This window comes from Vigna unguiculata, chromosome 9 (assembly GCF_004118075.2).
Source record: "Vigna unguiculata cultivar IT97K-499-35 chromosome 9, ASM411807v1, whole genome shotgun sequence".
Classification (NCBI taxonomy): domain Eukaryota; kingdom Viridiplantae; phylum Streptophyta; class Magnoliopsida; order Fabales; family Fabaceae; genus Vigna; species Vigna unguiculata.
Window position 1 is genome coordinate 35,721,728 of NC_040287.1, and position 144,179 is coordinate 35,865,906.

A 144,179-nucleotide genomic window follows, 5' to 3' on the forward strand; every position below is an offset into this window, starting at 1 on the left:
ATTTTTTTTTTGTGCATCCCTTCAAATATTCAATATTCTGTAAACTGTAAACATGCGTAATATAAAAATGCAAAAATGCTCGAATAGCCTAAACCTAAACGCAGGTTACGAGGTAAAACAAGAAATCAAATCAATATGAAGAAGATAGAAACACCCAATTTCCCATTACTTACTTAAAGTGCCAACAAAAACACACACAAAATCATTCATGCACATGATCGAATAACATTTTGAGAGAATATTCACAGGGACGCTATTCCAATTCTCCGATTCCATGCACACATATGACAGAGAGTACAACGATGCCCGGAGTAAAATAAGGTACGTTACCAACCTCTAACTCTCTCTCTTGAGAAAGCCTCCGGATGAGAGAGGAATGAGTCTGCAAAGTGTGATTAACATCCTAAAGAGAACAAGAGGAACATTCACAGGTCAAAAATCGCAAGACACGGAACCAAAATCAGAAGCACGGCTTCCATGGAAAAAAATCCCCATGCACCAGATTGAGAATCGAATTGGCAAGATTCTTAATCCCGTAGTATGAAGATGGTTTGAATTCGAGGAAGAGAGAAGAGGAAGAAGAATACCAGTGGCGAGTTGAGATATCGAGAGTCAAGAATCGCGTGAATGTTGCCATCGCGGAACGGGACGGAATCCATGGCATAAGGCGGTGTTTGGCTGCGGTGAGAGAAAGTTAGAGCAATAAATTAGTCCCTCACTGGGTCACTCCACGGCCGTGGCGTGAATGTCATCAATTGGAGCTCATGCGGTTACACTCACAATCCTTCCAAACACTTCTTTTCTCTTCTCTTTCAGGTTTCTTTTTATTTCATATATATATTTATTGATATATTATTTATACTACAGGTCTCGAATGAAAAGAAAGTGTATCAACAGTGTGAGCATAAATAAATAAATAATGGTAATTTTTTTATTTATTAAATTATAAAATAGAAAAAATAGGAGGAGAACGAGGTTTGTTTGGGTAGATGAAAGAGTGAAGGAGTGAAGTGTTGCGTGATATGTAAGCACCCTTCATCGTGTTGGTGGCGAGGGATGATTGGCTCCTATTGTGTTCTGAATTTGCTGGAACCGTACTTCTTACATAGCCAATGCGCACCTTCCGCACTTTAACGTAAATCGGTCGGAAATTAAAACTCAGTGACATTTTCCTTTGTTCGAGAATTTAATTTTCAGATATATATTTTTTATTTAACAAAATCTTCATATTTAAAATTATAACAATTAAAATTATTGGTACAGGTAAAGATGCATACGTTAATGTTATTTTTTTATGATAAAAAAATATTATTATTATTATTATAAAGTAAATAAAAATTATTTTTATGATTTTATTATACATTATTTAAATTTAAAAAGAAATTAAATTAAAGATATTAATCTTTAAAAAAAGTACATCAAAAAGTAAATTTCATAAAATAATTATTTTAATTTTAAAATTATTAAAAAAGAAAAAAATAAAAAATTACACAAAAATGTAAAATCTCTAACATAAAATTATAAATATCAAGAAAAAAAAAGTAATTTCAGTTTTATTTTGACTTACACTTGGAAGAACTAGATCAGCTACAGAATGTATGATAAATGAATACAATATGGTGTACTCTAGTTAAATATTTCAAGCTTTATTTATTGATATTTTTTATTTATTTTCTTTTTAAGTTTTATTACTTTAAGACATTTTTGTACCGTATATTATAATACAAAATTTTATAAAAACCACCTTCTAATTAATATTTTATCAGATATATTTGGCTGTTAATAAAAATACATGTTTCGAGGAAAAAAGATGGTAATAGAACTTTTAATATAATAGAACTAAAGTGATGAATAAAAACTTTTAGCTCTAGCGTGAATTTGAAAATAAGTTTGTGATCTGTTATAGGCCTATAGAATATTAGGATGATTTTAATAATAAAGTTTAATAGTATTTTTGTTTTAATATTATGATTTTTAATGTAATTTTTATATTTTTTAAAAAGTTTAATGAAGTTTTTAAATTTTTATATGTTACAACAAATCCCCAGGAACCATTAACATCAAATAGATCTGACCTAGGCAAGATTGAAATTCCAAAATAGAGGGGGCTGTAGGCATAAATTAATAGGATTCAAAAAGCAATGGCCTAAAAAATTAGAGAATGAGAGAATAACATGAATCTCAATCAAAATCATTACTTCTTGCACCTTGTTTTCTTTCGGTTACCCCATAGGTTCCCCAAAATTATTGTTTTACCCTTATGCAAAAATTTAATAAAAACCTAAAATTTCTCCATCTGCACTCCGTTCTCATTCCTCTGCACTTGCGCCATTGTCACTGTGACTCACTCTTTCACCCTCCTTCACCTCACCTCCATCAGCAGTGTGTCAAAAGCTTTTGAAGACTCATTTGTTGGTTTTTTGTTCTTGCATGGAAGTTGCATCATGTTGGATCGATTGAAAAGTCTAGTGTTGAATTTTTCTTTTTCAGATGTGCCATTGGGTATGGTGGTTCCGGAATGGGTGTTCGAAATTACATTCTAAATTATAAAAATCAAAATATATTTTTTAAATGCATTCTAAATTTTACAAACTAAAATATAAATTTGTATTTTAATTTTATAATTCAAGATACTAAAATATAACAGTTTTTCTTTACAAATGATATACTCTGAAGGATTTCAGGAATTGCACGACCAAAACTTAAATAGAAAAACAGAAAACAATTAACAAAAAGAATGCAACACAAACCACACAAACATACACCTCCCACCACCACCAACCGGTACTACTACACAAACAAACCAGATCACACTTCATTTTATTAGGGCTATTTTTGGTATTTCAGAAATTATGGGATGCAGGAACAAAACATAGGGTGCAGGAAGCAATGACCCTTAATTATGTTACCATGATCACCCAGCATTATGTAGATTAAGTTTGAGTAGAAGATCACCAAAACTAAGAAATCTTTCGACAAAAATAATATTAGGTTTAATTAATTTTTTGAATCCATTGGAATGATCCCATTTATTATATAACTTTTGGATATCGATATTGTGACTCTCATTATTTGAATCTTATTTTTTATTCCTTAACATGGCTTAGCATGAAGTATGAACCAATGATTAATGTATCACTATCTTACTCCTTGATGTGATTTAGTATGGACCAATGATTAATATATCATTATCTTTTGTTTTAAAAGAATTAATGACTCACACTAAATCACGTCAGAAAATAAATAATGAGAGTTAAAAAATGGGAATCATAATATAATATTCCAAAACTGTTATAAAAATGTAACGTAATATATATCATCTAAAATATATTGACATTTTACAAAATACAATAATACATATAATATAACATCTTTCAAAGTAAAATATCTTTCTTCTTTTTTTACGTGAATTTTTGGATGTTGTTGTGCAGGTTTAATGTTTAATATTATATGTATTTGATATAACAAGAGTAGTAACGTCCACCATTGATTAACTTTTTATCCATATTAATGTTTATTTCTACATTCTCACTAGTTCAATCTAATATCGTGGTGGAAATCAATTTGTATTGTGAAAGAAGTCGGATGTACCAAGTCACAATCGAAACATGACATTTGAATTACACATCGACTAATAGTTATAATTTTTTACCAAATAATCAACACTCGATCTAATAATTGATATCAAAGTCATGGTCATGAATTTAATTCCCAGCAGATAATTGTTGAGGGGGCTAAAGAATTAATGTAGAACTTATTCAATAACTCAAATATTTGTTTTTTTGTCTAATTATATTTGACATACGTTAATAATTGAAATTAAGATAAATATGATGGAAGAGATGACAAGATTAATTGTTATATTTTACAAAAACTTTTAAATATAAAAAATTGGCAACAAAGTTATGATAATATTGCGTTTTATTTAAATGAATAATATAATCAAATTAAATAAACAAAACAAAATATGAAGAAGGATAAATATAAATTAGTTATATTATTTTATTTATTTTAATGATATATTATAAAAATATAAGTAATTATTGATGGGAAGTTGAGTTTTTGGATGCTCGGATTGTCGACATAGTTGTTTTTTTGTTTATTTTTAAGTTTGACGACAAGAACATATCTTTGGCCGACAATACTCCATCTGAGATATTTTTTGGTGGTTAGATTGGGAAGACAATACTTCATTTTTGGTGGTTTCATATGTAATATTTTTAATCATATTTTTATAATATATTTTATTTTGATTGGTGTGCTATGATTTTTTTTTTTTATTTAGTTGTGTCATATATGTGTGTGAAAGTCTATACATTATAGCTTATAAACATAAAGCACACATGTTTGTCAAAATATTCTTATAAGTCTCTTAATTTGATACAAGATTAGATTTTGACACTTGTGAGTGTTTTTCTTCTATGAATTTATTGTTTAAAGGATGGATAAACCTTATCTGCTTTAAGATTAGAGTTGATTTGTGCATAATAATTTGAAAAAGAATAAAATACTCTCATCATTACATGAATTAAGAAACAGGAGAAAAAGACATTTTAACAATATATATTTAGCCAAATACAGTTCGATTTTTTTAAAATCCAACTTAAAAATTATGTTTTTACTAAGTAATAATAATAATATTATTATTAATTATATTCTTAATAATAATAATTTTAAAACTAATAATACTAAACTAATAATAATAATTATATTTTATTTTATATTAATTTTAATCATAGGTAAAACTATAATTTAAGAATTTTTTCTATCAAAGCATTATTTTATATTTATCACAACTATCAAATAATTCAAAAAATAAATTATATGTTATAAATTGACTTTATTTATAGTCTAAGACAGAATTCAAACATTCTTATATTGTTGAAAGACAAATTAGACAATTATTATAAAACAAATCAAGGCCAGAAAACCCTGATGTGTGATGATAAAGTAGTGAAGGAATAAAAGTATGTTTGAAGGAGGGAAGATGATTTTCATAATAAATAGAAAGAAAGAGAGAATATAAATGTGTGATAAGTGATGAGAATGGTGTATTGTACATTCCCTTTCATTATCTTTTTAGAGTTTTATTCGATTCCCTTCCCACTAACCATCCAATGGAGACTTTACATAGAATGTGAAGCACGCCTTCTTCTCTTCAAATGTGATGGATCAAAGTATTCAGACCAACAATGTCTTTTAACAAAAAGTATTTTCTTGTTCTGTCCGCAAATCAAAATCCATGCATTTTCCATTCCCGCGCTTTTCTATCACCAACATGTGCCTTCCTATCCACCTAATCTTCACTCTTCCCAGTAAAAGGTTTTTCTTTTCAATATTTATGGGTTTAATTTAATTTGATTTTTTTTTCTTGTCTTATATTCAGTCTCATTTTATTTTTAAAAAAATTGAGATAGTTCCTTCTGTTAAAATTAATGTTAACATCATTTAAAAATATCATGTATCACTTCAAATCCTCCTTTTTTTTTTCTTATCAAACTCAAAACTTTTTATGCCACAACCACATCGCCGTTAGAGGAATGGGTGCCCTTAGTGGGGGCATGGAAATCGTAATATGAGGTCAGAACGAAACCTTTTGAGCGTGTGAGGATGATGGTACAGGTCGAGCAGGGGTTTGGGTGCATTGCGATTGGTTCAGTAGGTTGGAGAAGGAAAGAAGGTAGGGGTTGACATATTTAGAGTATATAAGTGGGTGTAAACCTCATCTTATAATCTTACAAGCTGATTTTGTAAGGTTGAATCAGACTTAAAATTCAATTCTTAATATGGTACCACATCCGTTCTTAGAATTTATCCTAGCGAGGTTTGTAAGGCATATTATTCCATCTGTTGTCAGACTATCTATTAATATTAAGTTTCACGCTCGAGATATGTTGGAAGTCTCACATCGATCAAAGATAAAGTCAATTTAAAATATATAAGTGGGTGCAAATCTCACCTTACAAACGAATTTTGTAATATTGAGTTAGATTTAAAATTCACAGGTGGTGTCGTGTGTAGGTCGTGGGAGAGGAGGAAGAGGGTGGATGGCTATGGCTGTCATTAGGGTTATGGTGGCGAGAATCTTCCATTGTTGTAATGGTGATTTAATCAAAGTGAAGTTCAACGTTGTGAGGTTGAAGTGAAAGGAGGAGGTGAGAGTTTGTGGTGATTAAAGGCGTGTGAGGAGGAGCAGGACTCAAGACGGGATTGGGTCGTCGTAGAAGGGTTAAAGAGAAAAGAGAATTTGGATTGATACACAATTTAGATTGATATTAACACCTTTCAAATAAGATTAACATCAATTACGTAACGAAAACTTTTTAAATAAAATTGATGATAAATTTTTTTTCAATGATTACATTAACTTTACCTCACAAATATTAACGCCAGAGAAAACCTATTAAGCCTTTCCTTGTTCTTGAAATATATTACTAGCACGAGAAAATCAATTCATCCTTTCAAACTCAAAAACCATGCAGTCCATTTGGAAATTTCCAGTGCACACGTGTCAAGTTATAAATTAATTATTGACCAGGGACACCCCCAAACAATGCACCAAAACAAGAAACTTAGAATCTGTCATCCAAAACAAAGAAAGGAAAAAAAAAACATGTGCATTGCATTTCAACGAGTTTCACGTTAACAACTTTTAAAACATAAAAATGTAAATACAAAATAAAATTATTTTTCCGGTGACTTAAAATTAATCTGTAAGAATTTTCTCATGCTTTCTTTAGTTATTCCTATCTTGTACCTAACTAATTTTAATTAAGAGCTTAATTTCAATTTTATTTATACGTTTTCTTTTAAATCCTCAAACAAACAAAAAAAAAAACAAATGTTGCTCGAAGCAAATCCAGATTCAAAAACACTGTACAAGATTCTTTCTTTTCTTTTGTTTGATACTCACCCATGCATGACTCATGACTATTCATTCATCACAACCCTCTGTCTCTCTCTCACGCACACATGAATGCACTCTTCTCCCTAATAATTCAACCCTGTGGTCCCTCCCTACCCCTTTATCACCATGGAGCAGGGCATAAATTCTCATCACCATAAGAATCATCCAAATAAGAATAATAATTACACGACCAACAACAGTAGCAATATTTTAAAGTTTTTTCCTAACAATGATGCAAAAAAGTATTCATTTCCAATGTGTTTTTCTCCATATTTTTTAAGAGAAACTCTTCACCACTTCCTTACTTGGTTGACAAGGCCGACAACACTTTGTCATACCATAAATGCTTGCATGCGACGTAAATACAAGAAAAAAGACAACAGTAACACCATCCATAATAAATAACATGCAAGAAAGAGATACACGAATGATCCAATCCTCTTCAAGTATACACCAATTAGGATACACACAATGCAACCCCATAAATGTACTAAACACAACTCAAAACAAATATCTGTTTCATACACTGCTGCAACTATCATGTGGAGACTTGTGAACCAGTTTCCTCCATCTCTCACTGCCACTGAAAATTTTCTTCATTTGATTACAACCTACAAAGGATTAATCGTGACAAGGATACAAAAAGAGGAAGCAGGTTTTGGGCCCCATATCGGCATGCACTTGTTTTATGGAGACTTATTTGGAACAACCAATAACCACCCTTCTCATTCAATGATGCAAAATGCTTCACTTACCATGCTCTGGTGTGAGTGCTACTTTTCTCTTAGACTAAGACACGGACTAATGATTCAGAGTCCCTTTATTTTATTGCGCTTGCTACACTGAACACACTTCCCTCTTTCCTTGCACGATGCCTAATGTTGTAGTAGATTACACTCACTACATGAATGGTCTTTACAAGACAGATATACTTAGTATTTCAAACTTCATACGTTGTAACAGAACCAATGCTGTAAAGTACTATACTTAGTAATAGACAAATGAAATGTCTGGGAAAGAATTTTCCAACTTACAAGGCATCAAGTCCGAATGCCTGAGCCTTCTGTTTCAATGATTTCAAGCTGCGTATTGCATCATCGAGGAGCATAACCGGGCCTTTATCTTTCCCTCCAGGAATTATGCTCTGCAGAATGCTGAGAACATCTTGAATCTTCTCCTTTTTCATCTTCTTATTGCTAGACAAGGATCCACCATTGTTGTTACTCGAACATCTTGATTCTGAGTCATCACATGTGGCCGAAGATTTGTTCATATTCTGAGAACTTGCAGTATCAGTGAGCTGTATGTCTTCACAATAACCATCCAATAGCTTCCTCTTCTTGGTTTTCTTTGCAGAGCTTGCAACTTCATTCACAGTTTCATCCCTAGAGGTTTTGCAGTCATCATGAGTGGTCATTGTGCTAGGAGAGTGCCCAGTGCTTGTAACTTCATCATCATCATCATCATCATCATCATCATCATCATCGTCATGGGAAGAATAGTCATCACTGTCTGAGTAAAGCAATGCATTAATTTCTTCTGTGTCTTCATGCATCTCGCTTTCAATGCTAGTTTCATGATTCTCATGAACCTTGTCAGCCAAAGTTGGCTCACTCATACGATTCAAATTCAAATTTCTTCTAAAACAAGGTTCATCACCCCTCCAATTGTTACCACCATGTAGTTTTGAATGCCAAGAAGCAAGGCACTCGCAGGGACTCCCAAACCTAGAACTATAAACAACAGTTGTTTGACCAGCAGTCTTGTCAATGACAAGAAATTGTTTCCGTGGCGAGCTAGACTCGCCAAATGGAGCAATTTTGTCCCCAAAACCTTTCACATGGTCAACAGGGGTTTTTCCCTCAACAGTGAAGCTCGGAGCAGGTGTAAATTCTTGTCGAAAGCGAGGCAAACAATAAAACCAACCACGCGGATCACTGGAACATCCTAACTGCATACGAGGTTGTAGTGCAGAGGATGCAAAAGCTGGCATTGTCTCATATGCAGAAATCATATTCACGCCTGGGTTCATGGCTGCAGAAACACCACCTAGCTTCCCTACATCAAGGGGATTCAAATTTGGTGATTGCCATCCTAATTGCAGATTTGGTATCCAGGTTCCACAATCTTCTTTCATTTTATCAGAACAATCACCTAACATTTACGATATACCATAAAAATCAATACAATTAAACGACATACAATACAAGACATATTTTTAATGAATGAACAACAACGATGTAAAACATACCTGAAGAAAAAACGATTTCAACTCGAGAGCTATTTGTTACAAAAGATACTCTGTTTCACGAACAAGGAAAAAACTAAAAGAACCAGCTTAACCCACCCAAACGGAGCAAGGCAAATTACGTGACAGGTTTGAGCAAATGACGGAAATATTCAGCCTGAACAATAGCCAAACACATAAGTTAACAGTCATTAACATGTTTCTTGGCAGATCATGGCATGTGCATAATAAAACTAAAATGTTGGCCATCATTACACAGAGGTGGATATCACATACCTGGCATTCTCTGAGAGGTTGAAAACATGCTATAACTCTAACTATAATGGTGGAGTTCCCGGCAATTCCACTTTCATGTTTCAATGCCCGAAATCTCGTTTGACTCGCTGCTTGGCACACCATAACTACTTTCCAACCCTCTTCAATTCAAAATGCAAGAACCACACTTTTGCTGACAACAATTAGTCTGATCAACTCCACCCAGTGCAACAGGTTTCGAATTTGATTAAACAAATAAACTATGCCCAAATCACTAAACAAACACCAACAACTAAATACTCCTAGAAAAGGAATGAAAAGGGAATTTTAGGCTAATTTTTGTTTCGAAAATTTTGCTAATGCTACCGTTTAGCTGATCTGACGGAAGTAGCAAGAAAGAAAAACAAAGAAATTGGATCCCATGAAAACTGCTCAAAGAGAATATGGGGAGAGTTTAGATCGCACCACACAAATTACAGAATCACTTTACAGTACAGATTCAACGAAATCCCTTTGCGAAACACATCAACAGAAAGACTAAGCCACCACGGCATGCTGTTGTGTCCTTACCCACACAGAGATAAAGTCTCCCCTTCAACCCAACCTCGCTCACAAACCTGCAACAACATAATTTTCACATCAAAAACCGTTCACCGATTTCTCGATTCAACATAGTAAAAACAAACCACCAAAAAGTTTTAAACTTCCAAGGAATCCTGAATCCTACGGAAGTGGGACTCGGTTCAATCCACGCAGTAAGTTTCCATTATTGAACTAAAGTTTTTCCTTTTGAATTAAGAAAAAAAAACCTTAAAATTCACAAACACTAAACTTGAAAAAGAAAAGTAACCCAAAAATAATCCTTGTCCTGGAAAAAAAAAATATACAATTCCAGAAGAATTGGCAACAAACAATTGTTCTAGGAAAGGGAAACAAAAGCACAAGGTATGCATAAAATGAAAAACTTACTTAGAATAGAGAGAAGCGATAAGAGAGTGAAAGAAGAGTTGAATGAAGAAACTGAGAAATTAGAGAGAGAAGAAGAGTGAAAAGGGTTAAAGAGTGGGTGAGGAAGGACAAAGAAGAGAGGAACAAGCGTGAATGGGTACAGTCAAAGTGGAAAGTGGATGTGGAAACTCCAACCCACAAGGTAGCACGGGAGTTGAATTATATAGAGCATGCATTGACATATGTGCCCTCGATTGAACTGCATCAAATAATTAACTATTAAATTAATAATAGAAAGCCAAAAGAGGCAAAAGAAAAAATTATGAGAAGAAGAAAAGAATTGTGTCTGTGTGTGGTGGATTGATATTGATTCATACCTGCGTGCGTGAGGGGTGAGAAGTGCACGCAAGGTATCAAGTTTACAATGATGAATAATCACAGTAACTTCAATTTAATTCAAGCTTTGTTGAAGAATGAAGATGAAAGAAAAGTGTCAGTGTGAAAGGGTGGGTGGTTCTATCATGCTGTAACCATGTGAAGAATTGTTTTGGTTGGTTACGGAGTCAATTGATCCATGTGTGTTCTTCTTCACGAATGGATTTTTTTTTTTTCACTCCATCAATCCAGAACTCTATAATCTGTGTTCAATATACATAAAAAGCACAACTTGCAAGATAATTTTATTTTGTTCCATCAAAATCATCTCAACATAAATATCAGTGAACAAAACTTTAACTAATGTTGCATATTTTTGTTGGTGGAAGGAATAGACTGTGTTGTTGACCTCCAAAAAACATGACTCTCCACCTTAAAATATCCTGACATGTGCAATAGTTTGAGGTTGGTTTTATTCAACCGTCGGCATCCTCTGCATCATGCATTGGACCATTGACAAAATGCACATAAAGTTAACAGTTCTTAATCAATTCGACATTTGAGCCCATGGTCCATGCCAACACCAATGTTATATTTAGAAAACCTTCATGGTTCAAAATGTGACATATTCTGTTCCTGGAATAAACAGAGACATAATGGCATGAATCTCGATATCTATATATATATATATATATATATATATATATATAATCTTATATGTAAAAAAAAAAAAAAAAACTAAAACTGATTCATCCCTAATCCAAAAACTTAAAAATATATATATTTATATATTTTCTTTTTCACCTCACTTATCTTTATACATTTAATCGCACATTTAAATTTCTTACATTAATTAAAAATCAACAAATTTTACCTTGATTAAATTGGATTCCCCTTTCTAGAGATCTATCATGTGTGTTAAAATGACTGCAATTTTATGCTTTCTTTTAAATGGAATAATATCTTTTAAAATACAGTTTTCATTTGTAAAACTGAACTGTTTTTTTTAAATCAATATATTTAGAAGTAAAATCATATTGCAAACGGAAATTGAATAATATTTTATGATTTTTTTAAAAGGCTATATTTTAAAATGATATTTTTACTAAAATTATATTTTAAGAATAACTTATTTACAATTGATAAATTTTTAAAATCTACTCACGTTTATATTTTTCTTTCAATTATAAAAATTCCTACACAACACGATGTTAGTAACATCGATGTCTAACTTTAGGGTTTGTTTAAAAAATTAATTGGCTAGCTTTTTTTTTCCTGCCGCCGACATCAAATTTTATAATTAAAATAAAATGAGTATATCTTTGATTTCAAAAATCAATTAAAGGATAAAATTTCAGATTGAAAGAGCTTGTTGCTTCTACGTGGGAATCAATTTTCTAATGTTGAAACACCCACACAAAATTTATTAAAAATTCAAATAAAAACTTCTAGATTTATCATAAATTGATCTTATGTTCGAACACTCAAATCTAGATAAAAAAGTCTATATACCCATTCACATATGTAAGTACAACCATTAGACGTAAAAAAGATGTGTCAACATATTTTTGAGAGCAAGTAATTGCAATTTTAATTAGTATATATACCTTTAATTACATAGGTAAAATAAGTTTATATATATATATATATATATATATATATATATAATAACTATTTATTTAAAAAATAATTCCTTTTAGTAGTGAATGTTGGATAACTTCATTCTTGCAAGCTTCTCACAATGCAGAATCACTGTCCTATGCAGCACTTTGACGAGAAACTAGACCGAAAAGAAGCAATCTTATATTAGAGTGAATAAATAAGTAGATAAGAGGAACCAGACAGAGTATGGTTGAACCCAATAACAAATTCCAAAATGGTGTGACCATGATTTCGTGACCTGAAACAAATCTTAAACACAGACCCAATTCAAGAGAATTTTAGAAGTAGTTTATTTAAATCACAAATAATTTATTGGAAAGACACAAATAAAGCCTGAATTTAATCTATACAAAGAATTGATATTATTTCCCACTCAACTTTAAGCAAATGGATTCATAAATCTTGCACTTTATACGTTGATTGAATTTCTTATTTTTATCTAATATTAAATCCAAACTCACACTTAGAATATTAATAAAAGTTGAGGACGCAATAAACCAGCCAAACAACTCTCCTTCTAACTTTCATTACTTCTTTATTACTTCTTGCAAAATCCATTTTGGTTTAGATAAGTTAATCAATAATGATGACATTAAATTAAAACAATTTCTACGCACGTCTGAATGTTATTCTATCATCATGCTCACTTTATTTGCCTTTTTTTTTTCCTCTAAAATAATCCTCTTTTCATACGATGTCAATTAAACCAGTAACACATTTGTAATGTGAGGAGCATGCTTGTTGTGGACCCCTAAACACCACAGGCAAATCCCCAAGTTGCAGCTTCTTTCAAATTATTTTATACACAAATAATTTTGAGAAGGATAATAATACTATAACGATTAAAATTTAACAACTTTTTTTTAAACATCACTTAAAAAATAATTACTCAAATTATAAGAAAAAGTTGTCAAAATTTAGTTGATATAGTCTTCTGAGAATACATCGACTCTTATCACTTTTTATTATAAATTATTTTATTAAGGAAAAACTCTGTAAGCATGCATCCTTCGTCACAAACAACCAATAGAAAGAGAGAAAAGATTATTCTTTGCAAGGCACTGATGTATATATAATATACCACTCACTATATATATTAATTTCAACACCTGTCATTTTCTTTTCTTTTCTTCATGTACATGTCGTGCATGTGAATCTCTTTCACTTCTCTTGTTTTTTTTTTCTCTACTCTTCCTTCATCTGTTTCGACGTGGTTTCAGTGAAATCATTCTTGATGTTTAATTATGAAGTGCATAGCCAAGTTAATTAATTAGTGTTACCGTTGAAAATCTTAATAACACGACATTGTACTTCAAAAATGCATAACACGACAAAAAGAGGTCCCAATGGGAGGGAGCTAAACTAGGTTTAAGCCATTAACAAAATCTTCTTTTGTTTCTCTCGAGTTTCGGATAACTTCTGTTGCCATCTACGAACTTAAAAAATATATATATATATATATATATATATATATATATATATATATATATATATTTATATATGTTTCTTCTATTTTTTTTTAATTTGGATTTCCAAGAGTCAACTACGATGTGTGTACTGTTTTAATTTTGTAATGGACAAGAAAATAAATAAAAGAATGTTTCAACCGTGACAGAAAAATGATATCTTTAAAACTGTTAAAATGAGACACAAGTGTGACCCAAAGAAAAATACGAAACGAAAGTGAAAAGCCTTTAAGAAGTGGGAAAGATGTATGAAAAGAAAAGAAAGAAAAAATAAAAAAAAAGTGAAAGACGTGCTCTACAAGAATTAAGAATTAAGAAAGAAAAGAAATTGGTTTGTTTATGGCGCAGATAAACACGGTCTTCCATGTTTCCAGCGACTAATGTTTCTATTTATCACGTTCAACGCAACACTCCCATCCCATCATTCCTACGTGGGTCACGATTAAGTAGATTTAATATGCTAAAGTTAAAGCACAAACCTAATCGACGTGAGTTGATGACTCGTGTTTATTAGAAATTTTTTGGTTCAAGAATAATAATTATAATAATTTATTTTTATCATAATGAAATTTTAAAAATTAGCTGATCGTAGAGATAAAATAATTTCATAATATATATAAAAGTGAGTGCAAACCTCATCTTATAAGTCAGTTTTATGAGGTCAAGTTAAACTTAAATTCATTTATTGACATAGTATCAGTCATAGGTTAAAGTATATCCTAACGAAAATTGATGTTTGTTGAGTTTATTGTTTCACCTCCTATTGGACCACCCATTAATGTCCAGTATCACGACTCACATATAATATTGTTTCACTTCCTATTGGATCACCAATTAATATTTAGTCTCACGTACAATAACGAGGAAAGATATTAAAAAGTCTCAAATCGATTAAAGATAAAATCTGACTATAGTATATTTTCTCATTTCATACATATTTTGGTTTGGTTTACTTTTTAGAAGAAGCATTACATTGCATTGCATTACCCACTAAAATGATGCATTTGAGAATGGTGGGACATGAGACCATGGAGCCAATATGGTTGTGGATTCTCCAACAAAAACATCCACGCTTGGAAAGTTAAAACAACCAACACCCTCTCCATCCACCTCCCCCACTAAAAAACTTAGTGTGTTTTCCTTTTTTTCTTTAAAAAAAAAAAAAAAAACAACCACAAACCAATGCAAAAAGTTAGACCAAAAGGCAAAGAGGAATCCATGTCCCCTACCTCCGTTGTTTTATATGCCAAATACCATTTGCTTTCTTAGACTTTTATCCCAACTAATCTTTTTTTAATGTCAACACCTTTTTTCCCTTCAACTTTCAATCCTCACCTTCTATATTTTACAAAACCAAACAATTGGATCGTGTTTTCTTTAAACGGCTATGCAAAGTTTAAAAAAAAAAGTCGATTAAATAATCATGTCTTTAGGTTTGGTTGTGTTTAACGTTTTAATCATCGTTGTACATGTGCGACAGGTATACAACTTGCAATTTTTACGACATAAAATTTGATCTCTATCGTAAATCTTAACACTAAACAAAGGAAATTAAATTTATCTATTAATTTATATATATACTTTTGTTGAATATTAAAAGAATTAGAAGTAGTGTAGAAAGTGTGTTTGTTTAAGTGGGAGTTGGCTGAACATAATTGAGTTATGGGAATGTTTATTTCCCTTAGATGGGAAGGAAAGAAAGTGTGGTTGATAATATAAAGATGGCAATAACTTCACATATCTTCCACCATGAGTGAGGCATTGAAGTTGTGGGAGAGTTTCTTTTGGTTCTAATAATGTCAGTTCCAAATTCATTAGAGTCATCCATCTCCCATTTGTGGCAAGTCAACCCAAAAAATATAATACATATCACATTGTTGTCTTGTACGGTTAATTCAAAGTCTTCCATTCTAGCAAAAAGAGTGTAGAAAAAAGTATTCGGATGGGTAGAAAATTTGAGAAACGCAAATAATGCACGTTCATGATCACTATAAAATATTCTTTTAATCTATTATATATATATATATACATATATATATATATATATATATATATATATATATATTCACCTCATATATTCTTTTATCAATTTTATAGTGGGATTTTGAGTTATAAATTATACGGCGTTTCTCAAGTTTCGTGATATTTTGAGGTGTGTAGAAATTTAACAGTAAAGAAACTCCAACAATTAAATGTGGGTTTATTTTTTTATGTAAGGATACAAATTTAAGTATAAGTTTAAATTTTATATTAAAAATGAAAGTGAAAAAAATTAGCAATATATAAAAAAATAAGTCACAAACTCATTATTTTAAGGTTTTTAATAAGAGGTGATTTCAAATTTTATCTGGGTTTGGTTCATGTTTTATTAGTTGAATGTCTTTTATGAATTTCTTGTTACAATGAACAACAATGTTAGTAAGAGTAAATAGTGAAATCTTCATCGTTAAAAATATTTGAAGTCAGCATCACAATGTGAGGTGAATACACTAAAGTGATAAACTATTGAGAATTTAAGTTTAAGTTTACATTAAATAAAAAAAAATTGAGCATATAAAAATTGAAAACCCACTAGTAAGTTCATTTTCAAAAATCATATTTTGATTAAGTTATTATAAGAAAATCATATTTTGATTAAGTTATTATAAGAAATTTAAGTGTTCAATTACAAGTTCCAATATTAATTAATATTCCTAATGGGTTCAAAGAGTTTCCCATTCTCTATATTGAAAAGTTAATGACAATTTAAATACAATTTTCTTTTTAATCCTCTGGGATGTATTTTAAAGACAAGTTTATTTTAATACACCAAATAGTTTCATATTACTTAGAACTTAAGATCACCTTTAAACCCTCTAAAGCATGTTAAAATGGAAAATATAAAAGTGAAAAATGTTATTAAAATATACAAGACTGTGATAATCCTTTAAAACCACTAATACTCAAAAAATTTTGTCATCGTTAGTATTGATTGTCTTCATTCTCGTACAAAAGACACCCTAACCTTCAAGTCAATGTCTATTTATTTCAATCACAAATAAGTATACAACAAGATAGTAAAAGGACTCGTTACAACTACTTGCATTATAGGATTGGTTGATGATCTTATACTAATCATGAATTCATCTCAGTCCAAACACGATTTAATCACGCTTACCACTAACTGTCCTATGGTGTGGGTATATCTGCCTGGATTCTCTTGGCTGAGAATTGAGACTAGTAGTGTGTCTGACAAATTAATTTTTGTTTGATTTTGTTTCATTCGTTAACCGTATCACTGACTCGAGATCCAATCAGTTCATGTAGCATTCATACAATAGGTAAACGGTAATGTAATCAAAATCAGACTTAATACATAAGTAGAGATATATATTAAATTGAAACTATTAAGAAAATCCTAATAAAAAATAATACATAAGTAGAGGTATTAAATTGAAACTATTAAGAAAATCCTAATAAAAAAATAATACATAAGTAGAAGTATTAAATTGAAACTATTAAGAAAATCCTAATAAAAAAATAGTAAGTAGAGTATTAAATTCAAGAAGTAAATGTCAAATAATTAAATAAATTGAAGCATGCTAATGTTGTCACTCAAACAAAATATATTAACTAATATAAAAAAAAAAATATTTTTCGATTAATTTAGAGTTTAATGTTTAAGGTCAATTTATTTTTGATTTACATAAAGGAATATGTTTTTTAAAATATTATGAAAAGGAACGAAGACTTTAAAGTATACGTCAGAGTTTTAAGTCGTAAGACATGTTAGGACTTCTACTTTTTTTATACAATGAAGTCTTTGCACCAATGACTTATTTTCAGTAAAGTCGTACTTATAACACAAAAAATTAAATAAAAAATGCTATGTTTTCTCTCTTTTAATTAATATTTTTTCCATTAAATTTTAAAACAGGATTGACAGAACAGATCTAAATCCATTCACAATTAAATTCATTCATTGTAGAAAAAAAATTATCGAAGCAAATCTATTTATTTAGTTTTATAAATGATTAACGATTATACCGTATTCATCAAAATCTAATATCTTTTTCTACCAAACTTAACCAATCCAAATTAACCAACCAATCTTTTTTATAATTAATTTGTCTTTGATTTTGCATTGTAAAAGAATGAATTATTGATAATTTTTTTAAAAAGAGATTCATAGTGAAAATACATCGATGAAATACAAGTCTAATCCAAATAAGAAAATAAATAAATAAATAAATATATATATATATATGGTACTCAGGAATTTGACTAAAAATTTTAAGGGATCAAATTATATTTGTTATATATAAATTACTTTTTTTATTTAAAAAATAATAATTTTTTTACATATTTTTTTATTCAAAATAAGCATTCATGACAATAGAATCCAAACAATATAACAATATTATATATGAAAGAGTAGCATAAAGTTTATCATCAACAATCATATATATATATATATATATATATATATATATATATAATATATATATATATATATATATATATATATATATATATATATATATATATATATATATATATATATATATAAACAAAAGTTACCTTTAGTGAGAGTGCTCCTCCAACTTTTAAAACCTATACAAAAACATTCAAAAAGTTAAAAGAGGTTGATGACAACCAACTTATTGCTAATTATAATTTAATGCAAATAAACTCAATTATCTGTAAAAATAAAAACATATGAGCTAGGTCGTCCACTTGGTTTTTTACTAAAAGATAGCACGGTAAGTAATATGCAGCATCTTTTAATGGCGATTACTCTAACCATGAAGAAAATAAGATAAACCATGTGTACTAAAATCTTCTAGGATGATCATCTTTACCAAACAACGGATAATTTTCTAGATGCATTTGATATGGACCCCATTTTAGATAAGCCCTTCGTACCTCATCAATTTGATTTGGTGGATATTGTCAAATTTGAAGACGCTTCCCCGGGATCACGTTCTAAAGTATTTTCAAATTCATTATATGTAACTTAAGAAACCTTAGAGAGTTGTTTTTCATTTTCTTCAATATTTGGATTCTCATAAAGTTTTTCAATTTTAGATGACGTAGATGCATTTTTTTCATCTTCATCACAAGCTTTTCTCTTGAAAAAAGAATGAATTATTTTACTCTTTATCATAATTTTTCTAATATAAATTTGTCACCTCTCACCTATTTACAAAAAATAAAATTATGAATACCCCAAATTAAATCTTAAAAGCAAGACTCAATATTTTAAGAAAACTAATAACTTCTAAATGATTAACTTCCCTTACCTTAGAGTAGATTCCTAATCTTGCTCTTTCCTTACACAACTTCAAAGCCTAAAATAGCTCTATCTACACAAATAAGAGTTTGATCAACAATTAAAGCATGATTTTATGATCTCTAACAGATAGAGATATGTCTAGAGCGTAGAAAAGCCATAGACAAGAGGGAAACAAATTACTTAAAAAAAAAGGAAAAAATGAACTTACTCAAAAGAAGAAATTGTTCGGTCCAAAATATTAATTAACTCTTTAATTTTGTCGTAGTGCAATTTGATTTTGAAAATAATAAAGAATTGACGGTAAAAATTGAGATAAAAATAAAACAAGAAAAAGAAATGGAAACACGAAAGAGAAAAACCAAAATAAGAAATTATAATAGAAAAAAAACATAATTTTTAAATTTTAAAAAAATTCTAAACTAAATTAATATAAATAAAATAATAATATATAAATAAAACGATAATATATAAATAAAGTAATAATATATAAATATATATTTTTAAATATATAAAAAATAAAATAAAATAATAATCAATTAATATAAATAAAATAGTAATATATAAATATTATTTTTTAAATAAATAAAAAATAAAGTAAAAAAAAAATGGTTGGGGAGCCGCGGCTCCCCTATGTTACAACGTTATTCCGCCAGTGATGGTACTCAAATTTTTTGATATCTATTCAATACCAAAATTATAATCATAATTATATTTTCATTATTATTATATATATTTATGAAAAACTGTCAATGAATAAATTAATAAGTATTTTTTTGTTAAATTGATTATAATATAAAATAAAATATATCTTATTGGCTTAGATTATCCTGTTAATTAAAAGTATCAGAGATAAAAATACGAAGAAAATGTGATATAAAAGGTTTTAGTTGATAACTGGTTGCCATGCTGATAATTAGTCTATTCCTCTCCAGCAAGAGCAAGAGTTGATTATTGCTTATGAAAACTTTGCATTAAAAGTAGAATTAGAAAAAAAGTAGTAAATATATACCAAATAGTGTGATAAAAGGTAAAAAATAATATAAAAAAATGGAAAAAAGAAAAGAAAAAATGTTAATGTGTGTGTGATTATAGCAATTATTCCACTAATGCGATTACACCCACGGCCAATACCCACTAACCAATAATGGGAATATGATATGATGCTCTTTTAGGAGCACCATTATTACTAATTATGAATTGGTTGAGGTGTATTATCATTAACAAATTAAAACATGCACCTACACACACTAAACTCCTGTTAAATTATTTCACTTTGTAAAAACACTGTTCATATTTAGGTTTACTCCGTTACATCTAAAACATGATTTAGGACTTCGAACCATAAACCAAACAAGTCCAAAACATTATTTAAGACTTTAAATCCTAAACCAAATGTTCATGGGGCATAAAATTTTGGGTAAGAGTATTCAAGGTTTCATTGTCTAAAGGCCATTGCTTCCTACACCACCATAATTACTAACTACATCCCCACCATATTAGGAAAAAAAAATCAAATACCCTTTATCACTGTAGAGGAAGAAGACAGGAGAAAATGTAAAAAGAAAAACTCGTACCGAAAAGATTTTCCTGAAACATATTTTATATGGCTTGAAAATTTCTTTCTGGAACATATTTCATAAACGGATATTTGGAAAAAATATTTTGGAAGACATTTTATGGATTCCATTCTGAAATTTTAATTTTTGAACATGTATCATATGTTATAGAAATTCTATTGTCATGAAAATTTCGTTTCGAAAATTTTATTCCATAAATTTTGGAAAGTTTTCGGAATATGTAATCTGAAAGTCATTTGTCTGAAAGGTAAAATAGTTATTTCCAAAATGTGTGGGGTGCGTGAAGAAATTATAGGATGCAGAAGTAAAAGCCTTGTCCAGATTATACAAAATATGAAAGAAGCCTTTTTCATTACTTAAATTGGGTCAATATGGATTCGCTTCTTCTGACTCTTGGATGTTTCTTTTTGCACCCATGTAACGTGTGCACCTGTGCGTCAAATATCAAATTACAAAAAAGTTTTTAGATGGTGCAATCTAAGATCAACTTCATTTGAGAAATGTTGTTCAAAAAACGAAACGCAAACAATTAAACTGGAAAACTTAATGTTCTTCACTTCAGTTCAAATAGTGTATAAAAATTTATCTCTCAACACCTTCACCTATGAGTTCCGCACACCAACCTTAATGAAAACTAAGAATGGTGTTCTAAGAAGAGCAATATGTGATGTTTTGAATTGTGTGAAGGTGTAGATGAAAGTTGTGGGGGTGCAGAAAGAAAAACTTCTCTTGTTGTTGTACCTCATAGAAGTCCATTTGTTTTTCGGAAGCCCAAGTTTAGTACGGAAGAAAAACCCACGAGGAAGGAAAGATAGATAATGATTAGTTTTTGACGTTAATGTCTTTATGTTTATAATTTGATCTCCATTGTAATCATATAAAATATTTAAAAAATAGATAAAGCAAAATAAAAAGTCATACGCCAACAAGAATCGAAAAGTATAAAGTTGAAAGAAATGTTTAATTCATCTCTGTTTATACTAAAATTATATTTATTATCTTTCGTGTAGCCAATTACCTTGAAATTATTTTAGTTTAATTATTTTACGCCTTAAATATATAATTATATCAAATATTTGAAGAGAAAAAATTACTATATGTAATATTTATTCCGTTAAAATAAGACTTTTTTTCGTTAAAATTAATTCTCTCTACCGAATAAAATGTATTTTTTTAATATTATATCTTTTATTTCATTAATTACATTATTATTTTATCTAAATTATTTCCATATACCTTTTCAAAAATAAATAACTGAGAAATAATAGTTAATGTCATTTTATAATTTAAAGGATAGACAAATATATATATATATATATATATATATATATATATATATATATATATATATATTTTAAATCAAACGCGAGAGATAAAAACAAATAAAGTCAGTAATTAAAAAACAGCGAGTAATGTAATCTTGTCATCTTTAACTTTTAAAAGATGAGATGAACAAAAATGTTTTTTTCTAAAGGTGGATATCTACCAAGAAAAATAAATAGTAACCTAAGCATTTAATAAAATGCAGTAATTATCCATAGACACGCGTTTGAAAACCTTTATTTTCCTTAATTTTCTTTATCCAATCATATACAAACAACTATTATGTGTTCCAAAAGTAATAACTTTTCTTTCCATGTGATTTTGAATGTATAATCCAATAATAACGTGAAGGATCTAACTTATAAGAGTTTTAATAATAATAAAAAAAAATCCCAAGAAGCATCAAATATGCTTTATTATATACCTCTTTCACGTGGCAAAACTTTAAATCACAATTTAACCCACAGATCGCTTAAATTTAATCTATTGTTTGCAAATATTACTTGTTAGATTAAAATTTCCACAAGGCAGAACAAATACACTCTTTAATTTAATAACAACAAAATTGAACATTTAATAAATTCTTTGAACCTTAAAGAGACAGTAGTGAAGCTGAACTGAACCAGTTTTTTGGTTTTTGTAGTTTGTCTCTTGTTTTGGTCGTGTTCTGTAATCCCCATTACCAAAACAGTGATATTTTCTAAACAAATTTAAATTAAAAAAAAAATACTTTGCAGTTTTCTTTTCTATTTCTGTATGTACATGTTAAAAGAACCCAACAAATGAAACATAAATGTGTGCAATCAATGTGAACGCGTAGTGTTAATTATGTAGAAAATAGAGATACAAGTGTGCTGATGATGAATGGTGCTTCATGCATGTTGTGGTTATGATTCAAGTTTTGTCCATTTATGGCTGCAATGGAAGAAAATAGTTTTTTTTTTTTTCTTTTTGTACATTTCTTTCTGACCTACCCTTTGGTGCATGCGCAGCACAACCAAGGTTATCAACAACAACAAAGCAATGTGTTGTAACAGTGAAAGTGTCTCATTGAAATGCTAACAAAGGTTTCTCAGTAAGGGAGAATCTGTTTGGTGACACAACAGTAGTTTCTGAAAGAAAATAACAATGAGAAACTGATTAAATGGAATAAAAATAATAACATATATAAAATATTTCCGCAAATTATAGCTCTGTTTCTTTTTTTTAGTTTGGTTTATTTTTCTCTCCCATTTAACAGTAAAAAAAAAAAAGAAAAAAAAACAATTGAACTAATGAAAACTCCCCCAACTGTACTTACATACAATACTCTAATTCTGCTTCAGTTTCTTTTGTTCTGTAGCTGCTGTTAAGAGATCTAAAATATTTTAACAGCTGGTGATTTACTCAGTTCATGCCAATAGCATGCAATGTATAAGAATGTTCACTTGATCACCCATCTTCCACACATGACCCACCTCACCTTATGTAGTTTTGGTATTTTTTTACACCAGGGTCTCTCTCTCTTTCTTTTTTTTTTCTTTTTTTCTTGGACAATAAAAAATAATTTATTTGTAGCTATTTCTTGCTGCCTCATTTTGGTATTGCTTTGAGGGGGGCACCTTCCATAAAACACAGATAATGTCCATTTTTTGGAAAAGCATCCTATGGATGATGAAAAAACTTCACAATCCACATCCCTACAATAGCTCTGCTCCACAGGTTTTGTTTAACTTCCTCCTTTTAGCATCAGGAGTACTATGTGAAGAGTTAGCACATGAAGCAGCATTTGTGTCATCACTTTTGTGGCTGAAGCACAAAGCATCTAGCACACCTATTGGGCTTTGGGGTAGGCAAGTCACAGAACCACTTGAATCCTTTGCAGAGCCACTGTTTGATGACAACTCTTTCATCATTTTAATGCACTTCAACAGTCTCTCCTGAGAAAGAAACAAAATCACACAATGTTTGTTACCATCAAAACTTTAAGCCTAACTCAACTTCACAAGACTGAACGACTGATCGAAATATATCAGGATAACAAAGTAAAACCCAGTATTAAGTTTTTGTATGATGTTTGGTTTGGACAACCATGGTTACCTTTTCTACGTGTTGAATCAGAACAGAAATTGCTTTCCCTGTGTCAACTGTTTGGGTTTCCCCCATGACATTCATGGCCACTGCTGCTGCAATCTCTGATGGTTTGAATTCCAAGAAGTCAATTCCTGCATTGAATCCACACCATCCAAATTACCATCACTAATTCCACCCATTCACAGTTATTATCACTGCACAGATGAGCCTCATTGAGAAAACAACCCAATTGTGCAATGAAGTGTGAGGGGAAACAGATCGGTACCTATTGCAGTGCTTGATATTAGTTGGATAGATCGCATAATTGCAGACTTCAATGGACTCTGATCCCCATTGATCTTGCAGAGGAAGTAATCAATGAAGGTGAAAGGAGTGATTGATTGCATTCTCCACTTCAATGTGCTTAGCACTAGAAGCTCCATTCTCTGTATGGTCTTAGCCTCAAATACAAACTTTGATTCACCCACCTGAATCAAACACAACCAGGATTAGCATTTAGCACATGCAGGACCAATAATGCATTGTCTCAGTAGGTACCAAACAGTGAAAATAAAACAAAACATAACATAAAATAAAATTTCTACCTGTAAATCAAGAGACACTGGGACTTCTGTCTCATCTACTTTGGCTGCCAGAGATAAACACGCCACAGCCAACAATTGCATTGTCCAAACTCTTCCCTTCTGTGAGTGGAAAAAACATTAGATCACAGTAAAAAGAAAAAGAAAAAGAAAAAAAAAAAAAAACTTCTCTTCTTTTCAATCGAGGACTTACTGGTAATTCATATGCAGAAAGGAACCGATCCAAGTAATTTATAGATAGATATCCACAGAGAGGACCAAAACCGAAATGCGATCGGACCTATAAAACAAGAATATGGGTCTGCTAGTTAGATCATGCTAAAAGACAATCGGATAAACAAGAAACAATAATCAGTTGAAGGTAAATCCAAGTTCTGATCCCAGTTTTGAACATCTTGAAACGCATCCAATTAAAGATTTTCATTCAATCAGCTTGGGAACATGCAAGTTAAGCCACAAAAGGTAGCAAGGGAATAATCAATTCATCATCAATCATCAATCATCAATCACTGGAATGTGAAATTCAAATAAAATGCTTCCGAAAGTTCAGATTTCTTTTCAGGATATTATTAGAACGGCCCGTGTTTCTATTTTTCACAAGAAAAAGGAGGAAAACGGGGATGGTGAAATAAAGATCAGAGCTTTGAGTGATTAAGAAAGAAGAAGAAGGAAAAGTGTTGAACCCACCTTGTGAATCCAATCAATGGCCTCTTTTCTGGCACCAGAGTCCAAAATTCCAGTCTGAAGGCTATTGAAGTAACGCAAACCAGGCCAGAGTTGGCACTCTCTTTCCACCATCATCGCCAAGCACTCATCACTCAGCAATGGCAACTCATCCGGTTCATCATCATCATCATCGAAGCGGTGCCTCCGGGGCCGCCACGTGTCCTCGCACACCCCCATCATCGTACCCCCGTAATGGCTCTCGTCGAAAACGGTGCTGTCCTCTGAGCAAAGGAGACTCGAAACACAGTCAAAACTGGGTGCCATTGCTGCAAGACCTCAAAATCAAAACTCAACCAACCACCCTCCAAATTCACAAGAACCAATCTTTTTGTTCAGATTATTGATGGGGTCTCTCTGTATGTGCTTGATGTGTTGAGTTTCTTTTACCAAAATTGTTAAAAGGAAGAAATGACAATCTGTGGAAATAACAACAAAAGCACTATAGAGCCACACAACACAGCACAATCCTTTGTTTCTCTCTCTCACTCTCTCTCTCTCTACACTCAGCTGAAAAGAGTGCCGCAGGAGAGGGCCTTATGAAGGAAACCAACACCCCTTTTTAGGGTAAAAGGCAGAGAGAGAGAGGGATGAGAGTGGAGTTGGCACAGAGGGGTCCTCCATAGTGTGAATTCTTCTATATGTTTAATTCATAAAAACCAATGCTAATTACCATTTTCTAATCTCGCACTGTAAATACAACACATAGACTTCTTAATTAATGAAATAACCAGAACAAAACAAATTTATTATCAGTTAAATTTGAAGAGAAAAACTATGAAAAGCTGTAATGATAAACATACAAATTCAATCTTTTTTTTTTTGTAACAATTATCTAATTGATCTGTCTGTTTCTTACATTACTGTTTTATTAAATCTGTATTGGAATATCAATATTATTCTCTGGAGAATATTTATTAGAGAGACGTTGGGAGGTGCACCTGAATATTAAAGGCAAGTTTATTACATTATAAATATTCAATTTTTATTACTTACCATAAACAAAGACGTTTCTCTCCAATCTCATACAATTTACACCTCTGCTGCAGTTTATGCTGTTACTAAATATTAACATAGAAACGTTAAATTGACCAGAACAACAACATTCCTTCCAAATCACAAAGTGTCTCAGTTCTCAGTAACTCATTCCAGAATTAACATTCTATAATGAAATTTCTAAATGTACCCAATGCTGCAAATGGTACTCCAACCATAAGGACATCCATTAATACACTGAAACTTTTGAATCACATTAATCACTCACTTCTTAGTTTTTTTAAAATGTGAGAAAGACAAAATTTTTCAAAAAAAAAATTGGAAGAATTTAGAGAAAAAATGAGTTAAGGGGTTGGTAATAGGAATGAAGAAGATAAAGGGTGATAAAAAAAAAAAAAGTAAAGTGTAAAAGTGAAAAGGTGCAGAGTGTGTTGTTTTATCCTGAGTCGACGCGTGTGCTTCGCTGACATTGGCTAAGACCGGAAGCGTTGGTTTCGGTCTCAAGTCACTTTAACGTACTACATACATACTACAACCTGTCATTTCCCTCCAACCTTACCCGCCAAATATCACTATTTATTCAGTTTATCAAATTCAATAAATTGCAACACTTAATTTTAATTATGACCAAAACAAAAATATATTGACTTTATTTATACCTTTAAAAGTATGGATGGACAGTAACACAACTTCTCTACTTGAAATTAATTATTTAGTCTCCGCCCTAAAAATAATTTAGAAATAGATTTGTTATATTAATTTTATTTTTTTTCAAATAATTCATTGAGTGTTATTTGTATATATTTGGTAAAAAATGCATGCACTGTAAGAATGAGTGTTTACTTTTTTTATAATAAAAATTATAAAAATAAATTTAAGTAATGTTTGTAATTTTATTATGGATAAATTTTAGTTTCTTTTTTAGATAATTTTTATTATAAATAGTTGCTTTAATTTAAAAATTTTAAGAATAGTTAAATGTTAAAAAAAATCAAATCAAAGAAAATAGATAAATTTAAAAAATAAAATCACTTAAAAAATAAAATTAATAAAATGATTGTTTTAATTTAAAAAAACTTCAAAGGATAAATTGCAAACAATGAAATGGAAAAGTATAAATATTTAAAATATAATTTAATAAAAAATTGATAATACATATTTTTCACCAGTTTTACTCAGTTTAATTCACGAGGGCGAAATTGTTATAATTAGAAGAAGTAATGATAACACAGTTAGATGAATTTGCACGTATTAAAAATCTTGCTCTCATAGCTTGTGCTATTGATGGTGGTGGGGTAACAATTAATAGTAGCCACTTTGTGTAATGGGAATATTTTTTAAAATATTTTTTATTTTCTATGGATTTAAATTATAGGTAGAATAATTACTAAATTGATAAAAATGTCATTTTAATTCATTGTATAAATATAAAAACAATACCAAATTCTTAAATGATAAAACACCAAATTAAGTATAAGTGAATTGCCACAAATCAAATACATAAAAATAAATCAAATTTATTATCTCTTATTAATTTGATTTTTAAAAGAAAAAAAATGTAAAAGTTACGATAATGTTTTGCTATGAGTTTATAGATTTTATATTTACAACATTTTTTCGTTGTATATTTTTATTAAGGGTCGCAATACCTTTAATATGAATAGAAAAAAATTAAGTAACTTTTCTGTCTTTTTAGCAAATTTAGGATGTAAAAGGGCATTAAAACTGTTTTTCTTTAATGAAGTTATAAGATTGATGGAAAAGATAGATCACACACAAAGTAATAAAATCAAAAAATAGGAAAGAAAAGTAGGATGGGATGGTAGGAGACCGTGCAATAATGTAAATGTGAAGTTGTATTTTTTTTTTTTTCAAAGCTCTTTGTAGTGTGTGTTTTTAATGCTTTATATTATTATATCACTTATCTTATATTTTGATATTTAGTTATTGATTGAAAATATTATCTAAGTCACATTTGACTCACTCAGATTGTTATTGTAATGGTTAGGAATTTGGTTAAATTCACGTTCTTAATAAAAAAACATATTTAATTTGATGATTAATTAAATTAGTAAAGTTTAAAAAAAATGTATGGACGACTATTGGATTATGTGTTTAATAGTGTTAAAGTTAGTTGGTTGTTTATTAGTGTTGTGAGTAGATTACCTTTCGATGTTTGAGTTTGTTTGGCGTACATGATGATCTGTATGTATAGTGAAGTGTACTTGTATATGATGTATGCATTTTTTTTTCTATGTATATGATGTATGCATCATTTTGTGGCTATGTATATGATGTATGCATTTTTTTGTTTATGAGTAAAATGTTTACTATTGTAAACTCCATGACAATGTATAATGTATAACTTTTTAACCAATCTCATGTGTTAAACTTAATGTCATGTATAAAATTTTGTTTAAACTTTATTGGAAGATATTTGATACATAAATTTATTGTTGGTAGAGAATTTAATAGAGTAATTTATTTAGTGAATTAAAAATTCTTAGAATAAAATAAGTTATTTAAAATTAGAAGAAATTTGAAATTATGGAATTTCATAATTGAATTACTTAAAATTAGAGAATTTCAAATTCCACTTAACACGTAAGGATTTGAAATTGTTTATATTCTAAAATTCATATTTTGGTATTTGTCGTTTAGGTTGATTCAACATTATCGGCCTAAACTTTGATAGACTCGATCCAATTTTAGATGGAATCAATCAAACTTCGTTTGACATGGTCATCACTCAATGTCTCAACTCAACTTAACTTAGTCAAACGTAACCTAATTTTCCCAACTTGACTTGGACTTAGCCAAAGCTCGATCGAATTGAACTTGACTCATCATGGGCCTAGTCCAACTTGGTTAAATGTGATCCCACCCTGGTCAACATAATTTGAATTTTAGTCGACTTGGCTCTCTCTAGCGGACTCAACTCAACTTGACTTAGTCTTAATTAGGCTATGTTAGACTAGTCTTGATCAGACTAAGAGCAACATAGGCCAAGCCAAACTTGGTTGAACGTGGGTTTTCTCCAACTCATATGAATGTAAACTCGCCCTGACTCGAGCGACTATGGGATGCCCTAACTTGGCACAACTTAGGCTAATATAAACTTGGACTCAAATTAACTTGGTTCATCATGGGTTTTAGTTAACTCAACTCGATTGAGGTTTGACTTAACTTGACCTACACCCATACCAACTCAATTTAACTTAGGCTCAATCTAGCTCAACTCGACACAGCCAAAGTCAATTCAACTCGACTTGGGCCTAGTCTGACTCGACTTGAGTCGGGTCGACTTAGCTTGACTCTTGACTCTACCTAATGTGAGTCCAACCTTGTGTTATGTTAATTTATTTTGACTCAATCTAGCATTTTGTAACTTAAATATAAACTTGTTTAACATAAATTGATAACTTCTTTTGCAAATATAAATAAAAAAGTTATTGAAAAACTTTGACTAGAAAATAAGATCAATGAAGATCATATTAGAGCAAAAACATGTTTCTATGACGAATTATTATGCCGGTTTTAATCCATCTAGCATAATAAGTGACACGGTGGCATAAATGTAATTATGGCAAGATTTTCTCATGAAAATCTATAGGAGTGGATTCGTTTTATGGCATTAGTCCTTCTTCATTTGGGCCATGATGTGATTCATATCACTTTCCATGCTAGTTCTCGCTAAAATCAATATAAAAAGTGAACGCAGTGAAACTTTGTAACAAATCAGAAGACTTTTTATACCAATTGTACCTAGACCCGACATAAAAAGTTTGAGCAGTGACATTTTTGTAATAAATTATATTGTTTAGACCTAGAACCGACATAGAAAGTGGAAAATGTGTCAAACTCTATTCTCATCGTTGTGTTCTCCAAACTCTTTTCTTCTTAATCTTCTTCAACTCTCTAAAATAATTTCCCAAGTCATGGAAATGAAATCTCATGTGAAGTCTTGTTCGGTTTCACCATTTGATGAAATTGAAGGGTGATGAGATCGATGAGAGTGGCAACGATGAGTAACAGGCGGTTCGACATAGTTGAGAGGAAGAATCAAAGAATGGGATGAATAAAGTTAAAAAGAGTGAACCCTAAGCGATGGTGAGCGTACGATGACGGCAGCGAGCGAGTGTGAGTGCAAATGTGACCGGCTACAACAATGGTGTGGCAAACGACGACAACCTTTACCGACAGTGGCTTGGTCGAGTAACGGGTGGTGACCTTTGCCAATGTGAGTGATAAATCATGGAGTTGATCGTCATAAGTTACCCTAATAATATCAAATTTGGATTTTTGTAACTCAAAACTCCATAAAGATGCTAAAAAAAAGACAAATTTAATTTTTTGTCAAATTTGTATATTAGTAACATGTTATAAGTAGAGAAATAAATTTGTCCTCGTAAGTATTCTTCGAATTCGTTATCATTTTTACGACAAATCCCCACATTGACTACATGGATATGGGTATATAAGTATGAGTATAGGTAATACTCGATTTTTTAATTTGGTATGAAGGATTGGTATGTATAGGTACATATTTGTTTCGTCTCCCTCTTCATACTTGCCTTAATATCCATTTTTGCCCCCATTTAAATTACTAAAATACTCAAAGTCTAAGTAACCTAATAATATATACATACACTCCACACACTTTCTTTTTTCTTCTCTTCCAATTGTTTGCCTTGTATGAAATTCATTTAAATCTTCGATATATTTTTCCTCTTATCACAATGTTGGTACAATTATGTTCAAATGATTTATGTCAATTAAATATTTTTATCTCGCACATTTGAACATTTATACTCTTTTTTAATATTTTTATTTATTATTTATTTTTGCATGAAAATGTTTAACTCTCAATTTATGTGTTCAATAACATAAACATTTCATTTAATAGATAATATATATATATATATATATATATTAATGAAATATTTAATCTATAAAAGCTCTTCTGATAATAATTTATAATTTTATATGTTGATAACTTTAATACATATTATTTTGATTTTAATTCACACAACAATAATAATATTTATATTTATGATATTTTTGAAAATTATTGTACACTTTTATATATATATATATATATATATATATATATATATATATATATATATATATATATATTCTTTTTAAAATATACGTATTAACATATTATACGTGTGTCGTATTTATAATGCATCATATCTTATTATCTTATGTTCAACAATTAATAAATTAATTATTGAATTGTAGTTTTTATAAGTTATATTGTTAAGGAGTTATTTTTAATTATATAAGCGAAATTTAATTTAGCATGAATATATATATATATATATATATATATATATATATATATATATATATATATATATATATATATATATATATATATATATATATATATATTGCATTTTATTGATATATCTTTTTGCAAAGTAATAAGTTCAACAAACCTTTGAAAGTTTGATTTATAATTACTCTACTTAGGGTGTTTGTGCAGGTCATAATATGTAATTAAAATTTTCTTGCAGTCAACTTATACATTTTCATATAATTACATAGTAAATACTTGATTTACTTAAATTCAAACGATATAAAAATCAACAAATAATAAAAAATTCATAATTAAAATTTGAAAATAAAATAAATTCAAAATTTATTTATTATTAAAATTTAAATGTTTTAATTATTACAATAATTAATTCATATTTTAAAACAAGACTCTTACGTCCAACTACTCATAATCTTTAATTAAAGGCTTAATTAGTTTTTTTTTTCAATTTTTGGTAGAAAAATTTCAAGTAGCTATTTTTATTTATTTAATTAAGTGTCAATTTTTTAAAAATTAATTTAATTAAATTTTTTACCTTAATATTTTACTAATGATATTAAAGACATATTACTTATCAATTTGAAATATTTTTAATATTTTATAATTTTTACCTTTTGTCCAATTGTCAATGTTAAACTGTGATTAAATTACATTCAAATTAGTCTCAATAGTTTTTTTTTTTCCAACTAAGTTCTTATATTTTTTTATTCAATTAAGATTCTCTCCAAATTGAGACTATTTTTATGTATATATAAATATTTTACTGATATTTTTATTTATTTAATTTTTTATTATATATATATATATATAAATGAATTAAAAAAATTAATTGTACCAGTATTTTATTTTGTAGTCTTTCTTAAACTAATTAATATTTTTAATTAAATAAATTAAAATAATTATATATTGAATTACTCTATCTTTATAATAATACAATTTAAAAATAATTTTTTATTATTATTTTATTTTATATTTTTATTCTTTTAATTATATAATAAAAATACAATTTTAAATAATGTTTATTTTAAGATTTAATATTTTCAAAAAGAAAATATTTAGACATCCATAATTTTTATAAGATTAAAAATAATTTATTAAAATAAAATTCAATAATTTCATTAGAGTTTATTTAATTAATTTTATAAATATTTAATAAAAACTTAATTTTAATAAGAAAAAGTAAATTTTAATAAAATTATCATTATAACATTTATACAAATAATAAATTTAATCTTGATTTAAAAAAATAACAATAATACTTCAATACACAGGAAAACAAAAAATAAATAAAATAAAATATAGGACTCGATTTAATAAATTCAATGACATTTGACATTAATTTTAATTTATGCCACATGGCATGTAAGAAATTTGACATGCGGACAAACAAATTGAAAAATAAATATAATTAAAATTAAAAGAAAAATAAATAAGTTAAGATTTTATATAGTCTAATTAAATCAATTTTTATTTCTTAAATCGGTACAATCGGAAAAAAATGAGACATACTTAAAATTTTTTAATCAAAATTAAGACTAAAAGACTAATTAAATATTAATTAAATAAATTAAATTTTAAGTTTATAATAAATTTGAGTATTTTTAATTAAATTTATATTATACTCATTTTAATATTGAGAATTGAGACGTAATTATTACCTATCATATTTTTTTTTACAATATTAAAAAGATGCGCTAGAAATAATTATATTAATATAAAAATAATATAAATAATGTAAGCCGATGAATGACTTTTATTACATTAATAAAAATAGGTAAGATAATTAGATTGTTATGTTCTCCCACAATTTTCAATGAAAACACAATAATTTTCTTTACAATAAATACAAACCTCACAATATTTAACATAAGTAAAAAAAATAATGAGATGAAATAATAATCCCATTACTCACTTAACTACAAACTTGAATAATATAAACCAAGTAAAAAATATAAAAGTTTTGAATGTTAAATAAATACAAGATCTTTTAAAATAGGTTAAAATACATTTTTTGTCCAATTTTCGTGAAGTTTTGTTAAATAAGTCATAATTTTGGTTTTGTGTTCAAATATATTCCAATTTTCATTAACACCGTTTAAAGCATTAATGACCATGAACAATGACTGTCATGTGTCACTTTGTTATTTTTTTGAATTTTTTATAATTTTTTATAATGTTTTTAAATGTCCACATGTCAACCTAGTATCCTACCACGTGTCAATGTTTTATATTCAATTTGGTCCCAATATTTATTATTTTTTTTCAATTTAGTTTAAAATTGACCAATTTTGTCCCTATTGAATATGTGACCAAATTTAATTTTTATATCAAAGATATAATAATGTGAATTTTAATATATTATATAAAAATATTTAATAAAAATGTGAATTTTAATATAAAAATTAAATTTGGTTTCAATTTGGAAAGGGACCAAATTGGTTCATGTTAACCAAATTTGGGACTAAATTGAACAAAAATAACAAATATAAGGATCAAATTGAATATAGAACATTGACTTTGACAAGCTGTTTCACGAGCTGCTGGATTGATACGTGGATATTTACAAAAAAATAAAAAAAATAAATCACAAAGTGACATGTGACACTCAGTGTTCATGGTTGTTAATGATTTAAACGGTGTTAGCAAAAAATGACCAAATTGAACAAAATACACAAACAAATTGAAATCTATTTGAACACAACACCATAATTAGGACTTATTTAACAAAACTTGACGAAAATTGGGACCAAAAAAATATTTTAACCTTTAAAATATTTGATAGAATTTTAATTAAAAATACTCAAATTTATGATAAAATTAAATTTTAATTTAATTAAATAAAACATGTGATGCTTTTGTTATTTATAGTATATTTTGATTTCATTTACAATAATAGTAATAATACATTTTGCATTAACAAGTAACAATAAGTTTAAATTTATCTTTATAATAATTACTCTCGCTGTGTACTTATTACAGCATGGCCATGGAATTTTTCTTATCTTTTAAGGAACCAACATACAGTAGTGTATATTAAACACATATTCAATACATTGCACTTGAGTCTCCACCACCCTTCACATGTGCCAATAATTTTTTTGGGTCAAAAGAAAAAGTAAGTAAAATAATAAAGAAATTTCCCTTTCAAATAAGAAAAAAAAAGGTGAAATTATATTTTTTCAGTGAGAAATAAAACAACAGAAAAGCAGAGTAGAAAGCAACCATGTTTAACCACTAGGCTAAATAATAAATCAATCACATGTATTAATTTCATAAGCAATAATAACGGTAATAAATAACTGATGTATATTATCAATTTATTTTATCTCGAAATCCAAAAGAGCGAGTCAATTATTAATTTGATTGATTGACAAATGAATATAATAGAATTAATGATAGACCGACAAATAAATATTTTTTATATTAAAAAAGTATTTCTAATACTAAATCCAAGTATTAAGATAAAAGTTTGATTAACAATGTAAAAATCAGATCGGGTGTCATGTTGATATAAACTATAGAATACGCGAATTTAATGAAACGGATAATTCGCTCTTAAGTATAAGTTTGAGTTCAAATTTTCCACCGACAAACTATAACCATGTTAAATATTTGGAAAAAGAACTATCATATATATAAGGGGGTTCCACCTTTTTTAACCGAGGTTAGCTATTATTATTATATTTAAAAAAATCACTAAAATAAATTTAATATGTCAAGTTTTGTAGGATAAATAAAATAAGAGTTTGTAGTCCTTTCTAGGAAATAAAATTAAAATTTATCATTATCTCAGATTTTAATAATTTTAATACATAAAAATGAACGAATACAATTATTTAAAAATAGCAACAAATTATAGTTTGTGAATGCAAACGAAATCAGCGTACTCAATTATTGAATCATAGTATTAGTGTCGTCCTCACAATGAAATTCTTGAGAAACTTTTAAAGCGCGCGAGCGATGCTGGTATTCGCGCCAGATCTTGAAAATTTTCGGTCTCTTTTTGTTTCTTATAATGAATCCAAATCGAAATTGACTCACTTACCACTTTCGTGGCCAATTTTGCAACACATAATTATTTATTTAACGAAAATTAAATACTTTATATTTAATTTCATTTTTTTGGCACGATTGAATTATATTGTAATGAGTAAAAATAATTAAGGTGTTAAATTAATACAGACTTATCATGTTTGATTTAGACCGGACTTAATTCATTGTTAGTTCTGACACAGAACTTTGAAGTTAAGGTTAAATAATTAAGCCTGATTAAAAATTATAAAGGAGCAGACCAAACTTCAAAATTATGTTTAGGAGATATTAATTAAAGAAAAAAAAATTAGGATTTTTTAAAAAAAAAATCTAAGAAAATATAATTTTTTTTCTAAATTAAAAAGATTGAGTATCCAAGTTTTCTTTTTGTTCATATAAGACAACAATGTTTTAGATATTCATATGTTAGAAATTGAAGTTGGTGGAATAGAGTTTGGGTAGTCAATTTCTTTGAAATAGAAGCTAATTTTAAATAAGACCACGATTGTTAATTTTTTTTAATTGTTTGGATATAACATTAATTTCGAGAATTCTCTTGTGGCAAAAGCATCCTTTATGTGCATTTTTTTTTGGAAAAAATTAGCCAAACAAATAGATTTTAAAAAATTGAATATTTGTGAGTTGTGTTAAGGTGACACCACTTTAGTCAAAAGTATTTTTAAGTTGAAGTTGTGATAATGTAATACAATTTTAGTTCAATGCATTTTAAACTGAAATCATATCAAGTTGACATGATTTGTTTAATTTTTGTAAAAAATTTGTTTGTGTTGAAAGTACCATGTTAGCTATAGATAAAGTGATTTCAAAGTATATAAGTACGTACAAATCTCACCCTACCAGCCGATTTTGTAGGGTTTAGTTAGACTTAAAGTTCACTTCTTAACATATTATTAGAGCCAATGGTTAAACCTATTCTAACGAGATTTGTCGTTTGTTCAATCTATTACAACATCCGCTATTGAAAAATTTGTTTGTTGAGCATATTGTTTCACCCACTATCGAACAAATCATTAACAGACTCACATAATTTCAAATTCCTGCAAATTGACACGACTTTAACTTTAAAATTATTAAAAACTAAATTATTGTGACATTAACACAACTTCTTTACAATAAAGTATATTTAATTTTGAAAGAAGCAATTGTTCGATAATTTCCCCTGAACAATTTCTGGAGCAAAACTTTGACTCAGTATGATTTAGTCATCAATCACGATCAGTCGTGAATGTTGTACCTCGAATTAGAAGGAACACAAGGTGACAATGTGGAAAACTTCGACCAATAGTTACCCGAGATCCTCTCTTTAACGCAAGTGTTGGAAAATTAACATAAGATCCTGTCTTCACTGTTTTGTAGCCGTTTGACCATATATCATCATTTTGGATGACTAATTATGAACTGTGAAAATTTGAATTTGAATGAATGTTGGACCACAAAAACCATAGCAAGCTGAGTTTAATTAGTTTCACTTAGGATCCCCGTTTCTTGGATTCAACACATAACCACAGACGTGCCTAAACATAGATTTCCAAAAAGAGACTTTAGGACACAAATTTCTAACCCTTTTAATCTTTCAAATTCTCCTTTTTCTATATACTACCTGAATTTCAACTTTTTTTTTCTGCTTTTGCAGTTTCCCTCTCATGGTCGTGCACTACCAAAACACACACACTTAAATCTTATTCCTTCTCTGCTTCACGCCAGTGTTTGTGCACATTTCAAAACCCATATTCCTCACCTTTTATTCAAATTTTTTAAGCAAATTACACGACACGACACAACACAAAGACTTTTCCTCATGGTTGAAATTCAAAAGAGAGTGTTGTTTACTGTTTGAGATCCGAGCTTAACAGGTTGTCATTCACACCCACCCTTTGTTTTTTGGTTCTTTTTTAACTCATCCCTTACGGTAGTTTCACCATTCTTTTCTCTTGGTTTGCGTTATTTTCTTCTACATGCCCGAGGTATAGTCAAATGTTTGTGCAGATGATCGCACACTGTGTTCGATTCTGACACACATTAACAAAGAACTGATCCACTATCGTGCTAACCAATTCCTTCATTCTGCATAATTTTATGCTTTTATATATATACCTTCGGTGCTTGCCTACTTGCACATCGTGTGCAAAACTATTCCTTCTGCCAAAGGCTACCGTTTTACGCTTTTGCCTTTGCTTATTACATCCTCACGTTCAAACATCACGTATCACGTGGCTATTAATAACCTGTCACATTTCAGAACAAAACTCTGCATCACAATTTGTCACATTGGATCCAATTAATCCAAAAATTTAAAACAAATAACCTTTCGAACACTACCCATCAACCTTATTTAAAAAATTTCTTCTCTCTCTCTGTATATAATTTCCTTGGCATATAAAGGTAGAATTATTATGTCTATGTAGTTCAGAATCTTCTCACTATTTTAAAAATTAAACAGCTGGATTAAGTAGTAATTTTACAATTTCCAAGGTGTGTTTGTCTTTAAAAATGGATAAAAGCTGTGTTAAGATGATGATATAGTAACGAAATAAGGTATGCGAAAGCAAAATGCCAAATTCCATGGCACAAGGAAGTACAGTGTTTTCTTATAGAATTTGTAGGCTTAACATGTTTGGCTTTATAAAAGAGTAGAATATATTAGTTAGTTGTTTATTTCTTTTCGAATTCATATTGCTATGTGATGCATTGTGAGTTGGATGACCGTTTATATGTGCATTATTATGCAAATGTTTTTTTTTTTTGGAATAATATGTAAAATTAATTCGGGAAGGAATAAGACTAACTCCCACCTTCACGATAATCTTTTGATGTATTTTTTCGTTTTAAACTTTTATTTTCTCATTTTAATGCTGTCTATTACAGAGTAATTATCATAATAAATTGTTATTAATTATATGAATTACAATATTACCATGTAGACAATAATTATAAAATTGATTGATATATGAATTACATATATAAAAATAGTATATCATCACATATTATCTTACCTTTGATACAATATTTTTAACATAATACGTAATTGATAGTGTGTTGGGTTGATAGAGTGGATTAAGTAACCAAAAGAAGGATTGTGTTACGAAAAAGTTACAATATTAATAAGAATAACGATATATGAATAATAAAAACAATGTTATTTCTTATACCGGAATCAAATGAATTTTAAATGTGATTATTAATCAACAAAATAAAAAATGAAGTTTAATAACATTTTTAAATAAATTTTACATGACTTATATATATATATATATATTTTCCATTGAAGATATCATTGTAGCAGTATTGATGACGACAAATATAGTGATGAAAGTAATAATAATAACATTATCCTTGAAATTTAAGTTTTATATAATAATTCCGAAAAATAAATGGTACAAAATTTGATTAAAACTAATTTTCGGTTGAATTGAATCAAGGTTTGTTTGAATTTCATATCACCGTGTTAAAGATAACCGCATTAGGAAAAATCTACTGCAAATTATATTTCACCCTAATGTTATTTTCAAATTCTGTTCTTGGCAATACAGTTTCCGCACAAATTGCATTATCAAAAGAAGTTTTAGCTGGGCAAATTATGCGATTGCTAGCTTTATACATTTATATTATTAAGCCCACGTAAATAGCCACTATTGTCACTCTGATTTTGCTCTTTTGTTTAAAATATTTGGTAGCTGGGATCTCGCAGAATTTAATTCCCATTTACAAACATAAACTAATTCCAGAAAGTGGAAAAAAAAACATGTCAACTGAGTGAGACAAATCGAATTTGTCTCTTTTAAACAATTGATTTCCAGCTATTCTAACAAGTCCTTGAGATTCATCACTTCATTAAATTAGTTGCACACCAAAACCATCTTTAGAGACATAAATGAGTACACTAAGATTAAACAAATCAGAGTGCTGAATATTTCATGTCAATTAAAAATAAAATTAAAATTAAAACTTATTTTGTGAAAATTGGTTGTATGTGTTGTTGATTTTCATATGATAGAAATGAAATAATGCAACCAAACCAAATCAATCCAACGCCGCGTAATGGCATTCACTGTCTAATGTGCCTCGTCCTCGGCTACAAGCTTCCACAACATATGCCGTATTTTCTGTGTCTCCACGAGAAACCCAAATCTTGCAGCAAGAAAATAAAAAAAGGTAAAAAATGGCTCTATAAATTAGTATCTACTAATTAAGAAATTATTAAAAAATAGCACATAGGTTTGTTTTTAATACTCAGAAAAATAGGATCCCACGTGGAAGGAGATTGGGTCCATCTCGATTCTTTCCAAACAGTCCTGTCTTTTTACTTCTGCTTCGTAATTAAGTAATGCTAATCACCAACATTCTTAATTAAAAACAAAACTACTATATAAACACTGTTTTAGTTGTTTAATTATTTTCTTTCCCATAACTAAAAGTAGTTAGAACCACAACGAAAATCCATGTGTTTCCACATTACTCTTACCCTCTCTTTTGATCTCTTATGTAATAACGGTTACTTTTGTTGAAAACAAACATTAAAAAACACGAATCCTTAAAATCGAAATTGTGGAGAGAATTAGAAGGAAGAGGTTTGGAGAAAGAGCAGTGGAGAGGTGGCAAAGTGGTTTTGTCTTGGCTTAAGCATTGTCTTTATCGAAAATGGAAACGAGAGAGGGTGGTTTGGTTCACACTCTGGCTATCTTATTTTTCTTGTCCCCTCCTCTTGTTCTTAATTACATCAACTAATAAACAACTAATCTCTGTTATTTTGTGTTTATTAGTCAAATCCAATATTCAGTCAACCTAACTCCGTGGACTGTGGACGGCGCATACTTATATAACAACACATAGCATTAGCATATCAATGAAGACAATAAATTATAAACAACTGAAAGCAAGTGTCATATACAATTGCAATTACCAAGACTCATGATCCTCTGCCATCTTCTTTTTCATCCTTCTTAAGCCTCACATTCGTAATCAGTAATCCAATACTTTCTATTTATTCTTTGTGCTCTTCTTAAAACCCACATTTTAAGAAAATTTTAAATAAAATAAATCTTTCAAGAAGGAACCGATAAAAAATACGGGTCCATAGGTCCGTATTTATGCGAAACGGATCAGAATTTTTAACCTATTTTAAAAATATAAGACGGGTCATTTCGATCTGCATTCTACAAGTTAAGTACGAGTCGAATCTAAATAGGTCAGACCAATTCACGTCACCATTCATAGATGAGATTCCGTACCAAAATAATTATCAATTTTGAAACTACTACTTTTTTAAGAGAAATTTATCAGAAAAATTCAATGCTAATGATACCTTAATCCAATTTAATGAGAGATTAACTATATCTCAAACCCAATCTTAAAACAACAAATTTATGGATTATTTTTTTATATGGTATTCAAGTTTTTCATAATCAATTAATTTGTGATTTAAATTCATATTTCAATTTCCAGAAAATAAGTACATTCTTTGACACTTTATTTAAATATTTACCCTGAAGAGTTGAAATATTTTTCCTTTTTTATATTATTTTTATTTGATTGAAATAAATGATCAATAAATCAATATTAATATCACATTGATTACATGTTAGGGAAACGGATTTTTGGCAGGCACGGGTCTGGTACGTGGGAGATAGGCCGAGTGTTTGGGCCTACAGATTTTTGTTTCTTTGGGCTTAGGAAACACCTGTCTATAAACTTTGGGCCTTTTTTGTGTAAAGATTAAGATTTGACAAATAACTATCAAAGAGTAGAGAGACAGGTGTCAGAACAAGAGCAAATCAAGCAAGGGAGCAGGAGTGAGGTTGATAGAGATGCGCAGCAGCATATAAGAGTGTTTCAATCCCCACTTCCCAGAATGGCTTCCACACCCTGCTCCTCTTCTACTTGTGCACCAATACAATCGTCCCTTTTCTCCTCCTTCACGCTACGACGTCGTTTGCCCCTCGTCGGAGCGTTTTGCATGCTTAGTTTGGGACTCTCTAATATTTACACCCCCTTCTATTCCTCTGCCCTCAAAACCGGGTGCGTTCTGTCTCTCTTGCGGTATTCGCTGTTCCGTCTTCGTAACGTAATCCACTTTCTCTTCGTTTCTCTCTCCATTGAGTTCAATTCATTGCCTCTGTTTCAGATCAAAATTGGGTGTCCGCAGCCACTCCGCCATCAGAATGGAAGCAAATAGCACCACTGTCCCCAGCATTGTTGTCTATGTCACTGTTCCCAACAAAGAAGCAGGTACTAGGTTTGGCTACGAACATTTTTTTTTTTTTTTAAAATTTTCTCTCTTTGATTTTCACGTGTGTTGATGGTCGTGCAGGTAAGAAATTGGCTGAAAGCATTGTCACGGAGAAGCTTGCAGCTTGTGTGAACAGGGTACCGGGTGAGAATTTCGCACTTGAGATCTCTTATAATCACTTACAGCACACTCCACCTTCTTCGTATCTGTGGTTTAAAAGTAGTAATATTTGGAAGGGGTTTGGTACTTTTAGATATTAATTGTTGTAACGAAGTACTTCTTATAATTATGCTTTTTTTCTTTTGTGATTTTGTCTCTGGATTGGAATTCGTTTTGGTAAATAAATGATTCTGGACAACGAGGAAGAACCACATATATGGTTGCCATTGCATCGTAGTTAGACTACTAAGATTGTCTTGAATTAGATTTTTGTTTTCAATGAAATAGCAAGCTCCGGAATAAAAAAATTTGCTTGTATTATGGGTTACTTTGTTTTGCATTTTTGGCATGCCCCGTGTAGGTAACCAATACTTGAATGAATTCCACCACATGACATTTGTCTTCACTTTGAGCTTATATGTTTCAATTATGGTGTGTGTAACCATGTCCACCAGTGGCATTGTTCTGGTAGGGTGGAAAAGGCCAGTCTTGATATGGTCTTGACTCTTGAGTCAATTCGTTTTCTAACCAAGTTGATTAAGAGTCAAATTGGATAAACTTAAAACGCCTATAGAAGAAGAAAATAAATTTAGTTAAGGAGGTAAAATGAATCAAACTTTTCTCGTAAGTTAAAATTGCAGTAATACATCTCTACTTTTTTAGAAGCCTCCTCATTTAGTTTCTTCATTAGTTGGGATACATCAATTGATTTTTACTAAAAAGAGAAGTTTGATTCATTTTACATTCCTGATACTTTCTTTTTATTTCTTTCTTTTAAGTGTTTGTTGAGAATATTATCCAAATGAGCTTTTTATGTAAGTTGCATGCCACGTCCGACTTTTAGAAGCTGAATGAATTATGCCTTCTGCAGGTATTGAATCAGTGTACCAGTGGGAGGGAAAGGTATAGCTTCAATATCTCCATTGACATTGAATGCAGTTTGATGAGTACTAATTTTTTTAATCGGTGTTTGAATACTAAATTACTTACAGTAACAGAAACTTGTTTAAAATGTTTTCATCTTAACATTAGAAGTTTTTATTTTCTAGCATGCATTAAAACTCACCTGAACTTGTTTAAAAAAATTTATTTGAAGGTATTGTTGTAAATTGATTATTCTAGAGTTGTCTTGCAATCTCTAAAGCATGCACTTTGACCCAGACGTGATCACTTCACTATGGCTAATGTGTAAAATATAGGACACTGTTGCTGCATACACAGGCAGAAAGGGGGTTGAGAGGGAGAGAAACCCAAATGAAATGAAATATGAGTTGTAAAAGAAGATATCAAACGATAATATTTGTATATTCAACTTTTTCCTGTGATAATGAGTCTCACAAAATGTTAAGAGACGTTCTTTTGCAATGAATCTCACAATACTTAGTCTTTTTAACAAAATATCACAAAGAAAAGTGAAATTATTCTAAGAAACGTATACACCTTCTAAACTGACTTGCTAAGTTTTACATGTTTTTCTATGATAACAAACCTCTCAAAAATAATAGAGGCGCTACTTTCAATATTTTATATTATATTTCAGGATGACTTTTGTAGAAGTAAAACTTCAATATTAATGGTAACATGTCTCCATTCATATTAAGGTGTTGACTCAAGTTTTTGAGTTGCATGGAGATGTCAGTTCAAGTGTGAGAGAGTTGGCACTTTTTTTTATTAGATACTCATGGTTTGTTCTGTTGGGTGGGGAAGAGAATGGAGAGGAAATGAAACACAAATAATGATTTTCTTTCTTCTATCTGGTTGACAAGAAAGTAGAAAGAAAAGGAGAATAAAAGATGACTTCTACAAACAAAATTCAATTCTAAATTTCTCCCTCCCTCGTCACTTTCTTTCCACCCAAACAAACTTATTAGATTTAATGAAGAGTGTCCACCATGTATAAAGTAAGTGTTAAAAACACATCCAACACCTTGACAGTTGAACGTTTTAATTGTTTGCAAATTAACAGATCCAAATTGCCATTCTTTAAAAAATTCTCATCATAACATTGTAAGTTCTTATACAATGCATTGTTTTATTTGAAACTACTGTTATAGCCTGATTTTGCTAGCTTTGTGTTGTAAATTGACAGATCCAAACTGATTCCGAGGAGCTTCTTATAATCAAGACTAGGCAATCCCTTCTGGAGGCACTGACAGAGCATGTCAAAGCACATCATGAATACGAGTAAGGGCAATACATCTAGTAAATAAGTTGGCCATAAAATTTAATTTTGCTATATAAACTCTGAACTTTAAGTTGCATTTTAGTATTCGATTCTAAAAAGAAAGCTTGGTGAAAGGAATTCTTATACCATGTATCTGTTATGTTTAAGAACACGGGCACTAAAATCCATGTAAATGAACTGAGGGGGTGTAATTGTGGAAAAAAATAGTGTGTATTCACATGCTTCTTACCTCGTCCTTTTTCAGTGTGCCAGAGGTGATCTCCTTGCCCATCACTGGGGGCAATCTTAAATATTTAGAGTGGATTAAAGAGAGCACAAGGGAATGAATATAAAGTTTATATCCAGTGTTATGGTTTCCAGAGTTCTTCTGCTCGTGTTAAATAAAGCCGGCGGCATGTCATCTATGTAACTAGGCAATGAGAATATTATGTAAAGGATGATACGGGTCTGTCTTATTGCAAATGACCGTAGTGGGTTGAATATCATGTTATGTGAATAGACCTTTTCTGTGTGATTTTATTAGCATTTGGCACTTTGTTTCTTATTTGTCTGATTCGTGTTTCCTGTACCATTCATTTATCTTTGCTTGTGTGTTTCAAAATATTTGTTTTAAATTTTCTGCATAAATTATGTATTGGCATTCCATCCACTCTTCAAGCCCTATCATTCCTTGGTTTCCACAAAACAGTGAAACACTCCTAGTTAAACTCACACAATAGTCTTGTAAAAAATCCTATATTTCGTTTTCCTTGTAGTTTATTTATAATTTATTTTAACTTATATTGTGGTCTTATAATTTATTTAAACATTACTGTGATCTTAATCGATTTTTGATTTATTCTTGTATTATAAAGACTACACAATTCATGTATTATAAAATAAAATAATTATTTATCCCATAATAACTCTTCCATACATATAAGGTGTTGGCTTATGGCAGAAACAAGTGATAAAAAAACAGAATAGTATGTTCCATATGAGAGAAGTACTTTTATTCATAAACCGAAGAAAGAGTTGCAAGAAATTGAAAGAAGCATGATCGTATAGGTGAAAGAAACATATCTCAGGTTCATTAATACCTAAGTAAGTGCAACATTCACTAAGAAGAATGACCCTTTATTAGATGAGAGAAATGATCCTTTATTACACGAGTAAAACCTTGATATGAAGCCTGAATCATAATCGAAATCATCTTCTTACATTCTGTTATTTTCTTCATTCCTCCTCACTCAAACTCCAGATGCAGTCATGGTGGAATTGGGTAATGCCAAAGATTGGGGAAAGAAACCTAATGCCAACAGGTAAGAAAGAAGAAAAGAACCAGTATTGCAGTTGTATGTTTTGCAGAGTGCCAACACTGGTCTTATTATTTGTAGGTTAAGGTTATTCAAGATAGATGAATGAAATATTGAAAACCTAATTTGAATATAATTTCATTTAATTAATTAATTATTATATTATTAACATAGATACACTCTGAATATTCTAAGTTAAATATTACAGTTATAAAAAGATATGTATTAATATTTGATGGTAATTAAATCCGGAGAGAGTAATAGTGTCTTTCTTATTTTATTAAATAAGAACTTGCTTTTATTTATTAGAAGATAAAAATATTGAATTAAAAATTATAACAAGATACTTAAAATCATGTGTCATCTTATTAAAGGATTTACACAATAATAACAACACTAGAATTAATTAAAAAATGTATTTTATTTATGTAGTTATCAAGGTATAATAATTATGATGTAACTGTAGTAATTTTCAAAATGTTATTTTTTGAAAGAAAGTATATATTAAAGAATGATAAAAATCTATCATTTTTATGTAGATGAAAGGTATTTTTAATAATATACAAAAATTTGTGAAATATAAGAGAAGTTGTAGTAGTGTAATAGATGAATCAATGGACCTCTGATTTTTAAAATAGTTCATTGAACATGAACTACGATAAATCCTTTTTATCGACAATTTTTAAATGACTTTACTACCTAATTTTTGGTTATAAGTATTCTTTATATTATTCTACCTAATTTGGTTATAAGTATTTTTTATATTACTCTCCCAAACAACAATTATACAAATTTACTCATTATCCTTTTTATCACAGATAAAATCAAATATTGTTTAATATAATAACACTTTTGGTTCTCGTATCACTCACAGTTACCAGTTCCAGTAAAAGAAAAAGTTTACAATACAGGAAAAACTCTTAAAAGAGTGCCGAAAAATAACTCCGCAAAAGGGAATAATTTACAAAAATAGTGCAATGTAATTCTACTTAATTTGTCTTTTAGTTTGATATTGCATGCAAATATTGATCATCTAAATTTCGTTAGTAAAACAGACTATGTCACGCTATTGTCAACAATGAATTTTACTTGATGAAATTATTTATGGTTGAGTCATGGAATTTTCATCGTATTTATAATTCTTTTACTCTTAAAACTAAAACAGGTCATTATTTCATACCCACAACACACACAAACTGAAATTTTTATATTTCAATAATTAAACTGAAATTTTTAAGCATAGTCTGGTTGTATGTTGAGTCAAGGACTTTTCTACATAATTAAAAAAGAAATATATTTATAAAATGAAAATAATATATATTTACAAATGTATTTGTAATTATAAATATATTTTATGTAAATTTTAACAAGTTGATATTTTAATAAAAAAAATAATTTTAATTACTTAAAATTATAATTATTTATTTGAAAATGACCAAAATGATAATTTAACCTGTGCCAACTCTGCTATGCATAGAAACTTGAACGTAAGGAATTGCTGTAGTAAGAATACACAGCATCAAAGCAATAGCAGCATAACGGTGGAAGGAAAATATCTATCAACTTACATTCATTCAGTTTTCAATAACCAAAAAAATGATGGATTAAGCAAACATTGCGCTAAGTGGTGTGGATAGTGAATCCTCAACAAATATCAAGAGTATCTGTTGGCATCTTTGAAATTTGATATTTTATGTTTGCAAACAATATATCTGTCACTGTCAGCGTCATTCGCCATAATGGCTGCAATGAAAAATGTTCTCACAGAGAGAATAATGTTGCTACAATGACACTTCAAGTTCTCAGAGGACCACATGCCTGAATGGCACCTGACCCAGTTTTTCTTAAATAGGTCCCACTTAGGAGTTATGACCCTATGTGTTGTGGGACATTGCAAGTAACACGAAACAGAAGGTAAAAAGAAGATTGCAACACATGTAATTAATTCGATATCCCATTATACAGTATCCTTTCCAATTTCCATATCATATGACACATAAAAAAGAAGCATGGTCTCTGTTCATACAGCATTATATCACAGATTGCCAATCATTTTATCAACTCTTAATTTAGCACAAAGAAATGATGACATTCAAAGCCCACCTCCATGAGAGGAAGAATACCACTTATCAGGGCTCATCTAGCTGGTCCTGCAGGAAGTGTTAAGTGTGGATAAACTCAGATTTTGATATATGAAAGGGACAATATCATTAGAAAGAGAAAATATGCTTATGTAGTGATGTTTACCTGGACATCAGAAGTCCAAAGGGTAAGGTTGTCTCTTAAAAGCTGCATTATGAGCGTGCTGTCTTTGTAGGATTCTTCTCCCAAGGTGTCCAGCTCAGCAATTGCTTCCTCAAAAGCCTTTCAAACATGAAAACGGATACGGTTAAGTGGGTTTCAGAATCAATATAAAGATGTGTTCCTGTTGCAGCTACTCAGAACAGTGGAAGCCAAGCATGAATGCAAAAAAGAGAGAGAAAGAATATCAGAAAACAAGGAATCATGTAAGCCAATACGGATAAGCCTGGATTGCTAACAGACAAATTGAAGTGTATTTTTCCAAAGGGAGAAAATGAAAATCCCATTCTCGGTTAAAGTTAACAACACTTCCAGGTCATCGAGTTCGGTACACAACTAATTAACTATATGTTACAATTCAGTAAAAAATACAAAATTTGTTCTGATGAGTTATTAAATTTCTCCAACACAACATCAACTTCATTTTTATCTTGGGAGAAAATCCAATTTTGCTGCTTTGCTGCAGCAGAACAGCAAAATTATCAGTTTGCTTCAGAACATGATTTTGCAATTGGGGAATCATGATACATTGCGGATGACCAATAACATTTCATCACTGAGTAAAAAAAAAACTGCTATGAACGAGATGAACAAAATTTCATTGACTTGTTTCTGACTGAAAGTTTCCCCTTTCTCTTAATAGTTAAACTCAAGTGAAAAACCTACCAAGCTTCATGACCAGAAAAGGTTTACCAATGGGCAATGCAATTTATTGCTCACCTACCTCAACTACCATGAGTACATATATATAGTTAAGAACCACGATCTATGTTAGCGACCTTTTTCTGGCTTTCCAGCAAGTACAGAATAACGTGCAAATTGAAATCCTCGATAAATTCAAGGAAAGAGATTCTCATAACAAGGCAAACAAGTGAAATTCACGAAATCACCCATCTTCTTTCACAATACATCTACTCAACACAAGGCATATACCAAGTCAAACAGAATTCCAGATAGTAAAAGCCCATCCCGGACATACCGGCAAAAAATAAAAAATTAAAGTTCCTATTTATTCAAAAATGTTAAATGGAAGGGGAATCTCACAGCAAAGTAAAATGAATTGATTGACGAAAGAAGTCAGAAACGTTGAAATCAAGTTGACCTGAAAATTTGAATGTGAGAAATCATGATTAACCCTTACCTGTTTAGCCATGCCACACGCTTTATCAGACTGGTTGAGGATTTCATAGTAGAAGACTGAGAAATTGAGAGCAAGACCCAATCTTATAGGGTGGGTGGGTGGAAGATCCGCATAAGCAACGTCCTAACGATAACAACAACAATCAATTGTACTGAAAACGATAAAACGAGAAAGAGAGATTGAAGAGTGAAAGGGGGGAACTTGATTACCTGGGCAGCCTTGTAAGACAACATGGTATCTTCAGCTGCGGCTTTTCGCTCATCCCCAACCTTGAATTCAGCGAGATAGCGGTGATAATCGCCCTTCATCTTCAAATAGAAGACCTTGGACTCGGTGTTGGAGGCAGAGGGGACGAGGTTGGAGTCCAAGAGGTTTAGGATGCTGGCGCAGACGTTGGAGAGCTCCGTCTCCACCTTGGATCTGTAGTGCTTGACGAGCGCCACGTGCTCCTCGTTCTTGCGACCCTCTTCCTTCTGCTCGATCGAAGAAACGATCCGCCACGCCGCACGCAGGGAGCCGATGACGTTCTTGTAGGCGACCGAGAGTAGGTTGCGCTCCTCCACGCTCAGCTCCGTGGCCGGAGTCCACCCCACCACCACCTTCTGCATGAACTCCACCATCTCCTCGTACCGCTCCGCCTGCTCCGACAGCTTGGCCAGGTACACGTACTGTTCTCTGTTCAGCCCTTCCGCCATTTTCTTCTCTCTTACCCGTAACTGTTGCTGCTATGTTCTGTATTGAAATGCAACGGTATTAAATAACACTAAAAAACCATAATACTCCCAATGAGAATGAGTTCAGACATGGTGTGCGTGTGTAGGATTGAGCTGTCTCTCCCACCCCTTCTGAGTTGGATTTCTTTTCACCTTTTTCTGTTTATAAAGCCCGTTGGCCCATTCCCTTTGGGCGTCACATATATTCTCCAGCCCTTTCTTCATTACATCTATTATTTATAATACTCGGCTGTAATAAAATGATGATTAAATATATTTTTATTCTTTAATTTTTAATAAAATTTGAAATTAGTTTATTTTTTTAACTTTAACTTAATTTAGTTTCTAAATTTTAGAAATAAGTGAATTTAATAATTTAATCAAATTTTGTTAAATTTATTTAATCTTCAAGGAATCCGAGTAGGATTTGGGTTGAACAAGGAATCCGAGTAGGATTAGGAGCGAGCATGATTTAGACCGAGTAGGATCTCGGCTGAGTTTCTCAATAGAGAATTAGGATAGGGTTACTGTGTATTTTTTTTATAACGGGAAGATTTCTGACTCGGGAGAGGGGGAATGGAGATCATGTATGGCTTTTATTTTTTTATAAATAAAACACTCGTTCCTCTTGCCAAGGGAGATAACTATCTTGGCAGTGTTCTTAAGTTTACCTAGGTTGAGAAAGTTCTCCTTATATTTTGTCTTTGATAAGGAGAGAATAAATAAAGAAATCACCTATCGACTTGACGAGCAGAGAATGAAACTTGTCCATGGTTTTGTTTCCGTACGTACGAGACCAAAACAGTCTAAAAGAGAGACTAATTCCAATTTTCACTCAAAATCAAGGGATACTAATGTATCTAAACCTAAAATCAATGGTCGAATATGTTTTTAGTCCGTGAATTGTAACACAAAATTGAAATTTGGTTTTGTTTGAATTTTTTATATAATTTGGTCATTAAACATAAAAAATGAATGAATATATTCCTTTTAATTAAATTACAATAATTTTTCTTTTGTTGCGTGTTAAGGGACGTTTCAGAATAATACTTAAACTGTGTACAGAAACATTCTAAATCAAATATCAGTTTGAAAGATCATTTAACACGTAAAAACATTACCGTGGATGAGTCAAGATAACTCATTTTTAAAGTTTATATACCAAAAATTAATCAAAATTTTATGACAAAAATGTACTCCAATTTTGTCTCAAAATTTATGAACTAAGCAAATATTTAATCCTAAAAACAAATTATCCACAACTGTAATTTCAAAATATTTAAACAGTATTCGTTAATTCGATTTTCACAAGTGAAAATTGGTCAAATTAACTAGCATTATAATACCGCAAATAAAATTAGGTTATAATTTAGTAAAAACAAAACAAAGGAACATGAAAATACTAGGTAACCCCTACCGAGTTAGACAGTATTTTTTTGGCGAGGTTTTGGTTGTTTGGTGCATCTCCTCAGTTTCAAATAATCGCTCCCTGTGCAACTTCCAAATGCGACGAACTTGTGAGGTAGAATCTTCAAACTTCATCAAATTATCAGCAATTTACCGTAGCAAGCACACCTCTTCTGAATCCTCATCGCTCCCATGGATATCGCCTCTCAAATTCACCAAACCTGCAAAACCCAAACCGGACCCTCCGCCGGAAACCGCCGCGGAACCGCCGAGGAAGCGGAAGTTCATCTCTCACGACGTCGCCATCGATTTGATAAAACGCGAGAAGGACCCGCAGCACGCCTTGAAGATATTCAACATGGTTTCACAACAGAAGGGGTTTCAACACAACAATGCCACCTACGCCACCATTCTCGAAAAGCTCGCTCGCTGCAACAAGTTCCACGCCGTGGATCGAGTCATTCACCAAATGACCTACGAAACCTGCAAATTCCACGAGGGTATATTCGTCAACCTCATGAACCATTTCTCCAAATCCTCCCTTCACGAAAAAGTGCTCCAAGCTTTTTTCTCCATTCAACCAATCGTCAGGGACAAACCCTCCCCCAAAGCCCTCACCACTTGCCTCAACCTTTTGCTCGAATCCAACCGCGTCGATTTGGCGCGAAAATTGCTCTTGCATGCCAAACGCGGTCTAACGCACAAGCCAAACGTTTGCATATTCAATATCCTTGTGAAGTATCACTGCAAGAATGGGGACTTGGAATCTGCTTTTGAAGTTGTAAATGAAATGAGAAACTCCGAGTTTTCTTACCCTAATTTAGTTACCTACTCGACCCTTATGGATGGACTTTGTCGAAATGGAAGACTCAGAGAAGCCTTCCAATTGTTTGAGGAAATGGTTTCGAGGGATCACATTGTGCCTGATCCTCTTACTTACAATGTTTTGATCAATGGATTTTGCCGTGAAGGGAAACCTGACCACGCTAGAAATGTGATCGAGTTTATGAAGAGTAATGGATGTTATCCGAATGTGTATAATTACTCAGCATTGGTGAATGGTTTGTGTAAAATTGGGAAATTGGATGACGCAAAATGGGTTTTGGCTGAGATGAAGAACGCTGGTTTGACACCGGATGCAGTTACATACACTAGTTTGATCAGTTACTTGTGTACGAATGGACAAGTTGGTGAAGGTATTCAGTTGCTTGAAGAAATGAAGGAGAATAAGATTCAAGCTGACACTGTTACGTTCAATGTGATACTTGGGGGGTTGTGTAGAGAAGGTAGATTTGAGGATGCTCTAGATATGCTTGAGAAACTCCCACAGCAGGGTGTGTATTTGAACAAAGGTAGTTACAGGATTGTTCTGAATTCCTTGACCCAAAAAGGTGAGTTGAAAAGGGCAAAGGAGTTGCTGGGGTTAATGCTAAGTAGGGGTTTTCTGCCCCATTATGCCACTTCAAATGATTTTTTGGTTTGTCTTTGTAAGGGGGGGATGGTAGATGATGCTGCCAGGGCACTATTTGATTTGGTGGAGATGGGTTTTCAGCCAGGACTTGAGACATGGGATGTTTTAATTGGGTTAATCTGCAGAGACAGGAAGTTATTGTATGTTTTTGAGCTACTTGATGAATTAGTGGTCACAGATACATGATATGTATTGGAACTGTGAAATGAAGTAATGATATTAAGAGGGGAACTGGTGCTCAGAATCTTTCGTTGGAGGGAAAGGATGATATAGAGGTTTTTTGTTCAGCAAGAAATAGCAATGCCATTGATGAAGTTCAAATGTGGCAAGGCATCCCGTATAAAATTTTCAAGAGGAAATTTGTTGCATCATATGTAAGTTTTGGGTTTGTCTTTTTCTTTTTTAAGCTAGATCTTCCTTATCCCCAGCATCAGAACCCTAAACTTTTTATACGATTTTCAGAAGCAATTGGTGCTCAGAATCCTTCACCCGAGGAAAAGAATCACATAGAGGTGTTGTATTCAGAAAAATGAGCAATGCGATGGATGAAATTACAGTGTGGCGGGGCATCCCTTATCAAAATTTTGAGGAGGAAATTTGTTGCATCAAATCTAAATTACATTTATGAGCTCTGCCCTGCATTTTTGTTTTAACTTTTCCATATCTTTTAATTAAGTTTACTGTTCTTCTTGCATCAGGATATAGCCCAATGAACTCTACATCTGCCTCTCTTAATTCTTCATTTGTGTTAGTACCATGTCATGCTTTCATGTGGAGCCCCCATGCGTCAAATTTGATGTTGTTAACTTGACCAGACATCGTTGTCAAGGGGTCCTAATTTTTGCTCTTAAGATGGATCGTCCTTGCTGCTATATCACATTTTCTTCTGTATTTAGTCTTTAGATGCTTCAATCCCTCATGAGTTAACGAAATATCAGGATCTGACTTTTGGATTCTGCAGGTTCATCAAATAATTGGTATGGAAATAAGGGAAGCACTGACCCACACTCGTAAGTTTTCATACTTGTTTAAGTGTAATTATCGATTAAGATGAAAATTTTAGCTTGTTTAGGTCTGTCCCAAACCACTGTCAGACAGATAGATCGGTTGGTCTCTTGTGCTTTAATTAACTTCTTCATTATTTAAATAATTATAAATGATAATTTAAAATATAATACTATTAATATTTTATGTTTCTTTATTAATTTCTTTTATCATCCTTATAAGATGACAGGGTTGTTTACAGCTCGATTTGAATAATTTTTTTTAAGTTGTGTGAAATAAATATTGGTATACTTTAAATTTTAATGTAAAATTCAAAATCCAAATAGGTGTTTTGTGGTTCGATTTGAATTAGTATTTTGCCATTATAAAGTTGTTAAACATTTTGCAAGAAAAAAATGCCAATAGAAAGACAAGGTGGGAATTATTTTTGTATAATTCACACTATACTTATAGTTTCAACTTTTTTCCATTTTTATGAACAGATTATACAATCTCATAGTAAAACGTTATAACTTAAATTTGTTGATTTGATTTGGTTTCGTTATTGATTTTCAATCTAAGATCTAAATGGTTTAGTAAAAAGTGAAATCAAAGAAAATATAGTTTTAGTCAATTTTTGATATTTGGAATATCAGTTATTTTTTTGTCAATTAGATTTTGAGCATTCCTATTGATAATAGGGTGATATAAAAGGTATCACTTTCAACACACTCAAGTTTACGACTATTTTCTACCATCACTTCTCATGTCGCCACTACATGAATTATTTCTTAAATATTTTCTTATATTAAATTAGCATTGAATCTCATATTTGATAATCAAACTCTTCAAATAATAATTTAGCATAATTAATATTTGATTAATAAAACATGTAATATCACAATGTAATTTAATATGTTGTGACTAACTATAGTTTAATAAATCAATTGTTTAAATAAGATAGTTCATTTTCCCTCTAGAATATCTTGAACAAATTATAAACTAGACAAAGCAAAATTGAATGAACCAATTTACGTTACCATTGTGTAGGTTTTGCAAAATGGGTCAATTCGATCTGTCTTTGACCTGCGAAAAATTGGTTGGGTTGGGTGGTCTATCATAAAAAAATCAAGTTAGAAAATGTAATGCCTGTCATATGATGGACTGGTTCATCACCTTTTTTTTATAATTTTTATAAATTTGTTTTAAAAATTATTTTTTAAATTTATTTGTGTATATATTTAAAAATAAATATTTAAAACACATTTAATTATATAAATCTTTGTTAAGTTTCAAATTAATTAATTAATATTTTTAATTGAATTAATTAAAATAATTATTATATTTACATGTTAAATTACTTTATTATAACTAATAATTTGGAACTTAATTTCTAAGTGTCCATGATGCATGCATCAGATACGTATATGACACACTAATATGTTTATTTTAAGAATAATAGGATACGATACATAATATATACATATAAAAAAATGTACAATAATTATTAAAAACATGGTAAATATATAATTTTTGTTGTGCGAATTCAATTGAAAGTCATATATATTATAATTGTTAACATAAAAAATGATAAATTATTGTCATCATAACAATATTTAAGTTTTATAAATTAGATATTTCATTAATAAGCATCAGTAAAATATTCTAAAATATCATATATGGATTGGAAGACACAAATACATTATCCAATCAAAAGTATTGATGCATTATAGATAAGTATTAATGATTTAAATTATAATAATATTCTATATTTACATATTTACAAAAGTATAATATAAATATTTAATTATTTTAATTTTAATTTTTAATCTTAAAAAATAAAATAAAATAAAATAAGCAAGCAAAACAAATTAGGGACAACTAACCTACCCATCTTTGCTGTCTAGGTGGACAGGACCAAAATGGGGGTGGGTGTAGAAATTGCATCCCGCCCACCCATTTTGACATCCTAACGTTTTGTAAAACCTATATGTTTTGATTTTATGTGAAAGTTGATATATTTAGTTTATTATTAACTATTTGAAAAACAAAATGTCTTAGGTAAGACTGGCTGTAGAATTTGCGAATGGTTAAATTATGTTTTAAAATTAAAATAAATGCTTTACAATATGATATAAAATTATCTTTAAAAAATATTTTAGATTGTGCAATGCACAGAGTGAGTTTTTATTTTATGTAACTAACATTTAAAATGAAATATCTTAAACATATAAATTATATTCGAAATTATTTATTATTTATTTTTTCAAAAAATAAAATTAAATCTAAATGAAAAGATTGTAAATGATTGATTAAAATAAAAAAATAATTAAAAAAAAAACACTCGAACTCAATAAAAGGTACCTTTGGAAACATGATTCATGTTTGAAGGAAAAAAGCTTCGTGCTCTCAATCTCACTGATAGAGACAGGGCCCGTTTGGTTGAACCAGTTTTAAGAAGAAGAAAGAAAAAAACATTAATAATGGATGCTAAATTATTAAAAAAATCATATATTTTCCCACATGGACTGCATTGTTATATCAATATCGATATCATACCTTTATGATGAAAATTAGTGTTTGGATTATTACAAATATGAAAGTAATTCCCTTGGATCGTAGCACGTGTGAGTTAAACATGTGTTGAGTTTATTTTAACTGAAGAGAGAAGCTGAAGAAACTGAAGTTAACTTCAGGGCGAACCTAGGAAGTGCCACTACACTACCCAACAACCGGCGCGTGAGTGTGGTGAATATCACAAAGAAAGCACACAGAACTACAAAAACAACTTATTCAAGTTCAACGAAGACAAAACCACTCTGTTCTTCTTCAACAACATTTGTTTGTTCCATTCTCCCAGGTATCATGCTCCTAACAACCTTAACGTGAACCCTTGTTTTCAGCTTTCAACATTCATCCCAAAACCATGGCATCATCAATCTCAGGCATTTACACCTCTTCCCCCTCTCTCAAAAGATTCCCAAACCAAACCCCACCGTTGACCCAACCTCTCCGCAAAGATCACGTCTCCTTCCACGCGCGCCGCGCCGATCGCACCCTAAGCCTCACCGCGCCGCGCGCGGTGGCTCGGGAGGTTTCGGATGGGGCGGCGGTGGCGGCGAAGGGGTTGGAGAAAGATCCGCGTGCGCTGTGGCGGAGGTACGTGGATTGGCTGTACCAGCATAAAGAACTGGGTCTTTACTTGGACGTGAGTCGGGTCGGGTTCACGGACGAGTTCGTAAGGGAAATGGAGCCCCATTTTAAAAGGGCGTTTGAGGCGATGGAAGAGTTGGAGAAGGGTGCGATCGCGAATCCCGATGAGGGACGCATGGTGGGGCACTATTGGTTGAGGGACCCTAAGCGCGCGCCGAGCTCATTCCTGAAGACGCAGATTGAGAACACTCTAGATGCTGTTTCCAAGTTCGCTAACGACGTCGTTAGTGGTAAGGTCAGTTCAGTAGCTTCTCCTTCCCTCTTTCTTTTTGCATCCGAAGTGTCTTGGATTTTGTTGCGTTGTTGAGGTTTTGGTGATCAATGTGTACTTTGGCAGATTAAACCTCCTTCGTCACCGGAGGGTCGATTTACTCAAATACTGTCTATTGGAATTGGAGGTTCTGCTCTTGGACCACAGTTTGTTGCAGAAGCACTGGCTCCTGATAATCCTCCACTCAAGGTATCTAGTTTTATTGTTAGAGAAATTATTACATGGACCTGGAACACTGAGGTCTCGACTAATCTTTTTTACTTCACATATATTGATTCCTTCTCGTAAATTGAAAAGCTTAACTGTGTACTATCACATAAAAATTGGTTGGAAACTATGATGCCTGGGTGGTTAAAGTTTTTCTGATATAATTTTTCACTTGATAAATTATTAATGCTGAATTGCAAGAATGAGTAATGCTAGGGAATTTGCTCGTCATTCGTGAATTTGGTTTTTTCCTTTGGTGTAAGCATTTAATGATGGTGTTGCCTTCTTCTGCTTATATACCACAGATAAGATTTGTTGACAACACGGATCCTGCTGGAATTGATCATCAGATTGCGCAGCTTGGGCCAGAGCTAGCCTCAACACTTGTGATTGTGATTTCAAAGGTTTTGTGGACACTATGCATTTTATTTACTATTTTGCTTATGTCAGTGCATGAAAGATGTCTTCTGACTTGAACATTTCAATTATCTGTAGAGTGGAGGTACCCCAGAGACTAGGAATGGTTTGTTGGAAGTACAGAAAGCCTTTCGTGAAGCAGGCTTGGATTTTCCGAAACAGGTTTAATCTCAGGTTTTCACTTTTTTATTTTATATTTTTTATTTCCCCATATTATAATGCACTATTATGTTTGAAACAGAAGTTCAGATAACTGATAGTATTATGGTGCTACCATCGTGATAGTTTTTAGGTTGAAGAAACAACTTGTGTCTGGATTGATCTGCTGTTACCCATATGTAGATTCTCAAAATTTCAATTTTCTGTCTCCTATGCTTCCTATTTTCATAGCTTTACTTACACTTTCCAGCAATAGCTGTTGACCCTGCATCATTTGCATATCTGCTGTCAGTTCAGTTTCAGTTCTTTGAAATTATTACAATTTGCTAATGTATGCTATAATGCAGGGTGTTGCTATAACACAAGAAAATTCTTTGTTGGATAACACTGCCAGAATTGAAGGCTGGTTAGCGAGATTTCCTATGTTTGATTGGGTGGGAGGCAGAACGTCAGAGATGTCTGCAGTTGGCCTGCTTCCAGCAGCCCTACAGGTAAGTGGCCATAAATGTAAATTAATTGTTTATGTTTATACATTTGATATTATGTGTTTTCTTACAATTCTTTTAATTTAGGGCATTGATATCAGAGAAATGCTTGCGGGTGCATCATTGATGGATGAAGCAAATAGAAGTACTGTGGTATACATCAATTATTAATCATCCTTTTTCTTCTTGTATTTCATCTAAATAATAGTTTCAGAATTATGGGTCTGATGATTCTCATGTATGATAATACATGAGTTGTACCCTACAGAGAACTTGCTCTTACTTAATCAGTTGCCAATGCCATACCTTTGTTACACACTATTGATTCTTCGTGTGACAAATACGTTTATATGTTGCTGGAGTTTGAAGCATGTGGAAATATGCGTGAAACTAGTTACAACTCTGATTAATGTTTGCATTTGTGCAGTTAAGGAATAACCCTGCAGCTCTGCTGGCTTTATGTTGGTATTGGGCTACAGACGGTGTAGGATCTAAGGTGGGAACTGTGATATTTTACCATCTATGTTCTCTTTTATTTGACTATTTCTCATTGTTTTACTTTTCCTTCTTATTCTGTAGGATATGGTTATTCTTCCATACAAGGATAGTCTGTTATTATTCAGTAGATACTTGCAGCAGCTGGTCATGGAATCTCTAGGCAAGGAGTTTGACTTGGATGGTAATAGGGTATGTCTTATTCTTATGTGCATCAAACTAAATAACATTTCTGTGCTCTGTCCTGCCTTTTTGGGTTAATTTTTATGTCTCTTTTAATGAAGATCACAGTTGTGCCTGCGTCAGGAAGTAGCCTAATGAACTCTATGCTCTGTTATCTTTAATTGTTGGCTTGTGTTGGTGTCATGTATACATTGTCATGCTTTCTTGTGGAGCCCCCTTTACTCACATTACATTTGACATGACTAACTTGACCAGACATTTTTAACAATTGATCTTATTTTTCCTAAAACACTGGATCTGCCATGCTGTTGTATCACATTTACTGTTTAGATCCCTTACAAGTTAATGATATACCAGAATCTAACATTTGGATATTACAGGTTAATCAAGGAATTAGTGTTTATGGAAATAAAGGAAGCACAGATCAACACGCGTGAGTTTTCACACTTAATTGTTAGAAGTATAGTTTATTGATTACTTTCTACTAAACATTTACCCCCTTGCAGCTACATCCAACAATTGAGGGAGGGTGTACACAATTTCTTTGTGACATTCATTGAGGTGCTACGTGATAGACCCCCGGTCATGATTGGGAACTTGAACCTGGTGTCACTTGTGGTGACTACTTGTTTGGTATGCTACAGGTATGATCTACTAATCAAACAATTCTTTACTGAATTTTGTAGTGTTGTTTAAAAGTATTGTTAGGTTATTTTCCGCTTCATGTTAAAATTGGAGTTTCTACAGGGAACAAGGTCAGCTCTGTATGCCAATGACAGAGAGTCCATCACAGTTTCTGTACAAGAAGTGACACCAAGAACAGTTGGTGCTCTTATTGCACTCTACGAACGAGCAGTTGGAATTTATGCCTCCCTTGTCAACATAAATGCTTATCATCAACCTGGTAAAATATAATTTATTTTACCTGTCTTAGAAGTTTCTGTATTTCCGATAATTATTATTTTGACAATGTCTGATATAGAATTTCCTACCCTGTTCTGTATTGTGGGGATTGAATGATTAATGATTTGAAATTGAGTCAAGAATACTGAATTTATATATGGAAGTGTATTATTATGTTGTTGGTTTTAGCATTGAGCCACATCTAAGTCTGAACTATGACAATGTTTAGGTGTGGAGGCTGGTAAAAAGGCAGCTGGTGAAGTACTGGCACTTCAGAAGCGAGTGTTAGCAGTGCTAAATGAGGCAAGGTACGATGTTTTGTTGAGTACTAAGGTTCTTTGGGTCTTAACTGAGGTCTTAACTTATAAGAGTTGTTTTAAGTGGATGATAATATTTTATTTGTTTGTTTTCAGCTGCAAAGATCCCATTGAACCATTGACACTTGAAGAAGTAGCTGAACGTTGCCATGCTCCTGAAGATGTAAACATATGATCCTCTTTACCCTGTCTATTAAGGATCATTGGAGAAGTTAAGTAACATTTTTCACTTGTATGCAGATTGAGATGATTTACAAGGTTATTGCGCACATGGCTGCCAATGACAGAGCACTAATTGCTGAAGGCAGCTGTGGATCACCTCGTAGCATCAAGGTTTTTCTTGGGGAATGCAACATTGATGAATCTTATGCTTGAGTTAGACTAAACGACATTCATAATGCTACAGTTGGTTGGGTTTTGAATACGGATCATTGGAAGAGAAGTTGCGTGCAATAATTTAGTTTCAATGTTCAATCTCTATCATTAAAGAAAGTTGAGATTTCTGTTAAGACATTCTTGATAGTGTTGAGTTCTGGTGTTCTGAATTGGAACTACATGTAACCAGCTGGAGAACCCAGTGGATAAATATAATTTAATAAACTGTTCTTTTTTCTGCCTATATTTTTGGTGATGGGATTACGCAGTTCTTTGGTGTAATCTGCTAGCCAGTAACTAAATTAAACTTATTGTGAAACCAGTAGCAGTAGCTGGTTATGCAGTATCCGGTACAGAAGATCAGCCAGATTCATCATGAAATAGCTATCTTTATTGAAACAAATGTACCCATGTTCGGTTTCTCAAACAGAATATTCAGATCAACAACTTTTGCCCCATAGCACCTGATCCGGCAAAAAATCAAACTACTACCAAAAAGATCGAACTCCTGGTTTTCATCTTCATTCACAGTTGAACGCTCTAATGTTTTGTACTCTCCTTCGGTTGATTTTAAGTCACATTTATTTAGAAGAAAATGCGTTATTTTAATATTAACTTTTAAAATTTTAGATAATATTGATTAATACACATATTATAAAACAAAAAAATATATAATTGTTTTATTTAAAGCAAATTGAAACTCGTGACTGGTTGGTTCAAAAGTTCATTCTCAAATTCTATTTGCTCGTTAAGCTAATTTGTAATTTTTGTGTAAGCTTAAAAAGTAAATAGACAAAAGTAAATAGACCTGCACAAGTATAAAAGAACTTGCCATATTTTGAAAATCATACAACTAATTGCTATTAAATGTTAGTTGTTAAAAGCTACATACAACCCAATTTTTAATATAGAAGCGCTATGCGTTGCACACGATTTTAGATTATACCAATTAAAAGCAATGGGACTACAGATTTAATGCGCCGAGACAATTTCAAAAAAGAAAAAACATGGTAAAGGATAAACAACACACGGCATCTCAATCTCGTTCTTTAAATTTGCAAATCACTACCAAACATGTTCACGGAAATAATATTCTGACATAATTCTTAGGAATAACGTTCTGTATTGAGTGCCAGAATCACATCAGTTCAATGAAGTTAAAGCACAAATAAGGTAATAAGTATTTAAATTGCAAGGATAAAGAAATCAGAAATTGAGAATCGAATGCACTGATCCAGTTTAATTGAAAACAAGAAAAATACAGAAGGATAGGAATATCCAACTGCCCAGAGCCAAGCTCCTAAGAAGCAACCACAATGGTCCTCCTCCAAAATGACCATCCCCCCCCCCCCCCCCCCCCCCCTTTTCTTCTCTCTCTTCTAACCAACTTATTCTTCCTAGTGTGCCACGTCATTCTTCCTAGACCGTTTCCTCTCATACACCTTGCCCCACCTATTCTTACCATTCTCTTCTTGGATCATGGGCTCTTTAAACCCAATTGTATTTGGGTCTGTATCAATACCCTCTTCTTGAAATAGAGCCTTGTCCTCAAGGCTGAATTCCGGAAATTGGTTGTGGATGGTAATCGTATCCTCCCAAGTCGCCTCCTCAACATCTTGCCCCTTCCAATGTACCAATACTTGTGTTTTGGTCTCCCCCCCTTTTGTGTTGTTCCTAGTCGCCAATATAGCCTCTGGTATCATTAATTCGACTCTGTCATCCTCCAGCCCTTTGGGAAGATCCTTCTCTACCTTGTATTTTCCTACTGCCTTTTTTAATAGGGATACATGAAACACGGGATGAATTTTCGAAGATGGTGGTAATTTCAAACGATATGCCACCTCCCCTATCTTCTCCACAACCTCAAAAGGTCCATAATATTTAGCATTCAGCTTTGACTGCACTCTATTCATGACAGAATGTTGTCTGTTCTGTTTCAACTTCAAAAAGACGAAATCCCCCACAACAAAATGTCTCTCCTTACGATGCTTATTTGCTTGATTTCTCATCCTGTCCTGAGCTCTGAGTAAATGAGATTTCAACTGCCTCAAAGCTTCATCTCTCTCTACAAGGTCTTTTTGGACAGCCTCCACTCTCACTTCCCCTTGAACCACTTGAACAATCTTGGGTGGTTGTCGACCATACACCGCTTCAAAAGGAGTCATTCCCGTAGATCCATGGTAAGTTGTGTTGAACCAAAACTCAGCCCAAGGCATCCAAATCACCCAAGTCTTAGGTTGATCAGTGATGAAACATCGTAAATACGTTTCAAGACACCTATTGGTTACTTCCGTTTGTCCATCCGTTTGAGGATGGTAGGCTGTGCTCATTTTCAGCTTGGTTCCCTGCATTTTAAAAAACTCTTTCCAAAATACACTCATAAATAAGGGGTCTCGATCACTCACAATAGAATTCGGAACTCCATGTAGCCGCACTACCTCCTTCACAAAAATTTCAGCAAGAGTCTTCGCGCTATAAGGATGTTTAAGAGGCACAAAATGACAGTATTTTGTCAATCGATCTACAACCACCAAGATTGCTTCAAACCCTTTTGATCTTGGTAATCCCGTGATGAAGTCAATACTAATGTCTTCCCAGACCCTCTCCGGAATTGGTAATGGCTGCAAAAGACCACTAGGGGCTGCTGTAATATATTTTTGTCTTTGGCACGTGTCACAAGCTTGAACATACTGTTGGACGTCTCTCTTCATTCCTTTCCAATACAAATTTGCTGCTATCCTTCTGTATGTACGATAGAACCCTGAATGACCACTTTGAGGAATAGCATGAAACTCTTCCAAAAATTTCGGAATCCAAACAGATTTCTCCGAAATGACTAGGCGATTTTTATAATAAAGTACTCCTTGTTTATAAACAAATCCCGCACAGAACTTCTCGCCACGTCCTTGCTGCACTTCTTCAATTATTTTTTGCAACCTTTTATCTGCATGTACTTCAGTATTGAGCTCTTGCCAATCCAACCATACTGGGAAATAAATCATATTGTTCAGCCCCATTTCATCTTTGCTACGAGACAAAGCATCAGCTCCTCGATTCTCTTTCCCCGGCTTATAAACTATCTCAAAATTGTACCCCAAGAGTTTTGCCACCCAATTTTGCTGCCCTCCCGTTGTAATACGTTGTTGTAATAATTGTTTGAGACTTTTTTGATCAGAAAACACAGTGAATTTCCGCCCCAACAGGTAAGGTCTCCAATGCTGTACTGCAAGTGCCACCGCCATCAATTCTCGTTCATATGCTGACTTAGTTAAGTTACGGGGACTCAACGCTTTGCTGTAGTAAGCAACAGGTCTCTTGTGCTGCATTAAGATAGCCCCAATTCCTGTCCCGGAAGCATCACACTCCAAAAAAAATTTGTCATTAAAGTTTGGTAATTGCAACACAGGTGCTGTAGTAATCCTCCTTTTAAGCTCCTCAAAAGCTTCTTGGGCCTTTTCATTCCACTTGAATCCATCCTTTTTTGTCAACTCCGTGAGGGACCTTGCTACCTTACCATAATCTTTAATGAATTTACGGTAATATCCCGTAAGCCCCAAAAACCCGCGGACTCCCTTCACATTCGTAGGGATAGGCCAATCAATAACACTACTCACTTTATTTGGGTCAACCGCAACTCCTTGTATCGATATAATATGACCCAAGTATTCGATACTTTCTTGCCCAAACGTGCACTTTTCCTTGTTCGCAAATAACTTATTGGCCCTCAACGTACTCAACACCTTTTCCAACAATTGCAAATGTTCTTCCCAGCCCTTACTATATATGAGTATATCATCAAAAAACACCAATACTCCTTTCCTTAGCCAATTGCGGAATACTTCATTCATAAGTGCTTGGAAAGTGGAAGGGGCATTCATAAGCCCAAACGGCATTACGAGATATTCGTAATGCCCCTCGTGTGTTCTAAAGGCTGTTTTCGGGATATCCTCCTTTCTCATCCGCACTTGATGGTAGCCCGAACGAAGATCCAATTTTGAGAAGAATTTGACCCCATGTAATTCATCCAAAAGCTCTTCTATCACTGGAATAGGAAATTTGTCCGGTATCGTGGCCTTATTTAGTGCTCTATAATCCACACACATGCGCCACTTGTTGTTTTTCTTCTTTACTAAAATAACTGGGCTGGAATATGCACTTTGGCTATGCCTCACATGACCCACCTCCATTAATTCCCTCACTTGTTTCTCAATTTCATTTTTCTGGTGATAGGCATAACGGTACGGCCTCACATTAATGGGACCTTGCCATGGTTGAAGGTTGATACTATGTTCCTTCGCACGTACAGGTGGCAGCCCCTTGGGTTCATCAAACACCTCCGCAAAATTCTGCAACACATCATTTAGCACACGTCTCTGTTCTTGGCTCAACCCATCCTTTTTTATTTCCCTTTTTTCCTCCAACAAGCCAAACATTGACACCAACAACGAATCTTCACGAGGTGCTCCTTTTAACACTCTCTCTCCTTGATCCGTTTTGACTCTCATAATCTGCCTTTTCCAATCCACCGTAGTTTCCCCTAATGTGGTCAACCAAGACATACCCAATACCATATCCATGTCCTCCAAATCGAAGAGAAAAGCATCAAGTACAAATTCCCCTTCATCGAATGTCACCCTCATTCCGCGACATACACCTTGAGTTTCAGATTTATGCCCGTCTCCCATCAAAATTTTCATGTGTTGCGTCCTTTCCCATTCCCAACCCAAGGCTTCAACCAACTTCCGTGAGATAAAGTTGTGGGTTGCTCCACTGTCTACTAGAAACATCATTGGGATTTCACCCACCTTTCCTCGCAACTTCATCGTTCGTGGTTGTTCCTCCTTCCCTTTCGTCATAGAGTACAAACTCAATGCAGTACATGCCCCTTCGACATCGTTAACGTCATCTGCAGTATCTTCTATTATCTTCTCTTCATTTTCTTCGCATTCAACTCGTATCTCCTCATCAATCATTATGACCCGAAGTTGTTTAACGGGACACTGATGGAGCGGTCCAAATGAACCTCCACACTTAAAACATAAACCCTTTTTCTTTCTTTCCAACAACTCCTGATAAGAAAGGTGACGAGCCCCTCTATCCTTGGGCCCATTTTTGCTGTTCTCACCCCCATCATTTTGTGCACTTGGGCTTGACCCTTTTCCTCCCCAACTTCCATTATTCTGCCATGGGCCGGTTTTACCCAACACATGCGAAACGGGTCGAGTTCCAAGTTGGGTCTTTCCCTCTCCACGTGTCTCACCTCTTCCCTGCCACCCCCTGCTCCTACCATAGATTTCTACGTCAATAGCACGAGCTACATTCATCATTTGTCCCCTGGAAAGAGAATTCGCAACATGTATACTTCGCATCCTTGCCCGGAGTTCGTCCTTCAATCCATGTGTAAAGTACGAGAAGTATTGCTCATCTTGCATACTAGGCACCTGAGCAATCAGACATTCAAAGTTTCGAATGTAATCCTCCATAACCCCAGTTTGCTTCAACGAGGTCAATTGATCATAAACACTTCCTTCTCCCCTTCCACCATACCTCTCCAATAACTCTCTCTTCAAGTCCTCCCATGACAGATTTTCATACTCATTTAACAGAGATTGAAAAAAATGTATCGTACCCCCTTCCATACAAAGTTGAGCAAGACTCACTCGAACAGCTTCTCGTGTCTCTTGAACGTTGAAATAAATTTCAGCCCTAGCAATCCACCCTGCTGGATCTTCCCCATAAAACGATGGTAACTCAATTTTCTTCATCGATTGACGAAATTCCTCCAAATCATCTCCTTCGAGTTGTCTCAAACTTCGATTCCCACTGGACTTCACTGTTCCAGGACTCGACTTTCCTTTTGTTACTGATCCCTGGCCTTCACCTTTTTCCTCAATTTCCTTCGAAAATGTTGACATGAGATTAAGCAGCTTCATCTGATTTTCAGCGGCCTCCTTACGTAACGTTTCCATCTGATTCTGGTTCTGCAATGATTGTGCAACAAGCTCCTCAACTACGGCTTTGAGCTTGGTGACTTCTACTACAAGCTCTACTCTCGCATCTCCCGGCTCCTCAGTTGCTGGTTCTCCCTGAGCATTGTTTCTCTTCGGTGGCATTGTTTCTAGATAAAAGAATTATCCGGCAGGTCGGACCACTTAATAACTATTTAAATTGCAAGGATAAAGAAACCAGAAATTGAGAATCGAATGCACTGATCCAGTTTAATTGAAAACAAGAAAAATACAGAAGGATAGGAATATCCAACTGCCCAGAGCCAAGCTCCTAAGAAGCAACCACAATGGTCCTCCTCCAAAATGACCATCCCCCCTTTTCTTCTCTCTCTTCTAACCAACTTATTCTTCCTAGTGTGCCACGTCATTCTTCCTAGACCGTTTCCTCTCATACACCCTGCCCCACCTATTCTTACCATTCTCTTCTTGGATCATGGGCTCTTTAAACCCAATTGTATTTGGGTCTGTATCATAAGGTGTGGCGGAATATGGACTGAGGTTCAATTAAAATCAACGAGAAAAAACACAAGTCAGGCTCTCAGACGTGGAGGGAGATTATGTTTAAGGCTTGAGCTTTGAACTACAGGCGGAAACATTTGATAGTAATATTTACAATGTCAAACTCTGTTCAAATCAATTGATATTTACAATGTCGAACTCTTTCAAATCAATTGATTTGTGGTGCAAAGAAATTGATTTTGAAATCAGAGGCGTCATGTAAATTGCAGCGAAACAAGAGTTAAACTAAACTATTAACTACATCACAACTTTGCTCCAAGCAGCACGGGCAAATCAGAGAAGCTTCGATATAACATGGCAAGAAGTCCAGAATGCTTTAGTAGCGGCCCTAAGAATAACAGGGTTTTGATATATCCTGTAATGAATTTCAAATGCAAAAATGAAACTATTAGCCAAATAAAAGAGGACAAATTAACTGAGAATGACTGTCTTGTTATACCAGATGTGAAAAACAACTATGATTACTAAGAAAGATGACACACAAGGCATCTTAAACGTATGATATCAGATACAGCAGGAAAATAGACGACCAAGTTATGTTAAGATTACGAATGCAAGTTATTCCTTAATTATGAAAAAAGGATGGGGTTGGAGTAACAACTTACCCTATGGCCGTAGCACCCCAAGATGCAACGTTATAAATAACTTTGCTCCCATCCCAAGCCTTTCGTAGCTTTCCCTTTTTCTTTTTCACTGAAAATGTCTTGCTAAGCGCTAATAGAACAAAACCATAAATAGTCAGAAATTATTTCCCACTGTTTTAGCTACCTTACAATGAACTTGTCTCAATACGATCGTAGTAAGTTATCCCAATATGATAAAAGAGTTATTTCTAGCTTATCCCACAAACATATGGAAGAATAACAAAAGTAAGGTATATACTAGACGAATGCCAACAAACTCACCGTCCTGGAGTTGAACAGGTGTTAAATCCTACAAAAAGCAAAGAAATCAATTAGAGAGAAGAAAGAAATGTAGAATATGTTGGTTGCAACTGATTGTAGATGGATTTCATAAAACAAAAATATTCACAGCCAAAGAAGTGAAAGACATTCTTTATTACAAAATGCAAGTGATTGTAGCCCAAAACCTGAATAAGAAGGGCTACAGAGAAGCAGACTATGGAAAAGGCCTTTATATTAAATGGCAAGTTGCAACTTATTTCCTCAACATTAAACAGAACTTAGTGGACATACATACTTTTGGAGAAAACAGTCATTATATAAACTTAAACTTCTCAGTTAAATATTAAAACCAGAAGTTTCCAGTTTGACTTTGTAAAGAGATAGTAGTGGTATATAATATTATCAAGTAGCCATGTGGCCTGGCATGGTTAAACATCAGTTTATGAAAACCATAATAGAAACATAGAGCATTTATTGCAACACCAAAATAGAGTTAGTGTCAAAGCAGACAACACTAGTGCAAAAAGATAAAAAAACACTAGGCTGATGAGAGATCATTAACTGGATAATGGAAATATATATTGGTAAATAACACTTCCTATATTTATTTAGTAGATTTTAATCTAAATATTAAAAGTAAGACATAGAGAAATAAAAATATGTGAAATGCCAAAAAGTCCTTCATTGTTTAAATGGCATAGTCGGATACAACCGCATCACAAAAATTCCATGAAAATATGACATGTAGCCAATCTGTGCAAAGAAGTCTAATACATGCCAATTCAGAAAAGTAAAAAAATTGCAATTAGTACAGTTCAAAATTGGTGTGATTTGACAATATATGAATGAATTGCTTGACTTTTGCTATTCTGAGGACAGAAAATGGAGGTTTCTCAGTCAGGTTGCAACAGATTAAATGAGGTTTCAAAACCAACAGGAGAAGCATGCCTATAGCTTCCTTGCAAGTTATTTTAGTGTAAAAAATGTTCACATGAAGTATTTTATTTAATATACATCCTCGGTGTATCCGTATCCAATATTTTTTAAATGTTTTCTATTTTCATATCACAAACATAATCGACTTGTCATGACTTGTACACGTTTCTGCGCATGGAAAGCAACACATACAAAAGAGAATTTTAAAGATGATCTGAAAAGAAAATTCCGCAAAAGCTTTTGAGAAACAAACATACAAATCATTTCCCCCAATTGGAATTTGCACATTTGAAGGTATAAGCAGATACAATAAAGCAAAAAGTCCAGTGTACATTGAAGTTTGGAGTAAAAAAAAAGGATTATCACAGTTTTCAAGAGAGAAGCAAAAACACGTACACACAGTATAGAGCAACTGAATAACAAGTACACACATATCACATACCTTGGTCTGCTTAATAGATAGCAAATATGCAGCCATGAAGCATGCGATGCCCTCCACTATATCCTCTTGTCTAACAAGGACATAATCTTCTTGGTCTAAGTCATCACGTTGGCCTTCCCAGAGATCATTTTCACCAATCATATCCCAAGAATTACCTTCTTCTGCCACAACCAAGCACTTTTTTTCTTTTATTATGATTCTAAATTTGAAACAATGGAGAGAAAACATTGATTACTTAAAATCACCAAAGTGCAGAAGATACCATCTATATTCTTCGAAACTGACGCCTGAGCACACTCCAACTTTTGAAGAAAGGCAGGGCATTCAACTCTTGATTTGAGCATATCACGTAACTGCATTGAGACACATGGGCTGTGGTGTTAGGAAGAATAATCAGCTCTATTGTATCCATAATTACCCATATTAAGGTAGTGCTAAAATCATACTATTAACAATTATTCCGTACCAATATCCTTAAGTCTGTAATGAAGAATTTTCAAAACAAAACTTATATGCAAGTCTTTAGTCGCTTTTGGAGTTAATCTGATAAAAATTAGAGTTTCACCTTTCACGTAGAAAAGGCTTGCCTTCTGCCATCAGAAACAGCTATGGAAGTGTATCTAAGTTTTTGTCCCAATATTTTATCTATTTTTAAAATACTAAAAGACTAATTTTATTAACTGTCCCTTTGACCCCGTATAAACACTACTACCAAAGCATCGATGACCAAATCAAAGTCCCTAGCAACACAACACAGGCTACAAAATCCACTACGATAAAGAGCTTGTATCACTAGAACAGTAGTAGCAACTACATGTAAATTCAACAACACATTTTTTTGTCATGAATGCTGTCAACAACAGCAGAAAAGTGATATTGATATGCCTTGTCACATTGGAAGAGAAGAAAAATAAAAATAAAAATTCCGTACAAACCGAAACCCTAGAAGGGAAAGAGGAACTACCTGGTCGGCATGAGGATCGGTACACGCAATGGCCTCAGCTTCGCCATCAGCGACACAATCCTCTTCTTCAACCTCAGCAGAAGAAGAAGAAGGAGAAGCAGCGTCGATCAATTCGAGAGCTCTCTGACACTGCAAGAGCACAGCCTCAAGGGTCTTCCTCTTGACGCGAAACGGGTCCGGGTCCGGGCCCACCGAAGCTTTGAGATCCATTTGCGTGGTTTAATGAAGAGAGAGAGGGAGGGATAAAGATTGTTGGTTGGTATCCATGGATTTACATTAAATGCTTCCAAACACTGTCTTTGATTCGGATTCGTTGTGCCGTGTTTTAGGAGGCGGCGACCACGACGGTGACGAACACACTACGGCGAGGGACGGCGACGGAGTTTACGGCTGCGTGAGGTTTGTCAATGAAACCAAAGAAGGGATTCCATTGGAATACAAATACAACACAATTCTACGAAGATGGGTTTCGTGTACTCCAATTGTTCCGTCTACACCTGCTAGTTAGCGTTACAACAACAACAACTCTTTTTCTAATATCTACCTTTTTTAACTTTTATCACGCCTTAATTATATATATTATTTTTGTTTATTTTATTTGGTTTTATTTTTATATTCAATTGATTGTTTTTTTATTTTTTAAAACTATTAATATGATAATTTTTTTATTCCATCAACAACAAAATAGTTGGTAAAAAATATTCAATATTTTATTTCACAAATAATATAAATATGGTTTATGTTAATTGACTAGAGAATTACATTACAGTATTGTGGTTTAAAAAGTTGAAAATTTTGGAAGGGTTTTATTAATAATGTGTAAAGAAACTTGATTAAACATTTATTTGTGTTTTCTTTAAGTAGCATTATTATAATTGTTTTTTTTTAATTAACTTTCCCACAAAAATGTTTAAGGAACTCAGAATTTAACTTCTCAAATTGATTTGTTTATCTTAATAAAATCATTGTGTTAGTCATTAAATGGTTTATATGATATGTAATAAAAAAACATGATAGAAACATTATGTTATTCTCTAATTTTCATAATAATTAAACAAATTAAAATAAACTCTAATAGATTTAATTGAATTAAATTATATAAATGATTTAGTTTATTATGAATGCCATCATATTTAAAAAAGTATTTTTGAATCTCATACTTATTCTTTGTTCAAACAATTTTATTTATAAATAGTTCAGTTTCTAAAAATCAAATTAGCGTGTTAAATGATTCTAAAGGTTCCATTTTTTAATAAAATTTCAAGTATCTTCCTTCTTTTTATTTGATTAAATTGGATTCTTGAAAAATTTGTTGCAAACTATATGTCATATATGTCATGTCTCGGCACATGCACATGTTTTTTTAATTCTTTTTTTAATTTTTAATTTTTTATATTTTTTTAATTGTCACATGTCAATTTGACATTATACTACGTGACAGAGACATTGTTATTTGACAGTAATAGTGTTACCTGTCAATATTAAATATGAAAAGTCTCAATGTAGTAATCTCTGTATTTATTATTTTATTTCAATTTCATTTCATTTCCTTTTAAATTAAATCAATTTCATCCGTATACCAAATTTAATTTATATACAAACTTTACGATGATTAGGCAAATGAATATAAGAAACTTTTGTTAATTAAAAAAAAATATTTTTAATGAAATAAATGTGTCAACAATAAAAAAATAAAAATGGGTGAGTTAAATTCCGTATATTAAAAAGGTTTAATGTTTTTATTTTGTAACTTTAACTCAATATTAAAATTAATCATCTTTAAATTTTTGACATAATTTAGTCGGTTAATTTTAAAATTATATGAATTTAGTTACTTTTAATCAAATTTTATTAAATTTATTTTATATTTCAAATATATTTTATAAGAATGTTTCATAAAAATATTTCAAATATATTTCAGTTGTTTATCATCTTTAATATATTCTGTTTAATTGTTAATTTAGAATTTCTTAAAACATTAGATAAATTCCATAAAATTTGATTAAAATAATTAATTATACATATATAAATACAAGAGATTAAATTAGTCAAACTAGACTAATTTCTATTTGTACCGAAATTAATGGGTCAAAAAGAAAATGTTTAACTTAATTAAAAGTTATATCTATATCAAATATCTTTTAAATTTTCATCTATTACTTAGTTTTTTAATGTAGTATTATTTGTTTACTTGAAAGTAAGTAACTCTAGGTAAGTAACCGATTCTCCTGTAACTTTTGGTGTAAGTAGAATCGATTGTCGTTGTTTTACATTCACACAAAATAAAATTTCGACCATTTATACTAAAGGAAAATCGGTTCTCTTGCTTATGTTTTTTGTGAGAATCAATTCTCAACACTTTCTATTTTCTCAATAATTGATTCTAAAGGAAGGATTTGTTCATTTACGATTTTAAAAAACAAAATGCAAGCTTAGTAATAAAAAATTAATAATACTTAAAATAGATTTATAAAATAATAAATAATAACATATAATAACATATAAATAATTCATATATTAATGATAAAAATGTAATAATATCAATACTAAAATTTAATAATAATTATATTTTTTATCACGGACATTTTGGCTATCTTACAATTTCATTTATTGAAATATTTTTTTTAACATTTTCGTCAATCGTTAATCCACAAACGTTTTATAAATTTTCTTGTGATTTTCTTCGTGTACTTCTCACCATTTTTTTAATCCGAAGAACTTAATTTTCGCTTTTTCTTTTTTTCTCAAACATATCATTTTTCAATTTATCAAATATTTCATTCAATCCAAACAAAATACCACAAGACGTTAATTTTCAGTGTAAAGAACTTGACTTTTCTCTGACATTTTATTTTCAAACCCTTAGTAGAATATTTTCATTGACATTTGGTCTTTTTTTTTTTCTCAATCTAGGATACTGTCAATACTAGTTTCCTGATCATGGGTGCATGTGATTCCTTATACTTTAATATTTACTAATTGTGTTTTCGCAAATAAATCCACGAAGAAAACATTTATCTTATCTGCTAAGTATTATTATTTCAACAGTTTTAAAAATTATATTAAATAATTTATAAATATTTGTAATTGGTTCAATATAAAACATTTATATTTTTAGATACTCTAATATCGAAATCCCAGCATCCAAACATTATTTATTTAGTTGAAATCCTAATTAGGAAGAGAAACACAAGTTTACATGCAGTGAACGTGTGGTTGTGACATGTGGAAATCTTATAATAAGAATACGAGAATGAACATATAAAGAAACATATGAGAAATGTTGAAATGACCAAATTATGATTTGTAATTGGAGCTTATGTAATGATTTCCTTTCGTTTGGTTCGTGTTTTAAGGTTAAAGGGTCCATGTGTTATAGATTAGTAAGACTCGTTCGCCATTGAAGATTTTGGTCTTTGATTAACCACCCAAACATTTCTCGCCTAACTTTCCATTTGGAGAAGAGAGAGAAACACAAAACCAAAGACAAAGAAAGACCCAAATACCATTTTCACTTGCACGCTTTTCCTTTCCTGTTTTTTCCCTCCAACACCTCTTAAGATGTTTTCCTTCTTCACACTTTGTTGCGTTTGATTGATTTCAAAGCCAGGTATGCAACATTGTTCATCCAAATCAATGTTTTTTTTCTTTTACACTTTTTCGGTTGTTAATGTTAATGATAATGATAATGTTAATGTTAATGTTAATGCACGTGATAATAATCAAACTGCATTGCCATTTGATGAATGTGAATGCAGGGTCTGGTCAATTGAATGTGGTGATTTCTGTTAGGTAAACATCTTGGGTATACTTCTGTGATTTTGGGATCACAGATATGAACAACACAAATCCAGAATTGTCTCAGGTGAATGGTTTTTTAATTAAATATTATCAGTAACTTTTAATGCATGGAACTTTTCTGTTTTTAATATATTTTTCACTTGATGTTGGTTTTGAATTAACTAAAGAATGAGGATTGTTGTGCCTCAAAATATGAACTTTTAGACACATGTGAATGGAGAAAAAGCCATGTAATAATTACTTGTTCCTTTTGTAGGGAAATGGTGGTGCTTCTTATGGTTATTCCCAATCTGGGTCACAAGACCATCAAACACGTTCTCAAGGTGGTGGCACTGGCAATATGGTAATAATTGTCCTTTGAAAACATGTGATTTTGTTTTAATTTGGATCAACTCAACATTTTCTTGCTTAATGGAAGCATGATTTGACAATATTAATATTCTCCATATTCACCCTTTTGTGACAATCATTCTTCTCAAGACTTTTCTTTTATCACAGTTCAAGAATATTGTAATTAAGCTTACCCAGGTGATAAAAGGCACACAAAATTGAGAAAAAAAAACCATTGTTGAATTTAGCTATTTTGAAGTGAATAAAGTTTTCATGTTTATTATCCTTCTGTTAAGTTTCTGTAATTTCTTCTTTAGCAGATTTTCAAGAGTGGACCACTTTTCATTTCATCCAAAGGTATGCTTTTCTCTATTAACTTGCATATTTTCTTCTAAGAAGCTAAACACTTATCTCTAGTTATCAATTTTGTTAGGCTTGAAAGCATTTTGGATGTACTTGTAGCATGTTTTTATCAAAGTAAAAGAGTTTTATATAGGTTTTTATCATAAAGGGGAAATTCGTATAGTAAATGGCAGGGGATGATTATTTATGCCAAGAAATGAGAAAATAAATGTTACAACATCACTAATTTTCTTTTTAGGCCTTTTACAATTATCATTGGGATTTTTCTTAATGTATAGGAATTGGATGGACATCTTGGAAGAAAAGATGGTTTATTTTAACACAAACTTCACTTGTTTTCTTCAGGAGTGATCCAGTAAGTAATTTTTTTTAGCATCTACTTTATTCATATTGTTCAATTGACTTTGGGATTCATTCAATTTTAGAAAAAAATGCTTTAGTTTTTCAAGTTTTAGTTATTTTGATTAAGAGTATATCAATAGATAATAGAAATAATTATATTTATTATCAAACTGATCATTATCTTATAAGAGTCATAATATTTTACAATTATTCATGAAGAAAAATGGTGATCATGCTTTTTATATGGTATTGAATTTAAGATGGATATATGGTACCCACTTGAGGCACTATTACATTATTAATTGTCCTTATTTGATTAGGCATAAATCATGATAGAATGGCCTTGCACTTGAAATTGATATCTATTGTGATAACAAGAAGAAACTAGAAATGATAAGTGGAATGTTAATTAACTATGTAAAAAGTTATACTTTCAAACTTTCTTGCTTATACTTTTTGGATAGAATTTTGAACATTGTTGCATTGCCAAAATGGATTCTTTATATTATTTCATCATAAGTAGTTTTAAGTGAGTCGTGTGAAATGAAATAAACCTTATAAATATAGCCACACATGCGAACTAACATGTTTATTAAGATTTCCTTTGTTTCTAAGCTTGTTATCATATTCATATTTGTGTTTTTTCTCTGCAGAATGCAATCCCTCAAAAGGGAAATGAAGTTAATTTGACCCTTGGAGGCATTGACCTCAACAATTCAGGCAGGTTGGCTTGTTTTTCACATCTACACATTTTAACTTTTGTTTAATCTTTATGTTTGTACTGTGAAAATAGCAGTATTGTAAAGTTTCGTGACCTCCTGCAACTTTTCTTGTAAAATTTTGTAGTGTTGTTATCAAAGCAGATAAGAAACTTTTGACTGTGCAATTTCCTGATGTTCATGATGGACGAGCATTCACACTTAAGGTGCTTTATTTTCCTTTCTTCTTTAGAAAGATATTTGCTTATGTGATGCTCTGGTTTTTGTTTCTCTTCAATTTTATGTTCTCCATATGCATGATATATGTTCTCTTCAATTCAACAGACAGATACAAAGAGAAACACAGACAAGGAATGTAGGATGCACAAACTTTTATTATCTTCTAAATATTATTCCATTGTTGGTGTTGTAGGCTGAAACCATGGAGGATTTATACGAGTGGAAGACTGCACTTGAGAATGCTTTAGCACTGGCACCTAGTGCTACCAATGGAACGGAGCAAAATGGTATCTCTGATAACCAGTGTATGCTCTTGTTATAATTGTGCTTTACCAATACATTTTGCCACAGAGTTCATACCCCGTGGCTCATAAACTAAAAATGTCGTTCAAAATCTATATACAATGATTTAATAAACAGTTTTATTATCACCATGTAAATGTTTTGAACAACAACTATTGTTAAGTTTGTTTCCTTTCATATTGGATCCTTGACATGAACATTACACATCTATCTCTACAGTGATAATGGTAATGGTATCTGATTGAGTCTCTTCTGTCATTTGGGTTGCTTCTATAATATATGTAGAGTGTCTTGGTTGTTAATTTTTATGCGATAATACTTATGCTTAATACAGTAAAAGACTATAACTTTTAATTCTCTTTTATATGATTTTCCTGCACTTCTATAGTGAAGGATAGAGAACCGGCTAAATCTACTGTTATTGGTCGACCAATTTTACTTGCATTGGAGGATGTTGATGGAACTCCATCATTCTTGGAGAAAGCCCTAACATTCATAGAAGAGCATGGTGGGTTTTCTTTCTCTCTTTATCTGGCTTTATATATATATGTTATGTGTACAGAAAATTTATAAGGTGACAGCTTAAAAGTAAAGTTAATTATTTTCCTTGAGCCAATACCAAGACAAAACAGTGCTTCTGGTACTGGTAAAAGGTTTCATATGATGAATCTAATGAATGTTATAATATAGGAGCAAATGTGGAAGGAATCTTGCGACAAGCAGCTGATGTTGATGAAGTTGAACGTCGAGTTCGGGAATATGAACAAGGTTTGTGTTTTTTATTTTTTGTTCAGGGCTAATCTTTTAACTACATATTCTCACATGTTTAGCCATTGAGAACTGCAATTGTATTTCAGGCTTTGTCAAATAAGTACTTTAAGTAATATGTTGAGCGTTGTTTATCGATAAGAGAACTCCTTATCATATATGTAAACTAATAAAAGACTACTCATTTAGCTAAATTTTCTTCAACATTTTCACAAGCATTTAATATGCAAGGGTCAATCTTTCCAAAATAATACCATGGATGAAAAATATGGAGTTCTGCAGTTTTCCCTTTTTCTTAGTCAAAATCACTCATAAGATATTATGCTCTTGGGTATTATGACACATGGTTGCAGGAAGAGTTGAATTTTCTCCAGATGAAGATGCACATGTAATTGGAGACTGTATCAAGGTATATTTTCATGGTAAACCAAAGTGATGATACCTTTTTAGTAATACATTATTGTTATTTTTTTCTTATTTCTGTAAATTTTTAGCATGTACTTCGCGAATTGCCATCTTCTCCAGTCCCCGCATCTTGTTGCAAGGCACTGTTAGAATCTTGTCGAAAGTGTGGTCTGTTCTTCCATCTTTACTTCATTTTAGTCTTTCCATTGCTTATGTTTTTGTTTGTAAAGTTTATTTTCTCTAATGGTTGTCAAATGAAAAGTTTTTCCATTGAAAATTAGAATGTATGAATTGGCACACGAAAACTTCTAATTCTAATGCAAATTTTTAACTTTTTTGACAATCTATTCAAAAGAAGAAATAGGGTCTTCCTTCTTTGATTTTATTTAGAAAATATCGCGATAACTTTTTTTTTAAAATTTATATAGATGCCATGATGAAGTTTAATTATAATTCATTCTTTGAAATTGCCGCAATAATTAGGAACTGAGCGTGGTAGTAGGGTTGCTGCTATGCGTGAAGCAATAAACGACACTTTCCCAGAACCAAATCGCCGCTTATTGCAAAGGTGTTTGATAGATAACTTTATATTATTTTCATTTAATTTCTTTTTATTTACAACCCATTTATTTCTTCTTCTTTTTTTGTTATTTTATATGCTTAATTTCAAGGTTTATAATGAGTACTCTTATTATTTAGTTATTAATTCAATCATCGAGTTTTTTATTGTTGATTTGGTATAGTCTTGTGCAGTCAACAACCTACTAAATTGCAAAAGTTAATCAGTCAAGTGTCAATGATTTATGATAAAGTCAATTAACAAAAAGAACAAGCATGCTTGTAGGAAACATGCCTTTTAAATGTTTGATTATTGTCCAAAAAGCACTGCATATGCAAGTTTAAATAAAGGATATCTCTTCCTGCACCTGCATGGGTGGGAAAAAGTGAAAAATACCCTTAGTCTATTTTTCAGATCATGTTTTGACAATGTAAGTTGTTGATTTCATTCTTGTACAGAATACTAATGATGATGCAAAGTGTGGCTTCTCGCAAAGCTGTGAATAGAATGAGCTCTTCAGCTGTGGCAGCTTGCATGGCGCCTTTACTTCTTCGACCACTTTTGGCCGGAGAATGTGAAATTGAAAATGATTTTGATGTAGGTGGTGATGGTTCTATTCAACTCTTACAAGCTGCTGCTGCGGCAAACCATGCTCAAGCAATTTGTATAACCTTATTAGAAGAATATAACAGCATATTTGGGGTAATTATGTTTTCATTTTTCTTTCATGGCTTCCATATACAAATTATGAAACTGTGTGGTATTCATATGCTCTCTTGAATCATTTCTTAGACGTTTTATGCTTGCATGTTGAATTGAACTTGCCTCGTTACAATTTTTTTCTTCTAATTTAGAAGCAGAGCATTACTTATTGGTTGAGTTCCTTTTCATTAAATACATCACATGAAATATTTCTGCAAATTTTTTAATATTCATGCAGCTGACTCACCTAATGAGCTAATTCTTGATTGTTATTGCTGTTTTCTCTTCACATTGCTAAGTTCTTAGTGTTCTAACAGGAAGGTTCCATGTCCCCTGACATATACACTGACTCAGATGAAGTGAGTGGATCTGAGAGTGAGGAGGAGGCAACTGATGATGACGTGTCCTATGAAGATGATGAAGAATATGATGAAGAAGACGAAGAAGATGATGATGAATCAGTACATGATAGTGAAGGAGAAGATGATCTTGTCAGTGAATCGTACAGTGGAAGTGAAGATTCAGAGGCCGATTACGAGGTTCAAACTTGATTTTATTTATTTCGCGACCACTAAAAAAGTATTTATGTTCAAAATTCATTCAAATGAATCTATGCTTAGACAAGAAGTGACATGGTTATCGTTAATTATTCATATTTATTAATAGTTTTTGGTAATGAACAGGAGCATGACCATGCTAGTTCAAGTTCGAAATCCTCAGTTTTGACTGACAAATCTAAAGCCACTCGAAAGTCATCATCAAAGTCACTGGAAGTCTCGGTGCCTCAAAAAGATATCAAAAGCTCTGAACATCTCACGAGTCCAAAGAAGAGTGACTACGGTGATCAGTCCAATAAGCGTGCTGATAGAGATGCTATTGATGAAGCTGCATTGCAAAATTTAAATTCTCCTGGCCCTGCTATAAAGAAATCCAACACCATGTCCAATGGCCCAGCACCTCGTCACCGCACCACACTGGGGCGCACCTCAGTAAGTAAATTTTTAAAAATTGGTGATATGATTTTTTATCTTGCCAATTATGCCTTAAGTTGGTTAAAATTTTCTCTTCTAATTTTGAATTTTACTTCCGTTTAGTTGCTTTTCTTTGAGTTAAATTACCGCCGTATAATAAGTTAGTGTTTTTTCTCTTCTTTTGCATTCTGCGCAGGCAAGGAAGAATCTTTCCATGGAATCCATTGATTTTCCTGTAGAAGACGAGTAAGTAATTGACATCTATCAATTGTATGCGATTACCTTGCTCTTATATTGTTCATATTTTATCTAATTTGTAGCCTATTTATCCATCTCTCAACTACGCAATTGAAGGATCAAACTCTCCTGCCTAACTGCTTTATTACATATTTGTATGCTTGAATTTATGTCAACAAGAATCTAGTATTATATCCATATGGAAAGATAAAAATCCAGTAGTTTGTTTTCCTTCTCATGTTAAAAACCAGGAAAGTTGAGTAGCCAAGAAAAAATTACTTCTTATGACTGTCTTTCTGCGTCCAAATCTTTAATGTTAGAGTGACCTCGTCCATAGCTGCTGGAAGTTTACTGCCACTTAAATATAAATTCACAGAAAGATAATCTTAGTGGTTCTAAATGTTTACCATAACTTGCTGTTAACACTTTGATTTAAGGAGGAGCAGAGAGTGTGCGTGTCTGTCGTTAGTTTCTTCATGTTTCTGTGTGACTAATTTATGTTTCTAACTGTAGGGATGAAATTGAAAGGCTTGAAGCTGCCAGGTCAGAATTACAAACTCAAATTGCAGAGCAGGTATGTTCTTGAACTCCTTTCTGAATCAGATTGTGAATTTTTCAAGTCAATTGATGAGTTTGGGTTGCCCTTGTAGGTGAAGGCAAATGCAGAGCTGCAAGCTCAAGTGGATAATCAAAAGAAAGCCTTGGACGAGCGTCGTGTTTCTCTTGAGCAGGATGTATGTGCATTATGAGACAAGTTACCGTCTCTCTGCATGCAAATAAATTGAGCTAATTTTTCTTTTCGCAGGTTGCTAGACTACAGGAACAGTTGAACAAGGAGAAGAATTCTCGGGCAGCTCTTGAGGTAGGACTTTTGCATATGATTTACCCAATATTGGTGAAAAGTCTTGTCAAATTCAGTCAAAGACGGTTTGACTTTTGATCATGCAATTCTTTCATGATATCTGAATCTTATACAGAACAAAGCAGAGCTTGAGGAATTAGCTCTGATAGAAGCAGATCTTGCCAGTTTAGAGTGGAAGGTTGGAGAAATTGTGGCTAGGCTTAATGCACAACTTGATAAGAATCTTGGAACTACTTCTGAGTTCTCTAATCAACCACGACAGTTGTCAAATCAGGAAAGAAGATTGTATGTTTATCCTTACTCTTATGTTTGATATTGCATTTCTTCTTCTTGTTCTTCTTTAACAATCTCGAACGCCTAATTGTTTCAATGTTCATACAACTTTTTTTGTTAGCGATATTTCTTCGCACGTCTGTGTGGAAGTCCTTTTGGCACTTGACTGTTTTATTTGCTTGGTTTTTGTTTCCACTTAACTGTTTCTTTTTCCATCGAAATTGTATGGATAATTAAATTTTACTTGTATTGGCAGAAAATACAAGGCAGATGCTGAAGCTGCTGCCTCAACACAATCTGATAGATCAACAAATAAGGTAAAAATCTGCAGTAACGATGTAGGATTTATTCCAAAGCATCTGCCACATGCAGAAATGTCAATCTTTAAGAGCAATATTGTAGGGAGAGTCCATAAACCCATCATTAAGTATATGATTGATACTTTTAAAACCAAAAGTAACTCAATAATATAATAAAAAAGGCTCAGGCCTTGTTTTGTCTTTCTATACTGTCATAGGAAATCAATACCCCAGACATGCTTTATCTGGTCACTTATTTGAACTCCATAGCAAGTTTTGTCTTTCTCCCGAACATACTTATTTATGATGTTAATAGTTAATTGCTAGACCACAAATTGCATCTTTCTTACGTTGTTACCTCTAAAATTTTGTCGTTTTAAAGCCAAAGATGGTCTTACATTTTTCATGTGACTTTATACTAGAAAATAACTATGTTTGCTAAAAAAGATGATAGTAACTTGCATTTTATCATTTCTTAAACCAAGGGTACGGTAACGGCCCAACAGGACACTCATACTGTCGGAGCAGAAAGTGATACTGAGCGAAAGCCAGAGTCAACTCCTTTACCAAACAAACATCCACCAAGTAGCTCCAAGCGATCAGGTTCAAAGGGAGAGGTATGTTTGGTAAACTTAATCTAGTTCCAGCGATCTAGTTTTGATCTAGCTCAAGTAGCTCCAACATTTTCTTCTGTGTTATCGTAACTACTACCCAATACCCCTCATCCATCCAAAAGTCAATAAAAATGACAAGTCTATCAAGTTTCAAGCTCCTATTCTATCAAATTAATTTCATATATAGCATTTTTCATGCAAAGAACGTAACGTGTTTTTTATCCATGTTATTTTCTATTCCAGCATCATTTTCACTTGTATAACATTTAGTTATATAAGGCAAGGTAAAATCTGAGTTTCTATGGAAGATAGTTAAGTTACCTAGCTGTTAGCCAGGTAACTAAATAGTTTGTCATGTATTTCAGTTGGATGATAAACCTTGATACTGCAAATTAATAGGAGTAGAGATAGACTAGATAGACTTATTTATTCAAAATGATTTCACAACAGGGAGGAAATTCCACTCCTTCTGGACTCACAAAACTGACAACCAGACTGAACCTTTTGAAGGTGGCCCGAAACCAGATTGCAAATGAACTCCAAAACTTGGATAAAGGGCGAGACTCAAGTCGCTCGTCACACAATGCGGAAAAGGGAAAAGGGTCTGAGCGTCATCAAGCACTTCCATCCCCCAAAACATATGCAGGGTCTGAATCTGTGCCAAACCAGGAAAAAGGTAAGGGGTCAGAATCTTCAGACAAAGGACCAAGCAAAGGAAAATCATCTCAACAAAGTTCATCAGAGAAACTTAAGAAATCGGACAGTCATCCAGCTCACCACACTGATGGATGGAATCAACAACCAAAACACTTGGAAAGAGGAAGATCAGATGGCGGCCATCAGACTTATAATGTGGACAAAGGCCGGTGATTGTAAGGCCAATCAGTCTTCTTTTCTTCTAAAACAAAATCCACATGTATTCAGTGTTATTGTTGTCCATGTTCGGATTTGCTTATGTCTTTCAACAATGTTGTGTGATTTATAAAATACAGTGAGAAGACTCTCTTTGATAAGATTGCTACACGATCCCTCCTTATTCAAACCAGAGAAGCATTCATTTTCCCCCAAAAGCACCCGTGACATGAGCCAGACTGTTTGTAACTTAGCATGATGATTTGCATTTACATTATCGTATTTGTATCTGCAATAACGTTTGAGTTGTTTGGCATAAGCTGGTAAAGCACTAGGCAGATAAACTTGGTCCTAATTCCTTTGTTCTACCAACATTTTTAATTCAGAACTTCATTGTTGTGTCTACATATGTATAATCGGATTCAAGGAATCTCTTAATTTGGATAGAACTCAAAGTTCCAAAACCTTAATAACTAGTCATTAAATAAAAAGAATCAAAGTTTACAAATAGTTCGTCATCATCTGAACATGCATCTCAACCAATGAATGAATACTGAAATAGGAAGTGGTCAGTAAGGTATTAGTATCAAAACTCAAAACTCCTTGAGCAGCTTCCTGACTTGTTCGAGGGTGACAAAGAGCACAACGGTAAAAGGACCCTGCCTTGAGACTGTAGGGATGAAACCCTTATAAAGGGCAAGAGGTCCTTCAGCCTTAACAGTCTTCATAGCACAATCCAAAGCTCCATTGTAAGCCCCAACCTTCATGTTCATCACCCTTGTCTTTATAACATCAATAGGATTCGATGCAACAGAAGCCACAAAACCCGCCGCAAAACTCGCTGCCACATGGGTCCCTAGCCCATCCTCCATCCACCCGTTTCCGAGGATAGTTTCCTTAAACTGGTCGTACGAGGCCAACTGAGAAGCCGTCACGATCATCGCGCGGTTCACCGTAAGCGCTGAGCCGCGCCACAAGCTGCCAACCCCCTCCTGGTTGCTCATGCGCCGTATCGCGTCGAACACGCCCTTGTAGTTGCGCCGTTCCGCCGCCGGAGCCCGCCCATCGGCCTGCATGCGCACCATGGCCACGTCGGCGGGGTTCCCCACTGCTGCGCCGATCCCTCCGGCGATCAGGCCCGCCGTTATCTTTCGCGAGAGGGGCATGGTGCCCTGCTCGGGGTCGGTCCAATGGCGCTTGAGCACGTCGTAGAGACCCATACGGGTGGTGGAGTACAGCGTCTGGCGGAGCATGGTGGCGGACACGCCGGAAAAGAGCGCGGCGACGCCCTCCGCCTGGACGATCCTGACGCCGACGGATATAGGACCGGAAGGAGGCGGAGGTGGCACTGGAGTGGGCGCGTGAAGCGCAAACGCAGGGCGGAGGATGTGCGTTTCTTGAAGCTGCATGCGAACTTTGATGAGGTCGAGTGGGTGGGTGGAGCAACCTGCAACGATGGAAGCAACGCCACCTTCAAAAAACCCTTTTACAGTCATGCTGAGTTGGAAAGAAAGTAGTTGTGTATTGTATATGAGGTGTATGATCGAAAGTCGCAGAGAAAGAGAAAGAGGAAGAAGAAGAAGAAGTGTGTGAAGCAACAAAATGAAAGTGTTTTTGATTTTGGTGTGGAATGAAGAATGGGTTGAAGATGATTATATAGTAGTTGGGTTATTTGAGCGCGTAAAGGGAGAGAGTCAAACAGGGAGACTGAGAAAGAGACGCGCCGGCACAGTTGGACTCTTTCTTTGACACACCTCCCTTCCTTAGGGTATCTGTCTTACAGATACACTTATTAGTCAAAAATTGAATAAATCAAAATCAAATTAAAAATAAAATATATCAAATATCCACAAAACTAGGAATGGTGATATTATTTTCACTTAAATTTTTAGACATATTTTACATTTTCTATTTTTCTTTTCAATGTTTTTTTTTTATAAATATAAAAATTAACTTATTTTTAGTGACCAAAATAACTCTAAAAAAATTTATAAAGAGGTATAAATGATGTTAAGAAAACATTTTCCAACTAGGAAACCTACCTTATTCACATTTCAAAAGAATTTATTTATAAAAAAAAAAGTCCAGCATATTTTAAAAAATTGAAATTTGAAAAGACTTTTTAAAAACTTCCTTATATTTTGAAAATACTTCTATGATTTAGATTCTTAATTTGATCTTTCAAATATTTTATAATGTGGAACACTATTATTTGAAAATATTTTATCAAAAAATATACTTTCGTGTATTTTTAAAAAAATATAAAAATATTTATATAGTTACTTTGCTACGATAAAATGCTACCAAATTACGTGAATGTAAAAAGGATTATAAAATAATAACATTAGCATACTAAATTACGTATTTAATTAGAAAATATAATTTTAATTACAGTAAGCCAAAAATATTATAAAAAATAAGTAAAGAAAACAGTCTTTTAAAATTTCGAGAATGTCAAAATATTTTGTTGTTCTTTGAAAACAATTGTTTTCTTTTTTATGATTGAATCAATCACGTGAGCGATTTCTTACTAGTTAGATAAACGAATTTATATTTAATTCAATGCTCGACCAAGTCCAATCAAAACTACTGTTCTATAATGAAATAACTATATTTAATTTTTTTTATTACTTAAATGTGTATTTATGAAATATTAATTTTTTCAAAATTTCAGCATAAAAAATACAATATATTTTTTAAAATGTTTAAAAAATACTTTTTAATTACAGATTTTATCAAAAAATAATCAAACATATGTTGTGACAATTAAAAAACTATTTAAGAGTATAAATGATTTTATAAAAGATAATCAGTTATTTTACTAAAAAGTTGAAATATAAATAAAATATTTTATTACTTGAGTTTCATTTCATAAAAATAATCATCTCTTTAAAAAAAGTAAATTTTTTTCTCTAAATCTTTCTCTATTATGTTTCTAAGATTATGACTTGATTCTTCATTTTTTTAAAGATTTGAGTCAATTAGGACTTTTGATACAGAGGACAATACAACCAACTAATAAGATTTGTGATTAGAGAGGAAGTTCCGTTTTACTATATTTCTTGAGTTCACTCTTTGGTTCTGTCACAATAAGATTTGTGGTTATAAGAGTATCTTTAAATCATTAATGTGATTTTTTGTTTTTTTATTTTATTTAGAGCTACCTATGAGAGTTAAACTTCTGGAGCACTAGTTGTGTGTTGTGAGTTATGTTTTTAAGACAAGGGAAACTAATACATTATAATAATGTTTAAATTATTGTGATGAAACTATGCACTATTGTTTGATTTAGAGTAAAAATTGAATGATTGCACTAATATATTTATACGGTATAGACGGATAGAGAATGATTTTTTTAAAAACCGCTTGAGTTATTTAATATGATCTATAATATAGTAGTTGTGAGTTTGATACATCACAGGGACCAAGTGATGTTATCTAAGGTGTTCTTAAGGTAAAAAGTGACATTTTTGTATTTTGGGGTCCATTTAAATTGTAATTTGTAAAATTGGGTTCGTTGAATTTTTTTTTGTAAAATAGGATCAAGTCGTCAGGGATGAGGACGACATTACAGGTGAAGTCGTCCTCAACCCTACCAGTTTCTTTTTTTTTTTTAAGAGAGAAGTCATGCTGTGAGAAACCAGTTTGTATTCATCTCAAAAGTGAAGTCGTCGTGGTGTATAACGACTTCATTCTTCAATTTTGTTTTTTTCTTTTTATATATTTTCGTTGCAGTTTTATATATGAAATGATCATTCTCCAGATCCATAACCATGGGGTCCTATGAGATCAAAGGTGAGTTGAAAAGTTGCACTATTTTTCTTCCCTTCATCTCAACCTATCACCTAATTCTGGCAGTGGACATGGTAAGGCTCTTCGCGTAGAGCGTGGATGTGACGATAATATACTGCTATTTTTTCAAACTCTGTTGACTGTGATTCTAGCATGGCTGCACCCGTTCGAACCCAATTTTTAAAAAATAATAAATAATCTGAAAAGTGAAGTCGTCATGTACGAGGACGACTTCACTTTTTGAAATGAATAGAAACTGGCCTCCTACGGTACGACTTTACTTTTTGAAAAAAAAAAATAAGAAACCGGCAGGGTGGATGACGACTTCACTTGTAATGTCGTCCTCCACCCTAACGACTTGACCCTATTTTACAAAAAAAAATTCAACGAACCCATTTTTACAAATTTCATTTCAAATGGACCCCAAAATACAAAAATGCCATAAAAAGTATAAGTTTTAACTTAAAAAATAATTGAAACGACTCATATAATACCCAGGTAGCCTAATATATCAAACTTCGCATTTGTAGATTATGCAAACTCGAACGAATCTAGTAAAATAAGTCATCAGTGGTCTTGGTCATTGGGCAAATGAGCCCCTTGCTAGATCAATTTGATTTTACAAAATTCCATAGAGTTAGGAGGACAGGGTGTTGAGCGAGTATGTCCTTATTAGATGAATTTTTGAGGAGTTTACTTCCATAACTTATTGAGCAAGTCATGATAACGATAAGCGAAAACGCTATTTCTAAAACATAAGGATCAATGGTGTGATTTTGTTGGGTAGATCATACTACTTGTTGAGCGAGAGTATAAGATATTGAGAAAGAAACTAATTTAAGGCTTAAAATTTTGATTTGATTGCTTTTAAATAAATGGTTATGGAAGTACTTGAGATGAAGTGATGAATGAACAATTTTTGTTAAAGAACGAGGTATAGTGACTTTCAAGGAGGAAGTAGTATACTAAGTCAAAGTATAAGTTGTATTGAGTGGTGATTTGATGAGATGAATGAAAATAATAAAAGGTTAGAAATGGTTCATGATCATCTGAATATGCATCTCAAACAATGAATGAATATTGAATAGGGAGTGGTGAGTATGGTATGAATATAAAAAATCAAAACCCCTTGAGCAGCTTCCTGACTTGTTCGAGGGTGACAAAGAGCACAACGGTAAAAGGACCCTGCCTTGAGACTGTAGGGATGAAACCCTTATAAAGGGCAAGAGGTCCTTCAGCCCTAACAGTCTTCAGAGCACAATCCAAAGCTCCATTGTAAGCCCCAACCTTCATGTTCATCACCCTTGTCTTTATAACATCAATAGGATTCGATGCAACAGAAGCCACAAAACCCGCCGCAAAACTTGCTGCCACGTGGGTCCCAAGCCCATCCTCCATCCACCCGTTTCCGAGGATAGTTTCCTTAAACTGGTCGTACGAGGCCAACTGAGAAGCCGTCACGATCATCGCGCGGTTCACCGTAAGCGCTGAGCCGCGCCACAAGCTGCCAACCCCCTCCTGGTTGCTCATGCGCCGTATCGCGTCGAACACGCCCTTGTAGTTGCGCCGCTCCGCCGCCGGAGCCCGCCCATCGGCCTGCATGCGCACCATGGCCACGTCGGCGGGGTTCCCCACTGCTGCGCCGATCCCTCCGGCGATCAGGCCCGCCGTTATCTTTCGCGAGAGGGGCATGGTGCCCTGCTCGGGGTCGGTCCAATGGCGCTTGAGCACGTCGTAGAGACCCATACGGGTGGTGGAGTACAGCGTCTGGCGGAGCATGGTGGCGGACACGCCGGAAAAGAGCGCGGCGACGCCCTCCGCCTGGACGATCCTGACGCCGACGGATATAGGACCGGAAGGAGGCGGAGGTGGCACTGGAGTGGGCGCGTGAAGCGCAAACGCAGGGCGGAGGATGTGCGTTTCTTGAAGCTGCATGCGAACTTTGATGAGGTCGAGTGGGTGGGTGGAGCAACCTGCAACGATGGAAGCAACGCCACCTTCAAAAAAACCTTTTACAGTCATGCTGAGTTGGAAAGAAAGTAGTTGTGTATTATATATGAGGTGTATGATCGAAAGTCGCAGAGAAAGAGGAAGAAGAAGAAGAAGTGTGTGAAGCAACAAAATGAAAGTGTTTTTGATTTTGGTGTGGAATGAAGAAACGGTTTGAAGATGATTATATAGTAGTTGGGTTATTTGAGCGCGTAAGGGAGAGAGTCAAAGAGGGAGACTGAGAAAGAGACGCGCCGGCACAGTTGGACTCTTCCTTAGGGTATCTGTCTTACAGATACACTTATTGGTCAAAATTTTTAACCCTAATAAATTAAAAATAAAATGTCCACAAAACTAGGAAACCTACTTTATTCAAATTTCAATAGACTTTATTAATAAAAAAGAAATCCAGCATATTTTAAGAAATTGAGATGTGAAAAGATTTTTTAAAAACCTCATTAGATTTTGAACTTTTTTGTTAGTTTACTTTTTTTATATTCTTTTAAAAGTACTTGTATTGCTTAGATTCTTAATTTGAACTTTCAAATATTTAAAAAATGTGAAACACTATTATTTGAAACGATTTTATCAAAATATACTTTCCTGTATTAAAAAAGAATACAAAATTTTATATAGTTACTTTGTTACGATAACATGCTACCAAATTACGTGAATACAAATGATTATAAAATAATAACATTAGCATATTAAATTATATGCTTAATTGAAAATTTTAATTTTAATTGCAGTAAGTAAAACATATTATAGAAAAAGTAAAGAAAACAAATCATTTAAGATTTCAAGAATGTTAATACATTTTGTTATTCTTTGAAAAACTTTAGATTTCTATTTTATGAGTGAATCTGTCTTGACGTGACCGATTTCTTATTAGTTACATTAACGAATTCATATTTAATTCAAAACTCGACTAAATTCAATCAAAACTTCTAAATAAAAATAAAATAGTTATATTTAGTTATCTATATTTTATTAATTCAATGTCTATCCATCAAATATTAATTTTTTCAAAATTTCAGCATCAACAATGCAATAAAATTTTTAAATATTCTAAAATAAATATTTTTTAGTTAAAATTTTATCAAAAATAAAAAATAAACATTGGTTGTAAGGATTTAGAAATTTGTTCAAGAGTAGAAATGGTTTTATAAATGATATTCAATTATTTTATTATTAAAAAGTTATAATATAAATAAAAAATTTATTAACTGAGTTTCATTTTATAAAAGTTATCATCTTTCTAGAATTTTTCATCTAAATATTTCTATGTTAATAGAAAGATTATCATCTTTCATTTTTAAGATTTTGGTTCCATTCTTCATGTTCTTGAAGATTCGAACTTTTGGTGTAAAGAGTAACACAACTAACCATCATATTTGTTATTAGAGGAAGTTCTCCTTGGATATTATTTATTGAGTCACTCTTTTGTTCTCTCACACATAGCCCTTTAATGCTTGCTTGTGACTAGGTAGCTCAATATGAAATCATGCCCTTTTGTAGTCATGAGACTATGTCCAGATCATTAATTTGAATGTTCTTTGTGTAGTTAGAGCCTACCAATTAAAGTTAAACTGTGTGGAACATCAATGGTGTGTGATCTATGTTTGTAAGGCAAAGGAAACTAATACATTTTAATAGTGTATAAATTGAGTCTAGATTTTTTATTGTTTTTTTTGTGCTGTTTTCTAATGAGCATTAAAAATACAGTGTTTTGACATTTTAAATATTTTTTAATATATTTTAAAACATCAAAATTAGTGGTAATCAGTGTATTATAGAAACACAATAGAAAAACAACACAAAATAACCAAACAGAGAATCCACATTCGTATAAATTGTTGTGACAAAACTGTGAAGTATTGTTTGATTATGAGTAAAAATTGAATGATTGGACTGGTATATTGACATGGTATATAACTGGTGATAGAGATTTATTATTTTAAAAACCACTTGAGTTACTTAATTTGGTTTATAATCTAGTAGTTGTGAGTTTGATACATCATAGGGACTAAGTGATACTATCTAAGGTGTTCTTAACCTAAAGCAAACATTTTAACTTGAAAAATAATTGAAATGGCTCAAATAGTACCCATGTAGCCTAATCTATTGGACCTCACATATGTGGATTATGCAAACTCATTGGATAAGAGACAAGACTTGGTAGGCGAGTATAGTGAAATTAGCCACTAGTGATCGTGGTCGCTGGGCATGTGAGCCCTCACATGATGAATTTGATTTTTTAAAATTCCATATAGGCGGAGAACTTGGTCGTTGAGTGAGTTTGGTCTTGCTAAGCAAATTCTTGGGAAATTTACTTCAAATACTTGCTTGTTAGGTAAGCCATGGCATCACTAGGTGAAAATGCTATTTATAAAACAAAGAGCTTTAGTGGTGTGATTTCGTTGGGCAAATCATAATTCTCACCGAACGAAAGTGAGAGTATAAGGTGTTTGGCGAAAGTAACCAGTTTAAGGTTTAAAACTTTGATTTGATTGCTTTTTTATTTAATGTTTATGTAAATAATTGAGATGAAGTATGTGATGAATGAACAATTTTATGAATGAATAAGAGTATAGTGACTTTCAAGAAGGATGTACTCTACTAAGTCAAAGTATAGGGTGTATTGAGTGATGATTTGATGATATTATCTTGCTAGTATTAAGTCGTAAAGGAATAATTATGAAAATTCAATGATGAATGTTATAATTTAGGTCACCGCTTTCATATATTTTCTTTATGGGTTTTTGTTTTATCCTTGATGATTTATTTTCTTGCAATTTACATTTTCACTTGATTACTTCAATCCATCTCCATCTTCATCTACATCTTCTTCATTTTCCTTAATCACTTTTTATACTTGTCATACACCACTCACGTCATCCCATCTTTATAGACAAAAAACACAAAAAACTATGGAAAGAAATGCAAAAGCTTTTGATTAAAATCCACACCAAAGTAGAATATAACAATCGAACATTGTTGTAAAGTTGATTCATATTATAAGTGGATTGCATATTAATTTCATTTTGGTTGTGGGATCCTAAAATAAACACACTCTAAGTTAGATAGAAAAATAAAATCTTGTTAGTCCAATTGACAAAGAATCTACATCAAGTTATTTGGTTTATCATCAATACATCTGACAAATATCAAACCAAAATCCTCTAATAACAATAATGTTCAAATAAATAGTTTAGTTATACTAATATGAGATATTACATTTATTACCAAATCCAAACTTTTTTTATTAATTTAATAATTGCTTTGTTTCTGATAAAATCCAATTCATTAAGAAAACTTATAAAATTTTAATTTAATGCATGCCTTAATTATGCTAAACTCAAACAACACTCGTGAAAGAAAACTAAGTAACAATAATACTTCAGTATAGATTTGAATTCACATCGATGAATATAATGTCTTCTTAATTTTAATGATATATTTATAAGATTTAATAATTTACTATTTGAAAATAACCACGAAAGAAATGTTGGATTTTAATGGAGGTTTTTTAACTGAGGTTAAAATAACCTCCAATAATAAATATATGTAGTAGAGTTTTTTCAATCCAGGGTAAGTTTTGGAGGTTTTGGTAGAAACCACTAGTAAGTATAGGGCTTTTTTAATGGACTGCATTAAATATCATTTCCCTTCTTCTCTTTTTCACAGTATTTTCCTAATTTTTTGCATCCTTCTTTTTCAATTCACAAAACCCAATAAATATTCTGCTGGCATCACCATGCCTCTTTCTCAGCAAATTACTTGCATTACTTATCCTCTCTCAAGATATTAATTTTTAGTTTATAAATTAATATCTAAATTAATTATATTATATTAATTAATTATTTTTATTATTAAAATTAATTAATCATATTATATTAACTTATTATTTTTATTATTAAAATTAATTAAAATTATATATATATATATATATAAAGAGCTGAAAATTACTATTTTATAATATAAATATTATTATTCTTGACATAAAAATAATAATATAAAATTTGTTATATTACCATCAATATTATTTTTGTTATAAAATTCATATTTTCATTAGTATTACTAGTGAAGATATGTATGCTATGGGCACGTGTGTCTATTTTTAAATTTAAAAATAGCTACCAAAATATAAAATAGTGAATAATTATTTTAGATTATAAAATAATTAAATTTAGATTAAACGTCCGTATAAATAAAAATATAACTGTTTTAGTTTAAAAAATATATTACTTAAAGAGTAAAATTAAAAATAAAAGTGTACACAAAACAAATGAATCCATTTTATATATAAATATTATTGTAATAAAATATTAAACAAAACTAAAAGTTTCGGTATATTATAATTAGTTCTTTTTTAACATTTTGGTTTGTGTGTAATAAATCAATATGAAACTAACTAATAAATGAAAAAAGTGAGAGAAAATTATTTAAAAAAGACAAAAAAAATAAAAATTGACCTTATCATCGGACTGCTGCATTGTACTACAGTATTTCAATGATTTCTACTTTAATATATATCATAACAGTGACAAAATTCATACAAGTATCCACCTTGTCCACCCCTGTATATCAAAGAACATCATTTCATTCTTACTCTTCTCCTATGATGCACATATATGATACGAATTTGATACATCGATATATTTTTTTTTTTTTCAAAATAATAAGATACGATACGTGATATATGAATATTGAAAAATTGTACAATAATTCTTACAAACAAATAAATATATGATTGTTATTATGTAAATCCAAATTTCCTAATTAGAGATAAATTATTTTGATAGGTAAAACCTGATGGCTAATGTTAATGTTAGTAAACAATTTAAAAACCAATTCATAATTGAAACTATTTTAATTATAAATTTATAGACCAATTATAATTGTTTTGAACTATTTTAGTTCTCAATTTGGTCACTATATAGTGAATAATTATTTTTCCACTAAAGTTTGTCATTATTCAAAGATTTTATTGTACTGTACTACGACTTTATAAATTAGATACTTCATTAATAAGTATCGGTAAAGTATCGGACACGATATGTGTTAGACACGGATACGTGACCCAAGTTTAAGTATCGGTGCATCATAGCTCTTCCGATTTCAAATATTAAACACGAAAAACAAGAATAGACTACCCTTCTTATTGTTACATCGATAAATATGTATTTCTCCTTTTTTGAAGTTCAGTAGTTTTGGTTTCAAAAAAAGTGTACCTATTTCTTTCTCTCTTCTCCTTTATATAAGATTTCTACCTACCTTATTTGTAGGAAGACGTGTTAGTGTAACAAAATATCAGCAAACGATTCCTATTTTTTCGTTGGATAATAAATCCCATCTTTTTAGGAACGAACTAACCATCTCGGCCCAAATCTTGCTTGACCCAAATCTTGCTCGGTCCAAATCCTGTTCGGCCCAATTCCTGCTTGACCCAAATTATGCTCGGCCAAAATCTTGCTCTGCCCAATTATTGTTTGGTCCAAATCCTACTCAGATTTCTTGTTCGTCACCTCAGCTCATGACTAAAACTCGTCGTTTTACGATAAATATTGATCGGATCAGACTTAAAATGATGTTAAAATCGGTTGTCTCCCAGACAGTACACTTACTTTAATCAATTCAAATTTAAGCAAATTCGAATACAAAAGCCAATAGGAACCGAGGTAAAAATGAATTATAATTAATTTTTCTCGTGAATAATTTAGGAATATGTTTCGTTGTGGACTGATTTTGTAATTATAAAACTCATTAACCTTTTTTATTAAAATAAAAGAAAGCATGAAAGGGTAGAAGTAATTAAATTAAGGTTTAATTACTCGTAAGGTACCCAGTTTGGGTCAAGGGTGTCAATTTGGTACCCGACGAAAAAAAGGTTTCAATTTAGTACCCAAGTTATTTTAAGTGCATCAATCAAGTACATTTTCATTGACGCCGTTAGAGTCATTAACGTTGACGAGTGAACAGGGTCTGTTGACACAAATATTTGACACGTGGTATGGCTTTTATTTCTGACGTGGTATTTTCAAAAAAAGTAATAAATGAATTTACGTTTGAATTAAAAAAAGAAAAGCATTAATAAATGAATTTACGTTTTGAAAGACGAAAATGTGAGTGAGAAGTGAGAAGCAGTGGAGGAAGAAGCGATCAGGGTTTTTGCAAAATCGAAGGGCGAATTGATCGGAGAAGGTGAAATCTTCGGAGAAGCTGAAATCTTTCGGAGCAGGCGATCAAAGGTACGCTTTTTTGAGACCCCTGTTCTTCGTTCTCATGAGGGCATGGATTTAGGGTTTTTTATGCGATTGTGTTTGCTTTGAAATTGGTGTGTTGGTATGCTTTAGTATGTTGTTTTTATACGCTTTTGTCGGTTGAATGTGCTTTTTCAGTAATGCGGTTGGGTGTGTATTTGTTTATTCCATTTTGTGGTCCACCGTTTGTGTGAAAGTGACGGTGTTTGTCGGTGTTTCAGTAATGTGGTCCCCCATTTTAAATTTTATGTCGGTGTGTATGTGGTATTGAATGTAAATTTGGTATTATTGTTTGGGCAATTTTATAGATTACAAATGGACGATCACTTTGAAGTTGTCTTCCACCATGGGGGAAAGTTTATAAATGATGGGTCACTAAAATACGTGGGTGAGAGCAATACCCTGACATGTGACCCGGATAGGTGGAGTTACTTCGAAATAATGTCCATTCTGAAGGAAATGGGGTATGTGAACGTCAAAGAGATGTGGTATTCAGTGGGCGGAGGTTCGGTGTTGGATGGAAGGTTAGAGTTGCTAAGTGATGATAAAGGGGCATGCCATATGGTTAATATTGCCATACTCAATGGCCAAGTGCATCTTTTTGTTGTACACATGGTATCTGAACCTCAGATAGTTCATATGTTGGAGTATGATGGTAATGAGGTTGCAGCTGATGAAGGAGTTGTTGTGGAAGATGCTGTTGAGGTAGGAGAAGACTGTGGAATTGGAGGTGCTGCAGTGGTAGGAGATTGTGGAGTTGGAGTTGTTGCAGAGGTAGGAGAAGTTGTTGGAGTTGTACCTTCTGCAGAGGTAGATGGTGGTGTTGGGATTGGATCTGCTCCAGTAGAAGTTGGGTTGGATGGTGGTGCAGAGGTTGATGTTGAAGGTGAGGATAATTCTGCTGTAGAAGTTGGGTTGGATGGTGGTGCAGAGGTTGAGGTAGAAGGTGAGGATAATTCTGCTGTAGAAGTTGGGTTGGATGGTGGTGCAGAGGTTGAGGTAGAAGGTGAGGATAATTCTGCTGGAGAAGTTGGGTTGGATGGTGGTGCAGAGGTGTCTGAGGAGGAATCATCTGAGGGTAGTAGTGAGAGCGATGAAGATTTTGAAGTTCATAGTTGGAATGAATCTGAGGAGGAATTATCTGCTGCTGAGGGAGATGATGGTCTGTTTGATGTACCTGTTGGAGGAGATGATGCATCTGAAGATGAACTTTTTGAAGTTAGAATTAAAGAAGGTAATGTTGGTGGAGTGAGAGGGTCATCATCCCAAAAGCCCACCCCTAAACATGCGGACCAAAGAGGATTCTCTGATACAGAATGGGAATCTGAAACATTAGATAGTGATACAAGTGATGAAGATAGAGATAGATATGGGAGTTTTAGTATATTTTGTCAACCAAAAAATATGGAGGATTATAACTGGGAGGTTGGGACTTACTTCACTGAAAAGGAACACTTCACTGATGCAATTAGAACTTATGGGGTGCACAGTGGGAGGAAGCTGAAAATATTTAGAAATGACAAAAGAAGAATTTGTGTTAAGTGTTTAGGTGCGAAGGGTAAGTGCAAGTGGTATGCCTACTGTGCTTTCAAGGCTGCCCAAAGCACTTGGCAATTGAGGAAAATAATAAACAAGCACACTTGTAGTCGTGAATTCAATGTGAGGCTAATGACTTCTAAATGGTTGAGTGGACGGTTGGAGAAGACATTAAGAGAGAATCCAGGTGTTAAATTAACTGCCTTGAAAAATAAGATTGGAAGGAAATGGAATATAGGTGTTTCTAGGTCTATGACCTTCAGGGCAAGGACAATGGCATACACAAACATAGATGGCTGTTTTTTGAAGGGCAAATATGGTGGTGAGTTGTTGACAGCTGTAGGAAGAGATGGAAATGACCAGATGCTCCCTTTGGCATACGCAGTAGTTGAGGTTGAAAATAAGGAGACATGGAATTGGTTTTTGGATTTATTGATTGGAGACCTTGGTGGGCCTGAACTTTGCTGCACTTATACATTTATTTCAGATCAACAAAAAGTAAGTTTCTTAACCTTTTTTAGTCACTTTTCAGATTCTCATTCAACTGCTATTCTTTTAATAATGCATTACTTCACATTACTTTGACAGGGACTGCTCCCAGCATTGCAAGAATTGTTACCTGGTGTGGACCAAAGGTTTTGCGTGAGGCACATCTACTCTAATTTCAGGAAGAAATTTCCTGGGAAAAATCTGAAGTTGTTGTTATGGAAAGCAGCCTACTGCACACATCCTCAAGCATGGGAGGCAGTCATGAGGGAAATTAAAGAAGTTAATCTGGACGCATTCAAACACTTGTTAGCCATCCCCCCAAGGTATGTTCAAATAATTCCTGCACTGTATTGTATATAGTGTGAACTGCATGTGATAGGTTTTTTTTTTTTTTTGCAACCTAGGTTTTGGTCTAGGTCCAGATTTACAGCCACACCTGCATGTGATACACTGGTGAATAATATGTCTGAGGGGTTCAACAGTACAATTGTGGACGCAAGGAGCAAACCAATTATAAGTATGATGGAAGAAATTTGGATTTATCTCATGAAGAGATGGGCAAGCAATAGAAAGAGGATTAGTACATTTGAAGGTACAATCTGCCCACGAATTAAGAAGAGGATGGAAGAGGAGGCAAAAAAGACTAAATATTGGCTCCCAAGGTAATACTCATTCATTATTCTGATAAAGTTACAATTCATTTTCAAATGTCAATTCACTTTATCTTTTTGCATTCATAACAGCTGGTCAGGACAAAGATTATTTGAGGTCAGTCATAGGTCAATGATTGGAGAACAATTTGTGGTTGACATTGACAAACATGAATGCAGCTGTAGAAAGTGGACCATAACAGCAATCCCATGCTGCCATGCGCTGACTGCTATTAGATTTTTAAATCTGAATGCTGAAGACTTCCTTCCACATTGGTTTCTTGCATCTACGTATGAAGAGACTTATTTGTCACTCATATACCCTGTCAACGGGCCTCATCTGTGGGAGATCACTGCTGCAAATGATGTTTTGCCTCCAACAAAGAGGGTCCTTCCAGGAAGACCGAAAAAGAAAAGAAGATTGGAGGCTTGGGAATTGAGGAAAGATGACACTCAATTGAGACAAGGTGGTACCCGTAAAAAATGTGGGTTGTGTAGACAAATTGGCCACAAAAGAACAAGCTGCCCACATGCTCCTCCTGCACCAGCAGAAACTGGTCCATCTGGAACACAACAAAACACACCTGCAGACCCTACTCAACCAAGCCAGAGCACTCCACAAACTGACCATACTCAACCAAGTCAGCCTATTCCACCAACTCAGTGTACTCAACCAAGTCAGACTACAGAAGTCTCACAGCCACAGAATCATACTCTTCCAACACAAGCAAGTCAAACTCTACCAACACAAGCAAGTCAGACTACTGCAGTCCATCAGATGCAGTCTACTACAATAGCAGCCTACAGAGAAAAATTGTCCTTCAGGAGGGGCCCAATTTAAATTTTATTTGCTGTTGTGTTTTGGAACATGAAATTGGAAGAAACTTTTGTAATGTGGTGCTGTATTTTGGTTTCTATTTTGAAAAGCATTATGTATGTTGAACACAGTGGCTATGTATTTTGGTTTCTATTTTGGTTTCAATGAATGTGATATTGGGTTATTATGCACACAGTGGCTTATTACTAGATGGCAATGTTTTTGGCTTATTATGCACAGGTTGTGGCTTACTATTACAAGGCTATATATGATTGTTGGATGAATATGATGCTCCAGTTTGTGTGCTTTCACTCAATAATCAAATATAGTTCAAATAAAGTGACAGGATAATTTACTTCAAAGCTAATTTCATTCCATAATCATAATTCATTACAATAACATGACGTAAATACAAACATTCCAACCCATGAAACTACATCCACACCTACTATACTCCATCCAGGTTACAAAAAAATCAAAAAAATTGGCTTAATTTACAAACCAAAATTACGTTAACCAGCCCCAGAAAACATATCACCCATGTTAAAAACTTAATCCTTTTTTCGAACACCATAACTGATTTTTCAAGAGCATATATTTTTCTCCTTTGTCTTCCTATGGTTGCATCTCTTTCATCCCCATTGTCTTCGTTGAACCACTTGAAAAAATTGCATCCTTTAGATTCTTCATTGGCACCACTTCGCTGGTCACATGAAATCAAACCCAAAAAAATGCTTACCACCACTTCGCTGGTCACATTATGGAAAGCAAAAATTTAAACAATAATTCATACCTTGTAGTTAGGGCACCCAAGAAATTGTTTTCCAAAATTCTTAACTGTTTTAGCAACTCTCAACGTTGCAACCTCCCCACAGTAGCACATTTGGGTTCCACCCGCACTCCTATATGAAACAGTAGGGGAGGAGACACTATTTTTTTGTGATGCCCACGAACACGCACAACCCTCACTGCGAGACATTGAACAATTGATTGGAAGAAGAAGACACACAACACGAACCCACCTTTTTGTGATGCCCACGAACACACACAACCGAATGGAGAGGAAGAAGAAGATGAGAATTGACGAATTGATTGGAAGAAGAAGACACAAATCGAGAAGCCACCTTTTCAACTCTGAACCTGCAACCGAATGGAGAGGAAGAAGAAGATGATATGGTACATTTAAGAGTTAGGGCAAATTTAGACTTCACCTTTCATTAAACCACCACTGCACACTGTACAATTATTTTTTTTACACGTCTTCACCTCTCAATGACACGTATCCGTTATCCATTGTCACGTCACCAAGATTTTAACGCCGTTCCTGACAATCTAACGGGATGTACCTGATTGATGCACTTAAAATAACTTGGGTACTAAATTGAAACCTTTTTTCGCTGGGTACCAAATTGACACCCTTGACCCAAACTGGGTACCTTACGAGTAATTAAACCTTAAATTAAACAAAATAAAGAATACACACTATCTTGAACTAATTTTGAAGTGAAGTTGATTATATCAAACGAACTTAAACCTAAAACAACGTGGCAGGACCAAATCCATCGTGACGATGCACGTAACATAAGGGTACGCATGAAAAGCAGAATTTTTGGAACAGATAAACCTAAATAACGAACGGTGTAACTGGATCGTCGTAGTGGCAACCGTTTTGTTCCATGATATCCCCTCCCATATAATCCCTCCTAACATCTGCAATCAAATACCCACCCCACCAAAATCTAACTGTCATTCCTTTTCCCTCTCCCTGTCTTCCTTCTTCCTTTCATCGATATGTTTCTGCTACATAGATAGCACAATTGTTCTATCGTGATCCCAAAAACATCATCGATCTGGTTCAAATCAAGAAATGGAAGTGCAGCGGATGAGGGAATTATTGGCACTTTGGTCAAGCTTGAAAACTAACCGAATTGCCCTAGTCGGTGGAAACCACACTGCTGCCAGATTCTGCACTCGCTAATCACCTTTTTTCCCTCTCCCCCTCTCTTTCTCTCCCCCTTCTTTTTTCTTCATTTCCCTAAACACATAACGTTCTATACCTTCTCTTACCTAACCCCCATGAATTCCACACGTTACACATTGCCACTTCTGGCATTCTTCATACTCGCTTCCTTCGTATTCATAATGAGATCACCCTTGCTGGAAAAAATCTCCTGTGCCAAAACCGACGAGGTTCTGTCGCTCATACTCCACCAATTAACCCATCAGGGGCTCGTCAAGGAAGCACAACACAAAGCGGTTAACGAAGCGGCTCCGGTTGCGCCGAGAAAGATGTGTGGTTACGCGAGCGAGGCGAAGAAAGCGGCGCTGCAGAAACTGGAGGACGTGCTTCTTGAGCCGCCAAGAGCGGCTTCTATGAAGTCGAGGAAGTACTTGAAGCGCACGCGGTTCTTGCCGGATTTGATGGGCGATCCGTTGGTGAGCTACCCTCGGCGCGTTTTCATCGACGTTGAGTTGTCGGGGAAAGAGGGAGGAAGTGGGAGGAGGTGGTTCATGGAGAACTACCCGAGGAGGAACATGCCGTTCGAGGCGTACGATGTGAAGACGGTGGCGGAGGAGCTGCAGCAGAATGAGGAGATAGGGATGTCGGAGTGGCTGAGGAAGAATGTGAAAGAGGAAGAGTTTGTGGTGATGAAAGCTGAGGCTGAAGTTGTGGAGGACATGGTGAAGAGCAATTCCATTGGGTTAGTGGATGAGCTTTTCTTGGAATGCAAACCCAAGGTTGGGAGAAGCAGAAGAGCCTATTGGGAGTGTTTGGCTTTGTACGGACAGTTGAGGGATGAGGGTGTGGCAGTGCATCAATGGTGGGGTTAGGGCACAAACACAAAACGGTGCGTACAATGTGTTTGTGTGTGAATCGAGAGAAACAATTTAAATTTCTGATTAATATTTTATTTATGCGTATTAATTAGGGTGTTGTTTGAGAAAGTATGAAAATTTGGAAGGGTCGTTTGAAGTAAAGAGCATCGGATTCCGCAGTGGACGAATTTAGGTTTAAGTAACGGAGGATTTGCATATGTATGAGTAAATATGCACAAAAAGGTTTACTGGGCGACATCCTTCTTTCATGTTTCTTAGTTTTGTCACTGTTAAAAGATCAATTCAATTCATGTATAGCTGTAACTTTAAAAGGTCTATTATTAATTAATATACCATTCTTTATTATTTATATTAATTTTATTCTGGAATTGTTTCTTGTTTTTACATGGTGTTGTACAAAATATTAAAAGAAAAACTGCTACATGTGATTTTGTTGTTGGTTGAACCATGTGAAATTAGAAGTGTGCTTATCGTTGCCACATTTAATTATATATATATATATATATATATATATATATATATATATAATGGCTAGGCGCATCCGAGTCCTACCCGATCTATGGGCCCAAGTGAATCGGCCTAATTAAAGATATCAAACGACCCATTTTCTGTACATTTCAGTAGTTAAACCATGACAGCATGACCCTGGGAAGCTCGGGAGAGTACCACCACGATAGGCAATCGCGGAACCAACTCGGACAGTGGGCATATTCTTTGGTACACGAAGACAAGACGGTATAAGGGGGGACGAAAGAAGGGAGAGGGATATACTCTTTTCTTGAGTAGCTCTTGCTATATTATTCTCGGTGTCATATCGGAATCCGTGCAGCAATATATATATATATATATATATATATATATATATATATATATATATTATATATATATATATATATATATATATATATATATATATATATATATATATATATATATATATATATATATATATATCAAATTGTTAACATAAGCTGAAGAATACAATTACGGGTTGCTAGTTTTCGGCCCTTTTTATATGGTTTTATTCTAACCATTCAGTGGCTGAATTAATCATTTAGGCACTTTTTTCTGTATTCAAACTTATGGTACTTCTTCTAACAATTTTTTAATATATTTTATTGGCTGATTTAAAAAAAAAATGACTATTGTAAAATCAATTTAAAAATTCCTCATTAGAGTTTTTATTATATAGTGTAATTCTTTTCTGTTATTCTACATTTATTGACAAGTGCTTACCAAATAAATTAGTGTTGAGAAGATAAAAAAAATAACAAATATGAGGATTTGAAGTTTTTCATGCTAGTTTTTTTTTTTTTTTCCTATAAATTTGTATAGAATATATTGATTTCTTTTTCTTTATGTTCTCGTGACTTATTTCTTTCTACTTTGAGGCACATATAATTTTTGTCTATCTATCTCTCTCTCCTGAAAACCTAATCCAAAGGGTTTCATAATATTAAGTAATGTAATGAGTTGTTAGTTCATAAAGACAAATATTTTTTTTTATTTAATTTAATGAAAGCTTAATAAATTGGTGACTCACTTGACAATTGTATTCTCACCAATTAATTTATCATGATCAACCAAATTAATTGACTTTCCCCAACAAATTTTTCTGAAGTTGAAATCTTTGTCATTATATTTAACTCTTTTTTATCGGTACGAATTTAGTTAATAATAATCTTTGTCCAAGTTACTTTCTCTCATTATTTTCATTAGTGAGCAAAAGGCTTTATATTACATAATGGATTGGTAGTCCATAAAAATATATGTATTTTTTAATTCAATGTAAGACCAATTGGTGACCAACGACAATTAGGGCATGAATTACGAAGATATAGAACTTTAGAGAATAAAAAAACTATTTATACTATAAACTTTCATTGCACTTTTATAAAGAGTATTTTCTGCCTCTTTAATTACGACGCTGATAATCTAAAATTATACTACTTTTAATTTATATATAAAAGAAGTTGGAAATTTTTATTTCTCAATAATAATAGCACTAGTGAATCGATATTCATCTCATACATTACCCCAAACAAAACAAGTGGTTATTCTCTGGTTTTTTGGTAAATATAATAGTGTATTTATTTGGCCTCTTGCCTGTGTCCAAAATACATACAAAAAACAAGGTGAACCAAATTCACGGACACTCACAATTCCCGTGCCGTGCCATATTATCACGGGTTCCCATTTATCACGGGTTGGAGGTTTTTTTTCCCTTCTAGGCAAACCACTCTCCATTATTACAGAAGTAGGCAGGTTTTTTAAAAATTACGGAAATGGGCAAAACGTTCTGGGGATGCACGTTTTCGTATGAAGAAATCGTGTAGCCCCCAAACGTTTTCATGGTCAAGCAGGTCAAAGGACGAAATCGTGTGGAGGGTGAACGTTTTTGGTTCAGTAATCGATTACCGTATGCTGTAATCGATTACTGCATGCTATAATCGTGCAGGGGGTAACGTCTTTGAAGGAGTAATCGATTACCATATGGTGTAATCGATTACTGCATGCGTTTTTGAAGCGTGAAGTTGAAAACGTCATGGGGGTGCACGTTTTTTTAAATTGAAAGTGGGGTTAAATATGTTTTTGGTCCCTCAAGTTTCAGCGAAATTTGGAATTAGTCCCTCATCAAAACTTTTGACCAATTTAGTCCTTCATCTTTCAAAATGCGTGAATTTAGTCCTTTTAACCAAATTTTGTTAAGTTTATCTGACGTTTCGAGCGCATTTCATGATAGTATTTAAGTTAACATTGAAGCAAAAATGTGTCAAACAGTATAAATAATTTAAATACTATCATGAAATGCGCTTGAAATGTCAAATAAACTTAACAAAATTTGGTTAAAAGGACTAAATTCACGCATTTTGGAAAATGAAGGACTAAATTGTTCAAAAGTTTTGATGAGGGACTAAACCCAAATTTTCCTTAAACTTGAGGGACCAAAAACATATTTAACCCTTGAAAGTGTATGGGGGGTATACGTTTTCTGAATAGAAAACGTGTGGGGGGTGCACATTTTCTATTAGAAAACGTGTGGGGAGTGCACGTTTTCTTCAAAAGAGATTTTTTTTCTTTTCGCACCCCCAACCCACTCCTTTCCCACTCCAACTCACTCCTTTCGATTCTGCAGACTAAAACGCTTATATATTCTAGCACACTACCATTTCGCCAATAATTTGTACATTTTTTATTTCAATTAATTTACTTTTCAATGTTTTTTTTTCTTTCTACAATATCAAAACTAAGACAATTTTTTATGAAGATTAATATTTCTTATGCCTTCATTAACTATAATTTGAAATACTTTATTCTTTGATGGACCAAAAAACTGTATAAAATCATTACAAATTATTATGCTTGTCTCTGTATCCAATTCTAATTTAATCACCTTTTTTTTAAAAAAAAAATTTGGACTGTAATCGATTACAATACCTTTGTAATCGATTACATTTCACTCGAACATAATGCATTAATCATGTAATCGATTACACTTCGTCTATAATCGATTACATTACACCCAGAAAATTGCAACGCATACAGTAATCGATTACAGCATACGGTAATCGATTGCTGAACGAAAAATGTAACCCCCTGCACGATTACATCATGCAGTAATCGATTACAACATGTTGTAATCGATTACTAAACCAAAAACGTTCACCCCCCACACGATTTCGCCCTTTGACCCGCTTGACCACGAAAACGTTTGGGGGCTACACGATTTCTTCATACGAAAACGTGCACCCCCATAACGTTTTGACCATTTCCGTAATTTTTAAAAAATCTGCCTACTTCCGTAATAATACATAGTGATTTGTCTAGAAGGGAAAAAAAACCCGGGTTGGAAGTAAATGGTCCCATATTACCAAAGTAAACAACATCCTTAATCACTAATCGATCTCGCATTATTAACTTCTTCAAACATCATTATTACAATCATCAATTGTCCCTTGTTAGGACAATGATCAATGTAAGACAATATATAGTACCCTATTTCACATTGAATAACTTCCAAAGCCACACAAGGCAAACTTATTCACCTTTTTCTAAGGAAAGATCCAAAACTAGCTGCCCAAACAAGAAAACCACTAGTACAATAAAACAGACAAAAAAAAAAAATGGAGCCAGCTAATTAGTTACAAACCTCACGGGCTATGCCAACCTTATTATTCACGGTATCAAACAAAATCCTAAGATTCTGTTGCTGAAAGTTCGCAATCACGTTCAACACCGAGTTCACGTTATCCGGCGCCGCCGCCATCGCAAGACAGGCCAGCGACCCGGCACTGCTGTGAATCAAGCTGTTTTCCAATGGCAGCTTCAGGTCCAATCCCTCGAAGTGAAGGGTAACTGGCGGTGCCAGATTTTCGTACGTCTTCACAAAACACGTGTCGAAAGCTCCAATGCTCGAGAACGTGCCTCCCACCTGCTTCCTGAACTCCTCCCTCACCGCGTTGTACACGGGCTCCACGAACCGGGTGATCACCGTGCCAGAATCAATTATGGTTCCGGATCCGGTATACGGGTTAAACTCGAGATACTCGCTGGGGAAAGACACCAGCACGCGCCCCACGCTGATTCCGGTGAAGTTCACGTAGTAAAGAGAGGGCCGGTGGGGGTTGCGCAGAAGCGGGGTGGTCCGGATGCTCTTGGGCTGGCCCACGGGCCCGAGTTTGAGCGACCCGGAGAAGTAGTACGATTTAAAGCTGGGAAGGCAGTAAGAGAATACACCGGAGTAGTTTGTCCCGGACTGGGAGAGAAGCGACAGTGGGCCGCGACCCAGACCCAAAAGCCCTTGGGCTGGAACTGAGGCCCCGGAGATGGCGTTGACGCAGCCGAAGGAGTAGTTAGGGATAACATCAGCGGCCAGTCTGAGAGAGTCTTGGACGAGCGTGGCGGAGAAAGAGGAGCCGGCGTAGGTTTGGTTGAAGGAGCAGGTGCCGGTTCCTGTGGCGGGGCAGGAGAGCCCGCGGACCTGACCGCACTGGGGTACGGAGCAGTCCAATGGGCCGTAGCTGGTGGAGGCTTTGGGGGAGAAGGTGGTGTCGGAGCAGCCGGTGCAGCCGGAGCATGGGACGAAGGCCTCGTCGGTGCTGGTGTCCAAAACCATGAACAAAAGTTGACCGGGGGTTCCGAGTTTTGCCCTGACGACGTAGTTACCGATGTTGAAGGCTTGGCCGGAAGCGATTGGGGCGGCGGAGACGGTCTTCTGGCCCAATAAGGTGGAGAGGTACCTGACCCGGAGCGGGTCTTTTGAGGCCATGTCGACGATCCTGGTGTCCCACGAGTCTACCTTGGGTGGCTTGAACGGTGAGCATTTGCTGTAGACCGGAATGACGTTGAGGTCCGACTCATCTGGTTGAGCCCCACATGGGTCAGTGGCATTGCCACTCATCACCCATACTACACACAAAAATACCCCAATGCCCAACTTAGCATCCATTGTTGCTAACTTTCTGGTAGCTATTACAGTGGTTGGTGTGCATGCATGGCGGGGAGTGACACCATTTATATAGACGCAGGAGCAAGTGGTGCTTGTAAATTTACGTAAACAACCTTCCCATTACATATTTAATAATTGGGGTCTTTTATTTTGTTCTTCTTTTTTTCTTACACTATTCTTAACTTTTGATGTTATCTTTCCATGTCCAAGAATGTTCAATCATAAATTAATTATCTTTATATTCTTTTTTTCTTTTCCATCATATCAATTATTTTATTTCCTTCTTTCACACTGTTCGTATATGGCCCAGGAAAGAACTTAAAGTGTCTTTTATCCTCACCCCTTTATTTTATATGTGAATTTCTCAAAAGCTATAGTATGAAAACGTTAAGAAATAAAACAGTGTATGTGTGAAACGAATATTAGATGCAGAAGTAGACTAAAAAAAGGAGTTGGATCATTGGTGTGGAGAAAGGTGTGGTTCAGGTATTTGGAATTCAGTGCATTGGTACTCTAAAGTGTTGCAGAACACTGTTTTTAGTATTGGTATGTAGCAGCAATAAACATGGTTGAAATTATTGGAGCTTTTAATTTGCTTTCATTACCGTTGTAATTGAATGATTAATGAGTGATTAAGCTAACTTTTTTTGGAAGCAGGAGTGGAAGGATAAGAAAGAAAGTGGTGGTGATCTGAATAAGTGTCGGGATTAGAAATTGACAGTGGATATTTTGTCCGTGCATGGATATTGCAGGAGATGCGGTCGGTCACGGGCACTCGAAGACTTTTTTGCTCAAATCTCATGCATTCATGGGCCCTCATTTCACTTCTGCATTAACTCAAATCTACTTCAAAATAACATCATTAAACACTAATAAACAACTAATCCTAGCTTATAGAATATAAACAAGTTGCTCAACTCAACACTTTATCTAATTCCTCTTCTGGCTTCTTCCCTCACTCACCTAGCTTTCTTTCTATAGTTCAACTCAACAAGGCCACTGTTGGGTATTGGGCTCCCTTCCTATGTGGAGAAAAGGCCCAAAATTTGAGAAGCCCATGTCTCACTTAAACCTAGTGGAGAGGAGGCTATAAAATAAAGAGAGAGGCAGAACAATAGAGTAAGAACACACTGAAAGCCCTAACACATAGAGGGAGAGGTAGAGGGAAAATTCTGTTCACGTTTTTCATAGAGCTGTCGCAGTAAATTCGGCGCTGCGGATTCGTTCACCGTTGGATCGGGCTGAAATTTTTACAGCAGGTTCGGAACTCATTGCTCTTCATTCTGACCGGTCGGATCTTTGATACGAGGTCTGAGTTGGGAGATATTAATTTCGCACTGCAGCAGTGATTTGTAGAGGTTTTCCTCTCTTGTTCTTCTCTATTTGAAAGCTTTGTTGCTTTGTTATTTGGTTGGGTGTTGGCACTAATTTGTGCTATTGATTAAGACTCTTTTGTACTCTTGTTGATCATAGTGAAGCTATTTCTTTGGTCTGGACGACTCGTGGTTTTTACCCTTGATTTGAGGGGTTTTCCACGTTAAAAATCTTGGTGCCTTTATTTGTGCTTTTGGTGGTTTATTATTGCTGCTCTTTGATTATTGCTCCTCATAGATTCTTGCAAGTTAGGGGAAATTATATCCGCTGCATTCTCTGGTATATTGTTTGTTATTGTTTTCCCCATCAGAGTGGCATCAGAGCTCTTGGTTGGGCTATATTTACTTGCTTGAATGATGGAGGCAAATGCAAAGATGGTTGCTTTGAATGGTACAAATTATCATTTGTGGAAGGGCAAGATGAAAGATTTATTATTTGTCAAGAAATTGCATCTTCCGGTCTTTGCTACACAGAAGCCAGATTCTATGTCTGAAGAAGAATGGGACTTTGAGCACCAACAGGTATGTGGTTTTATTCGGCAATATGTTGAAGATAATGTTTATAATCATATTGCTAATGAGACACATGCCAGAGCTTTGTGGGAGAAGATTGAGTCTTTGTATGCTTCTAAGTCGGGCAATAATAAATTGTATTTGTTAAATTGCTTGATGAATTTGAGGTACAGGGAGAATTCTTCTATTTCTGATCACTTAAATGAGTTTCAAGGGCTCCTAGATCAATTGTCAGGAATGGGCATAAAGTTTGATGACGAAGTTATGGGATTATGGTTGCTTAATACTCTACCAGAGTCTTGGGAGGTATTTCGGGTTTCAATTACGAACTCTGCCTCGAATGGTGTTGTTTCTTTTCAGATGGCAAAGAGCGGTGCTCTTAATGAAGAGATGAGAAGGAAGGCACATGGTTCTTCATCTCAGTCTGAGATGCTTGTTACAGAAGCTAGGGGGAGAAGTCAGAAAAAGGAACATAAAGGTGGTAGAGAGAAGAGTAGGAGCAAGTCCAAGTCAAGATACAAGAATTTAGAGTGCCATTTTTGTCATAAAACTGGACACATTCAGAAATACTGTTTTAAGTGGAAAAAGGAGAACAAAGACAAGAAGGGCAAACAGAGAGAGAATGATCATGATGATGATGATCGTGTCACTACTGCTACAGATGGTGATCTTGTTCTTCTTCGTGACTTTGAGTCCGTTAATCTTGTATCTGATGAGAGCATGTGGATTATTGATAGTGGTGCTACACTGCATGTTACACCTAGGAAGGAGTTCTTCACATCTTACACTTCTGGTGATTTTGGAGTGTTGAAGATGGGTAATGATGGTGAGTCTAAAGTGATTGGTGTTGGTGATGTTTGCCTGCAAACCAACATGGGAGTGCAGTTGTTGCTTAAAGGAGTCAAACATGCTCCGGATGTCCGTTTTAATTTAATCTCTGTGCAGTTGCTTGATGATTGTGGTTATGACAATCACTTTGGTTCTAGTAAATGGAAGCTCACTAAAGGTAACTTGGTTATGGCCAGAGGGGAGAGACAATCTAAATTGTATTGGACTAAAGCTTTGGTTGCTAAAGACAGTGTGAATGCTATGTATATGGAGGCATCTTTGTGGCACCGGAGGCTTGGTCATATAAGTGAGAAAGGGCTTAACTGCTTAGCTAAAAAGGATGTGCTTATGGGATTGAGAAATGCAGAATTGGAGAAATGTTCTCATTGCATGGCTGGTAAACAAACCAGAGTATCTTTTAAGAAGCATCCACCCTCAAGGAAGTCAGAATTACTTGAATTGGTGCATTCTGACGTTTGTGGCCCATTAAAGGTAAAGTCATTTAGTGGTGCACTTTACTTTGTTACTTTTATTGATGATTGTTCCAGGAAGCTATGGGTCTATGCTCTTCAGCGGAAAGGTCAAGTACTTGAAAAGTTCAAGGAATTTCATGCTATGGTTGAGAGGCAATCAGGTAAGAAGCTGAAATGCATCCGTAGTGATAATGGTGGTGAGTACCGTGGACCTTTTGATGTTTATTGCAGGCAGCATGGTATTAGACACGAGAAGACTCCTCCTAAAACTCCTCAGTTGAATGGTCTAGCGGAGAGGATGAACAGGACCTTGGCTGAAAGGGTTACATGTATGCTTTCAGAAGCAAAGTTGCCTAAGCACTTTTGGGGAGAGGCATTGCTTGCAGCTGTGCATGTTATTAATCTCAGTCCCGCAGTTGCTTTGAATACTGAGGTGCCAGACAAAATTTGGTTTGGTAAGAATGTTAGCTATGATCATTTGCGTGTCTTTGGTTGCAGGGCATTTGTTCATGTTCCTAAGGATGAAAGATCCAAGTTAGATAAAAAGACAAGGCAATGTATCTTTATTGGCTATGGTGAGGATGAATTTGGCTACAGGTTTTATGATCCTGTTGAGAAGAAGCTTGTTAGAAGTCGTGATGTACAATTCATGGAAGACCAGACCATTGAAGACATTGATAAGGTGGAGAAGACCACACCCGAGAAAGATAGTAATCTCACTGATGGTAATCCGATGAGGTTGCCCGCTCACAATTTGGAGAATGTTGAAACGGAAGCTCAAGACAATGAGCAACATGGTGATGTTGATGATCAACAGTTTGGAAGTGGAGTAGAGGTTCCAATTGATGATGCTCAAGAGGAACATGATGATGATGACGATCTTGGTGATATACCTGAATCACCTCAAGTCCAACTCAGGAGGTCTAATAGACAAAAACAACCTTCTACAAGGTATTCCTGTGATGAGTACATAACCTTGACTGACGGTGGAGAACCTGAGTGTTTTGAAGAGGCTTTGGATAGTGAAGAGAAGAAACAGTGGCTGGATGCAATGCAAGATGAGATGAAATCTTTGCATGATAATCACACTTACGACTTGGTGAAATTGCCTAAGGGCAAAAGGGCATTGGAAACTAGGTGGATTTTCAGGGTGAAACAAGATTCAAATTCTACACTTCCAAGGTACAAGGCCAGATTAGTGGTGAAAGGTTTCAGACAGAAAAAGGGTGTTGATTTCAATGAGATTTTCTCACCTGTGGTGAAAATGTCATCCATCAGAACTGTGCTAAGTTTAGCTGCTACTCTTGATTTGGAGGTTGAGCAGATGGATGTGAAGACAGCTTTCCTTCATGGTAATTTGGAGGAAGAGATATACATGAAGCAACCTGATGGTTTTCTTGTTAAAGGCAAGGAAGAATATGTGTGTAGACTAAGGAAGAGTCTATACGGTTTGAAGCAGGCTCCAAGGCAGTGGTATAAGAAGTTTGAGTCTTTTATGTGTGAGCAGGGTTACATGAAGACTACTTCTGATCATTGTGTCTTTGTTAAAAGTTTTTCTAATGATGACTTTATTATCCTGTTATTATATGTTGATGACATGCTTATTGTTGGAAAAGATATTTCCAAAATTGACAGGTTAAAGAAGACACTTGGCGAGTCTTTTGCCATGAAAGACTTGGGAGCTGCTAAAAGGATTCTTGGCATACATATCTCACGTGATAGGAGAGAAAAGAAGATTTATCTATCACAAGAGCAATACATTAGGAAGGTGTTGCAGAGATTCCAGATGGAAAATGCTAAAGCTGTGAGTACTCCTCTTGCTACTCATTTTAAACTGAGTGTTAAACAGAGTCCTTCAAATGAAGTTGAGAAGACCAATATGAGTAGAGTTCCTTATGCATCTGCGGTGGGCAGTTTGATGTATGCGATGGTGTGTACAAGACCAGATATTGCACATGCTGTTGGTACAGTTAGTCGATTTTTGTCAAACCCAGGTAGAGAGCATTGGAATGCTGTGAAATGGATTTTGAGGTATCTTCATGGTACAGTTGATATGAAGCTTTGTTTTGGAGGTGATCAACCTACTTTGATGGGTTACTCAGACTCAGATATGGCTGGGGATATTGATTCCAGAAAGTCCACTTCTGGCTATTTGATAAAGTTTGCAGGAGGAGCTGTGGCTTGGCAATCAAGACTACAAAGGTGTGTAGCGTTGTCTACTACAGAGGCAGAGTTCATTGCTATTACTGAAGCATGCAAGGAGGTGTTATGGTTGAAGAAATTCTTGCAGGAGCTTGGTTTTAGGCAAGATAACTATTCATTGTTTGTTGATAGCCAAAGTGCTATCCATCTTGGTAAGAATCCAACTTTTCATTCTAGATCCAAACATATTGATGTGAGGTATCATTGGATACGTGATGCTTTGGATGCTAAGTTGTTGGAGTTGAAAAAGGTTCATACAGATGATAATGGTGCTGATATGATGACTAAAGCATTGCCAAGAGGAAAGTTTGAAGTTTGTTGTGAGATCGCCGGTTTGGCGGTTATCTCCACATAGTTGTGAGGGGGAGATTTGTTGGGTATTGGGCTCCCTTCCTATGTGGAGAAAAGGCCCAAAATTTGAGAAGCCCATGTCTCACTTAAACCTAGTGGAGAGGAGGCTATAAAATAAAGAGAGAGGCAGAACAATAGAGTAAGAACACACTGAAAGCCCTAACACATAGAGGGAGAGGTAGAGGGAAAATTCTGTTCACGTTTTTCATAGAGCTGTCGCAGTAAATTCGGCGCTGCGGATTCGTTCACCGTTGGATCGGGCTGAAATTTTTACAGCAGGTTCGGAACTCATTGCTCTTCATTCTGACCGGTCGGATCTTTGATACGAGGTCTGAGTTGGGAGATATTAATTTCGCACTGCAGCAGTGATTTGTAGAGGTTTTCCTCTCTTGTTCTTCTCTATTTGAAAGCTTTGTTGCTTTGTTATTTGGTTGGGTGTTGGCACTAATTTGTGCTATTGATTAAGACTCTTTTGTACTCTTGTTGATCATAGTGAAGCTATTTCTTTGGTCTGGACGACTCGTGGTTTTTACCCTTGATTTGAGGGGTTTTCCACGTTAAAAATCTTGGTGCCTTTATTTGTGCTTTTGGTGGTTTATTATTGCTGCTCTTTGATTATTGCTCCTCATAGATTCTTGCAAGTTAGGGGAAATTATATCCGCTGCATTCTCTGGTATATTGTTTGTTATTGTTTTCCCCATCAGAGTGAAGTGTAAAAAAGATGTTACGAATGGTAAGTTGAATGCACATGACAAATGAAACAAATAATGATAAAGCAAATGAACAAAAACACAGGGAATAGAAGCAGATGCTGGTTGAGATTAGGTGATGAGTCCATTTGATGGCTGCAAGTAAAAACAAAAATGCAGAAACAGTGTAAAATATCACAGAAATCACATGTGAGAGAAATTTAAAATATATATAGCCAAACAAACACAGAACACCGTTGAATAATATAAAGTTAAAGGACACTGTCTTTCTTAATTTAATCTGTTTAACCTAATTTTATATTTATCATTTTATAAATCTCTATAAACCACTCCAGATTTCTATATTTCCTGATAGCACTATTCATGAACAGTAAATAAAGAAGGGAAGGGGAAAAGGGAAATTAAAATATGATAATCTACAATCTGTTTTTGTTGTAGATTAATAATATATATTGTGTGGATACATATTGTATTTTTAACCTCAAACATAAATTCTAATGTAATCCTACGTTACGTGTGATGACACAATGTGATTATGTGATACTGTCTTTCAATGATGTAATGAAATATATGATGAAAGACCAACTTCAATCGAATAATGAAAGACAGATATCAATCGAATTACAGAAGTATAACAAGAATCATTGTTAAGTCCCTTTGTTCAATTAACAAATTTGTCAACACACAATTGACAATTAATCAAATAATCAAGTTTCTTAATCAATACAAGTCAACAAAAACCAATAATATAAGCAATTACTAATTACAATTAAATTATGATTTAAATTTACCAAAGACTTATTATGGTTACTCTTAACCACAAGATTTACATCTGTTTTCAATTATACTGACCGTAATTTTTCACTAAAATTTACTTATATAATATTATAACCAAAGTCACTTCACTTTATTGTTATCACTACTAAAAAAATTGATATTTTCTGCTAATTTTGTTTTAAATTTTTTTTTATAGAAAATACTTACAAATTTTGTTATGAAAATAAAAAATTATAGGAAATTATTGCTAAGTTTTTTACAAAATATTTTGTATAAAACACTTTTTCCAATAAATTTTCTAAAAAATATTTACAAATTTTATAATTTTGGTAGGAAATAATTATCCACGAACAAGTTACCTATCACTTAAGATTCTTAAAAAAAATAGTAGAAAAAAAATATTTTCTTACAAATTTTTTTAATAAATTTATAAGAAAATTATGGTATGAGAATTTTTAGTAATAACTTTAAAGTGTTTGAATTCATGATTGTTCAATAACCAAGGAATACACTTGAGGGTAATTGAAGAAAATATCTCTATTGTACTGAAACAAGTAGACTGTTTTTCTTTTATTTTTATGATAAATGATGTATGAGTTTTCAAATGGACAGTGTAATTGTTTATTCTCACACGTAAACGTTTACTTTTCTTATATAGGTTTAAAGGTTGTTTATGAGAAGAATAATTTAAATTATAAAATCCATTATCAAGATATTCCTATTATGTAAGATAAAAACACAACAACAAAATTTCATATATATCTGTGGTTTTATTCATTTATTTATTTCTGTGATAAACCGTGTGCAAGAGATTTTTGTTGTTGTCTAAAAAAAATTGGTATTGAGAACTTCTGATTTATTATTAATCTTGGAGGAAGTGTCCCTATCCCTCTTCCACTTCTTCATAGAAAATTTATGAGAGCATAAACACTCAAATGAAAGTGGTATTTGACTATAAATAGACATTCAAATTATAAAAAATAAGAGTCGGGAGAAACTTCAAATTTTATAGAAAATTAAAGATTAATAAGATTTATGTCATGATAAATCATGGATTAGAACTATAAAAGGGTGCAAGTTCAGGAACAACTATCGCATTCTCGAAGTATTATCCGCTTTGGCAGTCGAGGGCAAGGGAAGTTGAAGGGGAGTTGTCAGTCCTAACGGTGGGCGCCAATGTTCCGATTTCGACCCAAGTTCGTCCGGCAGTCATCGTTTAGGAACAACCACCGCATTCCCGAGGTATTGTCCGCTTTAGAGCATTTTAGCTCCATCACGGTTTTGTCCTTAAAAGGCGCCTCGGAGGGTGGAAGGAGGTAGAAGTATTTAAACTTCGATTAACCTCGACTTCTAAGCAATGTGGGACTTATTGGGTGTACCGGAACAAGCCCCCCAGTCAAGGGCAAGGGAAGTTGAAGGGGAGTTGTCGGTCAGAATCGAAACAAAATATATAGTTACTTATCAGTTTGTATAAAATGAATATTGAAGAATTTCAAAGATGGTAAAAAGCCAAGAGCTACACTTGGCATTAAGAGTTGGTTAGAAATAAATTGTTCAAGTGTTAAAGAAGTGTTATTTTACATGCGAATGTTTTAAAGGTTCTAAAAGTGTTAAAGAAGTTGGGTTTGCTTTCTATTTTAAAATGTGGTTGTAACACCGGTTAATAAATCAAATGTCACTTTTTGATATCTTGTTTCAAGATTTTTCAAACTTCGTGATTAAAATGAGAGATTGATTTGTTGAACTAGTTTAAAGTATCAAAAGTAAGGTGTGAAATTTAGAGATAATATCTCTATTTTGTTGAAGGGTTAGAAAAAAAATCTAGACAAAAACTTGGTAAGGAATGATGTTCTTTATGTTTCAAATATGAATAATAATCTTTTAAGTTCGAGTCATTTGCTAGAAAAGGTTACTCGATGAGGTTGAACATGAAAATTTGATGTCATTTAATATCAGGGGAGGTTGATTTCGAAGAATTTTAAAGTTTTACATCCAAAATTTTGCCAATACAAGTGCTTGTCAAAAAAACTACAAAATATGATAAGTGACTTCAGAAGTTCAATTCAGAGTTGTTTATAATAAGCAAACTTGAATGTGTGTGCTAGTGAATATTAACACTTAGAGGAAACAAGCATTTTTGTTTTAGCGGATAAGTATATATAGTATAAAAATGCATGAATAATGAGTTGTTAAACGTGTTTATAAAGTTTAAGGTAATGATAGAGAAACAATGGGGAAAGCAAATAAAGATACCAAGTGTTCTTACCGGAAAGGTCAAGTGCAAGTGATGAGGTTTAGACAATAATCCGAGTGTCACTATGATTGGAATCCTGTTTGAGTGGAAGTTCTACTTGCAAAAGACTCTCCAATACTTAAGTTAGTAAGGGAATTTTGTATGTCTGCTCAAAAAGTAAGAGAAAATGTGATATTAAGGCTCGAGATATTATACCCACTTAGCAACTGCCTTATCGAGATATTAAGGCTTTAGTATCTCATGGATGTGCAAAGAGCAATTGAGATCGTACTGACGAGATTAGTGGATGTGTGGATGTTTTGCCCAATAGGGGTGCGTTGGGCCTCGTTGGGCTATGTCCCCTATTAAGCTGGGTAAGTACAGTAAGAATAGATGATAATACAAAATCAAAAGGTGAAGGTGTGCAAAATAATAAATATTTTTTATGGATTAAAATAAGCATCGTGAGCGTGACACACAAGGATTGATTCACTTTTGTATTAAAAATGAACTTGCAAAATAAACTAATGAGTGTGTTGTGTATATGAAAGGAGTAATGAGTACAATAACTTTCTTGGTATATATACATATGAATAATTTGTTAGCAATGAGAGAAAATAAGTAACTGGATGTAAATTTTTGTAGGCAAGTGAAAAAAATTTAGGATGAAAATAGTACTTTCTTGGTAAAAAAAAAAAAAAAAACTATGCATGTGATGTGTTGAATAGATTTAACGTGTATAACTACAATGCACTTAAGACTAGGAAAATTTGGAATTCATCTTGTGAAACATGTGACATAAGAGTATGTGAATCTTACACCCTAGAAACAAATTATAGGATGTTGCATCTCTTTACCAATAGACCAAATATCTACCAATGCAGGAAATGGTCATGGCACTAATTATGTTGGACATAATGCTTCAATTGTTGTTGAACACAAACATATTAAAGTGAGGTAAAAAATGGTGGTTTCTTTAACTCGATTATGAACCGAAGCATAAAGTTCAACATTATGCTTCAGTTCTGTAAGAACCAAAGCATGAAATGATAAATAAATAATAGAAAATGAAAAAAATAAAAGACATATTAAACCTCAATTATAAATATAACTGAAACCTAATACCCTTTCTGGTTTAAAATTTTATTTAATTTTAAGGGTATTAGGCATTAGTTATGATAATAACTAAAGCCTAATACCCTTTCTCATTAAAAATTAAATTAAATTTTAAGGGTAGGTAGGCTTTGGTTAGGACTTCAACCGATGCCGAATGTCCTTAAAATTAAATTAAAATTGTAAATCAGAAAGAGTATTAGGCTTCAATTTTTTCATATAATTGAAGCCTAAAAATATGTGCCCTGTGATAATTTTGAAAATTTAACAATCTTTTAGACTTCGGTTATCGATTATCTAACAACTTATACATATAACATCATTCAACTTCGGTTCTTTGGGAATGGAGGCCATTTTGCAGATAAAATAATTAAAAAAGGTGATAATTATGTAAATTTAACGAACTTATAGGCACTGGTTATTAGAGATAGCAAATAAACTCGTCTCTGTGGGTATTGTCCGAAACCGTCCCCGTTTTGACAGGGAATCCCCGCATTGACTGGGTATGGGTATGGGTATGGGGAATCCCTGACTTTTTCAATTGGGTATGGGGATGGTTATGGGTATGTACATATCCCCGCCATAATACCCGTCCCCGCCATATTTTTTGTCATCATTTAAATTATTAAAATATTCATAATTAATTAAGTAACCTATGTGTGTGTGTATATATATATATATATATATATATATATATATATATATATATATATATTCAATTTTTTATTTCTTCTAATTATTTGGTTTGTCATAAAACTTATTCGCATCTCCAATATATTTTTCATCTTATCATAACATTTATGTAATTATGTTAAAATGATTTATGTCAATTACAATTTTTTTATGTCTCATATTTGAATATTTCTATTATTTTTAATATTTTTATTTATTGTATATTTTCCTTTCACATAAATATGTTTAATACTCTCAATTTAAGTGTTTAATAGCATAAACCTTTCATTTACTAGATAATATAAAAAAAAATTACTTATTTTTATTAATTTTTGTTTCATTTGAAGAACTCTTTTGTTTCGCTAAAACAATTATTTCTCAACCATTGAGTATGTATGTTGATATTTGAAAAGTGTTCTTATATGTCTAAGGTATTTTTCATCTTATCATACCCTTAGTTATACATTTGTTTTACTTTGTGTGATTTCTTTCAATAGTTTCTCAAATTGTTTCAAAGACATACATTTGTTAATTTTTTTATATTTTTATTTGTTGTTTATTTTCGTAATGTAAAATACTATTTCAGTATATTTTATCTAATTATTTTTATTTTCTAACTCATTATATCAATCATACTGTAATTTTTCACTATAATTGTATAAATAACTTTTATTTACTACAATATCAAAATTTAATGTAATTGCGATGAATTTTTTTTTATCACCATCCAACATATATTGGAGTTCAAAAGATACAATAATCATGTTAAATTTGTTTTATTATGTTTATTATTTATTATTTGCGTATTTTGATTAGGTGGTGTATTATCATTTTTATTAGTGTATAAAAAAAGAGATTAATTAGAATTTAAAAAATTGAAGGAAACAAACATTTAAAATATATTTTAATTTGAATATTTGTTTTCCTTTAAGTTTTTTTAAAAATATTTTTAAATTTTATCAACTAGGTTTCATTAATGTTTGTAGTTTACAAATTTAATAAATGTTTTAGTTCTCATGAAATTTTATTTGGTATTCCAATCTAAAATGTAAACAATTATAATTTATTTCAAAGTATTTGATATCAGAAACAACCATCCTCCTAATATTGAATATTTGATTATATTATTTTTCCTTTAAGGTAATTTTTTATTATTTTATAAAAATTAATCAAATTTTATATTGAAGTAGTAAGGAAACGGGTACGGGTATGGATACAAGATTATACCCGTTACCCAGTGAGGATGAGGATGAGATAAAACTTTAATACCCGTTGGGTTTTGGTATAGGGATAGGGATGCATTTTTTTACGGGGATGGGTATGAGATAGTGAAACCCGTCCCTGCCCCGCCCCTTTGCCATCCCTACTAGTTATAAGAGAATTGAAGAATAAAGAGCTTATGCTTTATGTTTTTAGGAATCGATAACTAAACCTTTGCACTCATATAAAAAAAATAAAAAAAAATGGGAATTTTGAAAAATTTGCGAGGTATTAGGCTCAATTCTTTACAAGCCAAAGCATAAAGGTCATTATGTTTCGGTTATTTGAACAATCAAAGCATAAAAGTTCGTGAAAATTGTAAAATTGCCACTGCATTTTTACATATTCTGCTATAATCAAAGTATATACGACAATTTTAAATGCCAAAACTGCACTAGTGATTTCATTTGTTACGGGCCTCGTCAATAAGTTTATGGAAAATTAATAAAACACAAATGTAAGTACAGGAAGCTCAGGACATGTGCAAATGTTTCTCAATTTTGATCTATTAGTCCTTGCTAACATCATCTAATTCATGGACAACATTGTTGGTTTTAGAATTTCAAATTGGTAGGGTGAGAAAGAGGACAAGAAAAGTATGAATGATTATGTTTTTAACTACGCAACACAACAATATCACGATGTTAAAAAGAATAAGTTGTAGCCTTTTCACCACATGAAACCAACTGTATCAACACGATCATGCTCATTAACCGTAAACTTTCAAACAATTCATTTGAAAATAGAAGAACCAGTCAAGCTTGTTGTTAACAAATATTTCAAAAATTAACCTAGTCAAATTTTGAGTAACACATGGATGGAGTGTTGTGAAAACAAAGTATTGCAAAAAAATACGCAATTGATTCATAACATGTCCCTCTTTTCTGACGGCTGACTCTACATATGTTGCTTTTGTTTTTGAAAGGGACAAATCCACAAACACAATGTTGTCCCTCTTTTTGGTATGATTGTTCAAATCCTTCTCCACTTCCTTACCCAATCAAGGGAATTTATGATTGTGTAGTTCAAGTATCCTCCACCTATAAATATGTATTTTTCCTCTCTTCAAATCACATTCTTCTTTTTTCCTTTGATAATTTATTTTTTAACAAAAAATAAATAAATATGTTGATGAAGAATAATATAATAAATTTATTTTTCTTCAAATGATAAAAGACAAGCTATGCGTGAGAATGAAAACAAGATAGATTCTACCTCTTTACATATTTTGAAACATATTATACTAATGATCCAATACAATGATTCAATTATTCAGTTATTTTGAAGCATAAATTATATTATTTGGTCCCTCAAAAATTGTTGGTCAAAATCTATCACTGATCATGGATACAAGGTACAAATGGAGAGTACTTAATTATAGTTAAGAGTTATGACATGACTGGTCATGCTACTGATATAAACATGAGTTATGTCAACTGGAACAAATCACAACTGATATTTTATTCATGTTTTAGTCAATATTTATTATGAGGAACATTTAATACGAAAACAAATAAAATTTCATTTTAAAGAAATCTAAATAATAAAGCATGAAATTATATATATATATATATATATATATATATATTTAAAATATTTTAATTATTAAAATATTTAACAATATTTTAATAAAGTGTATGTTTTTTAATAAAAACTAGCATATTATTTAAAAGAATATTTACTTTCAAAAGGTGTCCAAATGTGATAGGAAAAAGAATGCATTATGTGTACGTGTTTGATATTGTTTATTATTGTTTATATGTAAATCAGAGAAACATAATGACTTGTGGTCCTGAAAAGAAAAGAAAAAGTCAAATATTTAAACCTTTGTTTATGCTTTTATCATTTTTTAACTATTTGACTGTACTAGGCCCTCAAATAGACTATTGATTGCACAACTGTGAACAAAATAATAATTTGTCTATTTCAATTCCAAATGGCAGAAAAATTAAATAAAAAGAAACTATAAAATATACTTTATAAATTTTGAATTCAAAATCTTATTTAAAGAATCTCAATTAAATACTAAAAGAAAATTACAATTTAGTGCCTAACGAAATCTATTTATTCCAGCATACAACACAACTTGTTAAGTAGAGCCAATAAATCTAACTTAATTTTTTACCTAACTCACTAATTAATTAGCATTGCCCTGATTGGTTCTCCCTTGTCAGGGAACCTAAAAGGTGGACAGGCATGCATGCTGACACTATATTAAATGCAACATATTTTCAAAACTAAAACCTTCCCTAACTAAGATGTTTGAAAACTTCTACAATTATTTGTTTTCATTGTAGTAAATAAAGCCTCAAAGATATTATTTACAAAATTAATAATTAAAATCTCAATTAAAATACACCAAAAATGCATGAAATCATACCAAAATGTTATCATAATAATAATAGTTTGAATAAATCTTTTACCGATAACTTCTCAATTGACATCTAATTACCATTTACCAATAATATTGGTTATTACTACGGGATTGGTCTTTACAATAACCCGTGCATCTTATTCAATCAATTTTCTCAATATCTGTGAGAATTAAATTCAAAGTTAGACAATTCAAACATGCAGAATAGACAATTCAAAGTCAAAAAAAGGCCATAAAAATTATTAATCATTTAAATTTATTGAAAATATTACGTTTTAAACAAAAATAGAAGAACCAGTTTTGAATAGTGTGTTGATGGTTCAAGGTTTTATAAATGGTAAAATTTTCTTCTGAATAAAGTCAAGTATCCTTTGCTTACAATGAAAAGGCATGTTTGGGCAGTAGCACCGACCCACACCTAAGCTGATAATTACTTGCGAATTGGTTAATTCCGTCGAATCTCTTCCACCAAAAGCAAGAATCAGAATGAAGCCATTTTTACGACCATCATCTGGGCCCACCCGCACCGTTTCTTGCTCCAATCTCAACCCACCACAATTAATCTGAGCCCCACATTCACGTGCCATATATACTATTCACTCAAACCCGACCCGTTTTGAGATTCGAGACCCGAACCAAGGAATAGTATTTGAGATGACGACGAATCCAACGAACCAACGAGAGGGAATTCACGCTTTCCAACAACCAAATTCCTTTCCCTCGACAAACCATCGATATCAATAATTTATTAATTAATTGAAATAAATTAAATTAAAGGAAATCCTCTTTATTTACATTTACCGCGTTTTCTTTCGTCTCTTTCTTCTTCCTTCCTACAAACTTTTTCTTCATCCCAACCTAACAAAACAACAAAACGACCACCCAAACTGAGTTTCGCTCCGTCGTTTTCAATTTCCAGTGCTAACCCCACTGTGTTTGCGACTACTACGATTTACATACATTTCCAACTCACGGACTCCACTTTCCTCGTGAATCACACCGTCACGGGTTGCCGCGTATTTTTCACGGTCAAGACGTTGGGGTTCGGTGGAGGTTTTCTCGGGGTTTTCCGCGCAGCTGTTGGGCCAATCTATGTGTGGTCCTCGTAGTAGCTGCTTAGGGTGTGTTGGTGGTGCTGGATGTGTGTGGGGTGCAGGATAAATGCATGTCACCGGGGATCTAGGGTTTTCGAGCCTGGTCCTTCTGGTGGTTTGTCTGGTGGTGCCGGTGATCGGCCTCGTAATTAGCCGTAGATGGCAGGTTTCGGAGGCTAAAAAGGAGGAGATCAGGAGACTTCTGGTTTTGGCAGCGGAGGAAACTGCCAGGGCTGAGAAAGAGGCATTCTATGGGTACGGCACGGCAGCTACTACTGCTCCGAGCAATCAATGTGCCGTGTGCTATTTCCCTGCCACCGCGCGCTGCGCTCAGTGCAAATCAGTTCGCTACTGGTGCGTTTTGAAATTGTGCTGAATAGTTTAAGTAGAAGTATTATTTTTAATGTGGCATGGGTTGTGGGGTTCATTTATTCAGAATCAGACAAGATTTGCCGTGCTTTTATTAATTATTGTTGGAACCGGGGATACCATTTCTTGATCTCGTTTTCTGGAGTTCTGTCTCTTGTGGTTTCTAAAACAAACTCTACATTATGTTAAATTTGTGTTTACTTCTTGTGATTACACGCCACCAAGATAAATACACAAAATATCTGGCTTTTAGTTAAGTACTATCCCAGAGGAGTTTTTGTACAAGTGTAGCTCATTCTTCTACACTTTTACATGGTTAACAGTTAGATTATGAGATCACTTTCCTGTTCCTCTTGTTGGTGGGTCAAGATAAAATCGCTCTGCAAGTTTTGCTAGGTGTTTAGATTGTCTTTTTACATTTTTATGTAGAAACCTTTAGGAAGAGAACATTTTTTTTTTTAGATTTTTTCTTTAGTTTGGAGAATATTACTAAAATAGTGCTGTTGTTTGCATGTTTCTTTCACGACCCCATTTATGCATTAAGTTGAATGATCTAGGTGACTGTGACATTATGTATTACTGTGGTTCCAATTCATTGTTTTGGGTCTGCATATTTCACCGTCCTCCAATCTATAATATTGCATGCTTGGTTTGTGGTGTTTCCAGTTCTTTTGAGTGTCAAACTGTTCATTGGCGGCAAGGTCACAAGTTAGAATGCAATCCTTCCAGCACAAGCCACCAGAGTTATGATGTAACAAGTGATCTTGGCAGCAAGGTGATAGAACAAGGCTACTCTGGAATATATGGTGAGAAGTCAGAAAGTGAAAGTACAGAATGTAAATCATCCTCTGAAAAGCCTTCGATTTCTGATATCTGCTTTTCTCCCAAAGTTTCATCTCAGAAGGATGAAAATATCAGATTTGAGTCCCTTACAGAGGGGAATATAACAGATTCTAATTCGGAATTGTCCAGTAATTCATTTTCTGGATTCTCAGCTTCCACAGGTTCCAGTGATTCTTCTGATGATTCCTCTGTCTGTGAGAGTGTCATTTCAAATGAGCATGACAGATCAGAGGGACATATTTTTGTTGATTCCACCCTTGACAATCCTGACAAAACTAATGACAATAGCGAGGGGGTAACCATGTCTTCTTCACCGAAGTTTGCTACTTTGGTTGATTCAATAGATGGTTTTTCTACAATGCATAAATTAAATCATATCGGACCTGGTTTTAGTAAAGAAGAGAGGAAGTTTGCATCAAATGGTAATTCAGGTTCAGATGTGTATAAGGAGAAAACACTTGATCCTTCTACAGTGTTTTCTGGGTTCTGGGATAAAGCACTAGATGGGATTAAAGATGATTCTAAGAATGACACTCATACATCTTATTCTGATGAATCAACGGGTAAAAGGACTGTTTCTGAATCTTCATTTCACTTTTCATTCAGTACCATTCCTCCTGCACATGTACGAGATATCAGGACAAAGGGTTCTGAATCTGATAATGCATTTCCAAATTGTATTGGGTCTGAGAATGACAACATGAACTCTTCAAAGGAGAGGAAATTCTTGTTCTCCAACAGCAAAGTTTCCAATGATCGGAATTATGTTACTCTAAGTGGTTCTGAATCTGATCATTTGGAATCGAAAGACAGCTCCAGACCACCTTTATCATCTTTCTCCCATCAATCCTCCAGTGCTGGCAAAGGTTCAGTTTGTGCAGATGCTTTGAGCATCCATAACTTTCAAGCGACTGGCACTAAGGTAACAAATCATGTTGTGGAAAACCGTCGCAGCACCTTCAAGTCCACTGCGATTAAGCATGACCGTGCTGATTCTAATATAGCTTCTGAAACTAAAGAAAATTCTCATACTGGTACAAAACACGGGAATAATGACGATGAATATGGCACTCAGGCTGTCACTTCCTCTCGTGTTCCTAGCTGTTCTGCAAATTCTAGAAGTGGTATAAAAACCTCTGTTTTGAAAGTTGTTGATCAGTTTAGAGGATCAAATATGTCAAAGCACTTTCCATTCTCTGTTGGGAGTGAGGTTGGTGAAAGACACCATGACAAGGTTCTTCTTCTTCTATACCATATTTTTTTGCATTCTTTTGTGCTTTAAAATATGGTCACCTTACATTTAAAGTTGTTGCAGGTTTTTTTTCCTTATGAATTATTTGTCAAGCTTTATAACTCGAACAAGGTGGAGTTATGCCCATTTGGCCTTATAAATTGTGGAAACAGGTAATTTCAAGTGATTTAAGATAAAACATTAAAAATATAAGTGGTTCCATCTTATATGTGGATTTTACATTTGCAATATCGCTTTGTGGTGTGTATTATTGTCTCCTTGCCTTGCTGATAAAGATCATATTTTACATTATTATTAAATGATTGATTTGAATAGTCAGGTTGTAATCAATTGGTCCTCCACTGTCTCCTTGCCTTGCTGATAAAGATTCACGGTTTTCTTTTCAACTTTGCAGTTGTTATGCTAATGCTATACTTCAGTGCTTAGCATTTACGCCGCCTCTGACTGCTTATTTGCTTCAAGGATTACATTCTAAATCATGTATGTATACTATCAGAGGTTTCATCATGGAATCACGTCTATGTTGTTTATTTAATGCTGTTTTGTTAGTTGTAACTATTTTTGTAGCTTAAATATCTCCTATGCAAATTTTAGGTGTAAATAAAAAATGGTGTTTCACCTGCGAATTTGAAAGATTGATTTTGAAGTCAAAGGACACAAAATCTTCGGTGTCTCCTATGTGCATAATCTCTCATTTACAGAATATTGGAAGTCAGCTTAGTAATGGGAGAGAAGAAGATGCACATGAATTTCTTAGGTATTTTTTACATCTTTGAATCCATGTAAAGTAATCTGAGTATTGTTTTGTATTTCGTTTTAAATGAACGGTGGCACACTTGACACTTGACAGGCATGTTATTGATACAATGCAATCTGTTTGCCTTATGGAAGCTGGGGTTAATGCATCGGGCTCCTTAGAAGAGGACACTACTTTAATGGGTCTAACATTTGGTGGTTACCTTCGATCAAAGGTAAATTTTATTTCTATCTGGAAAAGTAATTCACAATTATCTTCATGTTTTTCCTTTTCTCCTGTCATAAGTGTAATACAGTGTTGGCATGTTTATGTAATAGATAATTTTATCATTGTTGTCATCATAGCACATGCTTTTTGAAGGTAAAAAAAATAAAAATAAATGAACATTCTCCTCATTTGGCAGATAAAATGCATGAAATGTGGAGGGAAGTCTGAACATGTTTATGAAATAGATAATGATATTATTATTGTCATTGTAATCTGCTGATTGGAAGTAAAAGGGACAAATGAACATTCCTCGTTTGGCAGATAAAATGCATGAAATGTGGAGGGAAGTCTGAGCGTCAAGAAAGGATGATGGATCTGACTGTTGAGATAGAAGGGGATATAACAACCCTGGTGGAGGCTCTTCAACGGTTTACAAGCACTGAGACTCTGGATGGGGAAAACAAGTACCACTGTGTCAGGTTGGTTGATTCTTTGGTGCCTTTTGATCATTATCTTCACAGGGAGAGTTAAGTTACTACAGATTTTTTTACGTAGATTAAATACAAAATTTTAGAATTCAACTGCTGGCATAATAGGATTATGTAGATTTGTTGCTGTGACGTTCGGCTTGTTTTTATGATTTTTATCATAAACACTTCCAGGTGAAAAAATGAAATAAGTTACGCTATCTTAAAAGTAGCTTACGCATTTATCCAATCAGGCCCCTTAAATTGGATGATGGAAGTTAAGTCTGGGATGTCTCCTGTCAAGGGAAGAACAGCCCCAACCCAAAAAAACGCCTCTTAAATTTATCATCTTTTTATGGGCCATCATTATGAGTAAAGTTTTGTAAGTTAATTCTGTATCCTCTTAAGAATCACCTTGGTACTAAAACAGATGTTGCATAACTACGGAAAGTGTTTAGGCATGTGCCAAATGGCAAGTTTTAGAATGGCTTGCACATGGCCTACCTTCATTGAGCCTATATCATATGGATCCTAGGCCATTAGCAGTGGGCAAGTCCTTTTAGTGATCTTCAGTTAAATCAGAATTTGAAAATTAACGCTTATGATTTTTGGTTCAAATCTTTTCTCTGACGGATTCACTAATTAATGCATTATTTTTCTTTGATTTTGGCTTGGCTGTACTTAGAAGAAAGCATTGCACAATCCTAATGTCACAAGTTTACACAGCCTGTGCCATAATAATTGACATGCAAGATACTCTGTCAAATCAACCTTGTAAAACTTATTTTATTGTGGCCAAGTTATGACTCTAGCCTTTTACCAAATTATGATTTAAAGCATCCATAAAAATGTTATTGTCTCTCCTATTTGGTCTTTCGGTGTTGGGCAAATGGTTCCTTATTTTTGATTTTAGTTGTTGGAATTTTGTTTGGAGTACTTGTACTCAAATGCTTTTCCTTGTGTTCATAAACTATTTCCATTTGAAGATGTAAGTCTTATGAGAAGGCCAAGAAGAAGCTGACAGTTTCAGAGGCACCCAATGTTCTTACTGTTGCATTAAAGAGATTTCAGGTATTTCATGAATTCAGTTCCAAGACAATGTTATTTTAACTGCACTATATGCATAGTTTTCCTTAGTTGTTACATCGTATTGCAGTCTGGGAAATTTGGGAAGCTCAACAAGCCTATTCAATTTCCTGAAATACTTAACTTGGCACCTTTCATGAGTGGGACTAGTGATAAATCACCCATATACAGATTGTATGGGGTAGTTGTTCACTTAGATACCATGAATGCTGCCTTTTCGGGTCATTACGTGTGCTATGTGAAGAATATACAAAACAAGTGGTTCAAGGTTGATGACAGTGTGGTAAGCCCCCTACTTTTGCGTTTGTTTCCAATATTAAGAGCAACTTTTGGTTCCCAAATGTACTTTTCTATGTATGATTTTCTTAATAAGTAGTCCATGGTCCTTTCGATAAGCTGAATATATGATAAAACTGGGTTAGAATATGGGAGAAAGAAATGAAAGCATTTGATAGAAACATCTGCAACTTGACCTGGATTGTAGACTGGAGATATTAGCGCAGAGGTGAGATGTCAATAAAGACTCCTCCAGGTGTCGGAGAGATCTGGACTCTACCTTCCAACTACAGTTAAAAACTGAATATGATTTCCACTCTCCCTTTTCCTCCTAGTTACACCCTATTATCCTTTGAGTTCTTTAACCCACTAATTGACAGTCTAACGTTGGACTAACTACATTTTTCTAATACTCTAATCACAACATACTGTTATTTCTATTGCTAATTTATTCAAGTCCACTGAGCAGTGAACAATGTAGAACCAAAATTTATCAAAAATGCTTTTCAAATTACAAATATAGTTAAAAGTCAGAGAGTTAAGTAGGATGCTATAGCGCCACTACAGCTTCGGAGCATCCCCTAGCTACTACAGGGGCTGCTGTAGTAGGGAGGTTAAGAGTGTATTTGGGAAACATTGAATTTCCCCATTTCAGTGGTCTTCCTATATATTTCAGCTGTTTATTAAAAAATTCTTGTTTGGGCCAATCAACATTGAACTTTTAGTACACCTTCTCGCCCTGAAGACTGAACATCTTGAATGTGAAAATAAATATTTATGGATGGTTCAATAATGGGTGACACGATAGGCATAACAATCCTTGTTATGATTTGATGTCATTCTAGAATTTAACCTTGCAAAATTGGTTTGAAAAGTGAGATTTAGGTTTGTTTATATATTATTAATTTGGACATATTTATAGTTGAAATGGGATTTCAAACACAACTTAAAAGTCCAAAGTAGTCTTTTTCTTCCAAAAGGTAATATTTTGTTACATCTATGGAGTTCAATTGTTTGCTTAAATTAGGACGATCTATTTTACTTTTAAAAGTGTAATTCCCATAAAATAAAATAAAAAACTGATTCTGATTATAATCGAAATAATCGATTATCAAAATAATCCAATTCTCACAGCTGTCCCAAATTCATTAAGTGTAGCCAGCTGTTGCGGATGCCATAGTAGTGCTATGAGGCAGAGGCTATTCTAGAAAAACCCAATGAATTGAGATATCCCCTTGTTTCTCTTGTCTCTCTCAAACCTCCCTCTGCCTCTCTTATGTTGATGTTGCTGTTGGTGTTGCCTCTTCTCTGGCAACTGTGTGTGGTCTCTTTTGTCTTTTGGCAAGTGCCTATGGTGAGTGCCGCTCTTTTATTCTGTCGGTGAGCCACCTTATTGACACAATTAAACTGAAAGAATATCATGCGAAGGTAGACAAATGACAAAGGTGGTGCAAGAGGTTCAGAATTGAAAGCTCTGTAAGCCAATTTCGTTCCAAAATCGTTTTGTTCTGGGATGAAAGTAAAGTCAAGTTCAGTGGATGATTGTGTCCTCAAATCACTGCTGTATTACTAAATAGAAGGAAATTTACAGAACATTTGTTGCGGTTTTTACTTGTATTTTACTTTGTTTAACCATCTGCTGTATGTATGTCTTGCAGGTGACTGCTGTTGAATTGGAGAGAGTCTTGACAACAGGAGCATATATGCTTTTATATGCAAGGTAACTTGGGTTTTTTGCTCAAGTCTGACGAGGGGAGGGAGATTTGATTGAACCAGTCAGTGTTTAAGACATTGATGGGTGGCTTCAATGATCCTTCTAACTACATTTTCTCTTGTTGGCTTCTCTGATTATCTGAGTCGCGTTGTAGGTGCTCGCCTAGGGCTCCAAGATTAATCAGGAACAGAATACTATCCTCAGATTCAAAAAGTAAAGTCAGCGGAAAAACTCTTGCAACGAAAGCAAGATATACATCTACGAATTCTGGTGTTTCTGAACATGTCAACAGTTCCATCTCTCCGGATGGCTCACCTGCATTCGATTCTTTCTATTCAAAGTTTCACCACCTGAAAAAGATTTTAGAGGAAGACTCGTCCAGTGATAATTCATCCCTCATTAGCAGCAATTCCGATGAAGGTTCTTGCAGTACTGATAGCACCTGTGATTCAGCCAGTACAGATGACTTCACAGATTATCTTTTTGGTGATTCAGGAAATGGGTGGAGTAGTGTGTGGAGGAATTCTGATTCTGACACATCCTCGTCCTCCTCATCTTCCCCCTTAAACTCTCGACATTCCCCACTCTCTGATATGGACCGATACGATTCAGTTTCTCCTACTGCTATTCCCACAGGTTCAAGAGTGGAGAAAGACAGTCATGTATACAGAAATGGAGCGGTGAGTGTTGATCGGAGAGGGGTGGGTGTTTCTTGTTTGCATTCTAACACAAGTTCACAGCATAGAGGGTTAGGTAGTGGTAGGATTAGTAGCAAGATTAGTAGTAGGGAAACTCACTCTTTTGTGAAAGTAGGATCTAACCTTTGTAATGATACAGAATGTGGTGTATTATGTAGAAAGTATAGAACGGATTAAAATTTAGTAAAATAATGAGGGGATGCTCAATGTATAATGTAAGAACTTTGAGGCGGCGTTGTTTTCAGAAAGGAAAATTAGCCACATCACTTTGCCAATAACTTAACCAGCTGTAGATATTCATAGCTCCAACTTTGTTATAAAACTTCGGTGGAGTTTATTCTGTTATTTTAAATAGGGATACTTTAAATAAAGGAAAGTAACATTGTTTGTCTTATAAATACTTGCATTTTTTTTATAATTGTATTATACCTGTTTTATATTGCAAATCACCAAGTTTTATACTTTCTATTTTGGAAGATTATTATAGGGCAAAAATGAATGAAATTTTAAAGTTAAACCCATCCACCCTCTGCAACCAAACCAACCGCCATGAATTTGCTATTTCGCTGCGTAACGTCTCAGTTAACACAGCAATTCTAAACCCATAACTCTTCACACTTCTACTGGTTTTTTTTTTTCCTGAACCCCATATCTGTACCCTATAATTTCGAACATAACCATTTGTAAAGGTGACTTCTTGATTATTTGTTTTGGAAATCTTCTAAAATAGGTTTTACAAAAATTTTGGAGCATAATTTCTGGAACAAATTTTCTAGAGCATATAAGATGTCTCGACCAAGATTTTCAGGACATATGATACATTCTAAAATGAGCTTTTCAGAACGAACTTTCCAGAATTAGAATGAGTTTTCTTTTGTTTCCTTCTTCCTCTAGAGTGGAAAATGAAGATGCAGCGGAGATGGTACAATTACGGATGCAGAAGCAACAACGGTGGCATGTGCCATGGTGCAATCAGAAAAATTAGTTTAGTCTTTTCTTATTAGTACGGGATGCAGTTAATAATAGTTGGGGTGCAAAAAGAAAAGACCCTTATGAATTTCGTGATATTTCATGTATTTTTAATAAATTTACATAAATGAACTTATGTGTAATTTAATCTTAAAATACTTCTTCTAAATATAAAGAAGCTAACACGTGGCATAACTGTGACTTGATACGTGGATAATCTTTTTGAAATTAAAAAGATTTTAAAAAAATTTTAAAAAAATTAAAAAAAAAAAAATTTAAAAATTAAAAAAATTAAAAAAAATTAAAAAAAAATTAAAAAAACCAGGAGTTGGCATGTATTGTTCAAAAACGTTAACTATTTAAACACCGATAGTGAAAAGAACCAAATTGACCACAATTTATCGAAAATGAGAACCTAATTGAACATAAAACGAAAATAGGGACCAAATTGAATAAAATCAACAAAATTAGGAACCAAATGTATATTTAAGCTTTTTATATACCTTTTCTAAATATTTTATGAAAAAAATTGTCTGCATGTATTTAGTTAATTCACTTTTTTCTCCATGCGATATCATACTTACAAGTTACTAACAACTATATATAATTGTCTGAGAAACGTAATAGTTAGTTACACACATCCTCTTGTATTATTGTTATGCTCTACATTTCTAGATATTACAACCTTCCTATTATTTTCCTCTTAGGACTGTTTCAGTGTTTTTTTTTTTTTTGTTTATTACTAGTAAAAGTGCATACACTATACACAAAAAAATAAACACACACACACGAATGATCACCTTTTTTTTATAACAAGAAAAAATAATAAAATTATTATTATTGTAATTATAAAAATAAATGTAAATAATTTATACATTTTCATTGTAGATAATTTTTATTTATTTTTGTAGGTAATTTTGTTAATTATAAAAAATTATTTTAGTTTTAAAAAGGATTATTATCATTTTTAAATAATTTAGTAAATGTATTATTATCATTTTTATTTCAATTTAAGAAAGCTAGATTTTTATATTTTCGAAAATGGGAAATTTAACCAAAATCATTGTATAAAAACATATTTAAAGGAAATCTAGGTTTTTAAAAAATATAAACCAAACATGATAAACATAGCTTCCTAATTTTAGATTCAGGAAAAATAAAAACTTTTATCCTAGTAAGCAGTCTTCATAACTCATATGATCTTTAAAATCCTTGAAAGTTCAATTATCTCACTGACTAAATTTCCTTTTCGAGTGAGATTTTCAAAATAACATATGCACAATGAGATAAGTCAATATTCAATGTTTCTACAAATAATGTGTTTTGTTATTATCGTAAAGTTTAATTACCATAAATGGGTATTTCTACACATCATCGTTTTAAATGAATACTCTTCTATTTTCGTTTCATTAATATTCAATGTTTCTATTTTATACTTATATATTACTTTAATATCTCTCAACACATTTCATTATCTTCTAGTTTCTTCCCTAATAGTAGAAAGTATTGTGAGAAACTTGATAAGAAATGTTTGTTTGTTTTCCTTAATATTTTTCTTTTTCCCACGACAATTTTGATAAGAAATTTGCATGAAGATATCGAGAGCCTTCTAATTTATAATCGACGTGATACCGATGTGATATCTTAACAAATTATTGAATCCATTATGTGTCAATCATTTCCTATTTCTTAATGTCATTATTATTTGATAATTTAGTGCCTCTAATCCTTTATATCATGTTAATCCTCAATTATGTATGTATACAATTAATGAAATAAGAAAGGTTTTATAAGGAAACCAACTTAAATTCATAACTAGTTAATTTTTTTTTTCTGTACTAAGATGGTGAAACTAAGCATTTATACGAACATATTCGAAGTTATGCATTAAGTTATATAAATAAACCATGCAACTAGAGAGAAATCAAAACTTAAGATGTTCGCGTTTTCTACCGATTTAGAAAAAAAAAAAAAAAAACATTATTTAGTGTTTTGTGTTTTATCAGAATCAATCTCCTTCTCTTGCATTTATAATCTTCATTGAAATTTTACTTAAATTGACTTAACAATTATATATTTTTATACTTTACACTTTTTATTTAAATTATAATAAGCTTGTATGTTGAAAAATGCTAAATTTCCTTTTTCAAGTTTTAATATTCTAATTTACTTCACTAAATTATATTTTATGGTATCAAATACCTTTAATGTTAAAATTATACTCTAAGAAATGCCATTAATATAATTTAGGAGTGGTACATTATATTTCGTAGATCGAACATATTCTATATAAAAATAATCCTAAGCTATTTTCATCATTGGAATCGAACTGCATTACAAATTTAATTTTCTTTAAAGTTTAAATTACTTTGATGCATTTAAATCGAACATTTTTATATTTTTATATATGACTAATCTAGCATTCCATTTTAGTAATATAAAATTATTAAAATAAGACATTTTATATTATAATATAAATTAGAGCATGTTATTGATGTATATAAGAATCAATCTTCTACAGTTATCCAAAATATATTAAAACAATAGTATTATAGGTACAGAACAATGTCATAAGTAGAATTTAAACATGAAATAGTTGTCCAAAAGGATTATTCACAGAGCAAGGAATTACAAAATAAACCGTTCCAAAAGGTTATCAAAAGAGCGTTAACAAATATGCCTACACTAAATACCATTGTCTCTGCCATCCGCACGATCATTAGAAGTTTTCACATATGCTCACACTCAGATTAGTGATCATTACAAAAAGAAAACACCATAAGAAAACAGAGCACATCAAGGAGAAGGGTAAGCTAGTTACGAAAAAGAAATACACGTGTGTGTGTGTGTGTATATATATATATATATATATATATATATATATATATATAACACTCAAAAGAATTGTAGAACAATGCACCAACTGCACCAAGCTAAGCAATATCAACTAACCCATCACACATGATGACACTCTAGACTCAATTATTCGGATTTAGACATAGATGTATGATTCTTGGTGGTTTTTGTACTTGTGGTGGTCTCTACTACTTACAGAGTCGATGTCAATGAGTTTTACCCTACCACACAAGGTTAGTCTCTTTAACTGTCATAAGAACCCTGAGGCTGTTCTTAAAGTCAGACCTCCTGCCCCTCTCACCTCATGACTTATTCGACTCTACATGAGTCTTGAATGAACATGAACATTAGAGTATTAGGATAAACCTCCAATATTGACTTCTTACATCAATGAACACATTACTAATTAAATCAAATAGGATTTCTACCATGGAATCTCCTATATTCTCACACAAGCATTTGAAAACACATATTAAAAACCACAAAACATGTCTCTCTTGAAAAATAACTAATTACTATAACTTTTATCCAATCCAACTTAACAACACATTATGCAAATAATTTGAGATTTTAGAAATAAAATTGTAGTGTAAAGCTAAAAAAATTTTGTATTTACATTCAAATTAAAGATATAGAAAGTTAATTGAATAGCATAGAGAAAATTATGCACAAAACAAGCAACAAAGGTCAATGTTGTCAACAACCAAAATTACAGGGAACTTGCGATAAAAACTTCTCTCACTACAGACCTTTGATTCAAGATTCGACCGGTCAAAGTCAAGAACTATGTGTTTTTAGGATCAGCTGTTAAAACTTCAGCTCGATTCAACAGTTAACAAAGTTGGAACCTTCATTTTACAAAAAGTGTGCAGTGTAGGAAAACGGGTAGCGCCACACCATATGATTCTTGGTTGTGAGATTTTGATTTGTTCCACTGTACAATTTGGTATCTTGCACTTTTATCTTCTCAAACTCATTTCAAAAGTGGTTTATAGATGATACCAAACTGAACAATTGCAACAATCAATATCTCTCATTCCAATTGCATTCTAAACTACCTAAATTCTACATTTACCAAGTCTATAAATGAGCAAAAGCAAAATCTTAGCTAAGTAATATCAAACCCTCAATTCAAACATGGTTACAACCCCAAAGTCTAACCTTGTACCATATTCTACATCATCTGCCAAAATAAAAGAGTTTCATCTCCATTCAACTCAAGAACCATATTTCTCAAGATCCATAACTTAATCTCACATGCATCCACTTTCAAGATGTCACTATAACCCACCAAATTCAATATATTTCTCATAAAATAATCAGACAAACACAAATTCTTTGAACAAAAACATCTCTTCCGTAACAATTACCATTTTGAAAACTAAGCTTTTCCTATCAATACATGGAATTAAACTACCAATTAACAAAAATTCCCAAATTTGCTAAAAATGAAATTTCCAAACTTGAAACAAGAACAAACCTATAATTCCATAATTCAATAAAAAAAACATACTAAGGCACAATCATTAGCTTCCCTTACCTTGAAAGATGTTAACCCAACAACATGCCTTAAAAGAAGAGCACCACGACATTACTACAGCTTACGGATCTGGAAAACAGAACCAAGGGAGCGACAATGAGACCAAGACAGAGAACAACATAGGACCAAAGCTTTGGAATAGAAAAAAGGAAGTGGAACAGAGGTTAGGGATTGGCTTGCATGGAGGAAGAGCATTCAGTAAACTCGAAGGAGGACGTAACTCAAGCCCTAACAAAGCTCCTGTTTCAAAAAAGGGAGAAAGACAATAAGTTGTTGCTAAGTGGAGAGACAAAATGAGGGAGTGAGTAGCTGGAAAGGAAGTCTTGAGGTAATAAGTAGGTTGATCATGGACCATTTAATAAAACCAGCTCAAAACCTTATTATATTAGAAAGGGAATCTCACAGATAACCTACTATAAAAAAAAATCTAAATTTTGTTATTTACTTTTAATAAAAGTAACGTAAATTTGAATTATAAAAAAAGGTGATTGGATAATAAATCGTAGAATGTGTTGGTTTTGTGATGGTAGAGGATAATAAATGAGGTAGTTAATGATTGATAAAATAGAGGAAGAGAATAATGAAGGGTGAGAAATTTGTATTCTCTTGTAGACAATTTGATTTTGTCTTGCAATAAATCCAACATGGGTTTCTCACTTTGTACTTTGCAGATCAAACTTGACCAATACACATCATTTTCTGAGCCCCACCCACATCAACATCATCATGGCGCAAAATCCATTCTTTCAATTTAGATCTTTCTTATCAATTCACTTCTAAAAAAAATTATATATATTTTCTATCAAATATACCCACTTGTACTTTTCTCCCTCACTTCCTCTTCGTTCCCGCAAGTACAATTGCAAATTTCTCTACCCAACCACTCTTCCTCATAACACTTTCAAAGTCTATAACACTTTCAAAGTCTATGATTTAAGGGGTTATTAGTTACCGATCAAAGAATAATAAAATTTTGAACTATTTTTTTGAACTATTTTTCTTATCCATTTTTAATTTATTAGTCCAATTATTTTTAAATTATTTATTTTAATTTTTTAATAATGTGATGTGATAATATAAAAATAATTTAAATAATAAATAAAAAATAAAAAAAATGTTAAAATATTATTATCTTTAATGAAATCATTTATGACCACACATTAATATCGTTGTTCGATGTATAAAAATTCACAAACTGTTAGGTTTTTACAGAGGGGGTTTTACTGAAGAGAACACAACACCAATGAGATCTAAGCCCAAGCACATAAGACATTGACACCACTCTCAACCCAAAACTTTAAGGCAATGGGTTTATGGGTCTTTATTCTTATATAGTACTCTACTTTCTCATTTCTGGTCAATGTGGGACTTATACTCACACTTGGATTTCTAACAATCTCCCCCTCAAGGGTGAGTCCCTTCAACCACATTGGTACACTCCCCCTCCAGCGGAAGCTGCCCAACCACGAGTACTTCTTTTCTACCCTTTTCTGTACCACCGTTCTTCTTAACGGGACACGCTTACCTGACCCACACTGTTAGGAAGACTTTCGATACCAGGACCATACTGGTACTGCACTCGTCTGAGCCGGTATTAACCATCGGCTCTGATACCACTTGTTAGGTTTTTACAGAGGGGGTAGAGGGGGTTTCACTGGGGAGATACAACACCAATGAGACCTGAGTCCAACCACATAAACCCATTGCCTTAAGGTTTTGGGTTAAGAGTGGTGTCAATGCCTTATATGATTGGGCTCAGGCCTCATTGGTGTTGTATCTCCCCAGTGAAACCCCCTCTGTAAAAACCTAACACAAACAACACTTATCAAAATGCAAAATGTTATAATGTTTTAAAGACGTGTGTTGTTAATTAGTCGCTTAATAATTTTTACCACACTTATTAAATCGATGTAGAATCGAGAAATATTACATCAATTATAATAAAAACTTAAGCATATATACTCTATAAATCAATTAATTTTTTGTTTAAAAACAAATTAGATTGATTGTTCTTGTTAATCAATGTAATATGTTATTTTTATGGAATGAAAATTATGATTTGTGTGTATGTCAACCTGCAATTGCAAATATATAACAACTAACCATATTAAATTGTAAGAAATTAAAATTTGATATTGGTCTCGCCTAATAAATATTGAAATTATATCAAACATTAACATTTACATAACTACATTAAAATTGTTATAGAACAAATTATATATAAATTAACCATAATTATTAATGAAAACTAAATTAATTAGATAAAAATACATTGTATAAATAACACAATATTTCAAACATAATAAATTCTAAATTTTAATAATACAAAAACTAAAAATATATAAATATTCAAATATAAATAACTTGTTATTGTGCGATGATTTTACGATAGACAAAGATGACGGTTCACGATAGATAAAATAAATGACCTAACAAGAACTCACTTTCATGAGTAACGGCGGACCTTAGACATGATATAAGGGAGCCACATCTCCCCATTTTTTTATTCAATTTTTTATATTTACTTTAAAATTATTTTTATATATTATTATATCATTTATATTAATTTTTAATTTTTTATAATTTTCTTGAATATTTTTTCCTCTTTTTTTTCGTTTCTTTTTCATGTATTTCCACTTCTTTCTTCCCTTTCCCTTTTCATTTTACTTTTCACCCTCAATCTCGCATTATTTTCAAAATAAAATTGCATCATGGTGGAATAAAAAAGTTAAGAAATATTTTAGACCAATTCGTTTCTTCTTTTAAATAAATTTATTTTCTACTTTTTTTTAAAGTAATATGTTTTATTCTTGTATGTGATAAATTTGTCTATTGTGTATCACTTGGAGTTGATAAATTTATCTTTTACTAAATAGGTGAATAGTAATAAATTTATATTAAAAAAATTATAATAAAAAGTAAAAGAATTGATTCTTTCTTTTTTAATAGAAAGACTTGTGATGAAGATGAAAAATATGCATTTACGTCATTTAAAATTTATAAATTTGATGCTAATTCAATAATTAAGAACAATAAAAAATAAGTTTCTAAAGTTCTTATAGTTGAATATAATAAATTTCAAAAGATCTAATTTGGCAACCATGTTGATGAGTGTGGTGGTGTCGTTGGAACGTTCTTGTGGTGTAGAGTGCGGTGACGCTTGTAGACAAGTGGCTTAATGGAAGAGTAGAGAAGTCGCAATGATTCGCTTGGTGGTGGATTGTTGGAAGAGAGAGAAGCTTTGGATTGGATGAAATTGGAAGTGCATGTAGAGTGAAGACGCAAAAATTGCAGGCTTTTTGGAAATAAAAAAAACAAAGACGCATATTTGTATATAGGTTTTAAAAGGATATTACAAGGTTGTTATAAACAATTAATGTAGGTTATTAGAAACGACTGATGTTTGTGAAATTTTTTGTTTTTTTTTTAATTTAAAAAAAACTGTCGTGTGATATGTTATTGTTGTATCATGTGTTAGATTAACCGTGATTGTTTTCAATTTAATCCCTTTATTTACAATATTTTTTTGAATTTAGTCTTTATATTTTTTAGAATGATTCAATTTTTTCTCTCCAATTTGAGACTAAATTAGTAATTAAGCTTAATTACAAATTAATATTCTTGTTAAAATAACTTTTTATCATTTATACATCAAATCACTCCCTCAATACTAATGTTATTTTTTTTCTTACATTTGTTCACTTGTAATTTTTTACATATGTAAAAAACAAAATAATTTGAATATTTAGGTGGAGTAATTTGATGTATAAATGATAAAAAAATTATTTTAGCATGAATATAAAGTTGTAATTAAGCTTAATTACTAATTCAGTCTCAAATGAGAAAAAGACAAAATTGAATCATTTTAAAAAATAGGAAGACTAAATTGAATCAAAATTGTAAATAGAGAGATTAAATTGAAAACCACCATTGTTAGTTTGACAGATGCGATGTGGTAGTTTTTTTTTTAATTTTAAATATTTTAAGAAAATAAAATAAAAATTGAAAATTTTACAAAATGACGTGTGACATATACGGACACGATGTTAACTAAGAAAAATGACTAAATTGGACATTTTTAAAGAATTAGATGATCAAATTAAACAAAAAAGAAAGACTAAAATAAACCAAATTAGCAAATTAGAGAACTAAACCACTAATTAAGATATATATATATATATATATATATATATATATATATATATATATATATATTGGTGACTAATTTTTGCATTACTTATGTATAGCAATTAGCATAAATAATTTTAATGTAGAATGTGATCACACAAATAAATAAATTTTAAATCAACGGTATTAATTTTCACTTCCAAAATTTTTTATTCAAATTTTAAACTAACTCTATTTCTAAATTAAAAATATTTTATAAAAATGATGTTACATGTCTCATGACATGATGTTGATTTGACATGTGACACTAATTTATTTAAAATTAACAAAATCAATTGAAGAAAAATTAAAAAAATCATGAACTTACATGTGATTTATATCGTTCACTGTTTGTTAAGTTTTTAAACAACATTAACAAAAAGAACTAAATTAAATACAATTGTGACCTTACTAAACAAAAGAAAAAGTATTAGGATTGAATAGACAAAATCGAATGAAAATAGGAACTAAATTATTATTTTAACCTTAAAAAAAGTAAAAAATAAAAAAACAACATATCAACCCATGGCATGCCATTAATTTTGTCAGTAAATTTTTTTAAAGAACTTAATTGAGACACTTTTTTAAAAATTAGGACGCAATTGACACAAAATGTTAAGCGTAGAACAATTTGAAAACTTTTTAACCAAAGAAGATATCAAACAAGTAATTAAGCCTAATGTTTTAAAAAAATGACAAAAAAATAAGTTTTTGTGCCAAATTTTTTTGGATGACTAATTTTGGCATTATTTATCTATTATCAATTAGCATAAATAAATTCATCATAGAACGTGATCACACAAATAAAAATGATAATAAATAAAGTTGTTACATCAGACGATAGAAGGTAAAAGAAAATGGAGAAAGCGTAAAAAGTAATCAGACACAAAAATTAATGTGGTTCAATTGAAATGTAAAAACTTCAACATACTTCCACAAGATATAATTGACTAGATCAAAGAAATTAAAACTTTAGCAGTTTGTCTATTAACAGATTCTTACTCAAACATTAGTTTCTACTAAAGATACAAAATCCTATTTATAAAGAAAATACATTAGAACCGACACATGTAAATCACTCCTAGACAACAAAAAAAAAAAAAAAAACACGTGAACATTATTCCATATTACAGAACATTATAGTCACCAGACGATTCCACCGTACAATCTCTTTCGTTTTGTGAACGCTACAAGACCAAACGGTGTACCATCATTTATCAATTATGATAGAAACTACATAACACACTTATGGTTCAACATATCAGGTTTAACACTATCAAACAATTTAGGATCTTTGAAGACAAAAGTAAAATAGAAACCTCATAAATGAGAAGGAATTAATGTTATGGGTGATATATGATGAAAGAGGTTCATTTTATGTGTGGTAGAATGATTTATTATTGTTATGGTCATTCAATTTAAGCGTTGTTCTGTTTTACTACTTGCCACCTAATTTGGCAATAAAGATAGAAGAAACTTGAAAGGGAAGTGTGTTGAAACTTGAAAGTGGCACCAAGAAGGAGACAGGAAATGAAGCGTGTCCCTGTTCATTTCCTTTTCCTGTTTTAGGTTTCAGAAATTCATCCATTCACATTATTGCATGTTCATTTGTTTGGTACAAAGAAAACTCAATAATGGTGGCTGAGATAAAGGCAAATAAATGTCCCAGTAATTTCATGCTTGCATGTAGTTTTTTTCTGTCTCTGTTTTCTTAGGCGTGCATTACTTTTGTTTTTCTTCTTGCCGCAAAAGAAAAAAGACACAAAAACAGCCCTACTTATTATTGTCAAAAAAAATCACAACCTACATAACAACATACCAAAAAGACATGCATGCGATCAATATCTTGAGCACGAGTGCAGAAAGTGGAAAAAAAAAATGGAAACTTTTTACATTCGCGACTTGATATATATTATATTAACATTTGAAATATATCATTTATGTGAATTACTATGTCAACAAAATGCGAAAGTTTATTTTGTAGTGTGTGATATAAAAACATATTTTTTTTCCCTTTCTTAATTATGCGTATATGTTGTGTACGTTATTACTTCCGGCACCTAATTTTCTTTATTTAAGATTGTTATGTCGAATAAAGCAGCAACAGAGGTGACTGGTTGAAATAATAAAACCTTAAAATTAACTACACTTAATTATGCCATAGTTCACACTTTACCTTTTCGGCTCAAACATGTTTTTGTTTTGTTTTGCTGCGGCTAAGGGAGTTCACATTACAATTCCGGCTTGCGTTGGATAAATTAATTTATTTGTTGAGTGCAAATGGTTTTTAATTTTGTTTTTAACTCTGTGCCCTGAAAAACATACTTTAAGATATCAAGATAAAGTAACAACGTTTGTGAGATCGTCACCGGTACAATCATATTCAAATTTTATATGCTTCTTTACTTAAATTTCCACTCGAAAATAAAACTAATTTATAAATATATAAATGGATATAAATTTTACTTTATAAGTTAGTTTATTGGGTTTATCATTTAATTTATTACGGATCGTTTATAATGTTTAAGTCTTATATATAGATGTATATTTCTTAACGTGAGAGATACGTTAGAGGTCTCACATCCTCTAAAGATAAAGTTAATTTAGAATTATATTTTTGATTCCTATTTTGTAGGAAATATCAATTTGGTTCATTTTTTCTATTTGTCTCTATTTGATTCTTATTTTGAAAATTTGATGTAATAAGGTCTTTTTTGTTAGTAGTGTACTAACACATTAAAGAGGTGTATCACGCGTTAGTTCATGTTTTTTTTATTTTCAATTTTAATTAAAAATAAATAAAAATTTGTCATGTCTCATTTTTACGTCGTGTCATGTGGCGGTGACAGTGTGACAAGTCAGTGACAGTGCCACATGTCACTCACACTGTCACACCAAGTGTCATTTCCTCATTCTTACTTTGGTTCATGTATTTTTATTGTTTCAATTTAGTCCAATTTTTTTAAAAATTGAACAATTTCATCCATCTCAAAACTGAAACAAAAATTATTTTTTATTTAAATTGATAATTTTATTATATATTTTTAACAAAATTAAGTTTTAAATTTATATTTCACATTCATTTTTTTTAAATTATTTTCAAAGTTAATTTTTTTAATTATTTAAAATTATTTTAATATTTTACATTTGAATTTATATCTTATTATTTTAAAATTGATTCAAACATTTATATATAAATTATTAAATTTTATACATTTTAAAAATATACAACAATATACAATGTAACATATAGATGAAATATACAATATGTTACATGATTTGAGAAATTGGTCTATATTGATAAATTTTAAATGTTTAATGATTGTTGAATTATGACCTGTACAATATTGTTTGGATGCATGTTATGTCTTTATAGTTTTATGTAAATATTAATTAAATAAGATACATTAGTTTAATCAAATTGGTCTTTTAAATTCATTTTGAACTAAGTTTATTATTTTTGACATAAGAATGGAGTATTCAGTTAAAAACGATTTTTTAAAATTAAGTCAACCTATTTAATAAAAACTTTTCAATAAATTTTAACTTATCTGACAAATAAATTGTCCTTATTTGGTCTCCAACTAGATTTTGTTTTAAGTCTAACATAGTTCCGTTCTTATAAAATTGGTATATATATATATATATATATATATATATATATATATATATATATATATATATATATATATATAATATAAAGATTTTTTTTTTATATTTTAAAATATCAATTTTACTTTTTAAAATATAATTATCTTTTAAGTTTTTTATTAAATCATTTATGATATATTTTACTTTTTTTAATAAATATAATTTTATTTTATATATTAACTTAATAACATTATATTATTATTTGATTTATATATATATATATATATATATATATCTATAACTATATATAAAGGGGATTCCCTCTTTTGTGTCCACATTTCATAATTCCAATTTTACCCTTTACAATTTAATTATTTATTAAATTTTTAAAAATTAACGGTTACTTTTACAAGTTTTTATAAAATTATTTATTTATCTCCTTTTTCTTTTTTCTCATACTATTCATCAACAGTTATTTTTTTCATATTTTCTCCATACATTTC

The 144,179-nt window shown here is 32.6% G+C and overlaps 14 protein-coding genes across 16 annotated transcripts in view; 6 read left to right on the plus strand and 8 right to left on the minus strand.

Moving 5' to 3' along the window:
* LOC114163209 (WD and tetratricopeptide repeats protein 1) overlaps nucleotides 1-835 on the minus strand; it is a 12,173-nt gene extending 11,338 nt beyond the window's left edge. The window contains exons 1-2 of the mRNA XM_028047374.1: nucleotides 588-835; nucleotides 335-403 (exon numbers count right to left, since the gene is read on the minus strand). Of these exons, the coding sequence (XP_027903175.1) occupies nucleotides 335-403; nucleotides 588-659 (141 nt within the window). The 5' untranslated portion in view covers nucleotides 660-835. The remainder of the gene's footprint in view (nucleotides 1-334; nucleotides 404-587) is intronic.
* Nucleotides 836-7,270: 6,435 nt separating this feature from the next.
* On the minus strand, nucleotides 7,271-10,617 carry LOC114162967 (transcription factor bHLH143-like). Its single transcript, XM_028046989.1, has 4 exons — nucleotides 10,380-10,617; nucleotides 9,432-10,027; nucleotides 9,159-9,312; nucleotides 7,271-9,061 (listed from the first exon to the last, which is right to left on the minus strand). Exon 4 carries the CDS (start codon nucleotides 9,042-9,044, stop codon nucleotides 7,938-7,940), a length of 1,107 nt encoding a protein of 368 aa, XP_027902790.1. The 5' UTR covers nucleotides 9,045-9,061; nucleotides 9,159-9,312; nucleotides 9,432-10,027; nucleotides 10,380-10,617; the 3' UTR covers nucleotides 7,271-7,937.
* Nucleotides 10,618-23,399: 12,782 nt separating this feature from the next.
* On the minus strand, nucleotides 23,400-26,033 carry LOC114162121 (cyclin-D4-1-like). Its single transcript, XM_028045902.1, has 6 exons — nucleotides 25,378-26,033; nucleotides 24,884-24,970; nucleotides 24,694-24,792; nucleotides 24,375-24,576; nucleotides 24,116-24,240; nucleotides 23,400-23,955 (listed from the first exon to the last, which is right to left on the minus strand). Exons 1-6 carry the CDS (start codon nucleotides 25,678-25,680, stop codon nucleotides 23,716-23,718), a joined length of 1,056 nt encoding a protein of 351 aa, XP_027901703.1. The 5' UTR covers nucleotides 25,681-26,033; the 3' UTR covers nucleotides 23,400-23,715.
* Nucleotides 26,034-41,613: 15,580 nt separating this feature from the next.
* Nucleotides 41,614-44,929, plus strand: LOC114162278 (protein CutA, chloroplastic). 2 transcript variants are annotated; one of them, XM_028046106.1, is made up of 6 exons: nucleotides 41,614-41,803; nucleotides 41,910-42,013; nucleotides 42,096-42,158; nucleotides 43,045-43,076; nucleotides 44,263-44,357; nucleotides 44,603-44,929. In XM_028046106.1, the coding sequence occupies exons 1-6, from the start codon at nucleotides 41,637-41,639 to the stop codon at nucleotides 44,682-44,684; spliced, it is 543 nt and encodes a 180-aa protein (XP_027901907.1). In that variant the 5' UTR covers nucleotides 41,614-41,636; the 3' UTR covers nucleotides 44,685-44,929. The 2 variants fall into 2 exon arrangements, with proteins under 2 accessions (XP_027901907.1, XP_027901905.1); XM_028046104.1 differs by having other exon boundaries at nucleotides 41,617-41,824.
* Nucleotides 44,930-47,568: 2,639 nt separating this feature from the next.
* On the minus strand, nucleotides 47,569-49,960 carry LOC114164224 (14-3-3-like protein B). Its single transcript, XM_028048811.1, has 4 exons — nucleotides 49,305-49,960; nucleotides 49,096-49,218; nucleotides 47,901-48,017; nucleotides 47,569-47,803 (listed from the first exon to the last, which is right to left on the minus strand). The coding sequence occupies exons 1-4, from the start codon at nucleotides 49,788-49,790 to the stop codon at nucleotides 47,783-47,785; spliced, it is 747 nt and encodes a 248-aa protein (XP_027904612.1). The 5' UTR covers nucleotides 49,791-49,960; the 3' UTR covers nucleotides 47,569-47,782.
* Nucleotides 49,961-51,209: 1,249 nt separating this feature from the next.
* Nucleotides 51,210-53,839, plus strand: LOC114162187 (pentatricopeptide repeat-containing protein At5g18475). The gene is made up of 2 exons (XM_028045993.1): nucleotides 51,210-53,060; nucleotides 53,149-53,839. The coding sequence occupies exon 1, from the start codon at nucleotides 51,313-51,315 to the stop codon at nucleotides 52,870-52,872; it is 1,560 nt and encodes a 519-aa protein (XP_027901794.1). The 5' UTR covers nucleotides 51,210-51,312; the 3' UTR covers nucleotides 52,873-53,060; nucleotides 53,149-53,839.
* Nucleotides 53,840-56,299: 2,460 nt separating this feature from the next.
* LOC114164034 (glucose-6-phosphate isomerase 1, chloroplastic-like) lies at nucleotides 56,300-60,939 on the plus strand. The gene is given in 15 exon segments (XM_028048495.1): nucleotides 56,300-57,118; nucleotides 57,221-57,343; nucleotides 57,667-57,765; nucleotides 57,857-57,940; nucleotides 58,285-58,428; nucleotides 58,510-58,575; nucleotides 58,850-58,918; nucleotides 59,002-59,109; nucleotides 59,481-59,533; nucleotides 59,607-59,680; nucleotides 59,683-59,744; nucleotides 59,848-60,004; nucleotides 60,233-60,311; nucleotides 60,417-60,483; nucleotides 60,561-60,939. Coding segments are annotated over 15 exon segments (1,842 nt in total). The 5' UTR covers nucleotides 56,300-56,596; the 3' UTR covers nucleotides 60,696-60,939.
* Nucleotides 60,940-67,277: 6,338 nt separating this feature from the next.
* On the minus strand, nucleotides 67,278-70,993 carry LOC114164625. 2 transcript variants are annotated; one of them, XM_028049360.1, is made up of 6 exons: nucleotides 70,470-70,993; nucleotides 69,768-69,858; nucleotides 69,506-69,663; nucleotides 68,128-68,155; nucleotides 67,828-67,936; nucleotides 67,278-67,577 (listed from the first exon to the last, which is right to left on the minus strand). In XM_028049360.1, the coding sequence occupies exons 1-6, from the start codon at nucleotides 70,677-70,679 to the stop codon at nucleotides 67,496-67,498; spliced, it is 678 nt and encodes a 225-aa protein (XP_027905161.1). In that variant the 5' UTR covers nucleotides 70,680-70,993; the 3' UTR covers nucleotides 67,278-67,495. The 2 variants fall into 2 exon arrangements, with proteins under 2 accessions (XP_027905161.1, XP_027905160.1); XM_028049359.1 differs by having other exon boundaries at nucleotides 69,506-69,666; nucleotides 70,470-70,990.
* A 2,909-nt stretch (nucleotides 70,994-73,902) lies between these two features.
* Nucleotides 73,903-83,152, plus strand: LOC114164580 (rho GTPase-activating protein REN1-like). The gene is made up of 24 exons (XM_028049300.1): nucleotides 73,903-74,079; nucleotides 74,228-74,334; nucleotides 74,527-74,613; nucleotides 74,921-74,957; nucleotides 75,242-75,318; nucleotides 75,959-76,029; nucleotides 76,152-76,230; nucleotides 76,437-76,530; nucleotides 76,935-77,054; nucleotides 77,237-77,314; nucleotides 77,668-77,723; nucleotides 77,809-77,887; nucleotides 78,203-78,287; nucleotides 78,737-78,980; nucleotides 79,298-79,519; nucleotides 79,664-79,969; nucleotides 80,148-80,197; nucleotides 80,702-80,762; nucleotides 80,839-80,922; nucleotides 80,994-81,050; nucleotides 81,166-81,335; nucleotides 81,580-81,640; nucleotides 82,108-82,239; nucleotides 82,687-83,152. Exons 2-24 carry the CDS (start codon nucleotides 74,305-74,307, stop codon nucleotides 83,104-83,106), a joined length of 2,700 nt encoding a protein of 899 aa, XP_027905101.1. The 5' UTR covers nucleotides 73,903-74,079; nucleotides 74,228-74,304; the 3' UTR covers nucleotides 83,107-83,152.
* A 281-nt stretch (nucleotides 83,153-83,433) lies between these two features.
* LOC114164581 (mitochondrial uncoupling protein 4-like) lies at nucleotides 83,434-84,734 on the minus strand. The gene has a single exon (XM_028049301.1). It carries the CDS (start codon nucleotides 84,582-84,584, stop codon nucleotides 83,682-83,684), a length of 903 nt encoding a protein of 300 aa, XP_027905102.1. The 5' UTR covers nucleotides 84,585-84,734; the 3' UTR covers nucleotides 83,434-83,681.
* A 3,109-nt stretch (nucleotides 84,735-87,843) lies between these two features.
* LOC114162523 (mitochondrial uncoupling protein 4-like) lies at nucleotides 87,844-89,025 on the minus strand. The gene has a single exon (XM_028046444.1). It carries the CDS (start codon nucleotides 88,900-88,902, stop codon nucleotides 88,000-88,002), a length of 903 nt encoding a protein of 300 aa, XP_027902245.1. The 5' UTR covers nucleotides 88,903-89,025; the 3' UTR covers nucleotides 87,844-87,999.
* Nucleotides 89,026-100,356: 11,331 nt separating this feature from the next.
* Nucleotides 100,357-101,821, plus strand: LOC114163025. Its single transcript, XM_028047069.1, has one exon. The coding sequence runs from the start codon at nucleotides 100,701-100,703 to the stop codon at nucleotides 101,454-101,456; it is 756 nt and encodes a 251-aa protein (XP_027902870.1). The 5' UTR covers nucleotides 100,357-100,700; the 3' UTR covers nucleotides 101,457-101,821.
* A 3,520-nt stretch (nucleotides 101,822-105,341) lies between these two features.
* On the minus strand, nucleotides 105,342-106,965 carry LOC114163270 (aspartyl protease AED3). Its single transcript, XM_028047485.1, has one exon. The coding sequence runs from the start codon at nucleotides 106,909-106,911 to the stop codon at nucleotides 105,601-105,603; it is 1,311 nt and encodes a 436-aa protein (XP_027903286.1). The 5' UTR covers nucleotides 106,912-106,965; the 3' UTR covers nucleotides 105,342-105,600.
* Nucleotides 106,966-122,591: 15,626 nt separating this feature from the next.
* Nucleotides 122,592-130,836, plus strand: LOC114195851 (ubiquitin carboxyl-terminal hydrolase 16-like). Its single transcript, XM_028086267.1, has 11 exons — nucleotides 122,592-123,238; nucleotides 123,920-125,330; nucleotides 125,412-125,500; nucleotides 125,743-125,828; nucleotides 125,943-126,105; nucleotides 126,199-126,319; nucleotides 126,634-126,791; nucleotides 127,766-127,850; nucleotides 127,936-128,148; nucleotides 129,800-129,861; nucleotides 130,010-130,836. The coding sequence occupies exons 1-11, from the start codon at nucleotides 122,952-122,954 to the stop codon at nucleotides 130,728-130,730; spliced, it is 3,396 nt and encodes a 1,131-aa protein (XP_027942068.1). The 5' UTR covers nucleotides 122,592-122,951; the 3' UTR covers nucleotides 130,731-130,836.
* The last annotated feature ends 13,343 nt before the right edge of the window (nucleotides 130,837-144,179 follow it).

What these genes read in the sequence shown, in the direction of transcription:
- LOC114162967 (XM_028046989.1), bottom strand. Translation starts at nt 9,044, where the DNA reads ATGAAAGAAGATTGTGGAACCTGGATACCAAATCTGCAATTAGGATGG.
- LOC114164580 (XM_028049300.1), top strand. Translation starts at nt 74,305, where the DNA reads ATGAACAACACAAATCCAGAATTGTCTCAG. An exon ending in AACATTCATAGAAGAGCATG is followed by an intron (nt 77,055 to 77,236) that starts GTGGGTTTTCTT and finishes GTTATAATATAG; the next exon opens with GAGCAAATGTGGAAGGAATC. An exon ending in CTGATAGATCAACAAATAAG is followed by an intron (nt 81,641 to 82,107) that starts GTAAAAATCTGC and finishes TCTTAAACCAAG; the next exon opens with GGTACGGTAACGGCCCAACA.
- LOC114162278 (XM_028046104.1), top strand. Translation starts at nt 41,637, where the DNA reads ATGGCTTCCACACCCTGCTCCTCTTCTACTTGTGCACCAATACAATCG. An exon ending in TTGTGTGAACAGGGTACCGG is followed by an intron (nt 42,159 to 43,044) that starts GTGAGAATTTCG and finishes TGCCTTCTGCAG; the next exon opens with GTATTGAATCAGTGTACCAG. An exon ending in AAAGCACATCATGAATACGA is followed by an intron (nt 44,358 to 44,602) that starts GTAAGGGCAATA and finishes GTCCTTTTTCAG; the next exon opens with TGTGCCAGAGGTGATCTCCT.
- LOC114162121 (XM_028045902.1), bottom strand. Translation starts at nt 25,680, where the DNA reads ATGGCACCCAGTTTTGACTGTGTTTCGAGTCTCCTTTGCTCAGAGGAC. An exon ending in TTTCTGCATATGAATTACCA is followed by an intron (nt 24,793 to 24,883) that starts GTAAGTCCTCGA and finishes TTCCACTCACAG; the next exon opens with AAGGGAAGAGTTTGGACAAT. An exon ending in CAGTGTCTCTTGATTTACAG is followed by an intron (nt 24,577 to 24,693) that starts GTAGAAATTTTA and finishes TGTTTGATTCAG; the next exon opens with GTGGGTGAATCAAAGTTTGT.
- LOC114164625 (XM_028049359.1), bottom strand. Translation starts at nt 70,679, where the DNA reads ATGGATCTCAAAGCTTCGGTGGGCCCGGACCCGGACCCGTTTCGCGTC. An exon ending in ACCTGTTCAACTCCAGGACG is followed by an intron (nt 67,937 to 68,127) that starts GTGAGTTTGTTG and finishes TTGTTCTATTAG; the next exon opens with CGCTTAGCAAGACATTTTCA. An exon ending in TGGGGTGCTACGGCCATAGG is followed by an intron (nt 67,578 to 67,827) that starts GTAAGTTGTTAC and finishes AATTCATTACAG; the next exon opens with GATATATCAAAACCCTGTTA.
- LOC114163270 (XM_028047485.1), bottom strand. Translation starts at nt 106,911, where the DNA reads ATGGATGCTAAGTTGGGCATTGGGGTATTTTTGTGTGTAGTATGGGTG.
- LOC114195851 (XM_028086267.1), top strand. Translation starts at nt 122,952, where the DNA reads ATGCATGTCACCGGGGATCTAGGGTTTTCGAGCCTGGTCCTTCTGGTG. An exon ending in GATGCACATGAATTTCTTAG is followed by an intron (nt 126,106 to 126,198) that starts GTATTTTTTACA and finishes GACACTTGACAG; the next exon opens with GCATGTTATTGATACAATGC. An exon ending in TATATGCTTTTATATGCAAG is followed by an intron (nt 129,862 to 130,009) that starts GTAACTTGGGTT and finishes GTCGCGTTGTAG; the next exon opens with GTGCTCGCCTAGGGCTCCAA.
- LOC114162187 (XM_028045993.1), top strand. Translation starts at nt 51,313, where the DNA reads ATGCGACGAACTTGTGAGGTAGAATCTTCAAACTTCATCAAATTATCA.
- LOC114163025 (XM_028047069.1), top strand. Translation starts at nt 100,701, where the DNA reads ATGAATTCCACACGTTACACATTGCCACTTCTGGCATTCTTCATACTC.
- LOC114164224 (XM_028048811.1), bottom strand. Translation starts at nt 49,790, where the DNA reads ATGGCGGAAGGGCTGAACAGAGAACAGTACGTGTACCTGGCCAAGCTG. An exon ending in TGTCTTACAAGGCTGCCCAG is followed by an intron (nt 49,219 to 49,304) that starts GTAATCAAGTTC and finishes TGTTATCGTTAG; the next exon opens with GACGTTGCTTATGCGGATCT. An exon ending in CGTGTGGCATGGCTAAACAG is followed by an intron (nt 48,018 to 49,095) that starts GTAAGGGTTAAT and finishes CATGTTTGAAAG; the next exon opens with GCTTTTGAGGAAGCAATTGC.
- LOC114164581 (XM_028049301.1), bottom strand. Translation starts at nt 84,584, where the DNA reads ATGACTGTAAAAGGGTTTTTTGAAGGTGGCGTTGCTTCCATCGTTGCA.
- LOC114162523 (XM_028046444.1), bottom strand. Translation starts at nt 88,902, where the DNA reads ATGACTGTAAAAGGTTTTTTTGAAGGTGGCGTTGCTTCCATCGTTGCA.